Genomic DNA, 142,207 nt, shown 5'->3' on the forward strand with positions numbered 1-142,207 from the left:
TTGTAGACACACAGGTGGCAACTAAAACATATTGCCTTCGTGTCAAGAGGCACCGTGCCCCTGTTAATCCTTATACACTTTGTACAATGTTAACACTCGTTAACACCGGGACATATTGTAACAGTGGGATAACTTCTTTAGGCGATGAATCACTACGTCCTGGAACACCATGCACCACTTACAGCGTCTCTGTCTGTACAAATACACCTTTTTGATACATTTAGGTAGGTGTTTTAAAGTTCGACCAGGGCAAAAACGTATGACTTATCAAATGAGTGTGCATTCTAACTCTCGCATTATTGAACACAATGTGAACGCATTGAGAAAAGCAGTTTCGAACGTTTAGTGTCAATAATGTGGAATTTTTGTGCTAGTTAATCTGTTCATGTACACAGAATAATGCCAGTCAGTGACTTATGGAATAATTCCTCAATGAGTTGCCATATAACAGACCGAGGTCCAGTCTTCAATGATAGCATGATGTTACCTGAGATCGTTACCTTAGTCTGTCTCCCAGTCCCTGAACCACAAGAGCACTCTGCAACGCTAAAGCCCTAAATACTGCAGGTTAGATTCCCAGGGTTCAGGATCTCTGGTCTCCCTGCAGCTCCTTTTCAGTTATTTGAGTGTGTTTGTTACTATCAAAATTATATATGTTACAGATAGGTTGTGAAATCAGTCATTTCGTGATATGATTAAAAATTTGAAGTATATTGATTGTTGTTACACAAAGTGACGCGAAATGATTGACACTCTTAGATGTTTCACGAAATGACTGAAAGTTTTACTCATTTCACGAAATGACGGTTTTACAATGTGACAGTAACATGTATATTCAGAGACTTAGCACTAGTCCAGTCGTTACGTTTCTGTGTCGCTTGGACGAAGATGCGACAGAGAGCAGTTGTACTCTGGAAGTCCCATAACTAACGGTTTCTTCGTTCATTTAGCTTTACACGTAGTAAGGTAACTGAAATATCGTTAAAAGCAGCGTCTAAAGCACCCACTAACTCACCAACCTAACTACTCACATGAGTGTACGAAGGTTGTAGCTGATGCGCTACACCGACGAGTTCAAATGTTCCCGTCATTCCTCCTTCTAAACACATGACGTAATTCACGAACAAAATTACGGTAATTATTTCATTGTCGGAACCTTTTTAGATAAATAAAGATATCTATATCGCAGAGAAGTGCCATGGAGGAGAGTGTCATTTACCACCGTGGTGAATTCAAGTGGTACCCTACGTTTATCATCTGTTTCAGTTAGACTGAAGACTAGTCGTTTTTTTATCTTGTTAAATACTGCTCATTGCAGATGTTAGGAAATCAGCAGAACGATTCTAAGCCTCTTAAATGATGAAGTAAACAAATGTAGGTTTCTGGGCAACGTTCAGCGTGTTGAAACATCAGAGCACATGATGCGCGGTGTAAGACAGTGGTTTTCAGGGAACATGTTTTCTCAGTGTACCATTTCCTCAAGAGTCAGAGTATTTCTTCAAGTGCATCGAGTCCTCCGTGTGTCCGAGTTTGTCTTCCCCAAAAACAATCTGCACTATGTCATAATTTAGTCGCCGGTGGCCGTGTCATCCAAGACACCGCTCCGCGACACAGAGTGGTCTCCCTTCGCAAAGCCAGGATCTGATTGGCCTTATGTTCTTAGTTTGCAGTAACGTCAAGATCAGCATCAACACAGCTGATTACCACATCAGCCTTCCACATCTGTTTCGGCAGGTCCAGCATGTCCAGCGAGCAATTCGTATTCTTCTGGAGAAATATACCATTAAAAACTAGCGGATATTCTATTCTGCGAGCATACCACTAGCCAAATGCCAATGCGCATGAGAACAATTATTATATCCATATAGGACAGATGAAAATCTTCCAATGAAATGGGAAACACTGGCACATTACCCCCCAGTTGCTCTTCGTTATCTGTTCCCTAAACGGTGTAAAACCATAATCACTCACTCAGTCACAAGAGGCATAGCAGATGAACGGGCTGGGGAAGTGGGTTAGAATACTTCAGAATAAAGGTGAGTGAGTGAGTGAGTTGGGTTTTACGCGGCACTCAGCAATATTCCAGCTATATGGCGGCGGTCTGTAAATAATCGAGTCTGGACCAGACAATCCAGTGATCAACAACATGAGCATCGATCTGCGCAGTTGGGAACCGATGACATGTGTCAACCAAGTCAGCGAGCCTGACCACCCGATCCCGTTAGTCGCCTCTTACGACAAGCTGAGTCGCCTTCTATGGCAAGCATGGGTTGCTGAAGGCCTATTCTACCCCGGGACCTTCACGGGTTAGAATAAAGGTATGACGGTGAGCATACAATGACGTATCTTTCATCATAGATTCGTTTTCAGAGTGAGTGAGGTTTGTACCGCATTTCGCAATGCAGAAATGGGCCTCACACAATGTACCGATGTGGAGAATCGAACCCCGACCTTCGGCGTGACGAACAAACGATTTAACCATTTGGCTACAAATGCAAATTTTGGCAAACGTGACTGGGACTGATAAGAAACAACAACCGCCAAGTATCGAAAACGACAAATATACCTGATTCATCCACTATGTTTAAATCGAGAGAAATCGAAAGCAATCGTCGTAATTGACACATCTGTCCACCAGTGATATATTTCACTTGTCGACAAGCAATTACGGGCACGTGTATGGTTTAGTTTCTCCGCTGGCTTGAGGTCTTATGCACTAGCTGCTATTTCATAACGTGCTTTGAACCTCTGCCTAAGAAGGGGCGTTTTGCTCTACGTTAATTAACAAGCCTTAGGTACAACATGTGAGTATTACTTCGCCTGGTGTGTGGGGAAAGTTTGTGAAAGTATCGTTTCACAAATATTTCAGTAATATACGGGACCACCAGAAACTGGCTTCACATACTGTACCTAAGTGGCGACTTGAACCCGGCCCTCGAACATAAAGCGGGAAAGCGTCATTCACAAGCATGTAATAGCATGATACCACATCGTCCCTCGGTAATTGGAAAGGAACATTGGGCAGACATATTTTTTGTTCAGCAATAGAGTTCGGCAATATGTCAGCGGTGCGTGGTCACCAGAAATGGGCTTCTACAAGAGTAGAACGGAGTGTGACGAGGAACGCTTTATCCACTGAGTTAGCTGCCATGTAGTGTCTGGTTCACTAGTGTTGCCTAATGCAGCCATTTAGTGTCTGGTTCACTAATGTTGACTAATGCAGCCATTTAGTGTCTGGTTCACTAGTGTTGGCTAATGCAGCCATCTAGTGTCTGGTTGACTAGTGTTTGCTAATGCAGCCATCTAGTGTCTGGTTGACTAGTGTTGGCTAATGCAGCCGTGTAGTGTCTAGTTAACTAGTGTTGGCTAATGCAGCCGTCTAGTGTCTAGTTAACTAGTGTTGGCTAATGCAGCTATCTAGTGTCTGGTTAACTAGTGTTTGCTAATGCAGCCATCTAGTGTCTAGTTAACTAGTGTTGGCTAATGCAGCCGTCTAGTGTCTAGTTAACTAGTGTTGGCTAATGCAGCCATCTAGTGTCTGGTTAACTAGTGTTTGCTAATGCAGCCATCTAGTTTCTAGTTAACTAGTGTTGGCTAATGCAGCCGTCTAGTGTCTAGTTAACTAGTGTTGGCTAATGCAGCCGTGTAGTGTCTAGTTAACTAGTGTTGGCTAATGCAGCCGTGTAGTGTCTAGTTAACTAGTGTTGGCTAATGCAGCCATCTAGTGTCTGGTTGACTAGTGTTGGATAAGCAGCTATGTAGTGTCTGGTTCACTAGTTTTTGCTAATGCAGCCGTATAGTGTCTGGTTTACTAGTGTTGGCTAATGCAGCCATGTTGTGTCTGGTTTACTAGTGTTGGCTAATGCAGCCATATAGTGTCTGGTTCACTAGTGTTGCTAATACAGCCATATAGCGTCTGGCTTACTTGGTCTGGCATGTCATGACAGAGCGCCTTTAATCCTCATTATTTAACTTATTTACAACATGATAATCTAAGCGACATTCCACCCTTTGATCTCGCCCTGCTGGTTCAGTGTAGTCCGTATATCAGGTAAGAATTCAACGAGTCTCAATTACCTGGGAATTCGTCAGTGGTAACGCGTGCTACGTTCAGAGGAGGGCAGTAGATACACACTGCCAGAACTATATACAATTATCTACATCAAACACTTGGAATGATTAAAGTTCTCCACTGGAACATTCTCCGTATTAAATGCGAAATTAGGTACTTCGGTAAACCGCACATTAGTTTCATCTGCTGATTTATGATCCGGTTCTTTGAACCCGGCTGCTCTTGTTTCTACATTATCAGCCTCTGTGTGAAGTAGACCGAGTTCTGCGCCATTTACAAGATTCTGCAAAACGATACTAGGAAATATAGTTAACTAAGGTATGCTTCATAATTATTAAGTAATTTCCATACACTTCGCCCAACTATTAAGTCGTTTACTTTAGATTAAAATGATCAAGGTATCTGGAGACTCCAAGTCTACGAACCCGAGCAAGAAATTTCATTTCAAGGGAACTCATTTTCTTTAAGAACTTTTTTAAACTTGTATGACATAACTCAAAAGCGCAGCGGGTAACCAAGAGGTTGAAACATTCACTCGTCATGTTCATGGCTGGTTTCGACCCGGATGGGTACAATTTGGGGCCTTTGTTGGTGTTCCTCTGTCTGTGTATTCCTGGAGTCTTGCTGAAAGCATCCTCAGCTGACTTATTAAATGGTCTTGGTTTAATTGACATTGTTAAAAAGAATAATATTCGAACTATGGCAGCGACCGGTCAATAATACAGTCATTCAAACCAATGATTAATAACATGAGCAGCGTCATGCTGGCGACACGACATCTTAATCACCAGGTCCACTGATAGGCCAGTAGAAATATTAAAAGACCTGGACATTTTCGATAACAGACGAACTTCCTATTAAATGAATTATGAACATGTTTTCTTGCATCATGCCAAATCCAACCAATATCAGCCTCTGGCAACTGTGCTTTTCACCATCATATTTCATTCGTAACTACTCGTGTCATTCCGGCAAGCCGGATGGCCTACTTGCAGGTTACGGAAAGAGGCGAGTAGTTACGAATAGAGAATAATAATAAGAGAAAAATTAATTTGAATCAGTTGTCAAGGAAATTAGGTCAAGGTTATCTGTGACATGCCAGATATGATTTATCTCCCCTTGAACTCACCTGCATAACTTTCAACATCTTCTCTTTGCTGTTTCGTAGTTGTTAGCAGCCACGCAAAGATTGAAGAAGTATAATTCAATGAAGTCAAGAAGGCACGGTCAGGTCAACACGCCACCATAATCATAAAAGTGTTTGGTCAGTTTCATATTATAGAAAACATAATGGTAATGTGTTCATCATAAACTACATGTTGTTATAAGCTTGATACCTCTTTAAACTGTTACTATCTGTGCTTGTACTCGCTGATGATGATATGTTTCAGTAGATGGAACAATAAATCAGATTATCATTAAATATAATGATCCCATTTGCACAAACACTTTCACACTTTAAACAACTGATGCTACATGGAATTGTATTGGTCCCACTGCAGCTGCAAGAAGTGCGCAGTCATGTGGAGCTCTTGCATGAACATCTGCTCTCCTTTAGTAAGTTTGGTGGAGCAGAGTCTTTATCAGTTATCACTGGAAGTAAACGACCACCAATATACCTCTCTCCTGCTTTCTCCACATCATCCAATGACACATTATCCTCACCAAACACTTGTACTGCTGTTTGAAGTTCAGGTGATAATGAAAAAGGTACTTCATATGCTTGACTGTACCAAAGCAAATAATATACAAAAGATGTAGATTCACATCCCGAGACAGCATGCAAAAGGGAAACAATTGGCACTGCTGATAACCAGTGGAGCGCTGTGCTTCTTGGATTGATGTTACATATGTGTTTGTCCTCAAGTACACATCACATTGGGGGTTTGACATGGTGGATCAGCAAAACATGGACATCTGTTGAAAGTCACCCACTGACACAATCCAGCACCTTGGTCTTTTGCCTTGCTTCCAAGTGGAAGATCCTCACTCACTACAGTTGATCTCTCGCAATCTATTACTTGGTCAAAAGACAGAGAAAAGCCATGGCTTGACAAAACATTAACACAGTCAGCGATTATTCCCCTAAGACAGTCAGCAATTGTTCCCTTTAGAGTACACGGTCACACCTTTAAGAAAGTCAACGATTACTTCTTCAAGAAAGTTAGGGACTATTCCTCGAAGTCACAGTCTGCTGTTGTTCCACTGAGACAAAGTCAGAGATACTGAAGACTTCTCGTTATATTATGGAACATTGTCAGCCTTATCACACTCTGTGGCAACACGAACCTCTTCAAGGACGTTTCTGGCTGCACTGAATGCATCAGACTATCAACCACAGGTTGGTCCTAATCGGAACTGATGGACAAGATGGTATCTTCTTCAAGTTCGAAAGTTGAAACGACTTTCTTTCAAGACGCATTATTGGTTTCAGTAAGTACTTCATATGAATGCCGTATAGAACAGATGAATATTATTGAGTTAGATATGGATTGCAAATTGAAAGAGTACGTGAACCTCCATGTATTAGATATTAGTTAGCTGGACTGTTCCGTAGATCACATCGCATTTGGAACACAGAGGCTAACTCTACATGCGTGATATAGTGCACAGTGTATAAAATTTATGAAACAGCACATTTTAACAGCGAAAAACACAGCTGTTCGCTGTGTCAAACGTAGGGGTGTACCAGCGCACTAATGAATTTAACTTCCAATGATGCCAGTAAATCGTCCTACACTGTGTCACAGAGTGTATGTTTAACCAAACAAGAACATTCGCCAAAGTAATTGTGGGGGGTGGGGAAAGCAACGGAGTTGGAGAGTTGGGGCGCTGAGGTGATGGGAGAAAAGGAATGACATACTGACATACTGTACTTATCTCAACAGAGATCACCTCGTCCATCATAACTGGCGACTTGAATTGCTGCATTCAATTATCTCTATCACATCCCGCATGGTAGCACGCTCCTGAACAGCTGTCGTTTACAGGGAGTTTTAATGCGTGAACTTGCGCTGTAATATAAACCATTCAAATAAAGTAGGGGATATTCCATTTTATGGCCATACCACTAGCCAAAGCCAATGCATGTCAGAAAAAGTAGTATATATAAATACAGATGAAACATTTCCAGAGGATTTAAATAACTTGTCACATTTTCCCTTAACTTCTCTTCACCATCTGTTTCCTCCATGGCTACATCATTAGCATTTTATTAATCTTGTAAATCAACTATCCCCTACTTGTTTTGAATGATATATTATAAACTATCCGTAGAAGGGCAAACCTGACATATGCACAATTCGTGATATTTATCTGTCATGAGTGTCGACCTTCTGTTCAACATACAAGTAGTCTACATACCAGATTTCGGCCCTCGGGGGATTCACTTATTTACAGCCTGTGTACCTCACTGATGAACCCGTGAAGTTCCGAGTTAGAACTGGTCTTCAACAACCTATGCTTGGCTGTCTGTGAAGTCCCGAGTTAGAACTGGTCTTCAGCAACCCGTGCTTGGCTGCCCGTGAAGTTCCGAGTTAGAACTGGTCTTCAGCCACCCATGCTTGGCTGCCCGTGAAGTTCCGAGTTAGAACTGGTCTTCAACAACCCAATGAAACGCTGATCATAATCAAATCGTCAGACCTACTCTGTGAGGTTTTTGCAAAAAATATATTCAAAAGTGGAAAAAGTTGTTTGACAAACCATATTTAAGATATTGACACGTCTTTGCGAGGGAGGACTGCAAAGAAAGGGACAGCCAGGTGTGCAACGGAGGACTGCAAAGAAAGGGACAGCCGGATATGCGAGGGAAGACTGCAAAGAAAGGGACAACCAAGTTTGCGAGGGAGGACTGCAAAGAAAGGGACAGTCAGGTGTGCGAGGAAGGACTGCAAAGAAAGGGACAGCCTGGTGTGCGAGGAAGGACTGCAAAGAAAGGGACAGCCAGGTGTGCGCGGGAGGACTGCAAAGAAAGGGACAGCCAGGTTTGCGAGGAAGGACTGCAAAGAAAGGGACAGCCAGGTGTGCAAGGGAGGACTGCAAAGAAAGGGACAGCCAGGGGTGCAAGGGAAGACTGCAAAGAAAGGGACAGCCAGGGGTGCAAGGGAAGACTGCAAAGAAAGGGACAGCCAGGGGTGCGAGGGAGGACTACAAAGAAAGGGACAACCAGGTGTGCGAGGAAGGACTGCAAAGAAAGGGACAGCCAGGGGTGCAAGAGAAGACTGTAAAGAAAGGGACAGCCAGATGTGCGAGGGAGGACTGCAAAGAAATGGAGAGCCAGGTGTGCGAGGAAGGACTGCAAAGAAAGGGACAGCCAGGGGTGCAAGGGAAGACTGCAAAGAAAGGGACAGCCAGGTTTGCGAGGGAGGACTGCAAAGAAAGGGACAGCCAGGGGTGCAAGGGAAGACTGCAAAGAAAGGGACAGCCAGGTGTGCGAGGGAGGTCTGCAAAGAAAGGGACAGCCAGGGGTGCAAGGAAGGACTGCAAAGAAAGGGACAGTCTGGTGTGCGAGGGAGGACTGCAAAGAAAGGGACAGCCAGGGGTGCAACGAAGGACTGCAAAGAAAGGGACAACCAGGTGTGGGAGGGAGGACTGCAAAGAAAAGGACAGCCAGGTGTGCGAGGGAGGACTGCAAAGAAAAGGACAGCCAGGTGTGCGAGGGAGGACTGCAAGGAAAGGGACAGCCAGGTGTGCGAGGAAGGACTGCAAAGAAAGGGACAGCCAGGTGTGCAACGAAGGACTGCAAAGAAAGGGACAACCAGGTGTGGGAGGGAGGACTGCAAAGAAAAGGACAGTCAGGTGTGCGAGGGAGGACTGCAAAGAAAAGGACAGCCAGGTGTGCGAGGGAGGACTGCAAAGAAAGGGACAGCCAGGTGTGCGAGGAAGGACTGCAAAAAAGGGACAGCCAGGTGTGCAACGAAGGACTGCAAAGAAAGGGACAACCAGGTGTGGGAGGGAGGACCGCAAAGAAAAGGACAGCCAGGTGTGCGAGGAAGGATGGAGACGGCACAGCACAGGTTAATGAATCAATAACTTTGTCAGCATGTGCCTGTGGTCGTGCTTCTCGAACACCAGGATGTCCAGTTCTCTGCACTCCTCCTTCGTGAAAATTCAAATAAATCTAACCTGCCGTTTGGCGGATTGTTTGTTTATTTCATTATTAAATGTTTTGACAGTTTAACTGAAAAACCAACGACAAACTTCAGTACAAAATAAACTTGAAAATTAAAGCTTGTATATTAGCAAACGATCCTATGCTGAAACTGTCCATCATCAGCTGCAAACTTTAGGTTGAAGGTACAATAAAAAATTCGCTCATTGAATTTCCGGATACGTGAATGTTTTGGTATCTTCAGAGGCATGAAAACATTTCTGGAGATATGTTTGCTTGTTTCTCTGCGTGAATGGAACTTTGCTAACTCAAAGAAATGGACATCAAAAAAGGTTTCAAAAACTAGTGCCATAAATATTACGATTTTTAGTTACGTCCAATGTGCATGTTTAATGAGTTAGGCCACTGCGATATGCGACTAACGGAACGGGTGGTCAGGCTCGCTGACTTGTTTGACACATGTCATCGGTTCCCAATTGCACAGATCGATGCTCATGTTGATGTTGTTTATAACTGGATTGTCTGGTCCAGACTCGATTATTTACAGATCGCCGCTGTAATATTGCTGAGTGTGGCGTAAAACTAAGCTCACTCACTCATATGTGGAGACCTGTGGCCTTACTCCACACAACAGCTCCCATGCAACAGTTACGCTAGTTATGAATAACCTGTGTATAGTCCTACAGATACTATTATTATGGTGTTTTACTACTAATTATTGATAAACGTGTAGCAAATGAAAACTGATGAAAGAGCAGACCTCTTTCCCATTTGAGCTAGTTTTGTTTTACGCCGCTTTAATCAGTATTCCAGATCATTACGGGGGGCATCAGGAATGGGCTCGACACATTGTACCCATGTGGGGAATCGAACCTGGGTCTTCGGCGTGACGAGCGAACGTTTTAACCACTAAGCTACTCGATTTGCTGTGTCGACAATATATTTCGAAAAGCTAGTAATCCTGGAAGCTTCATAATTCAAAGCTGCATATTCACTGAAATAATTCATAAACTGATGACATTCCCTTACTTAAGTCACTGCCCAAAATAAGTTCTTGGAGGTTTTTCGTAGAAACAAGAAACGTAGTTGTCTACGTGCTGTTTGCAAGAAAACACTACGATGCGAAGCAGTCGGTCCGAGAGTACTCACTATCCGGTAACAACTGGTTTTAAAGATAGCAGACGACATCAATATATCAATAGCGCAGATAATGCAGAAAACAAACATAAAAAATATACTTTAAAAAATCGTCATAAATTATCAGATATATTCTACCGACCGAAACATTTGTTTACGCCAAGCCCCACATTTTCAAGACTATCGTTGAATATTGTGGTCTCGTCTGGCACAAAGTTTACATAGTCACGTGTCAAAACAATTGCACGCGCGTTGGCTGAAGGTTCTCTGGGTGAGTTATTTGCACGTTTGCAAGACCCCGAAAGTGTGTTTCTGCTCTAACAAATTGCCAGTGGGATTCCAATGCAAGTGTGTTATTGTTCGTATTCATTGCTTACATGACAAAACGCTACTTCAGAGAGACATACCGACAGTAGCTGGCCATACGTGAGTCATCATTAGTAAAATTCCCACAGGCCAACAGGTCAATTAAGTCTTGCAGAACAATTTTTACAAATAAGAAGTAATTTCCTTTTGACTTTGCAAACATCTTGGAAATCACCTTCAGCTACGTGTGATTTTCTTTCATCTTTCCGTTGAATAGTTATCGAATGCACACGATAAAGCACCGTAAGTACAACGTTAAATCTATCTCATAGACAGTCGTGTAAACCTGATCTACCGGTATGTCTATTGTGTATTGTTTGAATAGTTGCAGTTTTCTTAAAAATCATCGAAAAATTTATTGAAAATTATGTGTATGTAGCTGAGATGATTTCCCAGTTGCTAAATCGCTTTGAAAGCAATTCAGCCGAAACTACGTTCATAGAAATATATTTCCAGGAGTAATTAACATGTAATTCTATGAGAATTTCACTAGTGATGACTCCCAACTACTGCAAGATCGCTTCAGTGTAGATACAAAAAAAACTGTCACCATGTTCTGCCACAATATGTTCCATCGGCACTTTGGCATAATATATCTATAGTCTCTTTTAATATTTAGCTTGGGGATTATATACCATGTTTTAAGATGGGTGAATGTTTCAAGATGCCAAAGGAAAGACTCTGGTCAGAGATGTAGGTTGAACCGTTTCTATATTTCGTGTCTTATAATCCAAATAGCATTCAAAATTGTACGATTTTTGACCCTCTCTTGGTAGGCCATGAGCTGAAAATTGACATATTGGTACCACTCAGAGGGACCAAAAGTTTTAGTGTTTTTAATATTCCTTTATGTCTCTGTATATCAAAAAGGTGTGATGGTCAGTATGGTAGCTCAAACTCAGAAAGTTGCTGCAGCATTTGGTCAAAGCGTTTACAAGACCTTTCCTGCACTACACTGTAGGTTATATTAATTGTTGGTTCTTTCGGAGGCAAGGGAAAGGTCAATGCATTGAAACTTCATCAGCAAGGAATATCTAGAGGCTTTCCAGCAACTTGTGAATGTGTGGACCGATATTAATTAAATGCTTTTTATCTTGTCAGCACTATGTTACCTCACTATTCTCACTTCCAAACTATTTAATGAACTTTTCTCATGATAAAAACTTGGATTTGACATTTTTTTGAAAATTGTGGTTATGGGGTATGGCCATCTTTGATTTAGCCATCATACTTTTCTGATATGTAACAACTTCAAAAAACATTAAAGTATTTGGTCTCCCGAGTCGTAGCGAAAGATTGTGTGTCATGGCGTATGGTTGTTAGCTGTTCAAATCCACAGTCCCATAATACAAAAGGTCTTATGTACATGATTAATCAACCCTGGATCAAACAAACAAAATTTAATGATTGGTATCAGCATCAATGCCATTAATGCTGAGGCAACCAGTCAAATTGTGAGTCTGACCATCTTTTCCACATTGTAAAGACAATGTTCATCCTGCATATGTTCCAAGACAACCCATTGGTTGTAATAAAGTAGTTCAAAGGGTGTATGCCCATAACCTGTCATTTCTGGAATCTGACAACAGCGGAGCTTGTACATAATATCAATCACAGGTTTGTCTGACCCTGACTCAATTATTAAGGCTGCCCTGACAACCTTAGTGGGTAAAAGAACAAATCAACAATTCCTCAAACTGTCACTTGATCAGAAACTGTCCATAATAAACGACAAACTAACTCTGAGAACAAACAGCAGTTTATTTTCTCTGGCAATAAATTACTTTTTAACAGCAACAAAACAGACTGCTGCCAAGTCTAACAACAATACATGAATAAATACAACACCCAACAGTCTGTCATGGCAGTTTGGCAGATACTTGAACAAGTCCCACTGGCCAGGGAACCCTACATGCTATTGGGGCCGAGTAGAACATGGATGTTTGGCAGATACTTGAACAAGGCTCCTCTGGTCAGGGACCTTACGTGCTATTGGGGCTGAGTAGAACATGGAAGTTTGGCAGATTCTTGAACAAGGCTCCTCTGGCCAGGGACCTTACGTGCTATTGGGGCTGAGTAGAACATGGATGTTTGGCAGATACTTGAACAGGCTTCCTCTGGCCAGGGACCTTACGTGCTATTGGGGCCGAGTAGAACATGGATGTTTGGCAGATTCTTGAACAAGGCTCCTCTGGCCAGGGACCTTACCTGCTATTGGGGCTGAGTAGAACATGGATGTTTGGCAGATACTTGAACAGGCTTCCTCTGGCCAGGGACCTTACGTGCTATTGGGGCCGAGTAGAACATGGAAGTTTGGCAGATACTTGAACAAGGCTCCTCTGGCCAGGGACCTTGCATGCTATTGAGGCTAAGTAGAACATGGAAGTTTACGAGATACTTGAACAAGCCTTCTCTGGCCAGGGATCTTACATGCTATTGAGGCTGAGTAGAACATGGGACTTTGGCCAACAGTTCAAGTAACTCAACAGGCGGTTACAATCACCTCACTCACTCATCATTAAGAATCTTTCCACACTCACTTGTACATATATGACTGGTCCAGCTTGTTTTCTGGTTTAACAGAATGTGTTGTTCAATATACATGTCATTGTTTCAATAAGTGCTAACAATGAAAATCATTTTCATACAATCCCAGCCAAGAACAAATCAATGCAATATTTCAGTTATGCTGTAAACAAATGTATTTGCTTTATAACTATTTTTGCAACAAGATTGTTATGATACAGCATTTGGCAAAATGATAAATTCTAGTCATACATCAGACCAAAACAGCCATTTCATGTAAATTCATTTGGGGAATTTCCATATCAATATTATTTGAGATGAGTAAATTCTCATTGTGCCAAAATTTGAAACACTACAATTTCACGAATCAGATATGCAGAAAATGAAAATACTTTATGAATTATATTTTCCCACTTCATTTGCCACCATCCTCAATACACAAGAGAACAATATGTCCATTCAGTTGAGACAAATGTAATACCCTGGGCCCATTCGATACCGATGTTGTACTGCAGATGTCAGTGTCTCCATTAGTGCCATTAAACAAGTCTGTTTACCAGTGTAATTAGATTGAATCTCTATTTTTAGCATCATTACTTTCAGTAAGACCCAAAATAAACATTTGGAATTATTGAGTCCAAAGTGTACATTATATCAGAATAGAGATATAATGCCCTTGTTCATAGATGATGGATTTCTGTGACCCTTTTGGACCTTATCACTGACAGTGAGGACACATGTTCCTTCTAGCAGGAAGACAAAGTGCAGTAGATGAAATAACATTACATATACTACTAAACATTTGGTAGTGATATTCTGAGTGTCTATATGTTATTACATTCATAAACTGGAGTTATATATTCACATATTACACAATGTATCCAATATAACCTTCTGTCCACCTGTGACGGGAACAACATTTGCTTAAGATTATATCAATAAAAAAAAATATTATAAGATTACCCAAATACCATAAATATCATAACGTTACCATGTATTGCACTTCGAAAAATACATCTTGGTGTCAATGGTGTCAAATGCATAATTTGCTTGACGAGTACCATCCTCGATATCTCCAGGGTATACTTTCGACAAGTCTCTACTATACCCTGGATGCATCCACGACTCAGCCCAATAAATTTATTACCTCCCTTGGCTGGCATTTTATTCAATCAGGTGTCTACGCTGGGAAGTTGAGCGAACCAATCATAACTCTCTTTCGCTTTTCAAATCATCTAAACGATTAAACTTGGCAAAGCAAACCATGCAGAGGTTCTCTGAAAGAGGTAGAAGGAGTTTTTGCACATACACATGTATTTTTTTAAAAGTTTCGGACCTAAAAATATCTTGTGTGATTTCCCCAAAATCTGAGTCGCACAGTGGGCAAACTTTCACAACCGCTACCTTTCTTGACACTGGCAAGCTCAGTTATAGCTGATTGGCTATTGTGAGAATGCGAAGCCTGCAGAGGGAGGTAATAAAAATAAATATTGAGGATGGACGAGTACCAACCATTTCACCTCATTTCACTTCCTGGAAAATGACCTGTCATGTGACAGCATATCTGGTCCATGTTCTTATGCAAATATCAAATTTAAAGAGTAAACAATATGGACATCCCACATCCTCATCCAGGATAAAATGGTTGTCCTGTAAACAGTTTATGATCAAGCTGCATAATAACCATGATAATCATCAGTCAATAACTAATCCTGACTGGCAAGTGTCATCATCATCATCATCATCATCATCATCATCATCATCATCATCAATAAATAAATAAATCAATACATAAATAATAAGTGACAGGTTTGTCACTATCAAGTCGTCGCCATCATCATCATCATCAAGTTAATAAAAGCAGGTATCAAACCTTATCACACCTATGTTATCCAAATATGATTACACAACAGTTCTACCTACCTTGCAGAGAATTCTTTGTGTTAAAACACACAACCACTTGTAGTGTCATTTCAAGCTAAGGTTTCAGTTTACAATAACTTACTTTACAGATGAGGTCGGTTCTACAATGTCTAAAAAAAGCATCCTTAAACTTAAAATTTCTGAAAAGAAAGGAGGGATGAAATAAAGACGATTACCTGTAACAGCTCATAGAGTAAAAAATTACTTCATTAATTGTGATAAACACTGAAATAACTGACTGAAAATGTTTAACACCAACAACTCAGATTATATGATATTAATAATCAGCTCACCTTCCGGTTTTAATGTGGATCAGTAATCCAAGTAGATCAGTATGAATGTTTACCCTATATATAAAGGTACTATTAACACTTGGACAGCTGGGGTATATACATGTATAAAGGTTTAGGTGACAACATGAAAGTAATTCTGCCTACCATTAATATATTAAGACATGCACTGTTGTAAACATTTAACCAACATGGGTGTCTGCCTAAAGAAATGTACTATCTTTAGGAAAACTTCTCTCAGGACAAAAATGTACACACCTAAAAGAACTGATGATGGTGTTATACCTGTCTAACAATACAAAGAATAGAGGCAGTATTTGATGCATGAGTAATTCACAAGTGAAACTCATATTACTTGTAGGTCGGTTAGAATATTTAAGTTGCCATCTATCCAAGTCAAGCATGATAAAAGTCAATCCACTTACATACTGAAGGAAACAAATAAAGGAATGACATTAAAGCATAAGTGTTACTTTATTTCTTTCCTGGTTTCTTCACAAGCTTTGTATTGCACGGCTTGTAAAGAAATCTGTGAACAAAATAAAGGAACACTTGTGCTTTCATGTCATCCCTTATTTACATCCCTCAGTATATATTTCATTTGATGTTACTGTGGTCACTGGTCATTGTAAGGAGAAATTTAAACTGCCAATATGATCACAACATGTTAAAGAATTCATTGTGTTACTGTTTCACTAAATGAATAATATGTCACCTTCTGACTTATTGCAATTGTTAGCCAATAACTGTGATATGTATAATACACTCCTCATCTGGATTTGTTGCAACTGTAGATTATTAGATAACCAATAGAGTTAAAGTGTTACAATATGAAAGTCACCTTATGGCAAAATCAACAGTGTCATCAGCTGATTAATTGGGGTAAAAGTCTTTACGAAAGCAACATATGGAAACATTTAATGTTTAACTTCATCTTGGTGTTATTCTGATGACAATTCATGGCATAATCAAACTATTTAAAAAAGGGATATGCATAAATATAAATATAAAAAATGAGTCTGTTATACTATACAAACTGACTCCCATTACATGGTTGATAACTGCATATACTGTATAAAATTAATAAATGGTATAAAATATCTCAGGTGCTGAGGATAACAGTGCTACATGCTATGGTATTGTTTCAAGTAGACTAAAAATGTTAAGTAAACTTCAATAACAAAGACTTATTAATAAATTATGAATTCTTGACACGATATAATTTTCTTACCTGGAATTAAGCTACATTTAACATATTTTGTTTACAATGATTTTGGATACAAAACTTCATGAATTAAGTTCATTATTTGCAATATTAAAAAATCAACTCATTTTCAAACAACAGCAGAGTACAAAGCACATATAACATCACATTCCTGCCATCATTTCAAGTCTAGTGTTTGACGCGAATGGTGTGTGTTGAATATTATTACTTAAGGTGTTCTCAGTTTGTTTTAGTGTTACTTTTGGAATTATAAACAATATATATTTTCAAGTCTAGAATATAATAATAATAGAGTTGAGAATGAACACTAACATCTTGATCCTTGTAAACTCAACACAAACAATGAGACACATACCAATACAAACTGCATTATGAGTATTGGAACAATGTCAACATAAAGTCCACCATTAGCACAATAAACGTACATATAAATGTGCAAGGTTTTCACTGAATACTTTATAAACTACATTATAATGGAAACTGTGGTGCTTATCAAAAGCAGGAATTGAACTAGTTTGAAAATATACATTTAAGTAATTTGATGGACACTTAAATCATGATATGTTACAAGTTTAACTATCATGGCAGACAAGTGAACTGACAAATATAGATTATGTGTTCATGTTCCCTTTCCGTTTCTCATCCCTTACATCTGCATATGTCAATATAATAAACAAGACACACAGCCATGGTTTTAGTGATGTTCTGATGATTAAAAATAATTGAAATTGAACAAACCAAGGATTAAAAATATGTATTGATTGCAAAAAACATATTTTCGTTAAATCAGAATTTTGCTGTTTTAGTGTAAAACTCTTGAATGAAGTAAGCTAACCATTAAGTTTCATAAATATTCATGCACATGTCTCAACAGTGTCAAGCTGTTGTAAATGTGCATTGTAAAATTAAAACAACTTTCATAGTTTCATTATAATTCCAGTGTCTTTCTTGCATGCATGCATTTCACTGGATGACAGTATTAGTTAAAAAACACATTAATTAGAAAAAAAATAGGGAAACACACTTCAAATTGGTAATTACATTAAAAATGAATATATTTTAGTATAATCAATAATTGTTCAGCAGAAGTTCTCCGAAAATTGATAGTGGATTTCATTTCCAATTCGCAACAGTACATTTTAGAGTTGTTCTGAGAAACATGATAGGACTATTAATCTCCATATAATCACACTGCATTGTGCTGGTACAAGTACATGTGGGTGTAGGCCAATGACTGGGGCACTGACATCTGACCACTGCAGAATTACACCTGGGTATTTCTTTCATGTTTTTCTAGTTGAAGGGTGTGATCATTATTTTAGAACTGATTCCCCACATGTGTGCTGTCATATTACTGGAGTAATGCCAAAAGCCTGTAAAACTACATTTCCTCAAGGAGAATTATGATTTGTGTATTTCACCAGTAATATAGTGGAAATGAAGACACACTAACTCAGAGAATTGTCAGCGGATGTCACAGTGTTTGGCTTACTATCAGCAGTGCAACACTCACACAGTATTTGTTGGGTTCAGTATCAAGCCCACAAGTCTGGTTTTTACACAGGACGATTCAAATGCCTGTTCAGGTCTGAAGCATTTCACAATTAAACATGAATCGATAAATCACCTTCATTTCAAAATTTTTTATCACCAATGTTAACCTGAAAGAAAGTTATTGTTTGTGTCTTACTTCTTAAAACTTTCACAGAATTAAACACTGAACAATTCAAATCACATATGCAACAGCTTCTAAAGCAAAGGGAGACAATTCTGATCATTGACTGGTACCGATGCATTCAGTGGTGGGGGTAAAACTTTATGATCTAAATGTGCTACAAACATAACATAAAGACTGATGGTTTATTTTATGATCTAAATGATCTTCACATTAAACATGGAGACTTTGTGAGCTAAAGGGTCTATTTCATAATCCAAGCGTGCTACAAATATAACAAGGAAACTTTGTGAGCTGATGGTTGTTTTATGATCTAATTGTTCTTCATATTAAACATGGAGACCTTATGAGCTAAGAGATCTATTTTTGAATCCAAATGTGCTACAAATGAAACATGGAGACTTTGTGAGCTGACAGGTTTGTTTTATGATCTCAATGTGCTTCATATGACACATAAGATTTGTGAGCTGACAGGTTTATTTATGATCCAAATCTTCTACAAACAAAAATGGTGACTTTGTGAGCTGATGGTTGTTTTAAGATATCAATGTGCTTCATATAACACTTAAGATTTTGTGAGCTGACAGGTCTATTTATGATCCAGATGTGCTACAAACAAAACATGGTGACTTTGTGAGCTGACAGCTGTTTTATGATCTAAATGTGCTACAATTATAACAAGTGTCCTTCGTTGGGTATATATCAGATTAAATATGTTAGGTATAAGATCAAAACTTGCATTGTTTATATAACATTGTAGATGTATTAGGCAGGATTGTCAACAACAGAGAGACTGGTATCACATCTATACCATGGCATTCAGATAACAACCAGCATGTATTTGATGCAAAGGTAAGTAAAATTGAGCCATATGCAACTGCATTTATGTACAATTGATAAATAGAAGTTTGTATCGTCTAAGGCAATATATCACAAAAGTTGATATAAAGCTGTTAATGCACACCTGTACAAACTGACCCAATGAGCAATTCCTGTCATGTTATATGGATTTATATGATTGTGTTGTTCGCAATTTAAGCACATATACAATAATTAATGTTAATTATATGGAATAATTTCTCTTGAGCTTAACCAAGATTGACACAAGTTACCATGTCCACTTAACATATGTAAAAACATTTAATATGCGTTAGTTTCATAATGCAAATTCCTGCATCCTATATGTATAAAAGTTGATAGCGGACGCAACAAAATTTATTAGCGCAACCACAGGGACACTGAAAAAGTCCAAATACTTTTGTAATAATTCCAGTCAAGTAGCAATAAGTTATCACTGAGTTTGCTACTAGCCGGGTTATGGTATCGTTTACAATTTACACAGATATACAGTGTCAAAATGAACCTTCCAAACACAGAGGCCGTGTTGCATATAACAACATATATCAAGTACCAAACTGATAAGCACATACACACCAACATAATATGTTGTCAGGAAGTTAGGATCATAATTAGCAGTCAATGAATATACTCCTATTTACCACACCCTAATTACTTCACACAGCTTGCTACAAGCATTGCTTGTCATCTTCATTCTCCTAACACAGACTGTAGGTGTCACATTCGAGTCGCCTTTCAATTTAAGGTTTGGCTGAACATCAGCATCATGATGCCAATTATTGTTTTCTGTAAGCTTTCTTTATGTCAATGTCTAAATACACACACTCAGACTGCAGCAGTGATTTCAGAGTTGCTCCCCTTTGATTGCAAAAGATATGGAACTTATCTTCCATGTAAAATGGACCTGCCAATAATACAAATGTGCTATTACATTATTTACTTTTCATTTCTTTATCAACTTACCAAACAAACCTTCATATGTGTCTTATGGATTATTTGTTTGACTAAAGTTGTGGAAAAACCACATGAAGTTGACATAAGCGATATTTCTGGAAGCAGAATTTAAGAATATTTGAGGTTAGATGTGATATTTGGGGAGTGTGCACCCCCGCAAGGATACCTCTTGCTACCCTGCTGGTCTTCTTTCCAGGAAAAGAGTTAGTCATCGGCTATGGAAAGGCATGTTCACAAAATCTTGTTGCAACCCCTAATTTCAACAGTGTATGTCTTTCCATATTTTGTATACATGTTTTGCTGTGCTTATTTCATACAAAGGCCTTCAACCTAATCATATCACTGGTCACCCCCATAGTTGGCAAAAATCAGTTCCCACACAAAAGACACACCTCTCTGTTAATATACATATGCAAACAAATATTTTTCAAAGAACAACCACAGTTAGAAAGGCTGTGTGTAAACACTCACCTGCTGTAACAGGTAACCTCAGTCATATGAAAAACAATGGATGTTCTTTAAATCCTTTTGAGTTACACAAAAGACTAATATATCACAGTCTTTTATAAGACTTCTACTGATACTTCATAGCATTGCTCTGATAAGGTTGCACTTACCCTCAAAGATTCAGACCCTCTGTGAAACATATTTTACCTACCAGTAATTATACTTACAGCAACACCACAGTGAATTCTTTCTTTAGCTAAAAACATTCAAAGCATTAAGCAAGCATACATGAAAGATTATACACCAAAACAGATTCAGAAAATCATGCACAAATAATAGCTCCTTCCAAAGCCATCCCAATAACAAACATGCAAATATTTAATAAATAAATAGACAAATAACATCGACTGGTTAACATATTTTGACAAAGTTCATAAGCCTCATAAAAAACATGAAAATATCAACCATACCACAGCAAAATGTCCAAGGGTTGAGTCAATAGATTAGGGTACCACAATACATATATGTCAACATGAAGGGTGATCAATCAACAATGCAATGATATATTTATCTGTAGATATAATAGATATTAACAATACCATTGAAAATCCATGGGTAGCCATAACAGATCAACAATACCACAATCTATCAAAGGGTAGAGTTAATAAATTAACAATACCACCATATATTCATGTGTAGATTTAATGGATTTATAATACCACAATATATTAAGTGTAGATTTAATCTGTTAACAATACTATGATATAATCATGAGCAGAGTTGATAAATTAACAACACAATGATATACCCTTATGCAGAGTCAATAGATTAACAATACCACAATATACCCATGTGAACATGGTGAAGTGTCAATAAATTAACAATATTACAATGTATCCATGTGTATAGATAATATATTAACTTACCACATAAATATTATAGTGATGTAATTGTTCGAACAGAGATCCTAGCTGAATTAAGTTTCAGGTTAAAAACTGAAGGAAGTACTAATTATTAGTGAATAGGTTGTTGAAAATGTCTGCATTGAAGAACAACTTGCATTCCATGACATACAAAGATATTGTGTATCAGTTTTCTTTGTCATCAACATACAAAATTTTAACAATTCCAACAGACAATTTCTTGTGTAAGTTATGTGCAGCTTCATGACAGTGAAGAGAACTATTTGTGGTACATCCCTTATATGGCTGCAGTTTAAACACATTAAAACAAAACAATTACTTTTCATATTGATTTCACATGATTGTGTATTAGTGCAATACCTATGTGACATTTAACAGACACTTTGCAAAATACACTTATTTTCAGGCATCTTATCCTTTCAAGACACTTCTTTCTTGTATTAGGAAAATCATATTTATGGAAAACATATGTTCAAAACAAATGCAGGATAACATCACTTGATGTGAGTGCTATATCTTTTGATGTACTCCTTTGACTTGGACTAGACTGAGTAGGAATGTGAGAGAATGAAGCACATACCTACGTGACATTACGACATTGCAACTTGGACGTAGCAATACACATTAGACATATTCACATCACACTACACGAGTTTTGGTCGGAACATCCTCATCAGCATAGTACAAACACAAAGAGCTCATTGACTTGCTCTTGTCGTCATCTCTGAGCAGGGCTGAGCTCTCATTAGCACTCAATGAGTCGGATGAGTCGCATCGAGAGACAATATATGCCTGTGGTGTGGCGGTGGCAGCGTCGAGCGGAGAAGGTTGTCTGCGTGTGGGTGGTGGGCTGGAGGCAGGGCTAAGAGAAGGCGAGCGGGAACGCACAATGCGAGCACCCTGCCGACATATACGTCCAGTGGGAGGGCGAGGATCGAGAGAAGGGTCGTCATGGGACTTTGACCGTGGCACAAAACGGGGACGACTTGTCTACAGAAAAGAACAGACAGAAGATAGCTGTAGCGGCATATAGAACATGAGGCAGAGCTTATGATATGCTGCTGGTGGTTTTAGGAGGCTGACATGGGATTAGTTGTCAAGTGGTGTTCGTGTGGTAGAAGTCATGTGCTCTGATGTTGTTATGGCATGTATGTGTGAGGCATCAGGGATCGAGTGGTTGGTGAAGGGGTTGTGGATGGGAGGGGTGGTTGCATCATGATAGTGCGAGTTGTTTGTGTGAGGCATCAGGGTTGGGGGTTGTGGTGTCGAAAGAGTGTGATGTGTTTGTGTGAGGCATAAGGATTGTGGGTTGTGGTGTCATGAGACATGACATGTTTCTGTGAGGCATCAGGGTTGGGTATTGAGTTGTCATAAGAGTGTGACGTGTTTGTGTGAGGCATACGGGTGGTGGGTTGTGGTGTCGTGAGAGTGAGACGTATTTTGTGTGAGGCATAACGGTTGGGGTTTGTGGTGTTGTGAAAGTGTGACGTGTTTGTGTTAGACATAAGGGTTGCGGGTTGTGGTATGAGAGCGTGAAGTGTTTGTGTCAGGCATCAGGGTTATGGGTTGTGGGATGTCAAGATAGTGGGATGTAAGTTTGGGAGTCATGAGGGTTGGGGTGGGGTGTCAAGATAGTAGGATGCAAGTTCGTGGGGAATGGGGGTGGGTTTTGGGACGTCAAGATAGTGGGATGTAAGTTTGTGATGTTTGGGGTTACAGTTTCAAGATAATGGGATGTAAGTTTGGGAACTGGTGGTGGGGTGTCAAGATAGAGGGATATAAGTTTGTGAGGCATAGGGTTGGGTTTGGGTTTTGGGTGTTAACATAGTGGGATATCAGTTTGTGAGGTGGTGGTGGGGTATCAAGATTGTGGGATGTAAGTTTGTTAGGTGGTGGTGGGGTGTCAAGATAGAGGGATGTAAGTTTGTGAGGCATAGGGTTGGTTTTGGGGTGTTAACAGTGGGATATCAGTTTGTGAGGTGGTGGTGGGGTATCAAGATAGTGGGATGTAAGTTTGTGAGGTGGTGGTGGGGTGTTAAGATAGAGGGATGTAAGTTTGTGAGGCATAGGGTTGGGTTTTGGGTTTTGGGTGTTAACATAGTCAGATGTAAGTTTGGGAGGTGGTGGTGGGGTATCAAGATATTGGGATGTAAGTTTGGGAAGTGTGGGTGTGTTGTGTCTTTAACAAGTGTCCAATGAAAGGTTACTAAGATTAGCAAATGAACAGCTCCCTCTAATGTATCAATATGACTTACTAAAAAACAATGTTCTATTCAACGACAATAAATTAATTTTAATGTAACTAAAAAAAGCAATAATCAATGTTTGTAATGATATTCTTTTAATATAATATTTAACCAAATATTTTACAAAATACATTAAAATATGAATAATGATATTGAGTAATAAATCTAGTAATAAATAATAAAACTAATAATAAATTTTAAATCTATCGATAAATTAGCTATAATTTTTCAAGTTGACTGCAGGGCAGTGTTTTAGTCTACTTCTATGCTCAGAAGAGCTGGGAGTGTCAATACTAGTCTACGTGTGTTATGTCCCCACACCAGCAGGTATCACAAAGCTCTACATCAACAGCAAATGAAGATAGATAGAACTGGGTGGGTAACAAAGGTTAGCAGAAACAGTGCAAAGACATTGGAACATGCATGTTTACTACATCCTGTGCGAAGCATTGCTTACTGGCCAAGCTAGCGAAAAAACGACAGTTTTCAAAATTTGAAAATGAGATTTCAACTTCTTTGCTAACCCACCACCAAATGTCATATAATATTAGCATCAACACATAGCATGCAATTGCCTTCTCAATACAGGTATGGAACTAGTTGTCTCTCTTCGTGTTACATAACTGTAGTATAATGAATATTGAGAAGGGAAGTGCAGTAGGATCAATCACCACAGTGTCAATCTCCCTTCACCTATAAGCCACCACATCAATATGAAACCTACCTTTTTAAAAACAATCCACAATGTGTCACATGTGATTGCAAATTCCAGCTAATGAAGGCTTCATGAATCAATTTGATATTTAAAAGAGTCAAAATAAGAAGCTCGTTAATAGTTACATGTAAAATGAATTCAGTGTCTCCAAGCATGTAAACACTGGCAGATTAAACACACTATATGCTTGAGTATGGCTTCAATCCAAACTCAAACATAAATCACCTTATACTGCAGGCATGGCATCTGTACATATGAAGGGACATGGTCAGTCTTGTTCTTTTGTTTCTTAAGGAACATGCCAAGATGCAAGATATGACAAGGAGAAATGAGTTCTTAGAGGCTTATTTTCTTTCTAAAACCTCTAAAAATTGATATAAATTAGCATATCTGCAAAATAAAAACACTTTTGTTCAAGCAGTATGTAACGGCTTCTTACTCTCGTCAACATGCATTAGGTCAATAGTAGTTATTCATTAAACAAGGAAACAATCATCTGATCAAATTAACCTTTTATCCAGATGTGTATATCCACAAAACACTCTTGTACATTAATGTCCTTCATCAAGTATGTAACTACAGTGCCACCACAAACAGGCCTATATGGTGACATTGTCCAAACCTACCTGTCTACCTGTCTGTTACACAAAAAGCGTGCAGTACTGTGACAACCAGATCTCATACAAGTCTACCATCTTGCAATTGATTGTTATTCACCTTCTGAAGGCTTCCAGAACCAAAGTATCACACAATACCAACATGTCTGAATGCAATTCCTGGAAATATCAGCAACACATCTGCATGTTCCTCAACTACCAACCATATTATATTCTTTGAATAGCATACTGTGAGCTTTGTCTTGGGAAAAGGAATTTTGAGATCAAAAACATAGAGTAATAGAAATATTAATTGGATATGATTTCATAAAGTTTATGAAAATAGTGAGAACCAATTGAAGCTGTGAAGCAGCAAACGCAGACTGTTTGGGTCTGTCATGACCCCCTGCTGTCTTTCCTTGTTTTACCTCAGGTAGTGTTGTTGTTCACTGAATCAATCAAACAGAGTTTAATATCTGTTACCTAACTGCACTGCTAACATAATCTGATGAACTTGCTGACCAGCTTCTCTGCCAACTTCAAGTTTCAGGTTCAAGATGGCTTACTGACATCAAACCCTTGAATAGTGTTGTCACTGTGCTTTTTCTTACTAATATCCTAAATGTCAGCCACTTCCTGATAATCCAAGATTCACTTCAGAATCTATCAGAAATTTCATAGAAGTGTAAACTGTGGTTTTATTCTTATTTAAAAGGTAGAATGTTTTGAGTTTATTTTTCTTCATAAAAACCCTGTGGTCCTTTTTATTAAGCAGATAAAATTAAATTAACAAGGAAAACTGAAAACCTGCTTGTAGAAATTCTGTATGTGACCATGGTGACAACAAACCTTCAACACTATCCATCCTCCCAGTCTGACATGCTGTGACAAAGCCAGACTACTCAGCATCCACACCTTTCTTTATTCCATTAGTAGCACAAGCATATGCTGATATTGTAGAATAATGATGGCCAAGTCAAAAGATGTCAAACGCCATATTTTTCTGGGTCTTGCATCAGGAGCTTACTACCAACCAGAAAGGCTGGTTTCTAGTGAAACAGTTTCCACTACAAAACTACTTAGCTAAACTTCATTTGATAGATATAATGATGATATTGATGATGACAATGACACACACAATTTATGCTGTCAACATTCCCATGATGCCATTTCACAAACATTCTTACTGCATGTTTAAGATGGGGTCCTCCAGTATGTTTCTTCTCCTCACTTTGTGAAATTCTGACTCACGCCACAACAAATACATTACTTGTTAAGCACAGAGAACTTTCTTTAAAAAGCTGGGTATATTTTTTTCTCCAAATATTAGAAATCTATGATTTCCTTTGTTAAAGAAATTGATTTACTCAGATGGAATGATGGAAGACATTTGATGTCTCAGATACGAGAAGTCATTTAGAAATTTAGATGTTTCGTGCACTCGGTTGTCTAGTCCTAAAATAATCTTCCACATGCCACTTGAGATATATGTACTGTCATGGGGGGAAATCTTGCAGAAACAGGCAGGATGAGAATCGATTTGAGTGAGAAAGGAAGAAATGTTCCAAGAGTATTGGGGGCCTTAGATAGACTGATCCAATGACCCCAGCCCGATCAAATCTGAGGAATTCTGCAGAAGACTTCAGTATCTCAACCACATTTCAAGTTTTGGGTCTTCCATTCTGACAAATGTATAATGATTATCTTGCAGCCCTTACAATGCAAAACTGTCATTTTAGACTCTGCAAGGGAGCTGTATACATGTGTTTTGGAGTAATAACTCATCATCACCTGTTTCATCAACAAGTCACTTCAATACTTCTTGTCAAAATACATCCATCACCTGAGAATAGTAACGGCCACTATGCAGTTTAGTAATCATTCTTAACAACTAAAGGCATTACCTGGTTCAGCAAGAAGGTAACTAGTATCCTATCAAAACTAACTCTTGGTTGAACACTATACCAACAGGCTCATTTCTCTGTTTGTGACATGCACTTTAGGCTTTGGGCATCTGAGGCTTAGAGCCTCGGTGTGGGGGCAATGGATGGGTTAGCTCACTGTTCATGCATGGAGTCTATCATTTAGCTACAGACATCTACACTACACCAGACACAGACCGCATGTATTCATGGGTGATGTAAGACTGTAGTACATACACAAGTCCATACACAAGTCCATGATGTACTGACTTTAATCAATTGGACAGGCCTTTTTCAGGTAGTTGGTTTACTGATCTTTCCAAAATATATATCTCTCAATAATGTATAGCAAAAGTCTAGAAATAAATATTTTAATTCTTTTCACTTTTCTGGTCAGCAATGATAAAAATATTCTTAGAAAATGATAATTTACATAGATGTTTTTTTCCATTTTTCAGTATTTTGGGAAAGAGGATCCATAAACCAAATTCAGAAAAAAGGGCCCTTGCTATTTTTTAATTAACAACCAATGGTGGAGTGACCCCATCTTGAAGTTGCATACTATTACAGAAAATATGCCAACACCATTCACACAGGACGATATACAACACACAACCTGACTAGACCTGTTAAATAAACATCAAAATCTGGACACTAAATTTGTGAACACTTGTTTAAAGAGTTAATAACGATCAAACGATTAATCGACAATATTGTAAAATTGTTTACCAATCACAACAGCCTCTGGCCTCATACTAAAATAATATAAACAATAAATCACCATTGAATAAAAATGCTGTGTCTGCAAAATATTTGGTCATGATTATCTTGGAAGAACTGAAGTGTAAAATGTAAAGACAATATCTTCAGTTTTAACTAGTGTGTGAACAAAATGACTAGAGAAAATCATCAGGCAATCCCCAAATAAATACAAGGCCATTATCAATCACAACCCATATATGTGAGCAAATTTAGAAGACAATATCACATGCTTATGAATACATATTCATCAAACTTGGATACTTCATATCATCATAATATTTCAGTTATTACATAAACGAGTATATATATTTAGGACACATATATTGAAATATTACAATTGTTCGGTCTTGTTATCACAGCTGATTATTTGAAAGCAGTGCCGTAGCTTTTATATTTGTAACACTTCCTCTAGGAAACAAATTTCCAGATATACTATAATCACATGTCCACCTTGGCAGTGTACAAGTATCCCTTTAACACAACATCCAATAGCTGAAGGCATTAGGCTACGAGAAGCTGGGAGTAACAATGAATGTCTACCTCATTATAAGTGCAGGTAGACGTGCTGACACAGCATGACTGGGTACTGGCTACCATGCCCTCTTGAAACCAATTTTAAAACAGTTCAGTTCCATAACTCTGACTTTGTACCTTACCCTTTTCTAGGATTGAACCTAAGGGTAGTTCATACCACATAATATAAACTGTTAGTTTAGTAGATTATTATGTAAATGCTATTACAAGGGTTCAACATTTGGAACACTTTTAGAAGTGACAAAACAAAATACTTCAGACTTGTTCAAATAATAGATAGGGGTGTAGCAACCATTACACAAGATATTTGCTAAAAACAGATTGGTCAGGCCTCCAGTACTATCTAAATATAAAGCTTTGCAACTTTTTGGGCTTACACAAAAAAAATCTTAATCTTAAATAATTTCTTATTTAAAAAAAATTTAAATACTCTCTAAGCAGATACAAACACATCCTCATGGAACGATTCAGGTTAATTCTACCCCAATTCCCCATGGCACAATCTTTCAAAGTAGAAAAGCCATTATGCTGCTACTTCTTCCTGGAAACACATGAAACCTACACAAACTGAGGTTGTCTACAAACACAGTTTCACCTAACCATCCTCATCGTTTGAGGGAGCAGTGGGCTAGCCTTGTGGTTAGAACATTTGTTTGTCAAACCAAAGGGGAAACACAAGGTTCCGTCAGACGCATTGAAGCCTGCGTATTTCGTGCAAGTAAACATAAATATTCAGCTCATCTATTCCACAGTTACATGGAGTCCTGCTTCCATATTACAATATTTCCCTAATAGCACTACCTATGGCCAATTGTTTCTGAATTCACTGGTAACAAGACTACACCAACCAGTCACTACAATTATCAACACATTACTCACTGTTGAGTATTCAGCAAGGGAAACACTGATTGGTTCAATTTGGGATTCCAAACCAATCTAAAACAGCGTCTCATACTGTCACTGGGCAAAAATGTTTGGGCGGACATGATATAGTTTTAATGAGAACATTCTCAATCCCTGGCAGTACAGCATTAGAGGCATAACCATTCAGCAGTTTACCAGATAACAGACGTCAAGTATATATCAACTTCACAATCTATCAAGTAGCATAACTCCTTAAATTCTTACAACTGAGGCACAAACAACAGTGAACAAAATAACCCTCAAGTTCAAACGCTTTACTATAAGTCATTAATTATTAATGACATCTATTCTCCCATCCAATTTCACAACTGAATACCATGATCACTGGCAGTGCATCCTTCGTATTAGGTCAATGTCTACCTCCAGACAATGGCGTCTCTACCTTAGTTACCTTCTTCACTCTATGAAATACACCACGAGTTCCACACGATACCAATGACACATGTACATCACAGTAATGTACACAGATGCCTCTAACACTTTCTAAAATATAATCAATATTAAAGTAAATTTCCCATATTTGGCTGTAAGTATTTGGATGAATTCTAATTTTAATCTACCTCTCATGTGACAGGACCTTAAGAATCTATTTCTGGACATACAAGTGTATGTAAGGGTGTTATGCTATTCGCAATACAAACTCTTGTACACCTAAATACAAATAGTAGTGTTTACCCTGGGTGAATCGTTACAGCCAAAACTAAAAATATTTAAAGGATTTGTAAAAAGGTTCTACACCATGCATTTTACTACATAGTCATTTAAACATTGAATATATACCACATCTGCACAATCCATTTAAGAAAATACGTCCTAAAAATGCACCAAAACGAAAACCACTTCAGCTCCAACCACTCGTATGCATATTTTTATTTTTAGCAGTCTGCCATCTGTGGGTGTGACGTCATTCCTGAGAACCACTCAGTGTGTTTACATTTCAGTAGTGTATATGCCATTGAGTTGAAAGTGACAAGAAAGGCAATATTTTGAATAATGCGTTGTTGTGGTTATGTATTGGAAACTGACAAGTGCACCTGAAGTTCTGATGATTATCTAAGTGTGAACAACACGGATGTACATTTCTTGAGATACTCTATTTGACAAGAAGAAGGACATAGATAGTTTACTATCGTCATGCAGATTTTTTTATCCCTTCCGCACAAGGTCATCAATGTTTGTTACATTTTTCGAAGAGTTGCCTTGAAAAAGACCTAACCCCTGGCGAAATATGGATATGAATAGGCAAAACTTTATAAGGATGCTACATATCCCTTTCGACATTCTAAACACAGAGCTAGGCTGAAATGTCAACTTGGGACAGAGACCGTGAGAGTTGCATGTTGGATGTAGGTGAGCTTTAGATGTAGTTGTTTTGGAGCAACTCTAGTTGCTAGCTACATAGAGAAATAGGTGATGTAAAAGTATGTCATAATTTGCACTCATGTCCTATTTTCGATCAGAGATATATTTTCACAGGCACTGTACTGTAAATGCTACTTTAATGCTATTTTTTAGGATGTACATGGCAGCATTTCACATCAGTGAAATGCCCCAAAGGAAAAGCTTAAAGGCCCAGGCAGTGACCAAGACTGGGGAAGGGAACCCAAGAGGGCAATCCGAACCTAAGCCTAAACCAAGAAGCCAAGCCAGTGAACTAGAGACCAAAACCTGGTAAATATAACTATGATAATCAATATTTTAGCCTCTTTACTCCCTTTTATTGAACTGTTACACTCCAGTTTAAAAAAAAGAACCCACTGTTCCTGTTTTGTCAACATTGAGTCTTGTTTGCAAAACCACTTCTTTTACTCCTCATATCTAGTTTTCCTCCCAGCACTTGCCATTTGTTAAGACAAAACTACTTACTTTATTTGTGCAATATTTCACAGAAAATTATTATTATGGTAGCCAAAACAAAATGTACTGAAAATGTTCTACTAATTGTCTCTAACTGAATGTCATTTATTACTAGCAGACTGGAACCGGTGAACTCATCAACATCAAGATATATAATGAAATCATGTACATGTCTAGGATGTGACCCAAAACCAATTATGCCTGATGTCTTAAGGTCTATTGTATTCCTCTATTTGATTCCTGCGACTTGTTCAAATGGTAAATGTTTCCAAATTACTGTCACTGCTGTGTGACATGTTATTGGAGACCAATCTTGTCTAGCTTATACTAGTCCATCCAGTTAACACACAAGCAAGCCTTAGCCTTCAGATCGTTGGTGTACACACTGCATTCATTATTTTGTCATAAACAGTTTGTATGCAACTAATATTTTTGCTTAAATTTTGTGTGTGTTGTTTTTTTCATTTGATCGCAGGTCTTTCTTTGGGACTGATCACACTATACACATTACTGTTAAAACACAATGAAGAAATTTCTTTTTCGCTAGCTGACAGTTGAAGAGGAAATCGTCATCAACTTTCATGTCGGTCTTGCCACTAGAAATACTTGAGATTGAAAAGGTTGTATGCATGTGATATTATCTGTATCTAGTATGTCATCCTAATCCAGGTTTGACTTCATGGATTGATTTATTTGCTAAACTAGAAGCAGACCTCAGTAAGTGTACAGGCTTTGTACCACTGCATTTTCCATGTGTTGATGTGGCAGCTCTCGGGTATGACATCACGTGATCACATGACTGCCTACCTCATTATCTTGCAAAAGGGGGAAAAGCTTTCGAGGGACGTGCATTTTAGATCCACAACAGAAGCTGTATAATGAAATATTACTATTCATAACTGTATATTGTGTATATTATAATGTATGTATCTGGGTGTTTATTAAGATTGATAATAAGCAATGTGTAGAGGCCTTTTTAAGAATCCTTTAAAGAAGAACCCTATGAGTATAAATGGACAGGCACTTAACTTTACTCTTCTGGCATGAGTGTGTTACTTCTTTAAATCTCTTGTCCTGCCATCCTCAATTGCTTAAGATATGTTCGCCCAGAATGCTGATGACATACATCTACTCGGTTATGACAGGCTACAACCTCATGACAACATAGGTAACAGAAGGATCATAAAGATCACAAATCACTGTCATGTACAGCAGACAAACCATGTTTGCAGGTTCAATATTTCAGCAGTGAATTAGTGAGATCAGAATGAGAAAATAGTTGTAAAAACGAGATATATAAATCTGGAAAGAACAAAGCAGAGAAAATGGAACAGACACACAGTTGATCTGTTTAGAAAAAGTCTACCATGGATCATCATTATTACACCTGACAACTTCTAACTACAGTGTCAGGCAATCACCATGATCACCATAACATTTGACAATCTATATCCACTAGATAACTATCTCCCACTGTGGTGCCACCTCCATCATTACATATAAATTCCATGTACCAGAAATAAAGAGCTAGATGTGTTCCACATCATTTGAACAATATTGTGGGTATGCCACATTGTCAGCTTTGATTGGGTGGAAATCCAAACTCATGTATATCGCAGACATTAACAAGTGAAATCTTGAGAATAGGCATGTAGCTGAGAAACTATGATCACAGAAATCTGCAACTGAAGCCATGACCAGCTGATCCTGGCACATTAAGGGCCATAACTCTGCAGTGAAAAAGTTTCACACACTGTAGGTTTGTCCTGCCTTCAGCTTCCACAAAATTACCATGGCACTTTGATATACCAAACAATAACACAGCGACATGAAAAACATAAACTGTGTTCAAGACTTTACAAAATATTATTATGTAACTTTCAGATATATAGGTTTCATTCAGAGACAAACACAAAGTGTCATCACTCAGCATATTTAATTATCTGCAACTTGCTGCTACACAATGGGAACGCAAAAACAGACCGTAGAAAGAAGCAGCCTATTTTGTTGAGAACAAATACAGATTAATTATTTTAGTTTGATAAAACGTCTCAATGTTTTTTGTCATTTCGTCATATTGCACCTTATATCAAGAATCAGGAAGATATGTGGTCTGTAAAAGACATGATGTTGCGTGTGTGCCAAGTCTTGAACACAAGCCTTCCTGAATGAAAGACCACTAAGAATAAAACCCTTAATCATCTTCTTTCATGCTGAATACGCCATCGTGGTTTGAGTGCATGATGCACAGGTCAAAAATCTTGTGGACCAAAATATTGATGAACATTGAAGCATGAGGCTGCTAAGTAATAACAAAAACTGAACATTAAGTCCACATACATCAACGTAAACAACACAATTGAACACTTGGAACTTTTGCGTTAATCAGTACACTAGACACGAGCAGCTCTTGGGTGTACCTTCACTTCCACAGATTCCGGAATGGTTTCGACAGAGCGGGCAACTGCAACTCCAGGACGTCGGAGCGTGAAGGAAGATCGGTCATGGAACACCACTGCTGTGTCAGACATTCTCCCTGGGGTTCGAATCGGCGAGTCTTCGCTACTTCCCTCGTGGTCGCTCACCTCATACCGTCCACGTCGGGCAGACATGAACCGACGGATATTAGTCGAGCTTTTGGTTTTGGTACGCTTGATTTTGAAGGTTTTTCTGCTTTTAGCATCTTGTCTTTGAAGTCGATGCGTCCCTGGGTCAGACTCCAAACCTGCCAGAGCAGCCACAAGGTCTGGGTCAGCCAGACGACCACCAGCTAAAACAGACAAACACATAATCAGTTGAAAACTAACTTTGCCAAAAACTGGGAAAAACGAAAATGTCTTGCAGGAATGACAAAATTCTATGGATGATCAAGTTCTTTCTCTTAACAATGGAGACATTTTGGCACAGATTCTTATACTGTTTTCAAGCTTATAGTATACAATTAATATCAAAACATCGCCACTGTAAAGATAAAGACGATCATCATCCATAGGGTACTGTCATCTCTATACCAAATACTTCTAGAATGGCACTCAAACAGATCATGCCTTGCAAGGTGCTTAATGCTGTGTGATACAGTTTGTTCTCTGAGTGGAATATCCAATTTCAAAACCAAAAGGATATTGTAAATGCATCTTTCTGGAACACAGAATGGTGAGACATTGTTTTGAGCTGTAAGTATTGTAGAAGATTCCCACATGCTGTCAATGTGCTATCAACATTAGAAGTCAGTCTATGTTCTAAACTGCAATACATGGTTTGTACATCAACACTGTTTGACATATATAGGAGAATAGATATTCATCCTGAACAAGGTTTCTAGTCGCTTTTGGCAGTATTCCAGCAATACCACAGTTGGGGACATAAGAAATGGGCTTCACACATTGAATCCATATTGGGAACTGACCAAGGGTCTTTGGTATGACAGGTTTCTTGTCAAATAACGGGAATATAAACTTTTTCATTGAAAGACTCAAACAACTACAGTAGCTCCAGGATGTGCCACTGGTCAAATTATTCAAATCACCTTTACTAAAGCATTGCTACAAAGAAGTACAATCTGAGAGAACTGACCTGCTCCATTGGCAGTGTCCAGTTCTTCATTCTCAAACACCACTCTGGCAGGCTCATCAAGACTCGTCTGTTTAGACAGGTGCCCTCTCAGACAGATGGTCGCTTGGCGCTGAAGTCGGGGTGATGTTGGCGTTGGTGGCTCTGAAAACATGCACATGTAAAAAATTTTTGCAATTTTGACAAACACTTGTTTGAAGACAAACACAATTCCCTAAATATGTAACAAGAATAGTCAGGATGCTGAAGTTTGTGAATTGGCTGAGTGAGAGTCAATACACCATGCCTAACGATATCAATATATCTTGATCAGAACATATATACAATCCTAGAGCCAACAAGCCATCACAAACAATCAAGTCACAACACAGACCTCAAATCAAAGTATTCTGAGCTTATACTTGTGTTTTTTTCACCAATTTATTGTCCTCTGCACAATTTATTGAAGTCCAACAAAATCATAACATTTGAATGTTTCAGCTATAGAAACTCTGGTCTGACATCACACACTGGAACTCTTCCTAAGGCCAAAAAATAATGTTGTGGTTCTGATTACAGCTCTCTACAAATTAAGGTAGTCATTTTTTTTCACATATTTTCTTAAAAGTAAAGTACAAACCAATAACACATTTGTTACTATTTGATTGTTTATTTAGTCAAGCTTGCAGCCATCATGTCCACTTTCTCAAACTGAATGACCAATGTCCATCTGTACCAGGGGAAAACAACAGCATTTGAATGCTTATTTTAGCCATACCACTTAAAAAAAATAGGGTCAGCGCCTGGATTCATGGGTCAGCACAAGGATTCAAGGGTCAGCTGAGTATTCAGAACCACAACATTTTTTAGGCCTAACATGAATGAACCATCATGTGGTCATGACGTACCAGGTGATGTATCATCAACTGTGCTCTTCCGTGTGAACTTCTCCAGGATCCGAGTGCCATCCTTGGTGGAGATACGTTTACTGGACTTTCTCCGTGCCACAGTTGGACTGTCAGTACCATCACTTGACACCACTGTGGTCTGTCTTGGCGGGGCGCTGGACGTTGTACTGGACTGAGAAAAGATGGTACCTGTGGAGAAAGTCAACACTGAAAGTTGATATCCCAGCCAAATAGATATGTTCACTTGTTTTACACAGCACACAGCATTATTCCATCTACATGAATGTTGATATTCTGGCCAAACAGTTTACTTGTTGTTTAATAGCACACTCAGCAACCCCTCAACATGAGCTATACTGTAAAAAAAGTTACTAATATTAGGTTGATATGGCAATGACAGGTCTTAGTTTGAAGTACTGATAATGAAAATAAACCCACTGACAAGGCTAATATTAATGCAGCATTTCAGATTGACATAGGATGTTGATTTAACAGTTTTGCAAGTAGACTGGTATCATCATGACATTGTGACTAGTAACTTCTGCTTCCTATACGTCACAGCTTCAGGTACCCGTGAAGAAGATTAATGGCACCAGGTTAGAAGGTAGGCCTTCATTAGCCCATGTTTGTCGTAAGAGACGACAGACTGGCTGACTTGATATCCACGTTATCATTTCCCATTGATGCCCATGGAAATGGATGTTCTGGTCCAGAACTGCCATATAGCGGGAACATTACTGAGTGCTGCATAAAACTAAACTCACTCACTCAATCACAGATTCACTTAAGGTGTAGTTATATGTTTTAACACAGACAACCTGGGTAATATAAAAATATATTGCATGTATGAACATGTTATTGTTTGGACTGTTAGTTTGTTTCTGCAAGATACTGACAAAGGCACATAATCAGACCCTGATTTGAATAGTGTACATTTTACAATGACAAAGCCATTGAATCTAAGCAACAGTTACCTCTGCTGGCTCTTTTGCCGACACCAGCCAGATTAGGTTTGGGGTGCCCAAGAATCTCAGCAGTGATCTCGGTGATGCTGGTTCGTGGACGATGGTCAGGATGGGTGTGGGAGTAGTCCGAGTGATCTGTTGCAAAAGTTGCAGTTCTTGATCGGTAACCTGCTGCATAACATGGCTCTTGATTCAAGTGGTTTTGTGAGTTGGATAATTAGTTGTACCTTGAGACATAAATGTGACTGGTTAAATAAACATAGACAATGGCACAGTACCAGAGATTCTATTCAGCGTGAGCTGATGTTCGTAGTGCTCACGTTTGTTTCATTCTTCATTTCAAATTTGTTTATCCTTAACCATCACAAAAAGAAGAATCTATGTAAATTATCAATAGAGACAATTTCATTTTCAATGTCTGCTGGTAATGGCAGGCAGCATGAATTTCACCAGTGTTATAGAATATGTTTCTCAGTTTGTTTAATCTGTGCATCTTTGTGTGTCTGTGTGCTACATGTGAGTCTCACCCCCAATGCTGTTGGGCAGGTCATCGCGGAGGGCCTTCAGGTCCGTAGCCAGGTGTAGCAGGATGGTCCCTACAGACTTAGGGTGGGTGAAGCTGTACCCCATCAACTTGTCCTTCACTATCTGCTGCAGGTAGTACTCCTGGGCTGTGTCACAGTTCACTTTCATCATCTGTCAACACAGGGTATATACAGTATGTATCATATGTCAACCCAGGGTATATACAGAACATCACCTGTCAGCACAGAAAACATACAGTCTATCATTTGTCACCACAGGATGTATACAGTATGTATCATCTGTCAGTGAAGGGTATATACAATGAATCATCTGCCTGCACTACACATAGACGCTGTATTATCCATCGGCACATATTACATATAGTGTTTTATTATAGAGTTTTAACATTACCTCAATCTGTGTGACAGTACCAGTAATGCATATTAATATTACCTCAATCTGTCAACATAGGCTATATAAATTGGTTTGACTGCACAAAACTCTGAAGCAACAGGAACAACTACAGTATGTAGGTGAGACTTACCCTGAACTGTATGAAGGTCTGAAGCAACAGGAACAACTACAGTATGTGGGTGAGACTTACCCTGAACTGTATGAAGGTCTGAAGCAACAGGAACAGGGATGGTCTGTGGGTGAGACTTACCCTGAACTGTATGAAGGTCTGAAGCAACAGGAACAGGGATGGTCTGTGGGTGAGACTTACCCTGAACTGTATGAAGGTCTGAAGCAACAGGAACAGGGATGGTCTGTGGGTGAGACTTACCCTGAACTGTATGAAGGTCTGAAGCAACAGGAACAGGGATGGTCTGTGGGTGACAAGGAAGTCCAGGAACTTCCATAGTGGCAGGCTCACTAAAACACAATTTACAGTCAACACTATATGCCTCACAAGACCTGACTACTAATGACAGTATGTAATATGAAGCACCAGCTTTGAAGTGAAAAAATAACATGAACTGAAATCAAACGATTTGAACTTGTACACCAATACAATGCAATTGCATTTTCATGAAAACTGATTGTTGATAGCATGATTATGTGCTAGAAGATCTGCAGAAAATCAAATCCCCAAATAAAAACTACTTACACTCACAAATTTATTTCATCATAAACAACCAGGCTGATGGAGGTGCCCTCTCTTACAACAACAATATCACACATCCTCCCACTCACCTTTCCCCTTGGACGCCAGCATCTGGATGCACTTGGACACTCGGTGCCACTCTGATGCCAATTGTTTATCAAAACAGATGAGGAGAATCTCTAGGCCTGAAACATCAAATAAAGATATAACATAACATCACACTAACTAAATACAACTGGATGGTTACTAGGTACAGAACCAGTTTGATTTGCTACCATGTCTACTAGTTGAAAGAAGCAATCAAGTGAGTGAGTATTGTTTTACGCCGCATTCAGCAATATCCGAGCTATGTGGCGGTGGTCTGTAAATAATAAAGTTTGGACTAGACAATCCAGTGATCAACAGCATGAGCATCAATCTACGCAATTGGGAACTGATGACATGTCAACCAAGTCAGCAAGCCTGACCACCCGATCCCATTAGTAGCCTCTTACAACAGGTTTTTTGTGGCAAGCATGGGTTGCTGACGGCCTTTTCTACCCGGTACCTTCACGGGTTAGGAAGCATTCAAGAATGAAAAACAACAAGACTATTCTAGAACATATGTGTTAGCATTACGTACAGTGTAAATGATCTTTTAATGACATGACACAACTGTTGATATATGCTCTCATGCAGTATATTCCACTTTCTTCAATCATCAAACATACAAAGCTGAAACTTTTCTCTACCTGGGCCAAGATTCTTGAAGTAATCTTAGCTCTAAGAGAGTCATAAATGCCATATATTAACAATAACTTACGACTATCTTAGCGCTAAGAGAGCTTTGAAAATCCAGGCCCTGTTTTGCAGCTCTGCATAGATTGTTTCAATAATCTATAAATAGTTATTTTGTTTGCATCTCCTTCATTACTCAAAATCACAAGTCACCTTTTGTGTTTCTCACTTTCATAGGGCAGCTGCTGTATTACTCACTTTCACACGACACCTGTTGTTACTCACCTACATAGGCCACTTCTTGTTACTCACCTACATAAGCCACCTGTTGTTACTCACCTACATACGCCACCTGTCGCTACTCACCTACATAGGCCACCTGTCGTTACTCGCCTACATAAGCCACCTGTCGTTACTCACCTACATAGGCCACCTGTCGTTACTCACCTACATAAGCCACCTGTCGTTACTCACCTACATAGGCCACCTGTCGTTACTCACCTACATAGGCCACCTGTCGTTACTCACCTACATAAGCCACCTGTCGTTACTCACCTACATAAGCCACCTGTCGTTACTCACCTACATAGGCCACCTGTCGTTACTCACCTACATAGGCCACCTGTCGTTACTCACCTACATAAGCCACCTGTCGTTACTCACCTACATAGGCCACCTGTCGTTACTCACCTACATAGGCCACCTGTCATTACTCACCTACATAGGCCACCTGTCATTACTCACCTACATAGGCCACCTGTCATTACTCACCTACATAGGCCACTTGTAACTCACCTACGTAAGCTACCTGTTGTTACTCACCTACGTAAGCCACCTGTTGCTGGTGATCACTGACCAGCTTGGCAGTGTTCTTGTCTGTGTTGGAGAGGCTGCTGCACCTGCCATACTCATTTATGGTCAATGTGTTCTTCGTATTGTTCTGTGTGGCTGGAGTCTTGGATGATGGACTCAACAGATTGGTGATGAGAGTTAGAATAAACACCACATCCCTCTCCTCCAACTTGGGAATGTCTGGAGTCAAACATGTGTGTCATAAGTGCTACACATACTGATGAACATCTTTAGAAATGTTATTAATAGACATCTTTTGTTCACGGGAATATTCCAGCATCTTGAGCATTCACTAGCTGCATCAATACGTGCACTATATAAACATCCTTTATTAAGAATAATAATCAAAACCTTCTGATTAGAATCAACTTCAAATACATCTCTTAAATATGGTGAAGAGAACAGATTGGGATGAACACACAAAATTACTTTGCTGGGGCCTAAATGACCATTTCGCTCCTCAGGGTGCCATTATCACCAGCCTGACCTACCTCTCCGACCACACCCTACTCGGATACAAAGTGGCAATATGAAGTTGACTAGCATGTTGAGTGTCTTGTCCGTTGTCTGGAAGGATGATGGTCCACCGCAGATCTGCTCCAGAGTCCACTGTTCCTGTAAAAGTACAAAAATGCAGAGCTTTGACATAATGAACAGAAATTCTGGCTACTGCTGGCTGCTTGTACTAGTCAGGACCTGTAGCATTTCATGGTTCTCACCCGTCTCAGTCAAGACACAATACACCAAGTCCCATTTAATGCCAAGCACTAGGCAAGACAGCAACAAGTGCTAATGTATTCTTTCGTATTCATCACAGTGCCTTTCCTCAGTGATACTTACACCAAGAGCTTGCATCTGCATAGCAACCAGCTTGACGACACTGGAGCAGAACAGCGCAGGAATCTCGATGTGGCTGGTGCTGTGCTCACTGCGGTGGCTGCCATGCTGGCTGGGGAAGTTGTCAGACATGCTGGAAAAAGTGCTGGACCCTGACAGGAGGATGCTGATCAGGACGCTCACCAGTGTCTACAGGGAACAAGGGGTCTAAATTATTGTCAGTTCATACAATAATATGAATAAGTCTGGTTTTATGCCTCCTTTAGCAATTTTCGACCAATACCACAAAGGGGCTTCATATTGTTCTTTGAGTGCCATGTTCAAAAGTCGGTGAATCAGATAAGGACAAACTTTATGGATGAGCATCCTCTTTATTCAGATGATGAGGCATTCATTACAGATTCTTGCTTGACAACATTGCATCATCCGAATAAGGAAGTTTTCATTCATAAAGTTTGTCCTCATCTACCTTCATATTGTTGTATCCATGAAGGGAACGAAATCTCACAACTTCTATACTCAAGCAGGACATGAAGGTTGCCGATGAGGGAACCACGAAACTTTGTCTGACTGGCTTCATGCATTAACCTACACTGACAACTTCAAGAAATGGTTAACCTGTGTGGGACTTAAGGTTCAAAACTATTTTCAAACTGAGTTTGCCAGAATGTGTGTCAAGGCCATTTGTTACATTTTATCAGATTTTAATCATGAATGTGATGGTTACCCTCACATCTGAATTGCAAAACATTATCATAATTTATTCCAGTGGACATCATGTACCATTCAATGCCGTTCATGTTGGTTGAAGTGACGCTTGAGTTACATACCAAGATCACTTTTGTACACCTGTCACACCTGGACTGTACAACACAGATCAGCTATCAAGTAACAGGTATTTCTGTTAGTGGTCACCAATGGCCATCGTTAACTTTCGTACACCTTCCACACCTGGACTGTACAACACAGATCAGCTGACAGACAACAGGTATTTCTGTTAGTGGTGACCAATGGCCATCGTTAACGTCTGTACACCATTCACACCTGGACTGTTCAACACGGGTCAGCTGTCAGGTAACAGGTATTTCTGTTAGTGGTCACCAATGGCCATCGTTAACGTCTGTACACCATTCACACCTGGACTGTTCAACACAGGTCAGCTGACAGACAACAGGTATTTCTGTTAGTGGTCACCAATGGCCATCGTTAACGTCTGTACACCATTCACACCTGGACTGTTCAACACGGGTCAGCTGTCAGGTAACAGGTATTTCTGTTTGTGGTTAACAATGATCATCATTTACTTTTGTACATCCATCAGACCTGGACTGTACCACAAAGGTCAGCAGTCAGGTAACAGGTATTTGTGTTGGTGGTGGCCAATGGCCATCATTGACTTTTGTACACACGTCGCACCTGGAGGGTGCATAACATCTGTAAGGTAACAGTGGTGACCAGTGGCCATATTTGACTCACCTTGAGGTGTGGCAGGTGGGCTATATACAGGAACTTCCTCAATGTCAGGTACACCCCTGCAAACAGACAGACAAGTCAGCTGGAATGCTGCAAGGCTTCACAGACACACAGTTATAATAGTGTATCAACAAAATATTACCAAAAACATCAAGTTGTGAGTGACATTATTTCATCCAAACAAACCAGATACTCATAAGACGTACTGAAGCTCACATTCATCCACTGGTACAAAAACAAGTGGTAAGGATTCACTTTTCCACATCTTCATTTTGAAGGTAAGGTCAGATGAACAGTTATCAGAATGAATAAATACTGATTTATTAAGGGATGTTTCCACTCAGGGTATCACTGACACTCTGCAGAGCCTCACCTTTCAGTATATTGGCAGCAGCTTCCCAGTCAGTTTGTCTCTGGAAACAGGATTCCAACATACATTAATCTTCTTCACTATGACACAAACCCTAAAAATCTGATAATTTATTGTGAATACAAATACACAATTGCATTTAGAAAGTGGTCTAATGTAACATATGTTACACATGTCATGTTATAATGGTAATAATGCCGGTTAAATTACTAGTGATGCATACGTTTTAAAAATAATTTGAATGGTATGTTTACATTAACACACTGATGCCTTGCAACTTTGGACATCAATTATATCCTACTGACTAACAGGGATAAGTTGACCACCAACCTGGCAACTGACTGTATTAGCATGTTTAAGCACTGCCCACTGGTGCTTACAATTGTGGGCGATGCGACCCGGTTTGTCCATGATCAATAGGTGCTACAATGTGAGAGTTTTATGAGCAAGGAAAGTGCAGCTACAAGCAAAATCAATTTCATCATCATGCTCAGCTTCAGCACTTGCTTACATCTGCTCTCCCTCTCTCGAACTAAATGGGTTTGCTCACTGCCATACACTGCCTATTTCTCATAAATCTGTTCTTTCTGCCAGGCCAACTTATCTTTGTTTGCCAGTAGAGGTTGATAGTGACCATTCTCCTACCCTGAGTGCTGGCTTCTTTGAGAGTTTGGTGAACAGCCTGTCCAGTCTGCGGAGGATGAGGTTGAGAGCGGGTCGGATCAGCTCCTGAGACCAATCTGTAGAGGGCAGGATCTCGGCCATGTACCTATCAGTATACAGAAGAAGTTAAAATCATAATTCTGCAACATGCCAGACATTTATTCACCTCACTGGGTTAATTTATTCTTTCATGTCTTACTCACTTAAATTTAGTATGGTGTGATGGAATGTTTGATTGGGTACCCACCTCTGTAGGCCAGTACATCTCATGGTGAGAGGGTCGTATGGGGCCAACTTCAGCAGGGTGTGGGCAATCTCAGCCAACCTCTGAGGACAAAACACAGTAATATCATTTCGGAAATACACAAATACCATTATCAATGTAATTTAATCCCAGCCCTGATAACTGCACCCATTGACAAGCACCATCCTAAGCAGTGTTTTGCTGAAGACAGCTAGTGCTGAAAAATAGTTTATCTGCAAGGCACTTTAAAAACATACTGTAGCAATATCCAATAAAAGTCAGCATGCCCCCTTTTTCTCCACGTTGTCAAATATATCTGGGTATTCTCTAGCTATTACATGACACAATGTCAAATGCTAGTGCTTTGGGTGCTTGTGGATATATTAGGTGGCATTAATGAAAAAATGCGAGTTTCTGAGCTTACATTGTGGGTTTTGTGGTCGAGCAGGTCTGGAGTCCTGAAGAGAGGGTCAGCCAGGATCTTCCTCAGTTCTCGCAGTCGGCTTACGCTTGTCGTGTAGAACTCAGCCAGGATGGACAGAATGGAATCCCGCGGCTTTCGAAACTCAGTGCGAAGTTCAAGGTCTTCAGGGTCAGGAGTGAAGGCCTTTCTGCGACCTTCCTCCATGTAACGGCTGCAGACAAAAATCAACAAATGTCAAAATGTTTCCCAAAGTTTAGTCTGGAATTGCAGTTGCCATTTGAAAGCTTGTGGTGACTGCAGGAAGATAAATTTTGAAAGCTGTGTAATTAGTAATTGAGCTAGTGAGCTTGGTTTTACACTGCAATATTCCAGCAATATCACGATACAAGACACCAGAAATAGGCTTAAGACAATGTACACTTGTGGTAATTGGTGAGTACATGTTCCTGAAAGGTTGTTCTCATGTGCAGCATTTAAAGTAATCACTACCCTGATTTGTTCCTATATTGAGCCAGCAGTTCTAAATATTAGCAGGCAAATTATCTGTCCTTTTTGTCAAATGGAATCTCTCCCACACTTTGTTCTTCATTAATGATCACGAATTATCCAACTAGCATATAACAGCATTGCAAACAATGAAGTGAGCTGCAGGTGATGTTCTAAAAATAGAATTTTCTGATTAAAATTGATATTTTGTACTTATCCTGACTCTACTTATTATGCTTGTCTCCTTCTATCTGATCACAGTGGAAGACTTGAATCCCTTGAAGTTCCCTTCATTGAAGAGGATGTAATATCAACACTCACCTATGAGTAGCCTCCCTTTTGCCCGTGCATTGGCACGAAGACCAGTTACATGATTAGCCATAATTGTCACTCTCTCCCAATCAAACAGCCCAACACCCAGATTTGCAGGGAAATCGAGAGTGTCATGAGAGGGAAGGATGGGAGGGCTGACCTCATGAGTCAGGATCAGTATGAAATATCAATTTTAATGAGAAAATTACATATTTTTCCGTATCCTTACTCATGGTTATTATGCTTGGAATCGGTGGTGGGTCATGTTACATCCTGGATTCTCTGGTGGTTTTTGTTTTACATCCCCCCCCCTCCCCCTGGTAACTTGAAAATGCCACTGTAGACTTGCAAACTTTCAACTTTTATCCTGTATCTTGGGGGGAACCACACTTGACAACATCATCACTCAAAGTGTCTTCTGACATCTTTGTGTGGTTTTAGATATACTAGTGTCATGCTAGTTATTTTATAGCAACTTCATTGTTTGATGCATGCATCAAGCGAAGATGCAATCCCTTCTTCAGGTACAAGTATAGCATGCAAGTACAGGGATACAATCACTCATGCTTGTCTGTTCTGACACATGTGCAAGGGCTCTCAACCATTTTACTCCACAGAGTGTTTGATATTGGCAAGTCATGTGACAAAAGGCAGAGATTTTGTCAGTGAGGAATCTTTGAGGAACCGTTGGTTGTTGTGCCATAACTAGTGGACCAATCTGATGAATGCCAGCGACATCTTCAGTGGCGATATCTCTGGGGTACAGGTTGGCAAACACCATATCAGATTTCCAAAAGCAGCCCTCCACAACTGTTGTTATCGAGCAGTTTCCATGTAGAGTCAGCATGGACACTTGGGCTTGTACTTCATTTGGATTGGAGGCTTGTGGTGCCACACTGATAGATTATTCCTTGAGAAAAGCAAGAATGGGATGTGAAATTGTCTGTCAGGCTGTCCAGGCAACTGATTCTTGGCAATAAAATCCCATCTGAGTCCAAGGTGTACACTGTCAAAATGGGCCGTTTTCTTGCGTGTTCTTGCAGAGTCCAGTGCATGTATTTTCTATATCCGGACAGCTGTTGCTACAGCAACCGAAAATAGCATTTCCTGCAAAAGCAGGTCCACGGATAGCCGATCTAGCAGGTCTTAAGCATCACTTGTGAGATGTTGTAGTACTATGTTGAGATCCCATGCAAGACCCTTGAAATTCTTTGGTTGATCTTCCAGCTTGAAGAAATACTAGTACTCAACTTTATGCCAGTTTTCATACTGATGACTGTAATAAGCGCTGCTAAGTAAGTCAATAACGTAGAGTCTTTTAAATATCTTGTGTCGAAAATGACACAAGTAGTCAGCCACAGGAGGAAAAGATGCTTTACTTGCAGTATAGCCCTTAATTTGCGTATAATTTGAATCTCTTTCACTCATAGTGTAGTGATTCAGTAGACATTTGTAAGGCGAATGTGACAACACTTGCCACACAGGGAGAATAACCTTGTTTCTTCAAACAAGCTTTAATACGCTCCACACCTTAACTGGAACAATGACAGATTTCCAAGAGCTTGCTTGGTGAGTGGATGAATTAGGAAAAATTACAATTATCATTAGTAATTGTTACGAAACTTACCTCTGGATTATGGTTGCCTTAATCTATTGGTTCCACATACACATACAGAAAATGAACTGAAAATATTAACACAAAATCATACCTACCCCTAGTGGTGTAATAAGTTACCTCCCTTGATATAACATCACCCATTGTTTGAGCAAGTTTACAATTTCATCACAATATTCCCCACTACATCACCTGTTACTTCCAGTTGATGACGCCATCTTGTATTATGACATCACTTCCAATTGATGACGTCACAACCAGTTATAGGATGTCACTTCTGGTAAATAACTCCATTTATCGGATCTTTTAGTGATTGATAAAGTCTTAGATTTATGACATCACCTTCCTACATGATGTCACTTTTTGTTGCTTTTAATTCAATTTGCTCTTATGCGATGAGGATAGAGTCTACGCCCTAATATATTTAATTCACTTCAGTGCATAGTTAGTATCACCAAAGGGGACAGGCAACTCAAGTCTTCTCTGGTACCTCTATCATCTCTATGAACATAAGAGAAAAACTGGCCCTCAACACTGATCCAATCTCAAGAAACTACCCCCCTCTCTACTCCTTTTGAGGCACTAGGCGAAGGAGGCAATGCTAAGGTGTAGTCTACACTTTCCTGAAGACATAATTTCATGGAACCTCCCTCGATGACTGCACTTGCTTTTGTGGAAAGCCGTGGAATGTGCCTTCACTAAACTAGCATATGTAAAACAATTCATGGAACTTGCGTTCCTGGCATCCTCCAGACTTCTAATAGTTGAGACGCCTAACAAACGTGAACATTTGTGCAGGTCCTCGTGCATGGGCAATTGCTGAGTGAAGCCTGATGATAGAATCCATTCTCGCAGGCGTGTGTCCCCCTGAACGATCTTGATAAATTTCCCTCGAGGAGTCTCAATGCCTTCGCACAGGCTGGTCTTGTGATGAGTCGTCTCGATGATAATCCCTTATCCTCCAGGTCTGTCGGTGATGACTAATCATGTCTGCGGCGTCTGTATGGAGAAACCCTGTGGTGCTGACGTCTGGTGACTGTCGATTCTTCCTGGATGGTAGCCAAGGCCGAGCTTGCATTTGTGGCAGACTGCAAACTTCTGCTGGCATGCAGTGAAGCCTTGGACAGTGTACTTGCTCATAGATCTCTTTGCAGGTTTTCCTGCACATCTTCATATTCAACTACTTGTCGTCAAGCTTCAAATTGGCCTTCACACAAGTCTTTGGGCTGGTCATCATGAAGATCTTTTCAAAGACACTAAACTTGGCCTGAGTGCATCAAAGTAGCTGTAGCACTGTCACACAGGGCTGCTCACATCAGAGTTGATGAATCTGTGATGCATCCTGCACTTGTGACTGTGACAGAGGGGAGTTGATACTGCTTAAAGTTCGTTGAGTCTGCGGTGGCTGTAGGTCTTGATCTAAGTTCTACTGCAGGCATAGAAACTGTAGCTGTCATACTAGTAACAGGCTGAGATGTCTGACTGAAGACTGAAACCTTCGTCAGGAGGATCAGGGGGTCATCAAAAACATCTGCTTCATCTGGAGGGACGATCTCCAACAGAATGACTTTGACCTCTATGATGAACAATGACAAGAGCTTGACAAAGTCTTTTGGGCTGTTGTCTTCCTTCTTCCCCACAAACGATGAGCTAGGGATGATGACAGCTCAATTGGTGACAATTTCTTCTGGGTGGAGACGGAGCCTGCCATTGTAGCAGAGGACTGACCCCGGGAGCTGCTAGGCAAGTCACTAAAATGATGAACATCAGCAGCAGTTAACACACTATTACTAGTGCTTTTATCAGTGCTTTTACCAGACATGTGCCCTCTATTATGATCCTCTGCACTCCTTAGAAAGCCACAACTATTGAACTCTGTAATAGTTAAGATTTTTGGGTTTTTTTGAAAGGGGACTTCAAGGGATTCAAGTGTTCCACTATGTTCGGATAAAAGGAGACAAGCATAGAACAGAGCTGATAACAAAGTATAACCCATAAACTCATCAGACAACGGAGGTGGAAAGTACTGTCTGAGACAACTGATAAACCCACTACCTGGCATGCGAGTCCTCCCTGTCATCCATCGTGAGGGAGTGTACGCTGTGATTCTGTACAGGTTTGCTCGTGTTGACTGCCTCCACATAGCGCTGGGGCAGACTCATGTTCCTGACAAAAACATGGTGATAGTAACACTGTGGACAAATAGCCCAAGCCAATGTTTCATGGTTTACGCACCAACATCTTTCAACACATTGTTGTGTTCAATGATCTAATGTCTAAATACCAAGAACTTAATTTGACTTTGTAGCCATTTTGCCCAAACGTACTCACTATGAATTACGAGTTCTTTACAAGTATCCAGCAATAAACTTGCTTCTTCCCAATTCATATTCCACAAATTCTACAACTCTGTAGGAGTGGATTTCATTTCAAAGACTGAAATTCAAGCAAAATGCTTTTTCCCTACAGTGCCTGCCAAGAGCTGTCACTTTACAATCCTGGACAAATCTAAGTTAACAGTAAACATTCATTGCAGCCAGGAAGATTTGCTGTTTTCAAACACCCCTCTCTATACAGGGACAAGCCCAGACCAATGGCTGTGTACCTGGTGAAGTATTCACAGCAGCTGATGAGAGAACGAAGAGAGGATGAAATGCTGGAGATGAGAGAGATCTCAGCACGGGCAGCACTGGGGTTGTCTCTCTGTGTTGTCTCTCGCTTCAGATGCTGTAGGTAGCGTGGCACCAACACCTCTAGCACGGTCTAAAACAAATGTCAATTAACTTCTCACTATCTGTTAACATCACATATTTAACATAACACTGTAGTAATTTGCTCAATAAGCAAATTCAAACTGTCACTTAACATCCAAATCAGTCTACTTAAATTAAAAGCCTTAACCCACAGTCCTCTGCTCTATCCCTATTTGGACATCTGCACTATCCCTGTCCGGACACCAATTAAATCTCTATCACAACATTCCAACATATCACGCTGAAAGCAAATGTTAAATCTCCAAATTATCATCAGCTGATTTATCAATCTATGTCCATGTACTATCCAAATCCAAACTCCATAATAACTGTGACATCTCACCAGCATCTGGCCACTGCGGAATGAGTCTGGGGAGTAGGCGATCACAGTGATGCACATGTTGATCACGTCCAGCATGTTGAAAGTGTCCGAGTCATTCTCGTAACAGAAGTCCTACAAACACATGACAAAATGAAAGAAACTCTGATAATCAATAAAAAAAACTTACACATTCATTCTTATTTGTCTTACTTAACTGTTACCCAACCATACAAATTACACGTCGGGTGACTTTAGTCTCCTACCAGAGCTTTGAGTGGCTTCTCTCCTCGGACCAAGTCAAGGGTGCCAAGTGTGTCAGGACAGTCTTTCTCCAGAGCCAGGAGCAACTTGAACAAGGAGCTGGGCTGGACCTATAACAGACACATACAGCATGTACTGACATTAACTGCTGTCAATGATGCCCCCTGCATGTACTGACCTCACTACAATCAATGATGCCCCCTGCATGTACTGACCTCACTACAATCAATGATGCCCCCTGCATGTACTGACCTCACTACAGTCAATGATGCCTCCTGCATGTACTGACCTCACTACAACCAATTATGCCCCCTGCATGTACTGACCTCACTACAATCAATATGATGCCCCCTGCATGTACTGACCTTACTACAGTCAATTATGCCCCCTGCAGCACAGCTCATATCAAGTATGGGGGCCACGCTGCCAAACATCTGCAGTATGAATGGCTTCCTGTGGAGGATGTAGAACTGGCGGCACACAAAGTGGATGGCCTTCTTCAGCACCAGGTTTGGCTGGTTGTTGCTGTACACCCTCAGCAGAGTCGGCATAATGTAGAGGAACCTGAGGACATAACACACGACTCTCACTGATTGGTGTCACTGATCCTATGTCACCTGGCGATGCATCAAAAGTAATGCAAAAATAGTGCCCACTTGGTACTGTGAAATGTATTGTATATCACATGTATTGCATAAGGATGGCGATGTAATATATACTTGTTGTTCAATGCCACACTCAGTAATGCTTCAACAATATCGCACTGGTCTGTAAATAATTGAATCTGGACCAGACAATCCTGTGACTTACATCATAAGCATTGATCTACACAACTGGAGTATGATGACATATGTTACTGAAGTCAGCAAGCCTGACCAGCTGATCCTGCTACTTGCATCTTGCGACAGGTTTGCTGAAGAACAAACCTAACCCCCATCTTCACAGAAGTCATACATATTGCATGAGGCTGAGGCATCACAGGGTATAAGTCATATAATGAGCTGTATTCACCAACAAACATTTTCACTTTCTATCTATTACCATTAGCCTCTTTTAAAACTGTACATTATAAGGCGACACAGCATCACCACAATAGTAAATGTTGTATTATCAAAGGTGTATAACTCACCCATTGGTGGAGAAGATGTGTTTGAAGTGTCTGGAGGTGTTGATGAGCGACGCCAGACAGTAGCGTAGGATGGCCGTGTCTTCAAACAGCAGCACGATGGTGCCATTGATGACATTTAGGAACAGTAGCATATCATTGGACCAGGCAAATGTTGGTGACATGGAGTCGAACATTTTTGTCATAAGCTGCAGAAACAGAAAACACTTGAGAATCATACTTTGATACAGAATTATCTAACAGCATATTGAAACTTGATTTCCATCTATCACTACAGTGCTGAATCTTACTAAAAACGGCATAACTCCACAACACTTACTCACAATGATCATTACTTCATAGATTTTTATCCAAGAGCAAGCCTTGAAATACAATCAACTTCTCTTGTATTTTTAACTAATACAAACCAGATCAGCTAAATGAACACAATTGACCTTGACTTAAAGCCCTCAAGTCTGTCATATTGAAAGTCAGATATCTCACCTTAGTCCATGTGTACTTGTGTAGCGTGTCCATGCCATACAGTTCCTATTAACAAAACATAGCACTGTAATAACATTGTAACATATACTTCCATATGCAGAAAACAGTTCGTTCAATGTCAATAACAGTCTTCCACTGCAAAACCTGGATCATAATTAATCCTGAATTTATGACATCAGTTTATCATCAAGTCAAATCTGGATAACCCAGAAAGTCATTACAGCGGAATACTGATGTTTCCACTCTACGTACCTTTCCCCAAGGTCCATGGTACATGTCGAATTCTGCTTCCAGAGCTTTCCGTGGAAACGCTGGATGTTTAAGGAACTCCTCATGCAGGAAAGAGACGTGATTCTGGATCTGAGAATTGAAAAGTATCTTCTTCGTCACACCCAACAAATACAAATAGTAAGTGATTGAGTTGTTGAAAATAACTTTGAAACGTATTTATTTCATATGATGGATTGTCAGCTTTAACGGCATGATGCCGTTAGGCTCACACTGGATGATGTTACACTATGATCTGAAATTATTGAGAATTTAAAGACTATAAATTGGAAATGTTTTTCACTCATTAGTCATGTCTTAAATGTGAATATTAACAGAACAGAACTCCAGATTCAAAGACACGTGAACAGTTAGTATTTTGTCAAGTCACCATGGGCAGCAATGCAGGCTTCAATGCGGCAAGTCATACTACTGATCAAAGAAGTTAGAAAGTCGTATTCCATGCTGTCCCAATATAGGACCACCTCTTCTTTCATTTTGGGTCCGAAAACAGGCATGTGGATGCTTTGAACAATGTATTGGGTCGTTGTCCTGCTCGAAAATCTAAAACTTCCATAGCACATGGACCAATGTCCGACCATAGTTCCATGGAAGTAAATGTCCCTCAAGAATATCTGTGTATCACTCATTGTTCATACTCCCTTCAAGCACACTTAGTGGCGTTGTCCCTAACACAGATATGCCACCCCACACATTAAATTTTGGACAGTATTTTGGGCACTGATACAATGTTTTTTCACTTTGCTTGGTTCTTTTCAGTGTATTAGGAAACAGCCACACTGAACTTTCATTTGAGTAAATCACATTGTCCCTGTCAAAGTTTCTATGGTGTCAGCAAAACTTCAACCTTTGCTCCTTTTGTTCACATTTCATGATTGGTACCAACTGCCTCGACTTTTCTGTCAACCCCACTGCATGCAGCTCAGTTCTAAATGTCTCCTTACAGACAGCCACAGTTCCTCTATCGATCACATTCAGCCTTCAGTTTTCTAAACTCCTTTGTTTGTTTCTAGGAAACAAGAATACCATGACACCTCCTGTCACAGTCAGTTTATATTCTGGGCCTACCTGCACCCCCCTGGTACTCAATGCCATATCCTCGTGCAATATTTTTCAAAACATGATAAACAGTCGACAAAGGGATGCCTGTTCTACTTGAAATCACTTTAGCTAATCTGATGTCCTTGCAATAATAATCTAAAATCAACTTCCCCTTTCCTAAATCATTACTGAGAATGCCGTCGGCTAGCAAGTAAACAAAGGGGCATAACTCTTCACAAACTAGTGAAAAGGGATTAGCAGAGTTGTCTGTCTTGATAAAACAAAGCACTTAATAGCTGTCAAGGTTCTCTATACAAAAAATCCAATTAAACGTATTCCTAAAATTCTTAATAATTTCTGGTTATACTATATGGTTCCATGACAACTGAACCAACTTGGTACTGCTCCATAATCATCAGATTTTAATGCTAATAAACAGTGTTCATCATGCAAAAGCCTAAATTTATTATGTTTTAAATTGAGAAATACCAAAATGCTCCTTAAGAATTTACATGCATGACATGAAAACTTCCCTGTATTCTAATATTTTTTATCAGACTGGTTCAGCAGACATATATTTCAGTCAGCACCTACTCCACACCCCCTTCCCATGGTGTTCCCATGGTCCCTACCTGGTGTTGTGGGGTGCTGCCAAGCACTGTTGTGGTGAACAGCACCTTCCCTATGTCCACAAACTTCAGAGTGAAAACCTGCATGTGGGGAGGAATGCACATCACTAATTATCTCACCTCACATAAATGTTGTTTTCTGATTTGCTGAGAACTCGTCTATTATTTTCAATGTACCCTGTTACAAGTAAACAGTTCTTGTTCGTAATTCTTTATCTCAAACGTTTGAGTCATGCATGATGTATGGGTGAGTGAGTGAGTTTAGTTTTACGCCGCACTCAGCAATATTCCAGCTAAATGGCAGCCGTCTGGAAATAAGCGAGTCTGGACCAGACAATCCTGTGATCAACAACATAAGCATCAATCTGCACAGTTGGGAACTGATGACGTGTCAACCAAGTCAGTGAGTCTGACCACCTGATCCCATTAGTCGCCTCTTACGACAAGCACAGTTATGATGTATGGAAATTAACAATGTTTTGCAAAAGCAAACTGATGGAATTTGTTTTTCTTGGGATCTGCTGGATTCTATGTCATTTGAAAATCTTGTATTGTATCTTGCATATTAATATGATCTGATACTGTGTGTCAAACAGTTTAAAATTAACACTGGAGTGTTCGGTAAGATGAATATGCTGTTCACTGGCCCTGGGTTGCTGTAGTCCCTATGATTGTTTATGTTCCCTGAGTCCAAACTGTGCATCAACCCATGTATCCTCTGTGAACGGCGAACAACTTAAGTGTCAGGAGTATGTGTCCAAGGTTGTAACATTACCAGTGTCTGGTGCTGTGTACGCTAATATCTACATTCTGGAAAAGACCACTTAAGGATTCACACAACATTGCAGTTCATCAAGTCAACAAAGTGACTGACAAAGATATCAACTACTCATACCCTCTTCTGCAGAGCCAGGAAGGCGTCATCTGGGTTCATACGGACAAGACTCAGTTGAGGATAGAAGTTCCGCCGGAAGAAGTAGAAGTCACGAACGTAGGAGTTGAGATTCTGGATCTGGTCTGAATGATGAAGGGTAGCATTTGTATTACTTGCGTTTGTTTGCTGTTTAATGTCATACTCAGAACACTGCATCTATATGACAGAGACTGTATATAATGGAAGCTTCACGAGACAATCCCGTGATTGGTGTTATGGTCAGTGAATCACATAATCAGGGTATGGTGTCAAGCGACCATCTAACACACAAAACCCGACCACCATTACCGCACTTTAACACTATTTTAAAGTCGTCTTCAAATCAATGACTTGGTTATTTTCTTATTTCCCTTTGAAAAGGAACATATTTATTAAAATATGCATATACTGTATTGTGTAATATATAACAACCTTAACAATGACTTACGTACCATATTTAATAATGTGTATCATACCTTTGTTTGACAAATACATGAATTGTTGTTGGAAGTCTGAGATACAGATTTTGTGGGGAAACAACAAGAAATTTCTGACATCTGATTCAAGGGTCTTAAAGTTTAATGTGCATACATAGTTTCCATAATGAACACGTTATTTTGTATTCTGTAGCGGCCAAACAAAACAGACCTCTTCAGACACATACATCTTGTATTGGTGGATACATTAGGATTGGTGAATACATATGGAAACGTTCTATAAGCGATGATGGAACTATTATTTGCTGGCCAGTTTGGGAGTACATACAGGTCTTGGTGTCCACCAGGAAGTGTGAGTCCACCTGGTCCTCAGGGATGTTGAAGAACTCCAGACCTTCAGACAGGATCTGGGAGAACTGAGTGTCCTAAACACATGGGGACAACTGGTCAGTCAGAGTTGATAGCAAACACTACCCATTAATATAACACATACAAAATAATCATTGTGACATGAGGCAATCAACATTCCTCTTGCAACATCACATCTCAAGACAACCACATCTCACCACAAGCACATCTCACCCCAAGCACATCTCACTACAAGCACCTCTCACCACATCCACATCTCACCACAAGCACATCTCATCACGACCACATATCACCACGAGCACACCTCACCACAAACCCATCTTATCACAACCACATCTCACCACAACCACATCTCACCACAATCACATCTCATCACAACCATGTTGTTCCACAAGTACATCTCTCATCACAAGCACATCTCACCACAAGCACATCTAAACATAAGCAGGACTTACCTCATGTATTGGCAGCTGGGAGGGGATACTGGACAGGTCTGGGCCGTGGACCAGTATCTTTTTAGCACTGGCAACATATGCTGACACCAGCAGGTATGGCTGTAAGAACATATAACAGTCATCAGGTCACAGTCTCATGTACCCGGTGTTAATGAAATGGCACCAAGACACTACATGTGAATGCTTTACTACCCTACAAATATATGAATATAGAAACTAACCATCACACTGTTTATGTTGCAAAACATTAACCCAAACTTCCAAGTTACCCCTAACCATCCCACAAATTACATCGGTTTCCACATTTCATTGCAGGACTATAAACTTGAAACAATCTTGATTCATCCTGCTATTGTATTGGTGTCAGCTGCTGCAGGACTCACATCACACTGCTCCTTCTTCAGAGTCTGTTTCAGGTCCTTGAAGTAGATGCCCTCCACACACGGTGTCACCTGCAGGGGAAAATACATTGTTATACCCTAGTCCCAATTTGGTTGCCATGGTTACATTCACTTTAACACCCCCAAGGAAATACATGAAGGTGACATCTTGTAACACCCGAGTTGGATACATGTAAGGTCATCCAAAGCACATACCAGGTATGTCTAACTGTTTACATACAGGGGGCGGTGGGGTAGCCTAGTGGTTAAAGCGTTCGCTCGTCACGCCGAAGATCCGTGTTCGATTCCCCACATGGGTACAATGTGTGAGGCCCATTGTCTGGTGTCCCCCGCCGTGATATCGCTGGAATATTGCTAAAAGCGGCGTAAAACCAAACTCACTCACTCACTTTACATACAGGTGCTGATTAAACAAGCATATATGGAGAAATTAACATTATTCAAAGCTTTCAGTGGGCTTGTATCAGTGCAGAGCCTACCATCCACAGGAGGCTAAGAGCCCCAGCAATGGCCTCCTGGCCTCCCTCACATGGAGACCTCACATAGAACATCACGTAGCCGATCTGAAAAACAGAACGAGATCGTCTAGAATGTCATGTAGTCAGTCTGAAATGTCAACAACACAAAACATCACTACACTGGACAATCCTGAAATATATTCCCCATCAAAAGTTCAGACTGACTAGTGTAAATATGGCCACTTACATCAGACAACTGTTCTAGATTAAATTTGCTAAACATTCCATACAGTTTATTTAAATGTACTGTTTACACATGAACTGATGTATTGTAAAAAAATTTATCACTGATAAGATTATTGTCATGAATTCAATAAATAATAAAATTGGTGAAAATTGTTTAATTCTTCACAAAACTTTACATCAAAACACAACTGTTCACATGCACGATATTTGCACATGCTTTTCAGCAATTTGATGATTCTCAAGCATTTCATCTGGAGTTTGTGGTTGGAGAAGTTAGTGCAGAAATTAATCTTCAACACCACACACACACGCACACGCAGACAGACAGACAGACAGACAGACAGACAGACAGACAGACACACACACACACACACACACACACACAGAGTGAATATTTTAAGTCTGAACTTTTGATGGGAAGTATATATATAGAGTCACACAGTTCTCTCCCTTTCCACCATGTCAACTTAACATAACATAATGTACTTCAAATGACATCTAAAACCTTCACTTTTCACAGGATTTGGACTGGTTCTCATACATAACTGCCAACATCCAAAATTATGAACACTGTTTTTACTCCAAAATTCATCTAACTGGTGTTAATAAAGAGATATGGAGATATTATAACATGCTGAACTGAAGGAAAAGATGTGTCATTTAAACAGACATATTTTCCTGCATATATTCTTTGCTTTCAAAATAATTCTATGGAACAAATGAAGTCATGTTGCTTGAGATAAGACACATACCAGGTAGTTGAAGAGAGAGTGGGCAGTCTGGGCTGGTAGCTGGCGGATGTACAGCACCAGCTTCCTCAGCAGGAACATCAGCTCCTCCTGCAACAGTGGAGACCATTTCTAGAGATGCCAACCACGCTGATTTTGGAGGAGTTAAGTCTTATTTTCAAATACACAATTCTCTCTCTGATTTTTCTAGAAAAAACTCTCGATTTATTTTTTAAACACACAGATATGTTCACAAGGTTAGAATGTTTAAAAGAGGTTTAGAAAAGAGCCATTTACATATGTTCTTTTGAGTGGAGTCTTATCTGATTAAGTATGCCCAGAAATTGCATATTTCTAGACTATGTCATGATTTTCATACCTTAAGGGATCAGGAATTGCTTTCAGCAAGGTACAACTCCACTTTCATTTGATTCAGCACCACAGGAAGTGATGAGACACATTCACAAATAGTGACGTCAGAAGGGTAGATAAAGAAGGGAAAGGTGAGAGTCTTTTCAAGACAAACTGTTTTGATTGTTGAGTGACTGAGTGACTGGATGAATGGGTTGCTAGATGAGTTAGAGACTGGGTGGTTTAATGCCAGGAATGCTTGAAGTTCTGTGCACAGCAACAGCTGATGAGAGGAAGCTAACCTAATAATACTCAGACGTGTTGGTGTGATTGTGAGTACAATTGAGGTTGGATATGCTGGTTATCAGGACACAAGGCAATGTTTAAAGCACGGTCTTCCATTAAAGTAACATCCAATGGATGCCACTAAGGCCTTCTGATGCCAACAACACTTGCCTTTACAACAAGCACTGGATAGCAGTGAAGTCCTGGGTCCCATTTCACAAAGCCATAGGTGACCGTAACTTCCATAGTTTAAGATAGTCTTATGACAATCATAGCGTTACGAGGGGATGTCAATAAGTTTTGAGCCTTGCATAGAAAAACACAAAATATTGGTATGAACCACATTTATTTTTCAACATAGTCTCCTTGTGAGTCAAGACACTTGTTCCATCTTTTCTGCCAGGTGCCAATGCCATCTCTGTAGAAGGCGCCATTTTGGTCCTCAAACCAAGCCTCAGTAGCAGCAATAAGCTCATTATCATCCTGAAATCTACGACCATGCAAGTGTTTCTGGAGATTTAGGAACAGATGGTAATCACTTGGTGCCAGGTCTGGAGAGTAGGGGGGATGCAGCAAGATTTCGTACCCGCATTCCTGGACAGCAGCGGCTCCAATGCAAGAGGTATGTACTAGAGCATTGTCTTGATGTAGAAGAATACCACGTCTGATCCCAGAAGACTGTCGCCATTACCTTCAGCACTGATCTGGAGGCTTTGAACTTTTTGGTCCTGGGAGAAGTGACATGTTTCCATTCCATGGATTCTTGTTTGCTCTCGGGATCATAGTAGTGGATCCAGGTTTCATCACAGGTTACTAGCCTAAAGTGAAAATCTTCTGGATTCTTGTTGTATCTGGTTAGCATGGAGTTGCTTATGGTGACCCTTGTTTGCTTCGTTTCTTCTGTAAGCATTATTGGCACCCATCTTCCGCACACCTTAGACATGACGAGATGCTCGTGAAGAATTGTCTCTATGGATCTGTGTGAAATGCCTGTGGTCTCCTCTAACTCGTGGAGTGTGATTCGACGATTTTCCAGCACAAGTCTATGCACTCTGTCAATGTTTTCCTGACTAGTGCTTGTTGTTGGGTGACCTGGACGGGGGTCATCTTCAAGACTCCCTCTACCATGCTTAAATTCATTGACCCATCGTTTGATGGTAGCAGATGAAGGGGAAGACTTCCCATAAACTGCTGAAAGCCTTTCTTCAATGTTCTTCGCCGAGTTTCCTTCAAGAACTAAAACCTTAATTACTGCTCTATACTCAATTTTATTCATTTTCACTGCCGTGAGGGGGGTCTCTTTCTGTCAATGTGAGCTGTTCAATAACTTTTGAGAGTAGGATACCAAAACTTATATATCACATCAGCTACAATGTCGTACCATAGGCTGTGACACCTGGGTATGAAAAATGCTCAAGGCTCAAAACTTATTGACATCCCCTCGTATGATAGCCTATTGAAATGGCCCCCTGAAGTGGCATGAAGGGAAAAATGTGAACTCTCAGATGTTTGATTTCAATCTGATTTCTTGTACAGAGCGCCTACCTGTCTGTCTTTGTGAGTGAGTTTCTCCAAGAAGTGGCGTAGGAACAACACAGGGTCCTCCACTATACAATCCCAGATCACCTTGCTGGCCACCTCGGTCACTGAAACATGCCACACCCTGCAGGTCACACAAACTGTTTACAGTCATCAGGACTAAAGATTCACCAAAATGGTTTGGTATCATAATTAACAATATTACATTCACGTTTAATGAATCATCGGATCAATGTGGCCGAGTACCTGAGATGCCATCTTCATTGACATCCTGGTCATCCAGCAGATGCAGAATAGGAAGTACTGCAGCACAGATGCATGATGGGAAGAAAGTCTGTGCAATGTGCAGGTGATGAGGATGCTCCATGCGGTCTTCCTCACCTGGTGGAGGATGAGAGGCACAGTCAGTTATCTCCCCTTCATCTGGAATGGTGGCTTTCATCCAAAGTTTAAAGAAGTGGATCTTGAAAGTCTTCTATTTGTCAGGATTATTGGCCTTAGAAAATTCAATTTCTATTGATATGTGGTTTAAATCAGCCAGACAAGAGAAAACGTGTTATCTCCGTGTGGTCAGAGTTACCTGACCTTGCTTGGTCTAATCATAAGACAAAAGCCTTTAAGGCACGGGGTTGATGGAAACCGATGCAGATCGGGTGACAAACAAAAGACTTCTCGCACATAACACCTATAACTTAAATTCTATTTTTAATTCATTTGTATTTACAGAATTTCTTTTGTAAAAACAAATATATCCATTTTTCAACAACTGTGTTAACTGCAGTTACTAATTTGATGTGTTTAGAAGGTCATAATTATACTTCATGTCAGAGTTGGCCTCTTTGCATAAATCAGTACATTTTCATCATAAGGTAGGTTTGCATCAATGACTAGTAAAGGAACCTAGGTCCTATTTTATCACTCCTTACAAACCGCTTTAATTAGCTATTTCAACTAAGTGAATCAACCTCAAAACTTATTAATAAAAAGTCATTTTTTCACACATTGACACATCTAGAAATAATTGAGATAGTAAAATGGCAACAGAATAATTCAAATTATGACAGTTTTCATACATAGACTTTGAGGAGATGAAAGGTTCAGTTTGATAAAAGGTGATCAGACTGACATCTGTCCCAAGCTAGTTTACCCACAGTTTACTTTCATGACAGTCAAAAGTGAAATTTACAAAGACATCTCGAACAAATCTGATGAAAATGAAATAATTTACACAATGGCCTCAAACAACATAATGTATCTGCTAACTACATCAGCGCCAAGAGGTTATTCTGACAGAAAAAGTACTGAGTGTTTGGAAGCTAGAAAAACTGAAGTGAGCACAAAGTGTGTAGTATGAAGATAAAGATGGCTGACTACATGTTGGTGCAAGAGCTGTGACTGAAAGGAAAGTCAAGTTAATATTGGTGAAAATGCCATGGCAACAGTGATTACAGCTACTTCAGTATCAACAGGATGGTGCGACACTGTCCTTGATCGACTTTGATCATTCTCCACTTAGACACTAAGCATTCTTATGAGCTGCCTCTACCCGTGCAATAACATGGACTGGGTAATGTCCCTAATACCACCAGTGGTACATCACCAGTGATGGAATAATACCAATGGTTGCATAACACCACCAATGGCATATACATAACCTCTGATGGCATAACACAGAACCTAGATAAACATTATACTGTTTCAAGTATGTACAGTGAAACCAGCAGCTCTCCAATCCGGCATGTTTTCAATATCGGCACTAGAATTTGGTCACAGCAGAAGCTAGTACATTTATGATCATTTACATGCCCTCTAATCTGGTGTCAGTCTACTCCATATGTGACTGTGTGTAATGATCTCTAAACCATCATACGGTATCTTGGCTCTCCTGTTGATTGGCTCAACATGTGTAACAACACACTGGATTACCATCAGAATTATGCTCATTGAGGTTGTCTGGTAAAAGGAGTATTGATAAGGATTAGGCAAATTGGTGAAATCAATTCAAAAACAAAATGTGTGAATGTAAACAGTAAATTTGACAAAATTTACAAACTGACACATGATTGGTTTTTTGAGTGCCCTCAGTAAACATTTGCCCATTTCTGGCCCTACTGTGGAAGAGAAAGCTAATTGATACACCAGCATGTCCTTTTATACTGACATTTTTTGCCAGTTTCCAACAAATGCTAGTTAAGAGGGCTTCCATCGTAATCAGTTTTGTTAGACAGTATCTGATGACATTTCCTCAAAACATGTTCCATTACACCTTTAATTGTGTTATGTACTCAAAATTAGTAAATTATAAATGTGTCATGTATTTGGTGATGGAACAGCTCTTTTACCTTAAAACATAAATCCAGTATTTCCAGTGAAATAACAAGCTATTCTATAGCTAAGTGAATTCATAAGTCATATAATTCAGCAATTAATTTGTTCCAGTGCAATAAGTTCTTGGCATCATTTGGTTTCCAGGTTTTTAACTAGAGCAACAGGCTTCCAACACTATCTAGTGTGGAACTCTAAACAATAAACTCTTTAAAGATAGGACCAACACTGACCCTGAACCTTAACAGTATAAAACATTTAAGATATGACTTTGTTATCTGCTTGATTCAATGGCCATATGAGAGATTAGACCTGTCTATGTACAATTAATGGAGCTAATAGCATTATCAGCAACAATCCAAGTTGTTAGTGTCACAGCAAATGACCTGGCCACGTAATCCAATCGGTCACCTGTTACAGTCATCATAGGCTGGTGTCAACTGACTCATATTTGCAAACCAACACACATAGTACTGTGGAATCATCTATTTCTTCAAGTCAAGGATGAGTGATCTCCACATACACAATCATAGGCTGAGATGTTGAGGCAATAAGTAAGATTACTTTTCAGGATTCAAAAGTGTAAACACATAATTTTTAAGATACTGAGGGTAAAGTTCTTCAGAAAAAGTTACTATGAACTTCAAAAGCAATATCAATATGAAGGAACAAATGAGATAATGTTTACAACAGACTGTTGACGCAGATGTCATGATGAGGATACAAGGATGATAGACAGTTGTTAGTAAGACAGCATACAGCAGGCAGACCGTGCAGCATGTCAGTGAGGTGCACGATGACGAGGCAGACACAATCAAGCATCTCCCCATGATGCAAGAGACATGGTAATGTAATAATACTACAAGAAAATGGAAGACACTCCTCTCATTAGAAAGTTATAGTCACAAATGTAAGCAAACCAGTTTATTAATGTGAAAGATGACAGTCACAAATGGTCATTTCAACTCAAAATCACAGTTATCTCCAATTAGTGTCAACCAGCAGTGGTTATTCCCCTGGCATAGACATCAAGAAAAACATTTACAAACAACTAAAGATTTATATACTGTATCATGTAAACAATAATCTTACAAGCAGTATTGACACTTTCATAAAAACAAGTATGCAATAACTTTAACACAGTATTCCTTTCATCCAAATTTTGATTCTAAGATTTTTTAAACTGTATTGTTATCGCAGTCCTTGATTTAAATTCAATGAATCTAGCCAAAGAAATTAAATGATCCTAAATTTACATAACAAAACCATCAAAGGTGAGTTTTCATGAAAATATATGAACAATTAGTAAAACTCCGTTTCAACCACCACATATTTCCGTCAAAGTCTACTCAAACTTGAAGTAAAAGTATATCATAACCTTTAACTGTCATCTTTCATAAATGAGACAAAAGCTTCAAAGGAATGTATAAAAGTTCCCATTTCTAGATTGACAACAAGGAGTAGAGTTGTACCTTCATAGCCAAGACGTCCCCAGTGCAAGCTACCATTTCTCCATGACATGCTACGACTTTGGATATTAGCTCGATTGACTGGCGCTAGGGATACTCGTCTGGCCGCCATGTTTACCAAGTTTTCCTCCTGAGTAGCTAGTGGCAAAAAGCAGTGCATTTACAAAAGCCTACAGGTGATCAACACAGCCGAGCCTTCAAGTGTTCCACAGAGTCCAATTTTCTAGTCGTTTTGGACTGACATGTTTGATAGTCTTTCAAAAATATTTTATGAGAATTTCTTACAGACTTCAAGGGAGACAACTCTTTCTCAACAAAGGATTCTTCTCAAATGTGTTTTAAAAAATGATTGAGACACTTGTAGACAGGCATCAGAGTATTAGGTACAGTTACTGGAAGGTGTACAAGGAAAACCCACACACACATTTACTGACAGTCATGAAAGTTTTTTGCTTAAAACATCAAAAAAGTTCATACTTATACAAGAATATGATCATTTTAAAATTATATTTTCCCAAATTAAACACAATTAATCTACATTAGCACTGCTAGAACTTGTTTGGTATAATTTTCAATCAATCACATCATTTTTCAAATCAATGTTTAGTCAGTGAACAGCTGTTTTGAGATCAAGATCTGGACAGCAACTGAAGTTTCAGACTGAAGAAAGCACCTAGTGATAGGTTTGAAATAAGTGATCTGTATATTTTCAAAACTGATACTGTTGTTAATACACACATCATCTTTAAAATATATTTCCTGGTGTGTGAGTATTCCTTTGTCAGGATGGCAAATGGCAGGTGATTATCACATGGGTAATGGCAAATTGATTAATATCATATATACCGTACCACTAGTCTAATGTATAGTTATGTGAAAAATACATACTTGTAACAATAGTTGATTCTAAAGCATTATACATCAGACTTGTGGTACAATACACTGTGCAATGATTTTAGGGCCAAATGGTTCTCAGAAAATGTTCTCATCATTGCATAATGTGGCAATGTTAATAATATACATGTAATATATGTAGGAATGACATTGGGAAAGCACAATATTTCCCTCAATAACACTGGACTAGACTATGAGATATATGCAGACACTTGAATAGGATATACTGAAAATAACGATTAGTCATGAATAAAGTTGCAAAAACACTGATAACAATTAAGGTATTAAATAAAAACTTGGTTAAATGTAGATATAATTAATACGATGAAAGTTAGAGAATGATTTCAATTAATAAACATGCAAACATCTAAGCTGTCACTAACTTCTTTCATTGACACAGGCAAAAAATCAGACGTTTTATATAAATGCAGCATGCAGAAATGGACTTTCAGACATAAAACATCGTGGAAATTGTACACATTCGACAGGCAAGTAACTACCAGCTACTGCAACAATCATGCATAGGATCTCTCCTTTATTCATAACTATAAAAATTAAATTAGATAAACAGACTAAATTGGAATTATAAATAAAGTTGTCTGCTATATATCTAGCTCCAATACTATTGAGGGAGGGATTCAATACATGGAAACATAAGCTCTGCAAGGTCGCTTCTTGGCTACACACACAAGACACAGTACTTCAAAACTCGGTAACGATCAGCATTCACAGATGCTTGAAACAATAGTCTGTTTGCAGTGAAAATGTACCAATGAATTTCACTTTAAATAAAAAAGTAGATTGAACAAAGTAGAATTAAGATCGCGAATCCTCAAAATTTTACCTTGCCAATCTATCATTTAGGTTTCAGAATTTTATTCAACTTAGGACAAAAATTGTTTAACAAACGATCATTGATTCAAATCACTGTTACAGAGGGGTAAGACCAGTAGTTGGAACAGTGAAACAGATGCACATGCAGCATGTGATAAGTGTTCACTTCGCTTGTTCTCAGTGTTTTATCTTATGTCCATACCCCCTTGTAATACAAACCATCAATTTAGAACTATGCAATTTATTAAACACCTTTCATCCTTAGTTGAATAATTTAAATGTTCAATTTGCAAGATAAATTTAAGAAGATTTGCAATCTTAATATCACATTATTCAATTTATTTTTTTGCTTAGAGTGAATTTCATCAGTACGCTATCCCTTGAAACAGACTATAGTAGATATTGACAAAAATTGCATGCTGTCTATTTATGGCAGCCAATATCATTTGTTCTACATATATAGGTTTACATAGTGAAAACACAAAACCCTGTTCAGTGTGGATAGGAACGTCCTGTGAAAACCTATCACTGTGGCTGTGATAGCTCATTTATCCGCCATAAGTAAAAGTAACAAACAAGTTTGAAGTAAGCCTATCTTCTATCAAATGAAATATTGTCTCTATTTATACCTTTTCTCAACATGTGCAAATTAGGAAAAAGCTTCTGAAATTTACAAACAGAATAGGTAAGAATGTCATGTTCTTGTTTTGTCCAATGTCGTATGATCTCTAGACGTCCATTTCAAAGAATTGTCAAGTCAGACAAGCTGAATGTCCATTTTTACAGACTGTCTCAGTTAACACAAAATTCCATGTTTATCTTGAGGTTCATTTCCTAAATAGAATGATAGAAATGAAAAAGAGTAAATTCTTTTCAAACATACCTTTAAGAAAAACACAGTATTTCCAAGACATATTTTGTATATTTTGAAACATTCTGTATACACTTGTTTGTAAAATATGTTTGACCTTTGATAAAACTGACATTAACTTTATGAAAACCAATAAAAATGTAAACTAAGGTGCAACAAATAATCTTGGTTGCATTAAACAGAAGAACATAAGCGTGTGCCACTTTATTACAGAAAGTACCCTGTCATTATTTGAAGTGACAGCAAAACCATCCTCAATTCATTGTTTTCATATCTATACAAGCTCATGGGGTAGCACCTTTTCTAGGCAACCAGACTACATGCTTGTACTCTAGGTCATGAATGTGCCAGCACTAGATACATCTTTAATGTTGCTTCCACATAGTAGCACATCAAAGTGAATTTCAAAACAGGAAGTGTAGAGCTGGTTTGCAATATTCCATGAATATCATGATGAATGACAATCAACATTTGGGTTATTCATTGTACCCACTCTGGGAATCTAACCCAGGAATTTAGAATGACAAATGAACACACTAATCACATGGCTGCTGTGCCAACTGAAATATTTTCTGAAGCAGCAAAACACAAAGTGCCCATTTTGCTGTCTTGGCCACCCCACAACCCATCATTCGAATAGAGATTTGTCAACATTCAACTGTTTTATTTATCCCAGCAACCAAAAATACATTATATCAAAGTTGGCTCCAATATATACTTAAAGACAGATTCATTCCCAAGAGTACAGATTGTCACTGTTACATATTCCAGGCACACACGTTCCACCGGCGAACATCAACAACACTTATGGAACAATGCACCAGCGCAGAGAAGGCGGGGGGAATTTAGAATTAGACAGTCAGACTTCTGATGTAAACTGATGAACTTTAAGGTGACTTGTATCTCTCAGGTATATTTAAAGTTACAAAGCAGCTTGAACGGGGAGGGTTGGGCCAGGTGTTTCATGATATCTCATGCTCAGGAATCTCTTGCCTGAAAGGAATTCTGGATTAAACAACGCCATTAAACAAGGAACACTGCTGTCAAACATGTCAACATTACACAAAAACACTTCCTCTTTCTGAATACATCCTTGACAGACCTTTACACTGTTGGAAAAGTACCAATAGGTTTCTCACAGCAGAGTACTGTTTTCATTGTTTTTCATATCACATACTTTTATTCAGTACGATAAACTATTAGTTTTTCATAGAATATTTATAGTGAATTTTTTCAGTATAAAGTATTGTTTTATTGTCTGTGTCTATTCACAGTACACTGTACTACACACAGTTTTCATAGTATATTGCACTTGTTTATTTATAGTTTCCATAACACTGAACCTTAATCTAACAGTTCAGCAGTTACTAGGATCAGTAAGTAATACCAACAGAAGGAAATAGGTGTGTTGGATGAAATAGTTACAGAAAGCATACTAACTGAATATGTTTCCAAAATATTACCCAGGTTATTTTCTTGATATAAAACACATAATAGTGTTAGAACAATATATCAATGTTCTGAAAGATGAAAAAGTAAGTTTCTTGAATATTGTTAACAGTTTTGACAACAAGTATGAATGCAGTCCTCTAACCCTACACATCTTCTGCCTACACCTAGTCTAGAGAATACCTTCTTCGTGGTCTTCTGACGCATGGTGAAGCGCTGGCTCAAATGCCGCCAACTGACACACTGGAATTGTTGTCATGGGAAAGTTTTCACGCCCAACTCGCTTTCTCTCCTCCTCAGCCTGAAGAGCTCGACGAATCATTTCTTGCTGTTGTTTGCGTCTTGTTGTTGTCGTAGTTACCAGAGATTTCTGAGAAAGGAATCAGTGTAGGACTTCGAAAGATTAAAGAATAGGTTACAAACTTAAAGGTACAATGGTTCCAAGAAACATCCAAAATACAGTAATCTACCACTTGATGAAAGGGGTACATTGTACACCAGGGCCCCTTTTCATAGAACTCTCATAAGCCTAAGGTTTTGTAAATTTTCTCGTAGCATTCCTAATTCCTGTGTTTCAGGAGGTACGAATGCTATGAGAAAAGTTACAGATCTTAGACTTACAAGAGTTTTTTTGTGAAACGGGGTCCAAATGCACTCTGCATTTTCTTTGCATCTGTATTGGATATAGGATAGCACTGTCTGCAGATTTTGTCAATTGGTAATATTCAGAGCTCCAGATAAGTTGTGTAATTGAATAAAAACTCTATGAAAAGTTGAAAATTGCAAGAAAAATAAATGCCAGGGTATAAAAAAAAACACTAAATATTCATGTTTACACTCTGTCAAAATAACAATGCATATTTACCCAAAACATCAAAGTCACGATGCGTATCAAGTCAAGCCAGTCGAACTTGAAGCTTTTCCATGTCTAAATAATCACTAAAATTCTTGAATAATTCTAAAGGCAATTGAAATGTGCAACAGCGATAGAATACCAAACTTGGTTTGGTAACCCATCACTGATTGGCAAATCTATTAACATCACCCAATCAAACAGCGGCTTTCCATAAACAAATTGCAAATCGTGAGTAGGCGTCTTACAAACAAAAAAATAACTTCATCAAAGGACTGTCAGTTGAATTAATAGGCCAGATGTGTAACATTAGCTATTTGCGGCGTGGCTGGGAACAAGGTTTTGGAAAAAAGAAAACTGATAGAGTGAAGACATGGCTGTTAGATCATTGAACAGCCATCTTGGTATCTTGTATAACACCCAAGGGATGCAGACTAAGGCACACAATATTTCTTACAGCACACATAGTTAATGACTGAGTGACTTAAAGTTTAAAGTCACAGCAGCAGTATTGCAGCCATATCATGACACTGAATAAAAGAAGTTGTATATCCATAAATCATAGTTCTCATTCTTCATCTACTCAACTTCTAGAATGCCTGTCAAAGGTGAAATAAAAGAAATACTGAGGATTGCCACCAACTGGAGGTAGATCACCAACTGGAGGTAGATCACCAACTGGAGGTAGATCACCAACTGGAGGTAGATCACCATCCTAGAGGCCAGGAGAACTTACAGTACTTCGGTTACCTGCATGAATCCTAGCTGGATTTATACCACCCCTTCACCCTTTTATGACTGTCCTGATATTTAGCCACAATAAAACAAATATTCTACAATTAAAAAAGTTGTGTTGAGCTAAATCAACTTTTGGGACTACACATGGGTAAAGCTGTATAAGCCATAATTCAGCATTGTTGGGAGGCTTTTGTCTCATTTTATAACTGAATTGAAAATTGTCGCATCTGTTACACTGATCTGAAACGAATACCCAATTTTTAAAAGATGGTGGTTATGTAAAAGTATAGATACCCACTTGAAATTGGAAATACCCACACAGTTTCAAAACTATGGGTATTATACCCATATGGTCAAGGTTATCTGGAGCTCTGATATTAACAGGGTTTTTTCATTAGCATAGTTCAAAACCATTTTCACATTAACTCCCAACCAAACACAATGCCACAGAAGCTTGGGCTTGATAAGACATTTAAGCTTTGAATCAGGATCGACCATTCTCATATTCCTTTATCACTAACAATATAGGATGAGTCTTACTAACAATATAGGATGAGTCTTACTAACAATATAGGATGAGTCTTACCGTGTCTTCTAGATTGAGGGTAACTTCTTCTATCTTGGCCTTGAAGTGAGGCATCCATGGTGGATCCACCACTGTCAGCTTGGGCAAGCCAATAGTAGGTGATGGCAGGGTAAAGTCAATACTTGGAGGGGGCACCTGCACATCAAGTCAGTTTCATATTTCATTGTAGATAATTGTTTAAGTTGTTTATTTCAGCTGTATCAATGCAAGCAACAATAAAAGTGTCAAGGTAGCATCAACCAAGTCACTGAGTCTGATGATTTCATCTACTGAGCCACCTTGTCAGATGGGCACTGGTTGTTAGGGACTAAGTCTGTAAGCCATTACATGGGTGTTTCTTCCTTTATTTTGGTAAATGTTCCAACAAGGTACTGTATTTCTGAGCTGCAGATGCCATTGACAATTTTTTTTTTATGAAAAAAGTAGGATAATTAACATCATACCTTAAACAAATTGTTGGCACCTTCTTCCATCCGTGGCCACACTTGGTACCTGTATCTCCATAAAGCACCAAATCTGCAACATAAGCTAGGGTTGAATATCTCTAGGAAGCAGTAGAAATAAAATCAACACTAATCTCATGACAACACTAGCTGGCTAGCAGAAGGTTGATAATTTGGTCCCCATCTGTATCTCTGATGAGGTTTTAGACAGGCCCCATTCTGGGATTCAAACCTATGTGTTCCAAATAACGAACCATTATTTTTTACCACTGAACTACCAGTACCATCCTATCCCTTCAATGTAGTCAGTAATTTACTACAGACCTATGTTATGTCACCACTGAAATGTTTACATTCTGATATTTTGACGAAGTAACACTGGTAAATCACAGAAGTTGAAAATGATAATACAGTGGGGTAGTGGGGTAGTCTAGTGGTTAAAGTGGTCTCTCAACACACTGAAGGCCCCAGTTCACGACCACATTGGTACAATAATGTGAAGCCCATTTACGGTGTTCCCAGCCATGACGTTCCAGGAGTATTCAGAAAAGAAGCGTAATACCAAACTCACTCACTCACTCAACAAGGTCAACTCACCTGAGTACAGCATTTATCCTCTGTCCAGTCTCCTCATGCTGCAGCTCCTTCACGATCATGTTGCGAGCCTTGTCTGGGGATTTGGCAGATGAAAGCAGGAACACAGTGGCTACAACACAAAGACTACCATCACTCATCATGACTTCAAGAGCCTTAAATGTCTATAAATTTGAAACCTAGTCCACATTCAAACAACAGCTAGTCCCTGTTCAGACTCAAAGAGAAACTCCCTCCCTAGTCCATGGTCTGACTCAAAGAGTGGCTCCTCCCTAGCCCCTGGTTAGATACTAGGAGCACCTACTGTCTTGTACCTGTTCAGACTCAAAGAACAACCCCTTCCATAGTCCCTGGTCTGCATCTAGGGGCAACTCCCTCCCTAGTCCCTGGTCTGACTCAAGGGATAACTCCCTCCCTAGTCCATGGTCTGCATCTAGGGGCAACTCCCTCCCTAGTCCCTGGTCTGACTCAAGCGATAACTCCCTCCCTAGTCCCTGGTCTGACTCAAGGGATAACTCCCTCCCTGGTCCCTGGTCTGACGCAAGGGATAACTCCCTCCCTAGTCCCTCTTCTGACTCAAGGGATAACTCCCTCCCTAGTCCCTGGTCTGACTCAAGGGATAACTCCCTCCCTAGTCCCTGATCTGACTCAAGAGATAACTCCCTCCCTAGTCCCTGGTCTGACTCAAGGGATAACTCCCTCCCTAGTCCCTGGTCTGACTCAAGGGATAACTCCCTCCCTAGTCCCTGATCTGACTCAAGGGACAACTCCCTCCCTAGTCCCTGATCTGACTCAAGGGACAACTCCCTCCCTAGTCCCTGGTCTGACTCAAGGGAGAACTCCCTCCCTAGTCCCTGGTCTGACTCAAGGGACAACTCCCTCCCTAGTCCCTGGTCTGACTCAAGGGATAACTCCCTCCCTAGTCCCTGGTCTGACTCAAGGGATAACTCCCTCCCTAGTCCCTGGTCTGACTCAAGGGATAACTCCCTCCCTAGTCCCTGGTCTGACTCAAGGGATAACTCCCTCCCTAGTCCCTGATCTGACTCGAGGGATAACTCCCTCCCTAGTCCCTGGTCTGACTCAAGGGATAACTCCCTCCCTAGTCCCTGGTCTGACTCAAGAGATAACTCCCTCCCTAGTCCCTGGTCTGACTCAAGAGATAACTCCCTCCCTAGTCCCTGGTCTGACTCAAGGGATAACTCCCTCCCTAGTCCCTGGTCTGACTCAAGGGACAACTCCCTCCCTAGTCCCTGATCTGACTCAAGGGACAACTCCCTCCCTAGTCCCTGATCTGACTCAAGGGACAACTCCCTCCCTAGTCCCTGGTCTGACTCAAGGGATAACTCCCTCCCTAGTCCATGGTCTGACTCAAGAGATAACTCCCTCCCTAGTCCCTGGTCTGACTCAAGAGATAACTCCCTCCCTAGTCCCTGGTCTGACTCAAGGGATAACTCCCTCCCTAGTCCCTGGTCTGACTCAAGGGATAACTCCCTCCCTAGTCCCTGATCTGACTCAAGGGACAACTCCCTCCCTAGTCCCTGATCTGACTCAAGGGACAACTCCCTCCCTAGTCCCTGGTCTGACTCAAGGGATAACTCCCTCCCTAGTCCATGGTCTGACTCAAGGGATAACTCCCTCCCTAGTCCCTGGTCTGACTCAAGGGATAACTCCCTCCCTAGTCCCTGGTCTGACTCGAGGGATAACTCCCTCCCTAGTCCCTGATCTGACTCAAGGGACAACTCCCTCCCTAGTCCCTGATCTGATTCAAGGGACAACTCCCTCCCTAGTCCCTGGTCTGACTCAAGCGATAACTTCCTCCCTAGTCCCTGGTCTGACTCAAGGGATAACTCCCTCCCTAGTCCCTGGTCTGACTCAAGCGATAACTCCCTCCCTAGTCCCTGGTCTGACTCAAGGGACAACTCCCTCCCTAGTCCCTGGTCTGACTCAAGGGACAACTCCCTCCCTAGTCCCTGGTCTGACTCAAGGGATAACTCCCTCCCTAGTCCCTGGTCTGACTCAAGGGATAACTCCCTCCCTAGTCCCTGGTCTGACTCAAGAGATAACTCCCGCCCTAGTCCCTGGTCTGACTCAAGAGATAACTCCCTCCCTAGTCCCTGGTCTGACTCAAGGGACAACTCCCTCCCTAGTCCATGGTCTGACTCAAGGGATAACTCCCTCCCTAGTCCCTGGTCTGACTCAAGGGATAACTCCCTCCCTAGTCCCTGGTCTGACTCAAGGGATAGCTCCCTCCCTAGTCCATGGTCTGACTCAAGGGGCAACTCCCTCCCTAGTCCCTGGTCTGACTCAAGGGACAACTCCCTCCCTAGTCCCTGGTCTGACTCAAGGGATAACTCCCTCCTTAGTCCCTGGTCTGACTCAAGAGATAACTCCCTCCCTAGTCCCTCGTCTGACTCAAGGGGCAACTCCCTCCCTAGTCCCTGGTCTGACACAAGGGACAACTCCCTCCCTAGTCCCTGGTCTGACTCAAGGGACAACTCCCTCCCTAGTCCCTAGTCTGACTCAAGGGACAACTCCCTCCCTAGTCCCTAGTCTGACTCAAGCGATAACTCCCTCCCTAGTCCATGGTCTGACTCGAGGGATAACTCTCTCCCTAGTCCCTGGTCTGACTCAAGGGACAACTCCCTCCCTAGTCCATGGTCTGACTCAAGGGACAACTCCCTCCCTAGTCCATGGTCTGACTCAAGGGATAACTCCCTCCCTAGTCCCTGGTCTGACTCAAGGGATAACTCCCTCCCTAGTCCCTGGTCTGACTCAAGGGACAACTCCCTCCCTAGTCCCTGGTCTGACTCAAGGGATAACTCCCTCCCTAGTCATTCAAAGAGCAATTCCCACACAACTGACATGTGTTCCACTCACCTGCTGCTGCAGCCAGTTCCTGGTCTGACTCAAGGAGCAGCTCCCAGGCTACTGGCATGATGTCAATGAAGTGTTCCACTCGCAGGATTGGAGCAGCCTTGGTCAGGATTGCCATTGGGCACTGTGTCAGTCGCTGAGCCTGGAGACAGTAAGTCATGTTTTACACTTTTTGTAAACATTCAAAATTACAGGCAATCACAACTTTTTATCAGTTATGAACAGACTTGATAATTTACAATTATGAGTACACTATTTCAAATAATCAAGACACAACTAAATGGGAACCATGTATTCTTATTGTTTTCAAGATCTTCACCGACTTCTCAGACACCTCTAGCTAACAAAGTCACACTGCAAGTTCACACATATTCTGATTTTCTTAGAAACTAGCATTGTCACTAAGGTGACATAATCCCCCTGCGCAAATTATCAAATCAAACTTTGTGCCGAAACCTTCACAATGTCGCAGTGACCTTGAAAATGATGTAAAGGTCACCAAAATCGACTGGGCCCTACATCATCTATAGATAAAGCTTGGTGTTGAATATGAAAAAAATCAGCTATCAGTTCTTGAGATATCTCACGGATAAGGGTAAAACATTGAAGTCCCCTTGTGACTTTGAAATGAGGGTCAAGGTCACCAAACCTGACCAGCACCTTTCTCATACTGTGATGAATCTAGGTGTCAAATATGAAAAGAATGTAGGCAACCATTCTTTACTTATGCCATTTCGGACAGATGGAGCCTAATACTATATCCCCCACTTCATGCTAAACACGCAGCGGGGATAATAAAAGGTATGTGTTACTCGTGGCCCACCTGTGAAGTCAAGTATTTAACAACAGGAGCCTCCTCCTTGACCTCCTTCGGCTTGTCGTCTTTCTTCCATGTGGAGTTCAGCTTCAGTTTCGTCATGGAGACATCTGTCTTGATCTTCTCCAGGAGAGGGGTGCTCTCCCGCCGCCGTGTTGGGGAGGTCAGTTGGAAAATGGACTCCTTCAAACACAACAGATGTACAATGACGCCTATTACATACTTTCATCACTGATGCAGATTTCATGTAAAGTTTATTCAGTTCCAAATTGTAGCAAAACAAAATCACAGACAACTAGTTCTGGATTAGTCCTCAAATTAACATGGATCTTTGAACTTATGGCTGTCCAGAGTACATGTAGCCTTGGAGCAGACAAGCATGAATTTCATTGACAGATTATTGATGCCCAGAAACCAACAAAGCAAATGTGATGTGGTCTTTACTGTGTGAAATGTACAGAACAGCAAAAGAAACATGACTGGTTTTATAGTCAAGAAATTAAACAGAAAACATAAACATAACTTGCGTTTCTTTAGCTGTCCAGTATAGATTATACTTGTTGAGCCTATCTGTGCATAAAAATCTCTAACATGAAATTAATGCAATCAACCACATTATGTCCATCATAACTATATTCCGCGCCACTCAAAATAGAATTATGAAATATCGCAATGTGTACTTATTGAAGACAGCTGCATGTTTGCTAATATCCATAAGTGAATAAGCTCACAGCCAACCGACAGATGATCATTTGTTGCATTCCAGCCTTGTTACAAAAAATTGATTTTTAGCAGAGCAAAATGTCTATTACCATAACAGCTCTAGAAAGTTTGTCATTACTTTCACAAGTATTCCTTATCATGTTAATAGCTTGTTATCATATGAAGGCATGATAACAACCAATTTCGGTTTTGGAACAAAATTATGTTAAGTGCCATCGGCCCTCCTAAGAGTATTAATGAAGATTTAATTGATCTAAAAATGATGCCAAATGGTGTGCAAATCCACAAAAAATACTCATGCCTGATCATGAATCATTGCTCACAGCACCAACCACTGTTCAGTTACATACCGGCAACCATCATATAGCTGGCTACTGAGTATCATAAGATACTTTACGAACAAACACACAAACAAATATTGCAATGGACTGACCCTCCTCTTGAGCTTCTCACGGAGGTTGTCCTTCTTCAGGTCAGGTTTAAGAGCATCCAGTTTCTCATCCTCCTCAGTGGAATGGTACACCTTCCGTAAGGAGGTGGTAAGGCGTGAGCAGCTTCGTCGTTGGCGTTCATAACAGTTGGGATGGCAATAGTTCTGGTGGGTGCAGATGAAGTTGGAGAGGTTGGCAAGTTGGACAACCACCTGAAGACAGAAATCAGACACAATGAAGATATGCTGCACTCTGGACAGGGATATATACACCAGACACACCCATGACTTGTTGCAAATTTACTACAGCCACTGTACAACTACAGACACTCAGATATATATTGCACAGACAATGATCTTATATACAGCAGACATCAGACACCTGAACACAGTAGAGACATACAACGAACAAACTGCCGACACATGGATCAGTTCCAGATATGCCAAGTCCCCAAGCCTGATGATAATCCCTACTTGCATCTCACCTTCGCTTGTGGGTCTCAATGTTCAGACTTTCCTCCCAGAGGAGTCTGACATACGTGAGCAAAAATCACTGAACCCAACTACCAACATCATGTTGCCTCACCTTTATCCAGGGGAAGTTGGAACAGAGCTTCTCATCCTCTGCCTCCTCATCCTTCTCCACTGGGCTCTCCTGGGTGTCGTCACTCAGCATGGTGACTGACTCGGTGTCCTCCACTCCTGGATCCTCTTCAACAAACTTGGCCTCCGACTGCAGGGACTGGCTGCTCACCTTCCGAGACCGAATACTGCCTGCGTGTTTGATGCCTGGAACACAGGTGCAATTCTGTACATAAACCCACAGCTACACATGCTCTTCAGTGAACACAGCTACACATGGCCTTCAGTAAACAGAGCTACATGTGACTTTTTGTAATCAAAGCTACATATGGCCTTTAGTAATCACATCTACATGTGACCTTAAGTAACAGCTATATATGGCCCTTAGTGAACATGGCTTCATATAGTCTTCGCAAACACCACTATATATGGCGTTCAGTACAAATAGCTACACATGGCCCTTAGTAAACTGAGCTACATATGGCCTTCAGTAAATGCAGTATCTTAGGTCCCCAAGACAGTATCAATGTTTGTACATAGAGAGAGAACTTAACTCAAGTTACATGCAAATCACTCCAGCCAATCTTGTGTGTCATAGTATATTCTAATTTTATAATTACACATGAAACAAAATTGTCTATTTTTTTCATGCCTAGGCCCGATTCATTCTCCAATAAAAGTTGTAAGTAAATTCCATCATTCCTGGCCTGGCTACAAATAACACACTGACACCCAACATTAATAGGACTCAGTCCCAGTGAGTGAAAATAGATGATGCATCTGTTTTTAATGCATCACATATATAATTGCATCTGTGTCCAAATAAGTAGGTGCTTATGACAACGAGTGCTTATGGCATAACAGCCACACAATTCCTTTATGAGGACGTTACTTATCTTATCTCAATGGTCATGTCAGTTCAGCGTTATTGTTCATCTTTATGACATGACCAAAGTAACTAGCAAATCCTGATGTAAAAGCAAAAGTTTCTTTCTCTTCTATTTTGTTACGTTTTAGCTATTTAGACAAGCAGATTTCTAAGTTTAAGTTCTTTCTGTGTACAACATGAAGATGAACTAGGTGACATGATGAATCAGCTTCAAATAGCAAACAAACTGTATATGAAGAAAAGAATAAGTCTTCACAAATGATTAACCAAACACCATGCATGCAATGTCTTCTATACTCCTCCCCACTACATATATGTCAAAGCACTTACCTTTATTGCTTCAAAAAAAATTCTGGGATTTGGAAGATGCAAAAAAATCCTACAAAAGTTATTCAGAAATGGTGAACAGAGAAAGACACTACAAATGAAGAAGCAAACCAAATTAGAATACGCTGGAATGAGTGTGAAAGTTGTGAACTTACTCTCGAAGTCGATGTCAGGTCTCTTCAGCTTGAAGCTATGGTTGATACTGCTAGTCTGCTTCATGCCTAACCACAGAGTCATACATTACACTCGAACCTCGCTAATCCAGACACTCCATTTTACAATGACAAAAATGTCTCCTTACAAAGCTGTCTCAGAATTATGACTGCCTCATGCCTTTTGCCAAGTCGATGGCTGTCATGACTCTAAGATTCTTTGATGTAACTAGGTCCATTTTATCTCTCAAACTGCCCAAATCATTTCAGTTTTTTAATAAAAGTTACACAGAAGCTGGATGTACAAGAAGACTTTAAACAATAGCTGTTAACGAGCATGTGCAGAGAAATATCTTGATGATGAGCTCTGAACAATGTGGATGAACAGTTTGGGATACTCGACTCTGACTTTCAGAAACAAGGTGTCCTGACTGTTGAGGTGTTTTGATTATCATGGTCTGGATTAATGAGGCTCTGTATTTGATACAAAAATGGTCATACAGGCCAAACTTGGCACTTGTCTCAGTTGCTGTAAGTGTTCTTCAAATACAAACATCACCATTTAAGTTTACCAATTCAATCGTTTAACCACCTGTCATTTACCAAAACATAAAACTTTATGGATAAGAACTTCAGTTCAACAGCATTTATCAATGTCTTAACATAGTCCAACTTGATTGTTTAAGAACCTATATCAAAACATCTACAGTGACACAGAAGTTGTTCTCTATAAAGTTGTATGTTTTCTTATTTATAAAGTTCAATTAGACCAACAGACAAACGTTATATTTTAGGTTGTATTCATAGAATACTTACAGCGAACTTCCTCTGATAACAGAATCTACGTATTATCATCTCACTATTTCATCTCTTCTAAACTACGGACTTTATCCAGAATTATTTCTAAACAACTATGCACGGATGTTTTAAGCATCTTCCAAGCCTCTAGCTGTTTTAGCCCTCTACAGTGGGTGTGGTCATACTCACTCCCTCCACCCCCCTCAGCTCGCTTCAGCTTGAAGCTGCGGTTGTGACGGAAGCTGGCGTTGTGCTGACCCGACCCTCGACGGAAGTGACGCAGAAGCTTCTGACGACCTTGAGCCAGTCTCCTACCTAGAATTATACATTCAAGTAGGAAACACTCTACTCTCCTGATAAGTTGAGCTAAAGAGTTGGTTAATTTTTTTGGACAATATTTGAGTCATTTTACAGAGTGTTTGCTTACGATACACAAAAACCTGTTTACCATATATACCTGGAACATATTCTGAAAAAAATGGTATGTAAACAAAACTATCTTGCATCTTGAAACAATGAAACAGTCATTATCAAATGTCTTGTGGGCACAATATAAAACATATCTTGCATTTTGAAGCAATGAAGCAACAGTCGACATGAAATGGTTTTGACATATACTCACTAAACCTGACGGTCTCACCTCTGTCCTTCTTCTCGTCCCCAGTGTCCAGACTGCCCAGGACGGAGATGGAGGTTGTGCTGCTATGGAAGGAGTCGGACCTCTCTGTCAGCACTGCGAAGCTGATCTTGCGATCTCCTGGACTCCCTACCGGACCTGTGCCGGGAGATCATGCTGGTCAGTACTGTCAGTTCATTTACAATGTTTACAACAAATCACAGCCATACCTTCTGAAGAATGTTAGCTTTATCAAAAGCCTGTAAGAACAAACACTTTATTACCATTTGCCATTTGCTGGAATATTGATAAGTGCTGTGATAAACAACAAACAAATCTTCAGTAACATTTTATAAGCAACTCATGTCTGATCATGTGTATCTACCTACACATACTCTGGGCAAGATCCGCAACATTTTATGAGCGACTCATGTCTGATCACGTGCATCTACCTACATGTACTCTGGGCAAGATCAACAACACTTTACTTCAAGATCCTCAGTGAGTATCTACCTACCTGTGGTCTGGGGCAGATCAGCAACGTTTGACTCCGAGCTCTTGTCTGAGTGTCCAGGGCTGCTGACGATGCTGCTGAAACGCCGTGACGTGACTGTCTTCTCCCAGATGTGATCTCGCTTCTGGCTGCGGGAACGAGGCAGATACTGGAATGTCTCCCTCAGAAAGGTGGTGATCTCCATCAGGACCAGACAGCCCAGCATCTTCAGAGCATATGGACACTCTGTCCCAGAACTGTTTACTGATGCTGTAGGCAAACAACAATATTGCATAACATAACATTATACATATAGGTCATAAAGTGGCTCCCGATTCATGAAACATATAACAATGAGCATTTCCCCCTCATCCTATTTGTTGACATAATGCAAACAAAGACTTATAAAGTAATGATATGAAGTAATGTTGATATATTGCTAAATAATGTTAGTACCATTGTGGGTACATTGTTGATGCAACACATAAATACAGAAACAATGGACACAGAAAAAAATGATTCACTGCATCTACAGGGATGCACCAAATTAAACACTGTACCCATAACACATCTATGACTTTGCTAAGTGTTTGTTGATTCTTTCAGAGCAGTTACATACATCATTTCATACAACAGTCTTCATGATCAATGATCCTCTCAAGGAATTACCAAACTGCATGGTTCTCTACAGTGTTACTTTACATGACCCTGGTTTTGACCACAAGGACCCTTCAAACTACTATACTCATGCCATTACTGGTTGTCACCCCAGTCCTATTACTAAAATTGAAGATGAAGACCAGCACTACTGGCATGGGTATAATTAGGGGTCACCAAGACCTCCATGTTTGTGACTCAAGGTGAAAACCTGATAATGTCATGCTGACCCTGGTGGTAACAAAGTAAAGAAGAAATGGTCATCAACATTCCCCACAAGAGTGTTCTGTTCCTATTAGTTCCTGATTTTCTACTCCACCACATTTATATCCTGAAAACACATATCAAAGTTGGTTTCTTTTATATTGGTTTCTGAGAAAATCTGTGCACTAAGGCAAGAAATGCCGACGAAGGCCAGATCTCTATAACAGTTTCAATTTTCGAACTCCATCAGGGCATTCATGTCATGAAAACACATACCTAATTTGGTTTCCTTATCTATGTTTTTTGAGAAAATCTGTTCTCAATTTCTCATTCGGGATACCGTGCAGGAAGTAAAAATATGCATAACAAGGGACAGATCAAAAACAGTGTAACAGTTTCCGTTTTCAAACAACATCAAGGAACTGACAGAGCTCAAAACTATATCCTATACAAAATAATAGAAGAGTCCTGTATCTCAAGCACAACGCTCTTCTGCCAACATGGGACAAACTGGTTTATCTTACCTCACACATGAACTGGCTAAGTGCTATTCTATTAATTTCAATGTATCCAGCTTACAGGCGATGTATTATTTTCAATGTACACTGCTGGGAATTCCAAACTCTTCTGGTGCTTCATGGTAGTACTTTTTTACCTCGAATAACATTGAATCACGCATCAAGCACAGAAATTACCGATGTTCTGCGATTTAAAATCAATGGAGGGGAGATAACTCTAAATCTGTTTACCTTGTGTCATCTGCAAAATGGCGATTTGACTCGCATTCAACAGAAGTGCTTCAAACAGCTTGAAATTAAAACTTGGGTGTTCAGTAAGATAAATACAATGTTCACTGGTCCCTCTGGATCCATGGGCTCATGTACCCTCGAGGTTTGTTTATGTTCCCTGAGCTGCAGGGCGAAGGCAACATAAACAAACCTCAAGGGTACATGAGCCCATGGTCCCCTTGTGACCAGTGAACAACTTACATTGCGTCCCTTCCTGAGTGATAAGAACTAAATCACTCTTGATACATGAGATCATCTTGAGGCCATAACACACAAGAGAATGATATCTTCTAGCTAATGAAATACTTTTCCTATCAAGGTCATACATTCTGGATCTGCCTCTCACAAGATTCACATGCCTTCATCAAGGAAGTCCTCTTCATCATCCTCCGTCCTCAGCTCCTTCCTGCGACCCTCGTCCTTGACGTCGTTGATGATGTCCAGCCTGTCACTGTGCTCCTTGGCTAGGATGTACTCCATCTGGTTACCCAGGTTCTACAACAGTCATGGAGTACCTGTCTCAAAGTCTTCATCAAGGAATGCCCATCAAGGAGGTCAGGCTACATCAGTTCATACAACACTATTCAGTAAACACAAACTGATAATGAACTCAAAAGGGCCACAACTTTCAGTTTGTTATAACTGTAGATTGTAGCATTTGGGCAACATTATACAGAAAGTCAGTGACGGAAGAAACAGTTTCTGTCCATTAGTTCATTATAAGAACATTTGTTTTAGACATAGTTTGGAACTTGCAGATAAATCCAACAAAATGCCTTTATGTTTCATACATACCCAAGGGCAATTATTACTAAATAATTCTACAAATGTCACATGCCAGATTCCTGGCTTTGATCACAGATGTGATCACAGATGTGAGATATTAACAAAAGGCCTGGAGTTATTCAACAAATAAAACTGTACTTTAGATTCCAAGGCTAAAATCTCAGTCTGTCAGTCATGAAGACATTTCTAAAGTGTGGATTCATATGAGATACCATAAATAATATTGCATATAACATACTGTCTCTATTTCAAACCTTTTCAGTTTCTCACATACCCTCCTGACATAACATCCTTTCAGCATCAGATCAATGTATATGTGGTCTACTCCAATGGTGACAGAGGCACATTGATACTACAATAGCACAAGGAAAATAAATCTTCAACTTCTGACAGTTAGAGAACAATGATCGCCTTGAGGAATACAGTCCAAGACCTCATACTGAGTTATGGTACTGACCTCTGCCCAGGAGAAAAAGAGTCTCCCTGCAGCCTTCTGCAGCATCAGGTTGCGTCGGTACCCAGACGGTTGGCCGCGGTTCTGTAGTGCAGCAACAGTGTGACGGAAACTCGGCAGGTTCAGTTTCATCCAGTTTGGCCAGTCACCACGGTTACAGCGATGGATGAAGTGGGCACACTCCAGCAGCATCGAAGCCCTGGCTGCCACAGGGGCGTCCTGGAAGAAGAGGTGTTCTCTGTATTCTCTGTTCATCTGTACTGAACATTTCCATCTTAAATCAACCCAAGACAGGGGAAGGTCCACCAGTGATGAAGAGAAATTGTGTTTACCATTTTCTTTAGGTATATGGCACTTTCAAAAGTGATGTGTTTGTGCCTTGTGTGTCTGAGTGTGTGTGCTTGTACTAGTTCAGACAGGTGTCTCTTACAGAGCGCTAACCCATGCGACACTATGTAGTCACTTAATATATAGGCACAGTAAACAGACTTCAATTCAAGGGGATCTGACTTCATTCCATCTTCTTACACTGAATGTCATCTAGAGAAACAGCAAGTGTTATGTCCCTAATGTCTAATGGCATTGTGCTGCCAGGGATTAAACTAACATCCCCCAATCACAGGGCAGACACTTTATCTCTGGATGACAGAGGCTGATATCAGCAAGGAGAGATAATCCAAACAAAAGGGGTCAAAATGCAGCAATAGAGTATCACAATTTTGTTTAGAGGACATTTTAACAGAATGACTTTAATCAGAACTTGTAACCTTTATCATCCCATCATACATTCAGTACAACACTTCCTTTGATGACTTGTTTATGTATTCGTGTTTTTTAGATCTTCCAGTTGAAGGTGATAACAAGGTTTTGTCAAATCTAAAGTTTGGTAACAAAATACTATGCAGGGGTTCAAAAATCCTATCGCCCGACGCAATATTCCAGCAATATCATGATACAAGACACCAGAAATAGGCTTAATACAATGTATCCATGTGATAATTGGTGAGTACATGTTCCTGAAAGGTTGTTCTGATGTGCAGCGTTTAAAATAATCAGTGGCCTCAGGGGTTCAAAAATCCCATCAGTCAGTTTTTATTTCGGGCAATCAAATAATGGTATCTTACTTGTCTGTGGACTACTATGGTTTCCACTTACGGTTTGAAACTACAAATAATCTTGGATTTAATTTCATATCTGCACATAATGAAGCAATTAAAGTTCGCAATAATAATAAAGTAGGGCTAGTAGAGAGTGAAATTATCACCCTTCGATAAATAGTCAAGTAAATAATTAACATCACACGATGTGTAACAAAATCAGGGCAAGTGGAAAATTAGTCAGGACAAGTGACTTTCTTGAAGTCATTTGCCCTGAGGCAACTGGCTTTTCAACATATTTTTTAACCCCTGCTATGGTGCTCTTACCAAATCCAACATGGCCGCTACAAGATGCGGGTCAGGAAAGACACCAGGATGACAGCACTCGAGCAAGAAGGAGAATCTGAGCATCCCAGATTTGATGAGGAACTTGTCAACAAGTCGCTTCTCTTGCTCAAAGTTGGCATCAGCATTTCCATCTCTGTTCACACCAGTTCGAGGATGTCGGAAATCTGAGAATGAATGGGATAATGGGATAATCTCACCCAATCTCAACTGTTAAAAAATGTAATGTAGTGTGGAATTCCCAGACTCATGTGTGGCTGATACACTTGTAGAATAATAGAGGTAGATATGTTATGGGGGAAAAGTCAGCAAGTTACACAGGTGTTTGTAGCTTCATGTTGCAGCAATTTTCCAGCAATAATCCAGCAATATGACAACAGCTTAAGTCAGAACTAGACAATTTGGATTTCAATGATGTGAGTTAACATCTACAATTAAGCAAGTCCTCAAGCTAAAGCCTATGTCAGGTTGCTTAAACATTGCCCAAAGCAGCGTAAAATCCAACCAACTCACTCAAACCGAGCTATCTGACGGCTTCCTGTGGTAACCTATTCTAACCCAGATTCCACACAGAAGTTCACTGATGAACCAATCAAGTCGGTACAAGATTGTTCACCAAAAATAAACAATCCTGTTTGAATAATTTGGTTCTGTTTACCATCATGACTTCCACGTTTGGTCATACGTTTTCCCAAGGTCTTTATGCCATCCTCAATTCTCTTCCTGGCACTCAGAAATGTCAAGGTCGCATGACTGGCAGCCTTGAAGGACATACGACCTTTGCGATGAACCTGAATCTCACTCTTACTTTCTCTACGGTCCAGAGGTGGCGGTTCATTGGGTGCTTCCTCTTCATGGTCAGACTTGGCTCCACCTCTTTTCCACCCTAATAAGGCAGAAATTTAGCCCACAATTAAAAGACATGAATGACAGACAGATCCATTATTTTGGACTATAAGAAACTCAGTACATATTCATGTTGAGATCTTGCTATCCGTTTATGAATTCCACATCCAAAATATTTACCACTTATCCTAAACATATCCTCCACTCTACAACACAGAATCTGTTGAACTCAATGGCATGTTAAACTTTGTTGAAAAGTAAAGTAAAAGTAAAAGTTTGCTAAAATTTAGAAAAAAGATATCTTGCAGTAAACAAATCTTGTTTAATATTTTTATAATCAGAAATAAACTAAGGACTGAAAATTCACTGAATATGAATCGTTAATTTTGTGATAATATCAATAACAAACACTGGGGCTAGATTTTCACAATATTAGCATGAAACCAGTTAAAAAATTAAACATATTTTACAACTTTCTAAAGTAATCCAAAGTAATCATCCTTTCAAGTAACAATGCAGGAATCCCCTAAACTCATGAAATGACTGTTATATCTGTATTCTTATGGGCTGCCAGGTAAACTAAAATCTATATTCGTAATTATCTTAAAAACATATGTTCTGGGATCAAATACATGGAACACATCTGTTCACTTAAGCTGCAAATGCAATGCCTACACTGGATTGTATTCCATAGCTAGAAATCTTCAGTCTACTCAGTGATAGATTTCTCTTCCCATGTTTCCCTGAAACGATCCTTGAAATAATACACCTACAAATCCTTGACAAAATTTCTGAAGTTGGACAAACTTTCACATGGAACTTTTCATTGACAATAAATTTCCAAGTTTTATTCCAGTCATGCACAACGAACATGAAACATCATTAAAATGCCTAGAACTATGAGGCGGCAACAACGTATCACATGGCAATTACCTTCATCAGGTATGACCATTTCTACAATTTTTCATCACAAAATACATAATTACTGAGAATCAATAAAAATGGATAATAAAACTTTTACAATGAAATGACAATCACTATAACCAATTATGAAAACTATTGTTTTCGTATACTGCAATTTGTACACATACTGACAGTGTAAAATTTCTCGAACATTTATCTCATAGAGGTAACAAATATGAATTATCAGTGATAATTCCTGCTATCCATATTTAGCTTTATAGCTTTACATACAAAATAATTAAAATTTAAATAAAAGTATGAGACAAAATGATTTAATGGAGACAGACATGATAGAATATAAGTCATATTAACAGCCTTGCCATGCAGTGGCTTGAATACATTGCATAGAGTTTATTACCATGGTAACAGGGGAAGACCCCTCTCATGCATTACCAAACAAGATAAGCTCGTTAAACCTATTTCACAGAAATCCCATGCATGCATAAGTAAAAACTGACTACTTTCTCAGATCTAAGTGCTAAATTAAGCTAGATAATTACAGAACAAATAAAAAAAGGATCTAAGAAGACTTAGAAATAAATATAATACGCCCTCCTTGATTTAAACAGAACTAGTTCTACATGCACTGAAAAGTACTGTATTTTCTGAATAGATTATCTCAAACTTACAACTGGCATCATGAGATGGAATCTATTCAACTTCATAAAATATTATGACATACTCTTCAGTTAAAGCTCATATATGTACGTATAAGGTACAACAGGATTAGACACAATTGTTACTCCACATGTCAACAAGTGAAAGTTTTTTTTCTCCCCAAAGTAAGGGTTATAAAGAACATGTCCAAAATAAGCTGTGAGTTTGATGGATTTCTGTTATGGTGTCTACCCCTGTACAAGCAATTAACATTTTCAATTCAATTTACAAACAAATTTCAAGTACTTCAGCAGAGAAGCAATGCATCTTTACTACATACAATGTATATATTTGGCATATATGATTGCAAGCTTCATTTCTTACACTTGGCAATTTTGCAGATGAACTTTAGAAAATAAAGTACCCTACAGTACTATAACACTTGCCAATATTGAATTTACTGAATCGTCTTCGCGGTGTGCTGGTTCCTGATGGTGGCTCGTCATCAGTGGCGGAGATACTTGTTCGGGGGCTGAGCTTCCCATGGCCCATGTCCTCAATGATTTCAGAGTCACTTGCTGCATACTGGAACATCAGCGACTGAAACAAAGCAGAAGCAGCTGATCAGTGCTAGGGAGTTATGTCTATCATAAATAAAGCAGGGATTTACACGATGCAAATTCCTTGAATCAATACACATAAAAATTGTCAATGGACACAACGAAATGGATTAACACGTCCACAGGGACACAGAAAAAGTCCAAATAGTTTTTCTTAAAATGATGATCAAGTAACAATAAGTTATCACTGAGTCTGCTACAGGTCAGGTTATGATATCATTTACAGTCTAATTACTGTGATGATCATGATACACAATACTATAACAGTAACTGAATTGCAAAAATATTATAACATAGTATTAAAAATAATATTTATGTGTCTGGGACCCCCATTTCATAGTCCAGGACCCCTGCAAATTAAAAGTCTGAGTCCCAGGGACCCTCAAAAACAGGACTGATAAATCCCTGATAAATAGACACCCAGTACATTGGTTGGCCACAGGAGATATTTCTTTGTCAAGTTTTAGTTTTTTTCTTCTTTGGTGCAGGAAGGTGAGACTAACATTTGCCACTTTCTTGACCTTCTTTCTGAAGATTGACCTTCGGGACTTGCCACCAGTCTGCTGTCCGTCTTCATTGTTGACGAAGTTGGGGGACTTCTGTGGATCCTTCTCATCTCCGCTCTCAGAAGTGATGGATGTTGTCCTCCTGTAAACCATATCATAAAGTATGTCCATTTAGCAATATAGAGATTGTAAACACTTGTTCAGTCTGTTAAGCATTGTAAATATCTCTTTGCCTGTAAAATGTCTGTTACAATCATTTGTAATTGTTGCATTGGTGTGTTCAAAAAAGCTATTCAGAGTCTGAAAACTTGGTTTTGGTTGTTTCCATTCCTACGTAGAAAGAGCAAAGATAGTTAACTACTTGAGATACGTTAAGTCATAAATGTGGTGTAAATTTGCTACAGTTATAAATGTTGGACTTACTAATTTATCATTCTGTCACTAAAAATAATCACTATGTTTATTAACATGTAATGAATTGAGGCACAGAAAGAAAGAGGATAGGAAGGAATGACGGGGGACAAAGAGAAAGATCTGAGGGAGAGAAAGTGAGAGTGCAAGAGAATAGCATGTCTGTGTGGGTTCGCAGAACGTGCACAAGATATGACTCTCACCTGACAGGTTTGGAAGGCTTACTGTTCAGCTCTCTCTCCTTCTCCATCTTTTGTCTGCGGAGTTTCTGGAGGGAGTCCAGCAGGCCGCTCAGTGCACACTTCCTGAACTGTCCTCCATGCACCTCCTTCACATATGCCATCATCTGCCGCACGTCACAGAACAGGCCCTGAAAGCAACATCTTGTCATTGAAACCATATCATCTAGCCCTGAAACCTTATCATCTTATCAAAGAACCATATCCCTTGAAACAATATCATCACAATCTGAAACCATGGCATATCACTGTAATGCCAACTTACAATGTTGTCATGTCCATACAGTTCCCCGACACTCTCAACACATCGCGACACGAAGGGTTTGAGCAGGTTTGCTATGAGGACACCTTCCACACCGCGGTATCCCTCGCCGCCAATGCTGTGGCCGAAGTTGTTGGCATAGCAGTTTCGGGGCAGGTTTTCTTGGGATACTGACTTCTTGTTGGCTGTGGGAAGGAAAGAGATAGACAAACTGAGAACAAAGAGCCTAATGATGCTTGTCACCTTTTATAGAGAACAAGGATGGATCTATACCAATGTGTGGAGTAGAACCTTCCCAGTCATTTACTGACTTCATTTACTGTCACAAATACCAACTGTACTTTAATAAATGGTGACATCAGTCCTCGACAACAGAAACATAGTCACTTTTGGACATGAGAGATATAGACTTCAAATCCATTGAGATAAACATTTTATTTATTATTTTGGAATCTCATATTCATATCACATTTATAAAAACTGTTTTGCAGCTTGGAACATGTAAGTCTCTAATTCATACAGCACTGTGTGTACATACGCTGTGGTGACTGTGTGTGCACTGTTGGATCAACACAGAAGCCAAGGAAAGCATGGAGGAAGTCTATCGTGTCCTGAAGGGGACGCCTCTTAACAGTTCCACGAAGAAACTTGTGGAAGAGAGGAGGGTTGAGTTTGTGCAGATGCTGCAGACAGTTCTGCCCCTTCATCCGAAGATGGTCTCCTTGAGGGCCAACAATTCCATCACCACATCCTTGTGGGCAGCCCAAAGCCTTGTAGATCCTGCAGGTGTTTGGGAGATACTCAGACATCAGCTATACAGCCTTTTCATTTTTACACCAAAATAAGTTTGCTTCATGCCTTAATCATGTTAAGCTGTTAACAGTTCTGATCTTGCTGCATCTTGACTTCTTAGGTGTCGTTGCATTCACTGTTGCCAGAATTCAATCATGCAACATAATTAGGAGTTCTGCTGTGATATCTGCATCATGCATACTCAGATTTTTGGAACAGGTGCTATATAAAACTACTATGGGTTACCATTAATAACAGAAACTTGCATATCAAAGTGAGATATTTCCTAGACTTCTCACATCTGGTGTACTAAGTTTCTCAGTTTAAGAAAGCATCACAATAAAAGAGAGCTCATGTCAATAACCAGTCAAATACTAGGGAGAATTTTTCCATACCTAACCACCTTACTAAAGAATTTCCACTTCTCAAAGAATGAAACAAATTTTATACAAATCATGATCAATTTCAGTAATTTGTGAGTGTTCCAAAACACAGCATGAAATATATCAATCATATAAATCATAATCATACATCAGTACTGTACCTGAACAAGCTGTCCATGGCCAGACTGTGTGCTGTAATATCCTTGTCCAAATCTGACTCCTTGGGCTTCTCAACAGGAGGTGGTGGCTTGTCGGTCGTGTCCTGGCTGTCAGGAGTGACAGGTGACCTCGGTGGGGATGTCTTGGTCTCGATGATGTCCAGGTCTAGCAAACAGTTCAGAATGTTCAGCAGAACCTCACAGATCCTCGGAGATCGTTCGTTCATGGCAACAAAGTGCACCGCTCTCAATACCACCTTGTAGTTCATGTGCCCATTGTCCTGAATATAATGCTTGGACCCTGACACCTCCTGAATATCCTCCTCAGGCTTGTAACTAATATTCGAGTCAGTCATACTCCTTGGCAAGTTTGGGTACAACCCATCATCATCTCTGTTGTCAGAGCCTCCAGAGAGCTCATAGTTGGATGAGGACAGATTGGGCAAGTTCTTCGGTTCTGGACTATGTTCTGTGATTGTAATTATCGGCCTCTTAATGGGCTCTGGTTTCAAGTGAATGTCGGCTTGTGATGAGGTTGAGGAATCCTGTCCACTATGTTGACTGCTGCTCCCAAAGGACTCCTTGTCCGACTGAGGCAGAGTCGGCATACTCTTTCTCTGTGCCCCAAATCCAGATGCCAATCCTCCGAATCTGTCATCCCGGTCCCGTCCATACCCAGCATAGCTCCCCATGGCTGAGTTAGGTCTAATCACATCAGACTCAGTGTCAAGAGTTGAGATTGTACAAGAGCTGGAGGAATCATCCCGGAAGTTCCGCGAGAAGATATGACTGCTGCTTCCATGGTCATGTTTTGATGTCTTGGGAGACTGGGATCCACTGCCATCCAACTCATTGCTGTCCTTCTTCCTTAAGAAAGACTTCCCAGTGTCAAAGAACTGTTTGAGCTCAATCACTCTGATCTTCTTAAAAGGAGGCTCTTTCCTAACATCTGGCCCACTGAAGGAACCTACAGGAGGGAAAGAGTGTCTGGGGTCTGTAGGGGAAACATTCCTATGAGGAGATGTTGCTCTGGATTCTGGGCTGGTGGGACTGACTCCAGCAGAGCGGTCCTCTGGAGAGCAGGCCTTACTGTGCCCACCAGACAGAACCTGAAGGTCAGGTACTGGAAGGGATTTACTTCTGCTCCTCTCGCACTGCTCTATGTGGATATACTCATCACTGACCTCAAGCATCCTCTGATGCATGTACCTCAGGGCCCAGTAGATTCCATCTTCATTCCAGTTCAGGCAGAAGAGACACCTTAGCACTGCAACATCCAGGTAACTCGCACTGAGGATGTCTGGTCCCTCGGTAGCTCGGGTTCCACTCGTCACTGCACTGGCAAGTTTCTGTTTTACATAATCCTTGTCAACTGCAGATGTCAGCTTGTGGAAAGCATACAGTCTGGAGTCTGGAAAGAAGGCCACCAGGGTGTCCTTCTGACCGCACCGACACGTCAGAGGGCCATCACTTGGCCGCAGCTGCATTACAGTGTTGCAATTCTCACAAATTACATCCATTGTTGCCGTGTGGGAATCTGATGCAGCAGCGGAGAATGCGCATATATCACTCATTCTAGCTATGGGAGCTCCTGGTGACTGAGGCTCGGTGTAACTGTTTCGACTCGTTGATTCTTCTCCAAAGCAAAACAGATTCTCTCGTGAAGTTCCTTTCCCTATGTAGATGTTTGCAGCATTTGTGTTTACCTTCAACAAGTTCCTTGTAGCTTTCAAGACACTTCTCTGCGGTTTGACAGGAGTGGAAAAACAGGGAATATCTGGTTGACGATAATCCCAAAGCGGCTGCCACAACCTCAATCCATTCTCTAGTTTCAAAGAATCAAAATCAGAATCTTTCATTGTATGGATAACAGGTGCAAACAGATAAACAAACAGCTGGACTGTGCTGAGCGAGTGCATGTACAGAGGTGAGCCAACATGTTTGGCAATATGGCCGCCACGTTTCTCTATGTCCGCATCTTCACACTCTGACGCAGCATCTAGCATGATCCAGTGAAGAGTATACAGCAGCTTCGTCTCGCTGGGTCCAAATCTCAAGTCAGGATGGGCCTGTTTGCGGACAGTGAGAAGACTGGAGCAGGCATGCATTAGGTGAGGGAAGGCGGCCTGGATTGTCTTCCACCGGGACACGCTCTGGATGGCCTCGCAGAGACTTGGGGACAGGCCATGAAGGATGTTCTGGACAACCACACGCTCAAATGACTGAAATGGAACACGCACATCATTTTAGGTACAGGACATTTACACAATTCGAAAAACATTTTCAAAATTCTAGAAAGAGCTGAAAGAGTTCATTTTTCAACATATCCAAAACGAGTTGCTAGGAAGTGACTAGGATACATATCAGGCATACATATTGGTTTACAGGTATTGCATGAATAGTGGTTTACAAATACAATAACAAATCTGAAGCTGATGTATTGTTCATTATTTCCAGCAAAACAATAATAAGATAGTGTACCGGACATCTTGACAGTGTTAACAAATTTAACATATATGAGTAGTGACCATTATCATCCACCCTAGGTAGGACATATCCCATTTAGCCTATCCTTTTTCATTTTATCACATTTTATCAAATTTGGAACACTACACTTACAATATTCATGACTATTCAATTCTTTGGATAGTTAATTTTACTTAAACTCAAGCAGAGATTCTTTCACATACTGTTTTCCTTCATAATTGTTTGAGAAATGGTCAAAATATGAGAGACTTTGTGTTGTTATCTATCCTGTATCAATAACAGCAGAATCGATGCACTGCACCATGCTGAGAAACATTAAATATGGTAATGAAAAAAATGGATCTGCATGAAAATTCACTGTCAAACAGCTCTCAATACACCATAGTACATATGGCAATACAGATGCAATCTTGTCTAATTCGGACCAGCTTGGGACTGACTGCAGTCCAAGTTACACAGAATTTTCTTATATCGATGCCTGCAGGCTCGGACCCTAAGTTCAGTCCAGTTTATGCAGCAGTTCGAGCAAGAGTCCAAGTTGGACAGAGTATATAGTAGGATTGTTTTGACCATTAAAAGCCAGAAAAAACCTTAACTGGAGCTGAAAACAAGCATGTAGTTATTTAACTCAGTTTGTTTACAGACATATTTTGAATGGAAAGTTGATATATTTTTTGGATGGTTTAACATAAACTCCTTCCCTCTGATGACCATCTCATGTCTTCCTGTTGGTGAAGACTGGATGACCCAACATACATTTCCACTCAAGGTGTGGGTTACCTTTAGCAGCATACAGAATGACAGTCCTTTTCCATCTTTCTCAAAACCCATTAGGTCTACAATACCTTGCATACTTTACCCAGTTAACTGAATTTGCAGTCGTACACAAACTCTACAACAGCATTACCAAATGTGAAGCGAAGCCTATATACAAATGCTATTATAGCTGCATCCACTGTCCCGAGTTTACTGTAGCAGTCACATGACTTCCAGGTTGAGTGTTTAAAAATGAGAGAATTTACTGAGAAGCATTCATATTTATATATCTAAAAGTGTTAATTACCTAATAAGGATAAGAAAATCTGTGCAAAGTTATAAATTCTTTAAACATGTTAAACTAGTGAGAGTATACAATATGCTAGCTTCTCCTAAACAAATGCAATTACGCATATATAAACAGACATGTCAGCAAATACTCAATAGCTTGAAAACGTATTTGGAGCTCTGAATCAATATTGTGAGAATAAAAATAATTCAATTTGCTTTCAATGAGCACTTGGCTTGGAATGCTGCATGAATAAATCCCTGATATGCATGCAAATGTAGAATGGACACCAATAATCAAGTTATTGTGCCTCACGGTGTCAGTTGAGCATCCCCAAGTTATTGCCTCGATCAGATCCTCCCCATCCGCACAGTACTTCCCCTAACATATAGATGCCCCAGGTACTGCCCTCCTAATGTGATAACATTTCCAGGTCACCGACTCAAGGGGCATTCATTGACCACAAAAACAAATATTATCGGGTGTTTGCAACCTAAGTGACCAATGAACTGTCAGACTCATGGAGTATTGTGGGTGAGAATTACGAGGTCAGACAGGAATCTATATCCAATATCACCTTTCCTCAGTTCAATAAAGCATTGACAGTGACATATTACAATTGTGCATGGTCCACTCCAGTTCTAGTGACCAAGTATCTCCTATCTAATCCACCAGCTAAATAATACTTCCCCTACAACTGGCATTAGTCTGACCATTACAGCATCCCAGCATATTACTGAGAGTCTATGAGTCTGTCAATGTGTAATACTATATGTCCTTGCTTGAGACAGGCCACTCTCCAACCCAGAGAAAATCAATAGCAATTTAGCCACATAGCTGGTGGTTCTATTCCTTGAGTACTGCTATGTGAATTTACTACTGGCGACAAATAATCGTTTCTGTGGCAACAACTTCTTGGACATGTGCCAGTATGCTTTCTTCTTGCAGTAAATCAGCAGCATGAAGAAATAGATTTTTGCCAATATTGCTGTTCTGATTGAATTAGCCGGAGGGTCATAAAACAAGAACCATTCCAGAAATAGCCTGCATGTATCACAGCATTGATATTCTTTGAAAACTTCCTTGATCTGACCATCTGGGGAGGGAATACCTGACCATCATGTTCCTAGGATCTAAATTATTGTAGTATAAATTTTTGCCCCTGTACAGTCATTGAAATATATAGGTCTGTCTCCTGGAACCTAATTTTGCCAAGTTTGCAAATAAAAATATATTTTTTATCCCCAAAATACCTTCACAGGTCAGTGAGTCAACATGGAATTCAAAAGTACATCCCAGTCATATTAGAAAGGCTCAGCCATGAAATGTGGAGAACTTGGATTATGCCAATATTCCACTGCCAACAAACTTTTTTCCATAGTTCTGGTGGTGTTCCGATGATCAAAAATAATAAAAAATCGATCAAAAGATGGGTTAAAAATCATTATCAATTGTGAAAAACAATTTTCAGTTAATCAGCCACCATCTTCATTGAGATCAGCAGTGCAGTGATGATGCATAGCGTCTATCAAACGTGCAGTGAAGGCTTGTGGGATGTCACGCCAGATTCTTTTGAGTCTTTTGCAAGGTCAAGGACGTCATCTTGCAGATGAGGAAGACAGTTTAGACGTTGATCCATCTCATCCCAAGCATGCTCTATCAGGGAGAGATCCGGTGAACTTGCAGGCCAAAGCAGCAAGTCAATGTTATGGTGTTGCAAGAAATCCATAACAACCCTTGCCTTATGAGGGTGGGCACTGTGCTGTTGGAATGTTAACCCGGGGCCATGACGTTGCAGAGAAGGAATTGCCACATGTTGAAGAATCTGAGCCCTATAGCCCACACCAGTTACACTGCTCTGAACAATCACAAAAGGAGTTTTTTGGCATGTTGTTATGCTACCCCAAATCATCACGGAACCCCACCAAAGCGTTTCCTCTCCAAGACACAGGCCTGTGCGTAATGTTCTCCCACGTGAGTATAGGCACATTGACATCTATAACTATGGGAAATGTTACACCTGGACTCATCTGTAAAAAACAAGATTTCTCCACCAAAACAAAGGTCTGTGGACATGATTTTGGCACCACATTCAGTGAGCTTGTCCATGAATAAGTTCTATGGCGGGACGTCATGTCTGATCCCGTGATGATGTAAACATTGTCAAATTGTGTTGGGATGAATACGGGGGAAGTCCTGGGATGATCCGGACAGTCATCACAGCAGTGTGAAACCTGTGGCAAAGATGGGTCACCCTTATCCATCTGTCCTGTCTTGGCATTGTTGTACATGGATGTCCAGAACGTGGCCGATTGATGACGTCATTTGTGTTCTGGTAACACCTCACCAGTGCAGTGCAGAAATCGTGTCTGGTGGCAGTGGAAATGTGCAGTCAATTGTCGTTGAGACATTCCACCCATGGACCATTCCAGTGGCCTCTTGATGATGTGCAGACGTTAGCCTTGGCATGCTATGCATTTCAATAGCCGTTTCATTTTTTGAACGATCACATGGGCATGGGTTGAGCTTTCAAAAGTGATTGTATTGTGTGGCATTCATCTGCTCTGTTTCTCTGTCCAGCAATGCATGTGCAACAGCGTACTGCACGTCTCAAGTACGAAACCACTGACGTCACGGAACATGGCACGTGCATACATGTTGGATACATGTCACTAATCTCTGAGTTTAAATCCTAATGTGTCTATACAGGTTTGATAAATTTAGATTTTAATTTTTTGTATGCACAGTTTCTTTATGTACCTAGTATATAAATTATAATGGATTATCGTTCACGTCCTCTGATAATCAATAGTGGATTAGGTTTGGATTCCAAACACTCATAACAACGACTTTGCTACCCTGGCTACTGATTACAACACTGTTCCACTCAAGTCATGTATGTAAGATCAAAAGCGATCATGATAGCATTTCACCAAATATTTGCTGGTGCGTGTATACTGTGACCTTCTCTGACACAGAGCATACTAAATCACCATGTTGGAAGTATATCTAGCAGCTAAATTGGTTTACCGAGACCTTGATTTAGAAAATACCTGAAAAACAGGAACCATATTCTTGTCAAGAGTGAGTGAGTGAGTTAATATTTAACATCACATCAGCAGTATGTCAGCAATATCGTGACAAAGACAATTATACTTAACAGTGAAAACATTTGGAAGATTAAAATCTGTCAACAATGAATTATGAAAATACTAGACAATGACAGCTATGAATATAGAACTAAAGAGCAAAGCTAAAAAATTCCAAATAAAGAAAACAATACAGTATAATCGCTGTAGATAACTTCTTGTCAAGAAGGTGCAAGAACTATCATTACGGGTTCAAATGGATGAAAAACATTACGCTTTCTGCATCAATTTATAATTGTGTGTATACATTAAACCCTGTTGTAACTAAGGTTACAAATGTGCTATATATACTGACTGTATTGTAAGAACTCTGCACTTGTGTGGAACCAAACAGGCTTGGAAGAAGAGACACTTATGACTCAGCAGGTCGCCAGAATTGGTAATAAATAATGGTTGCCATGTTTGCACTATCACTGGACACCATAGCTGTGATTATAAATGGAAATCCATATTCATGTTACTTCACATAACCCAAACTAGCCCAAATCTTCCATGCAGCAATCAGCAATGGCCAAATATGGTGGCCCTATCGTTTCCACAGGGTAGTTATTAGAGACACATTAGCTTGGACCATTTATTCAACATACAAGGTGTTAGATGCATTGGTGTTGCTTTAAGAGATGTTGCAAATGTTAAAAACCTTGGAGGTCCATTATGGATGTAGCCCACTAAAAACTGACAAATGTGCATGATGCAGTTTGTATTCTCCCACATCCTAGTTATCATCCATTTAACTAACCATGTTTTCTTCTGATTAAATGATCTACAAAATATCATCTCAATCACAAAAAAGTTCTCATAGAAGGGGAGGCTATAACATTCACATTGTAAACTGTCAACAAACATTATGTTCTTAAAAAAATGTTAATGAAAAAATTATCTACAATATTTCATTATCTTAATGCAACAAAAACTGTAGTAAAAACAAAATAAAAAGTGTAAACATTCTCACAGCAAAATTTGTAAAAGAGTACTATTTAAATTTACAAAATTAATAAATTAACTGACACATAATGTATCATGCATCATACTGTCAGACATAAGTGTGAGGTACATGAGTCACAACTGAACCATACTCTCATTCAGGGCCCAGATTTTCGAAGCTCTCTAAGCGCCAAGACAGAAAAATCTTAGCCCAGTAACACATGTCTACTTTTCTAACAATTATGCTCAATGTAACATATTCTTAAGAATTACTAACAACAGCTGACATCTTGTAAATGCAGGTATACAAACTGCATAGTATGCAATAATTTCATACTATTCATCATGTTCTTGTGTATTTCTCCACAAAAACTCAAACATAATTTGAGAAATGTGATCATCTTGTATATCACATACAAATACACAGCTTCTCTGGAGTTCTGACGCACAATGAACGAAGTGACTGCACCTGACCGTCAGACAAATTGGGTACCCTCTCCAACCACAAAATAATGGCTTATCTTCCTGAAATATTACCTATACCTTCCTGTCGCGTAAATTTGTAATGGTGTTTTTCAGCACACAATTCAGGAATCAGCACTTACCCAAGGAGAATACACAAAGACAATTGCTAAGTTAATGAATTCCTCTACAGGCACAACCTTATCTTCAGTTGAGTATTTCAAACACACAAACCAAAATTTTAAAAAATTCCTGATCAACAAAAAGCATCAGTTCTCTACATTCCTGATGTAAATACTTTGACTGTTATGATTCACTTGTGTATTCATGTATAACTGAACCTCTTCACTTGATAAATGCCATAAGCTATCAACAATCACCAGAATTGAACATTTACGAATTTCTTATAAAGGAATGAATTTACTCGACCTTGTGTATTACTCATTAAAGTGACGTCTATGCAGCAAGACAGGGAAACAGTCAACAGGTATACATTAAATGTGGCAGTAATGGAGTCACTGTCAACTCTGTACTAACTCTGTCAACATTGTAAGAACATGTCAAGGAACTTACTGAACTACTGTTTCACTGAATATAATGAATAAAATATCAACTCCAGATTTGGTATTTATTCATTATCCAATATTCATGCATGTATCGTATTCACCTCACTGCAACCATTTGTCTATGAACTTTCTTGGAATGGTTCATAATACCCACTGAATAAATGTTTGAATATAACTTTTAAGTCCTACATCCTTTTCTGGAAATGAAAAAATATTACTTAACAAGTTCGTGAGAAGCAAACTTAATCTGCTGAAAGCAAACCTGATGTTTACATACATACAGAGTTTGAAGAAGGAAAATTGAACATTCTGAAAAGTTTATTCTGGAAACCGAAACTACAAATGGAGATATTGCCTGCAATTTTGAAAGGGCAAGGGTTAATAACGCATGATAACTCACCACGCAGGCTGCCTCACACATCTTTCCCTGTTTGGGCCGAATGAAGGGGCTGAAATACACAAAATAGGCTTAACTATGAGACTACAGCCCACGGGACTATTACAAATTCACATTTCTGAAATATACTTGAGTATATGTTACTATGCATAAATAGCAGTATGCATCACCATCATGCTACTATATACTACTAAAATAACACACACACACACACACACACACACACACACACACACACACACACACACACACACACACACACACACACACACACACACACACACACACACACACACAGATAACAAAACTTGTAACTGAAGGGAGGCTTTGATTTGAAAAAAAATACAAAACAGACTGACTGTTAAAGAAAATGTTGGAGATCTGAAGACACCTCCAAAATGCTCTTTCATTTGTTTCATTACATGCAATACCAGAAATGATGCTGAAATTTTACCTACACAATGACAGACATTTGCAACCTTCTATCAAACATGTTAAGAATTAAAAAATGCCTAAATGTTTTGTACTTTCGCATAGCATACAGAATGTTTGGTGTACACCTTAAGATCATGCTGCTCCTCAAACACAAACTCTTCAGTCAATAATTTCATATTTGTTTTGTTTTTGTATCATATATATCATTATATATCATTCCCATTGTACATTCTTTATGACATATTTACTCTTCCATTGTAACCCTGAGCAGTATTCTCATAATGAACTTGTGCTTCTTTACCAATTTGGTTCCTTGCACTGAAAATAAATGTGTGAATCATATCTTCATACACCAACATGGCACATTATATCAAAGTTTACTTATACTGTTTTGTAACCTACCACTAAACAAAACACACTGAGACCTCATTTCCACCTGGTCCAAAATACTAAGAGTATTTACAATCTTAACTTCACTTGATGACAAAAAAATCTATTAATAGCATGATAAGTATCTCTTATTTCTTGCATGAAAATGCTGTCACACCTACTGTCGCACCAAAAATTTGATGGCCTGTAGCGCATACTGTAAAATCCAGTATAATCTAATGGGCGGTTATTTCTGCCCGGTACTGTACTGTACTGTATACTGACACTTGATGATGCGCGAACCCTGCTGTCATTCGAATACACAACACGAACGCTCTCCTCACAGTAAGCGAACATACTGAAGACTGTCATTACCACATACGTATGTATCATGATGCATCTAATACTTTCCAATATCTACCTGATCTGACGCCAAAAGAAGGTTTGGATGGGGAGAGGCACCGATTGATCACCATCCAAATCATCACCACCGACTGTCTTTCGCTTCGTCATTTTGAAAGCTCTTAGAATGTAGACGGTAAAATGGACGGGGTTGCGACAAAACGCATATAATCACAGACTGCAGCACTGTTTGTGTTCATGCCGACTGCTCGCTTCATGTTTTCCATCGACAGGTCAGTCGTTGTTTATGTCTCGACATTTTCTGAGATTTCATCCTGCGCATCAATGGCTCTTGGGGCTCATTTGCATAATGGTAATATTGCTGAGGGAACGACTAGCTACATTAGGTTGTGGATGGAGGCTTTCCATGAATGTTTTGAAACAGAATCGATCAATAAAATGCTTGGTTGTGCTGTGGTAACGTCGCTAAACGTCCGCTCTAATCTAATTTTATTGATTACAAGTAATAAATGCAATGCAACACGGCGTTAGGATATGTGATAACCGTATGTTCTCAGGAACATAGCACAAAATTAAAGTCCCAGCACCTGTTAACCGGTACAAGCATCTAAACTCTACCTATGTGTACCTATATGCACCTCATTCGGGCACAAACAAATCAGATCATCACACATTTGTAGGATTTCAGAGTGACGGGGGATCGATACAGCTCTGTCCAGTGTTGATTTTTGTTGATTCAGGGACAGAGGTTCGGACTTGGGCAAAAGGAATGTGCGCGGCGTGCATGAATGTAATCTTGTAGATTGATCAGATACGATATGTCAAAACATGCGTCATTTGGCAAGGGAACGAAAATAATATCAGTAACAGCGAGTTATCAGGCGCATGGTTCTGGTTGATACTGTCTAACCAAACCGTTGTTCATTTCAAGAGAATAATAGCCTTAGACAAATAGTCCACTTCACTGAATGGTATTTTAGAAGATGGAAAGTATAGGCTAATATTGACAACTGCTGTGGGTACCAATTTCGTGCGCGTTCCGATACAAGCTGTCAAACAGATATACCATGCGAAACGTTGCCGTCACTAAATAAAAGAAGTTGTTTGCCATTCACTTTGTCAACAAATAGTCTCATCTGTATGTTCAGGAATTTAAATTCGACTTCACAATGTGCACGTGTGTGCCTTCGTTTCTGTGTTAGAACAGGGGTAATCTACAACATATTATAGTCTCCCTGGTTAGAATGTATTGCATTCATTCATGTCATGTAAATATTTTCAGTATTGCAAAGTCTAGTGTATACGAGTGTTTTAGTGTATTAAGAATTTCTTTTATACCAAGTATGTATTTTAAGCGTCTTAACTTAAACTAATTTATGTACCCAATATGCATATATAATTCAGTTTACATACCTAAACAAGATCATGAAATATTGTGTTTGTTGTTATTGTTACTGTGTTCCTTGTCCATACGTTCAAATGCTGTATTGTTTGCAATGTGATTGTCCTCGAGTGGTGTTGAATTATTCAAGTGGCCATCATCATTGTCATAATTATCGTAATTTTTATTACTAACATCAGGAAATTCATCATCATTATTATCAATGACGTTCTAAATGCCCCGTATTACCATCACCGTGGCGTTACATTGAAGACAATGATACGCATATATACATTTAACTAAGCGGTTCTTGTTATTCGACGGTCCCCAAACAGTCGCGTAAAAATGTCTGTCAAATTCATGCATTTGACATTTTCTGTACCACAGTATGTGACGTTTCAGCGTCGGTATGCGTGTGTTACACATTGCAATTACACGTTACGTCGGTAGATGTACAGTTGTATCTTTATGAACCCCCTAAGTTACTTCATACAATGAGGTTAAGCTGTTGTGTAAATTTTAGAATTTGTATTTTAATAAAACAGTGTAATCCCAAATACGACACATGTTACATTTGACCACTTTCTAAATGGCATTGTGTAATCATTGCTTTCGGCCGTGGGAGCCGTGCCAGTGTACTCTTATCAGAGGGATACACAAAATACTCTGTTTAGACTACCAGTTTTGTGTGGAAGCCGCGGTGACTGAGCGGGTTAGGCGGCTGACTTTGTACGCTGGTAATTAGGTGCCTGACTCTGAGGGTGCGGGTTCGAATCTCGGATGGGACTCAACCAAAAATGTACTAGAAGTTGTACTTTACTAAGAAAGTGTAGTCGCCGAAATGACATGTTGCACGTTTCACCTATTGTCAAAATAATGAAAGGAGGACTTTGAACAGTCTGTCGAGCTGATTCTGTCGTGCTCCAGCGGTGAAGTTGAAACCAGTAGGTAGATAACCCACCATATGAGGGCACAAACACCAGAGGAACATGTAAAATGTGGATCGTTTGGTCCCTTTGGTTCAAAAGCGGACCGATGAACTGCAGTCTTACTCGAAAACTAATAAACACTAAGTACTCAATAAAATGCTTAGTCCCGTCCAAAGCAGGATATTCACTGTATAAACGCCAGGCCCACCAAGGAAACCCGTAGACGGCCTAAACACAAGGCACCCACAAACACACAACCCATAAAGTCAGAATAATAGGGTGCGAATATGGTTTTACGCCGCTTCCAACAATAATCCTGCAATATCAAGTTCAAGGACTGGTCACAATAAAAAATGGGATCGAACCCGGATTTTGAGCGTGACGAGAGAGCGCTCTTACCACTGGTCTACCCCATCGTACGATTTGTACCGTAAAGAAAGTAACCCCGCACCATCTGTGGAACTTGCGGTGTTTATTTCCGTTGATAGTGTGTCGATGCTTATCATTACTATGCACACGTTATAGGGCTTTGTAATTATTTCTATATGTAGTGTGTCATTCACGAAGTCCAGACAAGGGAGACAAGCAATGAGTGACTACATCAGCATCAATCGATTGTGACACGTCTTTCTAGATGGAATTTATTTGTGAGCAGTGGAATAAAATGGCGTTTAACGGTCCACAAACGTTACTGTTTCATACAGGCGAAAGAGAATTTATTTCTGCGTTTGAGACGTTTGAGACTGTAATTTCGTCTTGGATATATACAAGGACACTGGCCCGCGTGTCACTTGGTCTAGAAGAACTATAAAAACATTTCTATGAAGCCTTTGTATAGTAATCATCGCGACAGGATGTGAAATGCTTGCCACTCCATAACGTCATTGCTTGGAGATAGACAAACGCCCCTTAGAAAACGAATATGGAATATTTTGCATAACCAACTTCTCTAGACGTCAAATGGATTTGAACTTTGAAAACATTTTTCTCCTTTATCATCGAATATGAGAAGACATACGAGAAAACAATCACTGGGTTCATATCCGTTCTCCTGGCAGGCCATGGTCATGTTTTAATGCTCATGCTCAGCACATGGGTGATATGACGTCTCCAAAAAGGTGATGTTTAGCGTTGTCACCCATGGATATGGGATGACTGTCACGGGGATGGTTATGAATATGTGGCACGACGGCGGTAGCCAGTACTTCCTTTTGAAAATGTTGCGGTCACAGATATTGTAATGTAATAAAACTGGGAGTCATTGGAAAGGCAGCCCCCGCCATCACTGACCCACCACAGAAGGGTTCAACTTAGTACATCACCTTTTGGTAACCTGTCTCGTTACGGCATATCCATACGCGACGACGCCCGTCGGCAACGCGTGAGTGAGTGACTTACTATTTATCGTCACATCAGCAATGGTTCAACTATATTGTGACGTGAACAGTTGTCGTTAACCTGTAGGAGATGACGACTGTCAACAGACCAATGTGAACCTGTCGCCTGTCGTTGATACCTATGCCTGCCTGTGAGGAAGGGGCGTCTGATTGGACAATGTGGTCACTGTCCAGCAACGTGTCGGATCCTTCTGATACCGTGAAGATCCTGGTTAGAATTGATCTACAGTAACCCATACTTGTCGTAAGAGGCGACTAACAGGATTGGGTAGTCAGGTTCGCTGACTTGGTTTTGACACATGTCACCGTATCTCACTTATGAAGATCGATGCTAATGTTGTCAGTGAGTGGATTGTCTCGTACAGACTCGATTGTTTACAGACCGTCGCCATATCGCCGGAATATTGCTGAGTGTGGCCTTAGAGTTAAACAAACAAACAAACAAACAACCCTCTCGTTGTAATGGAGAAGAATTGGATTCCATTGCCGGCTCAGTTCTTTAGCACGGGTCATGTGATTACGTCTAACAAAACGAATTAGGATTCGGTCTTCAGGGTCATTGGTCTTCCTTAGTCTTCCAGCCCTTTGCTCCACCGTAGGTCACGTGTTTCCTCACACGTGGACTAATAACCCTGGTGTAATGTTCGCGTTAACACCCAGGTTGCGACAGTAAAAAAAAACTGCGTCCAGTGTATCATACAGACCCTGAACTAAATATGTATACAAGAAAGTCCACGCAAGTCTAGATTTCGGAAAAATAAAGAAAATTTCAGGGCTCCTCTTATATTATTTTTTCATCATGGACATTTCATTCTGTAAAATAATTTCTTCATTTCAGAGACCAGTTGTTAATGTGTCATGTTTCCTGCATGTCAAGAATTTGCCAACGTGTATTTCCTGACGTCGACGTCTTATTTTGTCAAGAAAAAATGTCGTCTTCTATTCAGTTCTGAAAAAAGAAGCGTATATTCTGCAATTATGAAATTTAAACCCCCTGTGCTTGGCACGTGTGACCATGCCACCTACTGCAACTTTACATGTGCATAACAGTCTGCTCGAATATGATCGCCAACGTTTGACAAAAAGCCAGTGAATTCAGATGAGACTAAATTCGTGCTCACATGTATATTATAAAAAGTAACTTACATGCATTATTTATCAGAGTAAAGTTTGTATTCAGAGAAACTGTTTTGTTTATGTTTTGCAACCCACACACAACATGATCGTATTGATACAAGCGCTCATAAAATAAGCTACTGTTATCTGAATTCTGCGATGATTGTCTTGTACAGCCTGGTTTTGTTTCGTCCACTGTTGACCTTCTCAGTCCACTTCAGTCACGAGCTGACTTTGTTCGTTGTTGAGCGCCGTACGCATCAACATTTCATATATATCACGGCGGCCTATGAGTCCTCGAGTCCAGATCACACAATCTGACATTGTGAACATGGACGGACACAATAAAATGCAGTCAATTTGTTCGCCTCCAGCAACTAATATCGGCAGCTAGGGTTGTCCAGCTGAGAAACGTCCCAGTCTTGAAACAATTAACCCTTTCAACTGAGATCCCCAAACGTCTACAGGAGCTGTAGTATCTGGTTTTTTTAAATAAATATTATAAAAATACTACTCTTACTATGATTTGGCCTTACCAGCTACATCCCGGATTAAAAAGGTTTAACTGAATCAAGACAGCATACTGACATAAACATGGGTAATTACTTGGTGGTTAAAGCCTCCGTGCGGGTACGATTCCCCCACATGTGTACAGTGTACAACGGATGATGATGTCGCATGTCCTGGCATTGCTGGAGTGTTTCTTAACACGGGATAAAACCAGGCTCACTCATGTAAATATCGTTGTCGTCGAAATTCGTAGAGCCAAGAACGCTGAGAAATGGGTATTGGTTAATATCATGCCTGAGTGTACGGTATCATATCTGTGTTGTCAAGCAAGAGTTGTCTTGCTTGACAACGATATAAGGATCCATACCGAAACGTCGCATCAAATGTAATAAAGAAGTTGTTATCCATAAAGAATCTTACCCTCTTATCACAATGGACATGTTAACGTGTAGTAATCTATGAGAATGAAGCAAGTCTAGAATGCCACCATGGACATGTTAACGTGTTGTAATCTATGAGAATGAAGCAAGTCTAGAATGCCACCATGGACATGTTAACGTGTTGTAATCTATGAGAATGAAGCAAGTCTAGAATGCCTCAATGGACATGTTAACGTGTTGTAATCTATGAGAATGAAGCAAGTCTAGAATGCCTCAATGGACATGTTAACGTGTTGTAATCTATGAGAATGAAGCAAGTCTAGAATGCCTCAATGGACATGTTAACGTGTTGTAATCTATGAGAATGAAGCAAGTCTAGAATGCCACCATGGACATGTTAACGTGTAGTAATCTATGAGAATGAAGCAAGTCTAGAATGCCACCATGGACATGTTAACGTGTTGTAATCTATGAGAATGAAGCAAGTCTAGAATGCCACCATGGACATGTTAACGTGTTGTAATCTATGAGAATGAAGCAAGTCTAGAATGCCTCAATGGACATGTTAACGTGTAGTAATCTATGAGAATGAAGCAAGTCTAGAATGCCTCAATGGACATGTTAACGTGTAGTAATCTATGAGAATGAAGCAAGTCTAGAATGCCACCATGGACATGTTAACGTGTTGTAATCTATGAGAATGAAACAAGTCTAGAATGCCACCATGGACATGTTAACGTGTAGTAATCTATGAGAATGAAGCAAGTCTAGAATGCCTCAATGGACATGTTAACGTGTTGTAATCTATGAGAATGAAGCAAGTCTAGAATGCCTCAATGGACATGTTAACGTGTAGTAATCTATGAGAATGAAGCAAGTCTAGAATGCCTCAATGGACATGTTAACGTGTAGTAATCTATGAGAATGAAGCAAGTCTAGAATGCCACCATGGACATGTTAACGTGTTGTAATCTATGAGAATGAAGCAAGTCTAGAATGCCTCAATGGACATGTTAACGTGTAGTAATCTATGAGAATGAAGCAAGTCTAGAATGCCTCAATGGACATGTTAACGTGTTGTAATCTATGAGAATGAAGCAAGTCTAGAATGCCACCATGGACATGTTAACGTGTAGTAATCTATGAGACTGAAGCAAGTCTAGAATGACACAATGGACATGTTAACGTGTTGTAATCTATGAGAATGAAGCAAGTCTAGAATGCCACCATGGACATGTTAACGTGTTGTAATCTATGAGAATGAAGCAAGTCTAGAATGCCACAATGGACATCGAGACTTTGTCAACATGCATTATGTTATTTGGTAGTTGTTCTTTGAAAACTAGTATGTTAAGGCGCTAGAAAGTTCTTTCTGATTGGTTAAAACACACTTCCTGTCATTTCACTGGTTTAGGCCGATACAGGTTCAGAAAACTATCCTGCAGTGGTATGTCCTCAGGTGTTTGTGTAGTGGAAGCCAGGGCTAACATCTAATATCAACGAGCTTGTGCAACGACAATGACGAGAAAAACGGTGTTCCAGGTTCCAAGTGTGGTCTCTCTGTGAGACAGTCAAACTCCCAACCCACTGCGTTAACAATGTCGGCCTGAGTCACATTCGTCAAACATCGGATAATGAAGTTGAACGGTCTGCAAGTTTGACATCCTGACTTCTAGTATTTGAAACAGAAGACTTTTTTACAAGAATAAACAGGTATTAAATTACATTAATAAAATATAGTAAGGGGAGTCTAGCTTGGAACTTGCAATCTTGCTACTTATTCTAGACTTTCACCGGCTGCATTGGTTACATATGGTTTAGCATCTGTGTGACAGACTAGCATCTTCAAATACGAGCTCCCCAATAGACCAGGGGGGTAAGGATTGTGGGGGAGTACAAGACACGAGGGCGTATATACGGCGCCGCCTTGGCGTCATTCCCGTCGCAGATGGCCCGTGTTCGATTTCTTCATTATTTTGTGTTTTTGGGTGTGTTTTTTTTTCATCCCCAGCACTGATTTAACTGCTTAATGGCGTAGGTCACACTACCCTTCCACTGGTTTTGGAGGGTGAAGAAGCGACGACTTTAGCCAAGTTGGTCTTATTCTTCTTGTTTAACTTATACTAAATATTGAAGTTCCTGATAATATGGATTGGTCACTGGAGTGAACGAACCATCCGTGCTTCCATGGCTGTCTCATGGGAACAGGGACGAAATACATTTATCCATCGACATGCCTGACCAAGAGAACCTGACGATTATGAATGAATGAATGAATGAGGTACTTGTGTGACTTGGAGAATGAATGAGTGATGTGCAAGTGTTCTCTGAGTGACAGCGAATGACTGAGTGAGTGAGCTTGGTTGAACGTATATTAGGACAGTAGCAAATGATATTGGCAGGAAATTTCAGTACGATCGTCCTCGAACACGGATGGCGAAGTCGTCTGGGCTTCTTTAAACCTACGATTGCTGGTTCGAATCCCGGTTCGATCCTATTCTTTTCCTAGGGTTTTGAGCACAAGACTAGTCCTTGTGGGTTTCATCAAAATGCTAAGCGTCTGAGACCTTCATCACGTTCTATTTAGTTCCCACATCCCCCAAATACCCGTATTCATCGTCAACCCAACTCAGTCAAACAGAACCACATGTATGCAGATGCAATCGAAAAGAAACGGACACCTCCAGCCTTGTGTATTATAAGCCTCATGCACATATTATCTCTTGCCTGGTAATTTAATACATTAGGCATTAGATCTTAGAAAAAGACCCAAAACATAGTTGTGGTTGCGCAGGTGTTCTTGTATTTAGGTAAAGAATTGAACGTACCTTGGGTTATTGGTAAATTACAAGTGCGCGATCACGTGTGGAGAGCTGACAACCAAGCAGCCTATCACCAGGGAGACTCTAACATGATATTATGGATTATCCCTGATAGTAGTCATCAGATCCAATAATTTGCGACTTGGACTGACCTGTGTCCTGGTGTTTCCTCTATACGGCTTAGACATACGTGTCCAGTGCAGATCACACGATCAGATGACCCAGACTGAACCTGGACATTATTTCTCATTGATGATGATTCGGGAGCAGTTATGGAGTTTGTTGACTGTATCTGTGCACGAACTCTCCTCCCGGTGAGACATCGTGTAAGTTTGAACGAATACATTTTTCCAATTCAGTATCCTTATCGGTCAGATGCGAATAGGAAATGTTACGGTGTGGTACGCAAGATCGGACTGAGTGTGAGTAACTGGTGAAGATCCGAGTTAGAATAGTGATCTTCAGTAACACATGCTTGTCGTACGAGGTGACTAACTGGATCGGGTGGTCATGCTCGCTGGCTTGTTTAACACATGTCATCGGTTCCCATTTGCGCAGACCGATGTTCATGCTGTTGATCACTGGATCGTCTGGTCAAGACCAAAATATTCACAGACCCCCACCATATAGCTGGAATATTGCTGAGTGTGGCGTAAAGCTACACCCACTCACCCACTGAGTGTGAGTCGTGTTACCAAGCCGCTGGCCATACAATCAATCACTGTTTTCTCCTGTCCTCTCAGTAATTTTCCTGTTATTACTGAGTGGACAGAATCATCAAAATGGCAATCCGTGGACCTCTGTCATGGTAAGTGACTGAATCATGTCATGCGCTCGAGACGTGAAACGAAAAACATCTCGCCAGAAACCAGACGGTACTGAACAAAAATAACACCTTCTTAAATCCGGATTGTGACCTTTGTATTGCTAGGAATTAAATCAAGACCTGCGTTTCCTCTATGTAAAGTTACAAAAACAAACATTTCTGCATAAACTGACAGGCATCAGCGAGAGGGGAGAATCAGAGCCAGAGACATGTTTCATTTGAGTCGACGAGCTCAGTGTAAGGACTTGGCAGAAAAGTATAGTGATGTTGTTCAAGGACTGTACAGCAGACCGTAGCCAGTCCGATAACTGCACTACTCAACGTTTGGCGATGTGTACATAAAGCATTTATATTTACACATAAATGCGTGCTGGCGTGTGGTCCTGTGCACAAGACTCAAGTTAAGCGCAATCGAGCTTGTATGAATGACCGTGCTGGCAGGTCGGCTCCTTGGAGTTTCTACGACTTCAGTCCTGCCCCACAACCAAGCACGTAACACATGTGGTCTCACCTTAGGCACGTGACTCAAAATTGCCTCTGTTCACACAGCAGAAAATGGGTACCCGATGGAATAAGTCATGTAACCATTAACCTGAAATCGGGGTAATAATAACCAGATTTATTGGGCTCTTCGCGCATTCATTGTACATGGAGTAATGCGCATGATAAATGGACTGTTATTATTTATTCTTTAAACACAGGTATCTGATACTTTCATAATCCTTGTTAAATTTTGGCGATGGACACTGCACGAGTGATGTCATCACACTGAATCACAATGTCTCAACTGATAATGGATTCATATCACATCATGTCACTATCGGTTGCTTCGAATGTAACGAAACCAGTTGGTTAATCAATTTGTTGAACTAACCTATGGACGTAAAGCGACAGCTATAAAGCACACGGAGAAGTGCTAATATCCACTTTGTGTAGTATCGGAGGTTAATCTGATATTGTTTAATGTCTGTTTATATGACGATAAAACAATATTTCCCACTTTCCATTTCGGATTACAATTCGAAATTTCGACATCAGGTTGTATGTTCTCCCTTGTTCTTTAGGACACAGGGGCGGTGAGGTAGCCTACTGGTTAAAGTGTTCACTCGTCACGCCGAAGACGCGAGTTCGATTCAACACATAGGCACAATGTGTGAAGTCCATTCACGGTATTTAGTTAGAATGCGTTAGAATTACGGATCGGGATATTTTTGAGAATAAGTATTGTTTATCCATTATTCCCAGTTATTATGGACACAACTGTACACTAGATTTATGGAAAGAGTAACTCATCCTTCAGTGGGGAACAGTGTTATGGATCCGTCACTGTAGTGATTCATATGCTTGATAAACACATGTTCGTGGTTGAGTCGGAATTATACAGCTGATCATTACCTACAAGTCCAGCACCAACCAACTGACCACATTCTTAGTCTTGCTTGCGAGAGTCCATTCAGTCAAATAACACACTCTCAGATGACATGCTTAGGCACATGACGAGCATCTTGTTACTTGGAGCACGTCGCGATACTTTGAATCATACTGTTTTTCATTCTTTAACCAGTGCCCAGTGTTTTGATTTTTGTATCTTTTCATCTTCTCTTTAGTGTGTGAATATATATATTTATATATATTGAAAAAAAATTCCTCCCGCATCACTGTTGTTTTTAACACCACCACTAGTCTCTAGTTAAACGAACGGGAAAACTGATGACCTTCGGCTAGACACAACTGTATATATGTCTGTAGACATCGTAAGACATGTCAGTAAACAGTCTTTATAATGATCGCTTCATTGCCGCTTAATACACATTCTTTATGCCATTCGGGGAACAGGACACCAATGCACAAAGTCTGGGGAGAATCTGCTTACACATTTTAACAATCACGTCGCGCACAATGGCGCGATTCAAGGAGCGAAGATCGTCGTGTTTAAAGCTAAATTAAACATACTTGGCTGTCACAGATTCATTATTCAAAGTTGCCGCTTTCATTCTCTTCAGAGAGTATTAGTCAAGTGTGCATTGGTATAGTAATGGTCATTGAGCTGATTGAGTTAGGCTTTCCGTCAAGTCAGCGTTATTTCAGGCAAGGAATGACGAACATAATCACTGATTAGAAATGGAGGCATATAGTAAATATCATTTCTTATGAATATAAATTCCATAATGATATAATTCCTCATGATATCCTACGATATGAAAACAAAAAGCTATAATAATATAGGTAATATGGCATGGCATTCTTTATTATTAGAATTTAACTGAACCGGTATGATTGTGTGTGTGCGGGTGAGTGTGTGCGTGTGTGTGTGTTGGGGGGTGTCTGTGTGGTGTATGTGTCTGTTTGTGTCTCTGTGTGTGTCACTGCAGGGGACATCAGAAATTCGCATCACACATGCACTCATGTGGGGAATCGAACCTGGGTCTTCGACGTGACGCGCGAACGCATTAACCACTAAACTACCCCACCGAACACTCCGTATGAGATGATAAATCCGCACAAAATTTATATAACGTCTTTTGTTATCTGAATTAGACATGCATCAATACTTTGGTCAGGGGTATTTATCAAAGTATATATATATACACGCACGCGCGCACACACACACACATACACAAACACACACACACATACATATATATCTATATATATAGAGAGAGAGGTAGGTATACACACACACATATACACACGCGCGCGCGCGCGCGCGCGCGCGCGCGTGTGTGTGTGTGTGTGTGTGTGTGTGTGTGTGTGTGTGTGTGTGTGTGTGTGTGTGTGTGTGTGTGTGTGTGTGTGTGTGTGTGTGTGTGTGTGTGTGTGTGTGTAAAGAAAGTGATGAGAATACCAAGCGTACAGCTGTAGATAAATAAGAAGTAGTTTCCGAAATAATAAAACAACACGGATCTTCTCCTACATGTTTCAATCGTGTATCTTCAGGGAGAAGTGATTTCAGGAAGATCTATATTTATATTATGTATAATATGAATATTTCCTCTACAATCCATATAACTGATCATGAGCTAAATAGATATCCGGAAAATGCACATATCTCTTTTATTCTGTTACCCAACGTATCAAACAGTATACGAACGAAATACTATTGATTAGTAACCTAACCACTCACAAAATATACGATAATTTCAACATATTTATTTGAGTTGTATAATATTTTTTTAAAGGTTGTCACTTATGTTTGAAAAATGATTCATTTCATGTTCACAACCTTTCCCATATCGCCACGCTATTACTTATAAAACTCTTTGAGAAATTCTGTAATAGCTGTCTCGAAGGGGGGAAATCGGTATGGGCTTAAGACATATCTTTTGATGCTATCCGGTAATAATTGGACACGTGAAAGACACTATTTTTCTCAATTTTCTGAGAGGATCATTTTTTCCCTATACTACATAATTGTCTCCGTTGGATACACCTTCTACAACGTGATTACCCCGCTTCGTTGTTCGGGAAATAAATATACCATTTCGCTTGCTCTAATTACCCCCCTTGGTCGTTCATGTTGGAAAAGATTCTAGCAAATGGGGCAAAATGGTCCCGGGTAAGAACAAAGGATGCTCCGAACTACCACGCATCGCAATCGTAAATATCTCTCAGATAACAGTTAGCATTTATCTAAATGCGCCTGTTGCAAAATCGCTAAGCCTATTTCATTAGCGGGCAGCCGATCTCAGACAGAATGGCACGTGCGCCGCACGAGCCCGTTTCGGTGGCGCCGTCTAGTGGAATTTTAACGACTGGTTATGTCACTCGATTTACGTCTGTTAGTGATGAACGACTGTGCGCATGCTCAATGGGAGAAAATAGCGTCGAGGGCAACTGTCAAAAGAAGCATGGCGACATTGATGATAAGACATCTCCTGTCTCATTAAAGCTTTTGTAAACCAAGACACGATCTGAAACATTTATGTGCAAAAACTCTCGCGATATTATTAGAGCAGTTTTGGAAGTGTTTGAAGATTTATTTTTTCGGTGACGCTTTGATTTTCGGAGTTTGACCAAACTTACAGCCTATGACTGATTTCAACAGTATTAATTTCTGAAGTTGGAAAGATGGCGGATAACCAATAAAGTGAAGATGCCCAAGTAGGACGGACTGTCACTTTCAGTGTAACATGCAATAGCATTTACAGCTTGTTGATTCAACAGCCAATGCTCCCATGGAAGATGTGAAAATGCTGACTGATTCCATCGATGGGAATGAAAGAGAATACTGTGAATACTTTGACCGTATCAACCCATAGACTAATAGTTTGTCTCTGAAATAAACATATTTTACAGAAAAAAAGAGCTTCTAAATTATAATAATAAAACATAATGAAAAGGAGACCAGAGACTTTCTTCTTTTCCTGAAACTGTGAAAATCTATACTTGTCACATATTCTAGACTTGCATGAGCAAGACTACATTTTATTTCATAATGTTCTATAATCCCCGTTGACCAAAATAAAACTCATTCCGAATGAATTCCTATAAACCTTTACGTATGACGTTTCTCAGTAACAACTATTCTCTTATCCCGACATACTTCTTTGTTTGGCTCTATTTACGAACAGTAAACCTTCGTTAATCCAAACACATATTTGTCAAAACAAGTGGATGGGGAAAACATCCTCCAAACACTGGTTTTGACATCCTCCAGATACATGTGTTGAACCAGTTCCTGAGGCGGTTGGATGGTGTTTGGTTCATCTCGACCACAAGTGCTTTAGAAAGTACAGCACCAATCAACTGCCCACATTAAGTTTTACTCGTACTTCTGAGCATGTATATACCACACACTCAAACTTACGACGAGGATGATCTTTTTTTAAGTGACGTTGCGATACTTTGAATCCTGGACGCCTGTCACGTGTGTTGTCATATCTTTATTTCTGTGTGTGTGTGTGAGAGAGAGAGGGGGGGGGAGAGGGGGGGGGGAGAGAAAGGATTTTATCTGTTTATCTCTATTACATAACAGTCATACCACCACCCAACCCCTATTTCTGATAAATTCATTTCTAAATATTTTCCTTTACACCGGCCTCATCTCGCGTATGTATTCATAGATAATCGACAAGTATTCGGCGATCTTACATGCATGCAATACAAAAAGCAAAACATGAAATATCAATCACAACAAAATTCTGCTGTGGACTAGGACTGAAGTTAACGTACAACGTGAAAAAAAATTCAAAGACGTAAGGGTCTGCCTGGATCGGTAGTAACAGTATTCATGAAATTACGAATACTGAAATACTTTGTCTATTTTGTACAGAATGAAAACTCACTAAAATGCTGGAACTACTTTCAGTTTCAGTGTTTAACTTATGCCGGTCTGGAATACCTCTTTGTAGGTGAGATATTGGTGGTACAGTACTAGACCATACGGTAAAGGTCAACAACGACGTGAGTGGAACACGTGTGATAAAAACTACAATGTGTTGGGGGGATTTCAGAGGTGTGCTACCCACCTTTTCCATGATAGTTTATGCACATCCCCTTTCTCAAAAAGCTGTATCCGTCTCTGGAAAAGAGGGCTTTGATGTTATTCACTAGCTCAAAGAGCCTGCCCGTCCCATTTCGGTTCTCCGGTGGTCTACGGTAGCCTAGTCAAATGTTGTTAAATCCACTGACATACGGTCAACACATGGAGTTGAATGCCATCGTTTTGTTACAGGATGATCCAGGAGACCTGGGTTTGTCAGTGGTCCTACTGAGAAAGATACATAACGTTTGACATACTGTTAAGGAATACCTGAGTGGGTTCCGGGTTCGAATCGGCCCACAACAACCGATACTGATCGTATTGAACCAAATGGTCACAAGAACCGTTAGTTCCAAGATGCGATAGTAATTTGACATAGACTTGTGACGATCCTAGTGTTAAGATGGCATTGTGGAATGGAACCGGCATTCACTGACCAACCATGACCCTCCCGACCCAGAAACAACTCTCTGAGTGCAACAAAGCAGCGAGACCACACCGGCAAGGTGATAGTTATTCCTTACGGTCTTAGGACAGTAGTAACGCTCTTGATATTTGGGCCAGTATTTGTTTAAATCCATTTTATGAACATCTGATCATTTTCAGTGATAACATACTTCTCTCGCCTCGTCGGGGGAACTTTCAAATCAACCAATGATCGTTGAGACTTCTACATATGCATAACGTGCATCTCGAGAATAAATGGGGATTTTCACTGCTTAAAGTGTGTGGATATACTTTACTCCCAGTTGTTTTTGAGCTGCACGGCGTCGGCGTCCAAACGGTAGAACGATAGAACAATGTTCTGGCTGGACTTCCCGTGTTAGAAATTTATGAGTACATCGTTGGGTTGTTTATACTGTACCATGGAGGCATAGCACCAAATTGCAACATACACATAACCGACCATTGGATATTATGACAGAATATTATAGGTACGTCTCTGCAAGAATAAGGTTTGAAAGGCTCTGACTCTATTTATCAAACATAGAACTCAAACCGTACTCTAATGACCTGATTATTACAAAGGGATTTAGAACAGCTTAACCATTTTAGTACATTGCGAACAAATGTTTTGGAACACAAGCGGTTTAAGCATAAGTCTCTTCTATCGTCCATGGTTCTCTATTAGCGCTGACAAATGGACACACCTGAAAAGATTTGTCTTCCTTGCGGAGAGCAGGATGTCAGGACTGATAAGGTGTTGGGCTGAAGAGATTAATGTTTCACATATATGTAGATACTGAAACATCCCTAGTAAGGACTTAAGAACAGTGAAGTAATTGAAAGGGGTGATTTTCGGCTTCGAAAAGGCATCAAGAGTTACCGGTTAGAACTGGTCTTCAGCAACCCGTGGTTGGCGTAAGAGGCGACTAACAGGATTTGGTGGTCAGACTCGCTGACATGTTTGAGTCAGTGATCGTATCCCATTTGCTCGCGACGTTGATCAACGGGTTCCCTGGTCCAAACTCTCCTACTTACAAACCAAGATCATAAAGCTGGACTACTGCTGAGCGCCGTTATTAAAACTACTCATTACGTGCACAATTCTCTTCGACGAACAATTTCAAACAATGACGGGGGTGCGTCACAGGTGACATTTCGTGTACATTTCCGGGCAGCTTATTTTCATAGACGATTCTGTCAAATTCGCTTCTTGTCATAACTGTCCTATAAATCGCCATGTTTCAAGCCTTGTCATGCAAAATCATTACTGTTGTGATTTAAATACACATTTAACTACGAGTAGGAAATAGTACTGATTTTCCAACGTGATGAAAACAAACCATAATCTAACTGATTCTGGAACTGACGTCATGAGTTATAAAAATGGCGCTGCCCTGTCCAGAACTCTGAGAATAGACGCTATTTAGGTTTGTTTTAACCAAGTTACAAAATAAAAACTACTTTCTAATGGTAGTAAAATATGTACTTGCATGATGAACAATGGTATTTTGAATGGCATAGCTTATAACATAACAATTTCTCCTTGGGAAGCTAAGTGGGTGTCAACATAATACTACTGGCAATGTCATTGTCACTTCAACCACAACCTTGCTTCCGAAGAAGAAATAGTTCTGTTACAAGATGTGTTATGCAAGTTATGTCACGTCGTTCTTTAAAGAACAACAAAACTCAAAATCAGACACCAATTCATCGACTTTACACATTGAGTTTATTTATATAGCAATCCTTATAAATATACACAAAGAACTTATGTAGGCACCCTCTGTGTTTTCGCAATAATATGTTTTCAGAGCGTACATATACCTTGTCACCGTAACTATGATGGACAAACCATGAGTTTGCTACCCAGTATAACCCCTTATGACTCCTAGAACACGACAAAATGATTGGAATCCGTGTTGATTTTATGATGAAATTTTTCATACAAAACCATGTCAATGTGTAACTCGGCCTGGTAGCTTCATGACGTTATCAACATTACTAGGCCTGATATATATAATTACGACGTTATCAATATTACAAGGCCAGGTAACCTCATGCCGTCAATATCACTAAACCTGATATTGTCATGACGTTATCATTATTACTAGGCCTGATATAATCCTGAAGTTATCAATAATAGTAGGCCTGATAATGTCATGACGTTATGAATATTACAAGGTCTGATATAGTCATGACGTTATTAATCTTCAATATTAAACGTCCTGACATAACGTTATCAATATTACTTGCCCTGATAATGCCATGACGTTATCAATGACGCTAGGCCTGATACAGTCATGACATTATCAATAATGCTAGACATAATGTCATGACTTTATTAATATTATTAGGCCTGGTGTAATGATGTTATCAATATTACTAGTCCCTATAATGACATGATATGTCATGATATAATCAATAATACTAGACCTGATATAGTCACGACATTATCAATAACACTAGGCCTAATATGTCATGACGTTTTCAGTGATAACTAGTGATAACTATACTAGTGAGCAGAAAAGGAATTCCTAAATTGTTGTTGCGTTTCCCCGACATTTCTCAGGGGTGATAAACTAACGCATAGTATCTGTACATATATAATTCTGATGCAAAGCAGTAACTCCATTTAATTTGAAAAGGTGCCCCAGTGAGTTGGGAGATTCTGATCCTGAAATCAGGAAACCTGGGCTTGCTTCCTCTGGAGCGTCTCCGTGCAGAAAGGGGAAATAATGCAGTTCAGGGACTTGGAGACAGACACCAAAGGTGGAGGCTGACGGCTAGCTTAAATGAATACAGTAATATAATATAGAAACAAACGTATGACTGTGAGCTTCTTCCAAATCAGATCGCCGACTCAGACGGGAAACCTGAACAAGGAGAAACATCGTACTGGAGATCGTCATGACAATGTAACAGACAAAACAAATTACTGGAACATTGTCTCCAAGTTATTCAAAGTCTGTGATTGTGAAGCCATGCCTCCATTTAGCCTTGTAGATGCATATAAAGAATAACAGAGGTTCAGTTTCCAGGAATTGGACAATGGACAGTTTGTTGTTTCACTACACCCTTCGATCTGCAATATTCCAACCATATTACTGCGGTCAGCACAACGGGTAATTGTTAAGCGCAATTACGGTTGCGCAACGAAGAGAAAATGAAGCGGAACCAGCAGGTGGCAAGGATAATGGGGGCGAAGAACAATTTGATATGCCACGAGTAGCGCTTAAAATGTAGATTTGAACATATTTTATATGTGCAATTATTAAACATGAGCTTGAAAATCAGAGAGCACAACCCTATAAGGAAATGGCTGGCTGTCTTTGATGGTGGCGATATTTCATTTTGATCTTATGAATGTTTTTCTAACTGAATCGAGGGAAATACGTTGCCAACCTTTGCTCGCTTCGGTAGCATATAGGAAGACTGGTCATTTTTCTTCCTGTTGCGCAATACTGTTTGCGCTACAGTTTACCTGTGCTTCAAGGCTGTACTGGATGCTGAGCTCGTGGATGTAAATAATGCTATCCTTTAAAGAGTAAAGTATGCATAAGCGCCAGTCTGTTTTTTTATGTTCGTTCCGAAATGTTCATTCAAACTATTAACTATTACGTCTGAAACTTGTCCCAGTCTACATATACTGTTCTGACCCACATTATTACGTCGTCTCTTCAGAAGGTTCTTCTACAGGATGATTCATGGTTAGTGTTTTGTCTGGTTGTGTTACATTCAAACATGTAAAATATCTCATTTAAACATGCAGATCCACAAGAGTAAACGTAAAGTTCAAATGAAGTCGCGAATTCAATCTTGACTTGACGAACTATTCAAGACTCGGATGGGGGTTCTTTTCAAATGTTCCTTGGTCTTTGATACAGGTTTCGTTTGGTCAAATATTAGTTTTTCATCTGTTTACATATTTCACTAAAACATACCAGTCATCGATGAGGAATCCAAATGACCTTGACCTATATGTTTTCTTCTTTGACCTGACCCTGACCTCTCCGGTGAACACAATGAATATTGCTCCGAGTAAAAACTGTAAACTATGCAACCTGCGTACATTGTATACGCACAGATTGATGTGATATGACAATTGTGCAACAGGCTCTCTTCTACAGCCTGACCTTTCGCCTTCAAATTGACATTGGTCGGCACAATAAATATTTACTCCAAATATATTCAGTTTAATTCATCATTACCTTCGCAATCACGAACATATGACGACAATTTCTCTCGTCCGATTTGAATATCAGCAGTCGCGATAAGATCAAGTAGGCCTGGTCTGGTGTTAACCTCTTGAGAGTAATTATGCAAATATTCTTAGTTCTACGCAATTTGTTGCACGACTCCTTCGCATCTCCCCTCCTACCTGAGCCTCAAAGCAAACTTTAATTTACCAGGACGGTTCCGATGCCAGAGACCGACGACCCAACCAACGACCTAGTCAACCTTTCAGTTCCTTCAAGGCGACACATAGACGAGCGACGACGATGACTTACAGATATTTGCTATTCAACGACAAAATATTGAAATCAAATTTGACATCTACGCAGACATTCTTACAGGCGACTCAAAGAGCAGCAGTTTTTGAACTGCACCTTGGCCGCAATTCAAAGCGATTAACCGCCACAACGATCGATCCGGGCGGCGATTCCCGACGCTGTGACGCCATTTCTCATTACGCTCCGACGTGGTCGGGTCGCTGCACGTAGCCACTCGGAGCGGGTCGGGAGAAAACAGGCAACAGGAGACGGGGAAGCGCCTCGGAGCCTGCTGCAACAGACTGACATTATAGCACTGTCGGGGCTTGTCGCCCGGCGTCCACAACTCGCGTTAAGAGCACGGGATGTTACACTGGGAATGCGTGATGCACCGCGACACACAGCTACTTTCGTTGTACTGCTATCGATGAAACTATTGCATTATTATGTCACGGGGTATTGCGCTTGGATAGTGCTTGTCTGAGGAGTGGTCGTGGCGAGCTCTTAAACTGGCCGCTATTGAAATGAACATGTTAACTACAGGCCTACGTCTACGGCCATTGATTTGATTGAGAGCAAATATAACACAAGAAAAGCCATTTGGTATATCCTACAGCGACGTGTACGATGTTCATCCCAGCAAAAAGACAATATTTTTTGGTAAATTTTCTGTTTACATCCCAAACTGACAATATTTTACTGCTCATCGAAAATATTTCATCAGTTTTGACTTTGTCTACACAGTGCAGTTTCTGAACATAACGCTGATTGTAATCTTTTTCTTCGCAATATCGTCCACAATTTCAAAGGTTAAGAAAAATTATGTTGTATATTTAATCAGTGTTCGCCTAAATGTGGAGGTGCTAACACTCATTAAAAGGCATTTGTTAAGAGACGATCACGTATATCTGAGGCAAATCATTTCATTCTCAAGCGCGTTCATGTATGTGAACATCATCCGGCTTTGTGCGTGTAAATGAAAACACTATCACAAGAAAATATAAATATATATGCAGCCCTAAGCCTTAGCCCTCCCCGCGGTTTTGTCAAAGTTAAATTTAATTTTACTATGTGAGATCTTAAAAATTCCTGGAAAAACTTTTCTCTCTCTCTCGCTCCTTTTTTATTATATTTTAATGCTAATGTCACATCTTGGTGATCAAGGGACTAGATTTTGTTTTACCAATCCCTGCACGTGAACAGTGACTCGCGTTGTTGACTGAAACCCTGCAGGAAAACCACAAACCACATCGTCTCACGACACATCACGCTCTCTTTGACTTCATTGTCAATTGCGGTCACCCACATCGTGGACATAGCGCGAGATTTAACGAGAGTTAATGGGGCGAGACGAACAGACAGGCACGCGCGACATGTGTCAGCGAAAGTGACAAGTTTGACACGCTGGGCGTGATTGACAGGTCAGCTGGCCCCACATCTGTGACCTGATCGAACAAACAGCCTACCCCAGGGACTTGAGATTACCTGACGTTACCACCAACATGCACAACAGGCCAGTCGTTGCGGAAAATTGGACGAGTTCCACCGGCGACTTAACAGTGCCGTGTGTCTGCAATGAAAACAACAAAATATCCCCAGAGGTCCATGCAGAGTGTTTTGCAGTTCGGAATATGCAGTTTGGTAGATATAAACTGTCTCCGATTTATTAAATTTTGAAAGTGAATTGAACGAATTTGTTCAGTTCAAGGACCTACTTGAATTTAGAGTGTGATTTATGGTAAACAGTATCCAATCAACACAGTGTGAAATGCTCATGGAAACAATTAACAGAACATATGAAAGCAGGGATAATCTACAACAAGGTTAGAATCTCCCTGATGAAAGCAATAGTGTTCCTGTAATCTTTTCCAAGTTTCTTCGAATGGTTTGTGTAGTTACGACATTCACAACCCTGTGTTATGCTACAGAGTTACGACATTCACAACCCTGTGTTATGCTACAGAGTTACGACATTCACAACCATGTGTTATGCTACAGAGTTATGACATTCACAACTGTGTTATGCTAGAGAGTTATGACATTCACAACTGTGTTATGCTACAGAGTTACGACATTCACAACCCCATGTTATGCTACAGAGTTACGACATTCACAACCCCATGTTATGCTACAGAGTTACGACATTCACATCCCTGTGTTATGCTACAGAGTTACGACATTCACAACCCTGTGTTATGCTACAGTTATGACATTCACAACCCTTACGATATTCACAACCCCATGTTATGCTACAGAGTTACGACATTCACAACCCCATGTTATGCTACAGAGTTACGACTTTCACAACCCTATGTTATACTATAGAGTTACGACAAGTCGTTATGCGTTATGATACACACGCTTTGTGGACCAGGACCCCGAACTTGACGAAGAATGACTCACATTATGAACAACATGATACGAGATTCGATGACGCACAACTAATCCTGGCCACCTTGTGACTTGAGTCACCCTTCATGGCATGTGTGGGATACTGAGGGTATACCTAGGTTCTTACCCAGGATCATACCCAAGATCTTACCCAGGATCCAGGGGGAATCTTCTACGTGACTTCCACGAGGCACCAATACAAGAAAACGTTATTCGCTGCCACAGGATCGGCAGTAGCACAGAACGTAAAAGACGTGTTTACCACGATCTAGACTTGCACAAGTCTTTTACTTAAAACTGCTGGTTCAAATCAAAACTTCTAGTGTGTATACATTAAGGAATAAGTAGTGAGAAGACTGGTGTCCTTAGAATAGAATGATTATACATTCATGAAATTATTCAGTACAGTCGTGGAGCAGGGCAAACGACGGTAAAATGCGTTCGTATATTTCAAATCACCCAGTACATTTAGACAAACCTGGACATTTGAGCGCGCTGAGTTGAATTTAAACCTTTCAAGATTCCATTCCTTTGTTCACGGAAGGTGTCAAGCATAAGTGAAGTTTTAGTCTCAGTTTCCGAAACAGTCCCTCCCTAAGAGACGGCTGTGACCGCATCACTGTTCTTTAAATCACACACAGCTGTATGTAGACATGTGTATTGCGGCCACGTCACCGGTCAAGATGATACGCGTTCACACAAAGGAAGCAGTAATATCTGTTAATGATGTTGACTTGAAATGGACAAATGTCAAACATAGTCTACATTATTTTGTAATCACAGCTTAATGTTTGGAAAACACGAAACCAGCATTTCGAAAGAAAATGAACTGTTCTGGCTGGAGCTGGAGATGGACAGTGTAGAACTGTAGTTACATGTCCAATGAACAACGAATCAACCCATACTGTGGATCGAACCTGGTCTTTGAACGGTGCCTCTGTGGACATATCCTAGCAACGTCTTGACAAGCTTCTCCAATGATGGGCTACGCTTCCGTTGAATGACTGTCATTAGGCTGGGTGAGTCCACTCGCATAATGATCCTTTCTCTTCCTTGTGGTCTTCGTTGAAAATATTTATTTCTGCACGTGTGGAGGAAACAAACCACTGATCTATACAATTCTCGCTCTGGTCAGCGGACTGCAAACTGTACAACCCTATTTCCATTTCGATCAGCGACGAGGGGCACAGGAATGCGATTGAAAACCTAAAGATACGTTAAAGAAATTAGATACCCTTGTTTCACCGCATACCGTATGCGACGAGATATGACAGTAGGAGTGCGTATCTGTTAGATTTTAAGCTACGCAGTTATTCCCCTTTATTTTGCTTCAAATATTCGTGATATTTTGGCCACAAAAGCATTTATCCTGACCAGGAGTTATCTCCCCTTCTCAAATTTAATTTGAGAATGCAGTTTTAATTGGCGGTAATGTTGATTGATTATTGTGCCAAATCCTACATACTGCCTTGAAAAACTGATTTCCTGCTTTATTTGATGTCAATAGTGAAATATGTTTTAAAAACACATCTTGAATAACATAAGTAAACAATTTGCATTGTAAGAGAACATTTATTGACATATTACTTTTTACAGACGGTTCCACAAGGGGGCGCCACTTGTCAAACAAATGCCGTGGTGACTGTTTATTACATAACTGGATTTCTGCAAAGAGATACCAAATTTAGCAATTTCTTGACATTTTGATGTTTTGTATCCAACCTCCTTACGTGCATTGTTGTAGATTTTGGTGATGTGTTTTAATAGCGTTTGTAAATATTGTTAACTTCTAAATAGGAAAATTGTTGAACGTTTATGCTGCTGCTGCTGCTACAACAACAACTACTACTACTACTACTACTACTACTACTACTACTACTACTTGGGCAAAGGGACATCCTAGTGGTTAACGCGTTCACCCGTCATGCTGAAGACCCGTTTTCGATGCGTGGAGCTCATTTCATGACGCCTACTAGACTAATGTTTAGTCTCTAAATACATATATATAATTTTGATAGTAACAAACTAACACATATAAATTGAAAAGGAGCCCCAGGGGGACCAGAGATCCTGAATCTACGACAATCTAGACTTGCTTTATTTATAACCTTAGCACTGCAGGGAGAGCTAGGCAGTAGGGAAAATAATGTGGTTCATTGACTGTGAGACAGGCTAGCTGTCTACATGAGACTCGTGCAGGTCCGGGGTAAAATAGGCCCTCAGCAACCCATGCTTGTCATAAAAGGCGACTATGCTTGTCGTAAGAGGCGACTGTCGCGATCGGGTGGTCAAGCTCGCTGACTCGGTTGACAAATGTCAGGGTTCTCCAATAGCACAGATCGATGCTCATGCTGTTGATCAATGGATTGTCTGGTCCAGACTCGATTATTTACAGACCGCGGCCATGTAGCTTGAATATTGCTGAGTGCGGCGAAAACCTAAACTCATTCACTCGCGCAATGATATTGCTAAAACCGGCGTAAAACTAAATTCATTCAATCACCCCTAATACTGACAGAATTGCAATTACTGCCACCACAAACCAGATCAGGAACCCTGACACGTTGACAGATGGCCACATCACAGTGAATGCTTGACTCGGAGTCGGATTATTTACAGACTGGGCTTTGGGACAAAAACACTCCTCATGGTAAACGGATATCCTAAAGTGGCTCCGACAGTATATATTGCTTGTATAATCACGTTATATGCATCTGACTTTCCAACACTGTATGTTTATCTCCTAAATATCTACAAGCAATATATACACTCGAGCAGATGTATAGCAACAACTGAGTGCTTTGACATCATCAGTTAATGAACTCACAATGCTTTGACATCACTAAGAAACGTAGATATCAATATTATGACGTCACAAAGTCGATGACATCACAATGATATGATGTCATAAAGTTGATAGGGTTACAGTGCAATGACGTGGCGGAGATCACGACTAAAGAAGCTCAACAACAGTGTTGTTTTCAGACAAATTGATTCTTTTACTGCTAACTGATGTTGCCGCGTAGACATCTAAAACATGCATCATGCGGGTATGTTGTATTTTCAAAGATAAAATAGGCTTGTATACCGCAATGCACGCCTCTGTATACGCGGACAGGTCACAAGGTTGCCACGGCCTTGTTCGGGAACATCATTTCGTGTATATCTTTTTTCTGTCTTGAATATTTTGATATTAGAAGTACACACCCCTGTGGTATTTATCACATACTTGCACTCAGTCATCTGTGTTATTACTGTCACTCTACGATGATAAATTACAAGTAAAAGAGGCCTTGAGCGTTCATTACACTTTGTTGCTGGGTAGTTAGTTAATGTCTTGATGCACGTGATTTAACATCCATCCCCAACCCCTGTCTAATTCAAGAGACTGTATGGTAGTCTTGAGGACAAAGCGTTGGCTAGTCACGTCTTTGTTCTGTGTTCGATTCCCTCATATGTGAAGTATTTTTCTGGGGTTTTTTTTTTTGAGAACACATTCCACTCACTCATTCACTTTACTCATGACGTACGTTTGGACCTGTTGTGTTCATATCATAAAATATATATTCATTGAAGACTTATTAAATTCGATAAGATCCCATTAGGATATAATTCAGTTCCATGTAACATTTGATATATTTTATATATAAGTTCATTGTAGGGCTGCAACGATGCACCGAACTATCGATGGATTGCAATTGTTGAGTCGCCGATAGCAATTAATCGATGGTAGAAACGAAAAAGTATCGATGCATCGATAGTATGAGTGACTATCTATAGTTGAGTAATTGACTCTCAACTGATAAATGCTCAGCGCAAAATACAAGATGCTTGGGTGCAGACTTGTAGGTTCATTGAGTTGATATGTTTGAACTATTTGCTTGATCTGGGTTTCAAGTTTCCTGTCAGTTATTATTTGTTTTTATCTCGTACAAACTACACATTCATTTGGAGAGTGGCATCAAATGAGATAAGTCAAGGAGAAAAAAGACCATTGCAATAGTATTGCAGTAGTTGGCCACAACAGATTATCGCTATCGTATTGAACCTTGAACCGTTCCTTCAAGAGAATTCAGCAGCTTGTCGTTTAACTTTTGTGCAGTCACTTCCCATCCCATTTTTCTTTTCTGTTGGTTTTGTTTGCTTGTTTCGTATTTATTTTATTTTTATTCTTAGCTCGGAACAAGATCAGTCTCCCCTAGCATTAAGTGTTACTGCAATGGTACATCAGCAGACGCACCCAAATGACCTGTACCGTGTTATAAATCATTACGACAAACGGCCATTCAGTACAGACGAGCCTTATTACTACAAATTTTTGAAAATCTAATGGTCTGGAGTACAACTGATGAAAGTGATTATAATCATTGACACTATGTTCAAAGAAATATGAATAATACATCCACACATGTACACGGTTCATACATCTGTTAAAATTCGCTGCACATCAATGTGCATTTCCACAACACAATCAAAGATATGTCCTCTAGCTGCGTACGCCATTATCACGTAATCAATGTAATTAAACAGCCTATCAGCGCAATGAAAGACAAAATCACATTATTCATCGACTATGTTCGTTACGCACAATTAAATCTGCGATGCCTGGCGCCATGTGGGATACCCGTTGTCTTCAAAGCGGACGGAACGCGCGTTCTGAGTAAACACAGACATAGAGTGTTTACACTGGGGTCGCTAAATAAAGTCGGCTTCACACACTAATTGTCTAAATAAATAAATAAATAAATAAATAAATAAATAAATAAATAAATAAATAAATAAATAAATAAATAAATAAATAAATAAATAAATAAATAAATAAATAAATAAATAAATAAATAAATAAATAAATAAATAAATAAATAAATAAGTCGCTGTGACAGGTAGTTGGCTTTAGTTCTCTTTAACAGTACATAATCAACCAAGCTGTAGGTTAGATGTTGTGCCTCGCCGGGACAGTTAATAAACAGGTTCGTTTACTATACTGTTTTCAAATAGTACACTGGAGACCATGCTCTCCGATTTCACTGAAGTGTGTCAGCTATTGTTGACATGTTGATATTGTTGATTGGGTTCGGTGCATCCTTATGCAACTTGATGTGTAAGCCAATGATTTTTTGGTTTGGTTTTGGCAACTTTGCGCCCTGGTGCATGAAGGCTAAGACTGTCTCGCAGTCCCAGAACCACATTATTTGCCCTACTGCCAGACCTCTCTGCAATGTGAAAGTCCAAAATGAAGCGACTCTAGATTTCCTCAGGCTGAGGTTCTGAATGTCCCATCTCACTGGGGCTCCTTTTCAGTTTCGATAGGTATATTTGTTAATATAGAAATAATATACATTCAGAGACTGAGCGTTAGTCTTAACACGGTTGCGTTAAGTCTTTGTCACAGTCTCTGAACCTCATTATTTTCCCTACTGTCTAGTCCTCCCTGAAAGACCGATTAAAGCCCTAGATGATGCAAGGCTAGCTTTCCTCAGGTTCTGTATGTCCCACCTCACCGGGGTTCCTTTTCAGTTTAATAGGAATTATTTGATTCTGGAAAAAAATATATATAATCAGAGACTGAAGGTTAGCCTAGATTGCGTCCAGAAGTCTGGTTCGAATCCCGGTTCACCCTGACAGGTTCGGTCACTCCAATACTCCCGTGTTTCACCAAAGTCTTAGACGTCAAAGACGTCATGAATGAGGATACTGCCGTCACAGAACGCAGATGGAGACCCATCCTCACCCCATGCAATTAATGTCCTGAAAAATATTATTTGAAAACGCTATTAATGTTCCCTTCCAGTTCAGTTACTGTGCCACAATTAGGCTACAAATCACGTCACAAAGTCCTCATATCAGACTGAGGCTGTTTTGTGATGAAGCGCACGCATGTACTTACTTTGTCAAATAAAAGTGACAAAGCAGTACGGCCCCGAATATGAGCATTAGTTTAAAAATCGCTATGAAAAGAGTGATGACACCAGGTGTTCGCAAGACGTGAGCCTATCCTGACGCATCGTAGCACCCGTCATAAACACATGCAAATTTCAGTATACAGATGAAAACTGTTCACCTAACACAAATCGGGAACGTAACACACCAGTCAAACTAGGGAATTATCTCGGACACCTATCTCTTCTACCAAAACACTTAACGCTTTACTTATGCCTTTGATAGAACAATTTCTCAACAAGAGTGGTATGAAATCTTAGTTGAAAGAGTACCCAAAAGTTGTGAAATGTAACTGCAAAAGACTGAGCTTGTTGGAATAGAGCACGACGTGGTGCAACAGTCTTTATGTCCGGGTCGAAATATGATTGAATGAGTTTTTCTTTAACGCCACTAATAGCAATAATCCAGCAATATCACAGCGGGGAACACCAGAAATGGGCTCCACACAATATGCCCATGTGGAGAATCGAACCTGGGTATTCGGCGTAACGAGCGAACGACTTACCTAGTAGGCTACCCCACCGCCGCTTTAAGTATGAAATAGTTGATGCAGTCGCAGTTGCCTCTTATATGTCAAGTTCAGGGTGGTGATTCATTGGAAGGGAACTGGATCTTTGATTGGTATAGAACGATATTAAATTATCGATGTACCTTCTTGTCTAAATGTTTTACCCCAAATCATCAATAGATGTTTATCACTGAGGAAGTATAATTTCATATATTGTTTTCTCAGAGGACCGACACGTGTTTTCAATTTGAACAGGATGTTCCACATTTCTGAAGATAGATGTGTGCTCACCACGTTTATGAACACATGGCCTGTGGTTTTCCGTTATGTTTGGCTTGTCGGATACTGGTGTCGCTGGTGAAAAACTATCTGTTTTCATCCTGTGCAGTTAAAGATATTGTTTTGCGACATATTTATTCATGAGCCAGTGATGTATCTCGCTTCCTATAACTGCTTGCATATTGTAATGTATATAAAGTCTGACAACGCCATAGTGCTAACATCACTGTATGGTATTTATTTATACAAGATAAATAAGTTTATAAGTTTATGTTTGTCGCACAGGACATATTTATCATCAACAATGTTCACTTGAAACCCTTAGTTGCGGAGTTATTTCAACTATAGCATGACGCTTATGGGGAAGCTTGCTTAGATACTGCCTTTGCTGTCAACAAGCACCTCCAAACACCAAGCTCACTGGGCCCTTGCTCGTCCACGAGAGATAACTCTGCAGGGCAAAATGCGTGGCCCAATTTCTTTTCAGACAATGTTATCATCTGGAGGCAGTATCCCCATGGCCAATGCAGACAACAGTGTCATGAAGATAAAGATGTTATACCATCGCGAAGAAGACAGGGATCCGTTTCACAAAGATCTCGTAACTTTTCTCGTAGCATCCGTAGCCCCTGTGTTACAGCATAGGAGGCACAATGGCTACGAGAAAACTTACGAGATCTTAGGCTTACGAGAGTTTTGTGAAACGGGGCCCTGATCGAAACACAAACTGAGTTGAAGAAAATATATCTTCTATCCAGTTTTGCTTGATGCACCTACCATGATCGTGAAAAGGGAAGTAATGTTCTTCAGATTAAGTTGTTTCTCCATATCCAATAGCACTATGCACATGTTAGCTATAGTCCTTACTAGGTCAATGTTACTGTTACAGTCGTTATCCTATCACCAAATTGATTGATTGGTGCTGTTTGACAATGATATCACTTATCCATGTCTGTATACTATTGTTTCATCAAATGACATCAGGTTTATCCATGTCTGTATACTATTGTTTCATCACATGACATCAGTTTTATCCATGTCTGTATACTATTGTTTCGTCAAATGACTTTATTGTTTCATCAAATGACTTTATTGTTTCGTCAAATGACTTTATTGTTTCGTCAAATGACTTTAGTTTTGTCCTTGTCTAATTGCTATATTTATCCATGTGTACTTGCTATTTATGTCATATTTGGGATTTCACTTTCTTAGTAAAGTACAAATTCTAGTACTTTTTTTTTTTCGGCTGAGTCCCATCCGGGATTCGAACCCGCACCCTCAGAGTCAGGCACCTAATCGCCAGCACACAAAGTCAGCCGCCTAGCCCGCTCAGCTAGGCTAGTGTGGAAGTCGCGGTGGCTGAGCGGACTAGGCGGCTGACTTTGTGTGCTGGCGATTAGGTGCCTGACTCTGAGGGTGCGGGTTCGAATCCCGGATGGGACTCAACCGAAAAAAGTACTAGAATTTGTACTTTACTATGAAAGTGAAATCCCAAATATGACATATGTTGCATTTGACCACTTTCTAAATGGCATCGTGTAATCATACTTGCTATTTGTTTCACCAAATGTCATTAGTTTTATCCACTCTACTTGCTACGGGATTCAACAAATGACATTAGTTTTACCAATTCTACTTGTCACCAATTGACATCAGTTTTAGACCCGTGAAGGTCCCGGGGTAGAATAGGCCTTCAGCAACCCATGCTTGCCATAAAAGGTGACTATGCTTGTCGTAAGAGGCGACTAACGGGATCGGGCGGTCAGATTAGCTGACTTGGTTGACACATGTCATCGGTTCCCCATTGAGCAGATCGATGCTCATGTTGTTGATCACTGGATTGTCTGGTCCAGACTCGATTATTTACAGACCGTCGCCATATAGCTGGAATATTGCTAAGTGCGACGTAAAACTAAACTCACTCACTCACTCATTAGTTTTATCGTTTCTACTTGTCACCAAATGACAATGGTTTTATCGATATCTACTTCTTCAGCAGGCATCACTGAAGCTGCGGCCAATTGGTATCTTTGACATACAGACTCTGAAACAAATATATTCCAGAAAGCACATGCAAGTCTATAATGCAGGACAAGTCTAGGTTACGACAGTGTTTGAAAACGAAGCAAGGCGCAGCGTCCCTTTTTGTTATGGCTTATAGCACATTAGGGGAGACAGATTTTTGTGTAGCTTCCTGTTGGATAATTTTCCCAATACAATATATACGACATTATATGTATAACACTTTACTCACACTTGTATGAAGTAAGAATCTTGTGCGCTGAATGTTCACGATGTGATCGCTTCCATATAAGCATATAATAATACAACAACACACGATGTAAAGTATTTATCCATAAATGCAGCTTATCGATATCAAACATAGTTCTCTAACAAAAACAGTGAGAACACAAAATAAACACGTGCATGTGTTTTTGCTCCGCCGAGTCGGGTTCATTAATTCTGCCGTCGCCATAAGTCTGCGATCTTCTTGCAAAAGATTTTGATATTTTTTTGTAATTTGGGTTGATTGGAAAGATAAACTAATCGATTGTGTGTGGTGTGGGTGAGTTGGGGTGGTAGCTCGGATCATGTATGGGCACCACGTTGTAGAAAATCTGCATGGAGGCGCGAACATATCGACGCATCGAAAGCAAGCTTTGACCCAGAGCCTGTGAACACTGCCAGCCTGTTATCCTTATAGAGCGATTCCACTTTTGTGTTGTACGGAGCTTGGCCTGTGTCACGTTTTTAGGATTAGATTCACATGATCGAAAGTAATTCAGTGAACCGACGGATGTGCTTCAGGACTGGTGACTCGTCTGTACTTGGAAATGTCCCTTGTATATGACAGAAAGCAGTTTCACAGGTGTTGTAGTAATAATGGAGTCTGGACTTGACAGGCTTGTTATCATGAGGGTTGGTCTATGCTGGGAGGATACGATGACATACGTCGACCAGCTGGTTAGCGAGCATAACCATCACATCAGTCGCTTTGTACGACAAACATTGGATTTTTGACGACCACTCCCAAACCTTTGATTCCGGATTAATCATGAGTCGCGATGAAACACTGTGTGAAGTGAACACAAGATTTTCTTTAGGTCAGATGATGGCTACACAGTGTGTCCCGGTTACAACAGTACTGGTCAAGGTCGGCAGCTATTTACATGACCTGCATATGGCCATACACGGCACGCATACTGGTGAGGATAATCCAACAAACAAGAGTTTAAATATCTCGGTACACAACGATTGGATAATAAGTACAAGACCTCAGTTTCATAATGAACAGACAAATGCATGAATTCAGGACACGATGCCAACGGAGTACTTGGTAACCTGTGTTTCGATCCATCGTTGAATCGTTGAAGAATCGCTGTACATCATTAATAGACAGCACAAAATCGTTGTAACTGATAACTCACTCTGTGTGTATGCATGTATGTGTGTGTGTGTGTGTGTGAGAGAGAGAGAGAGAGAGAGAGAGAGAGAGTTTAATTGCATTCGCCGATTTTAGCATTATTCCAGCAATATTGCATCGGTGAACGCCAGCAATGGGCTTCACACCCTTTGGGGAATCGAGCCCTGGGCATGACGAGCGAAAGCTTTTACAACTAGGCTACCCGACTGCTTCACTCACTCCAGAGTTACAGGACCAGGACTGTGTTGTGTGGCGTAGTGTGATGGGGGTTCCATCTCCCACAGAAAGCTTTTATGAAGACTTTAAACCATATTTCTACAGAGTATGTTGATAACGCACACTTAGACGATCTTTTCGTCCCTTGTATTCGTACATCGGTCGCACCAAAACGTTCACACGCAAAAACCTCAGATGTATTCCACAGTTTATGGGGATTTTTTTTTTCTTGTTTTGCTTTAGACATTTTTTCTGTTCGTCTTTTTTTCCACCTGACACTCCTTGGCACTTGAATGGCATTAACCTGTATTTTTTCTGACTTTTTCCGAATATGTAGAAAACGTTTGCGACATCAAATCTCAAGTGACAAATATTATGGTTTTTTTAAGCGTGAACTGTTGTCTAGTCGGGTTTGATCTCGTTCAGAGAAAGAACGATAGTTGAGTGATGTGTGAGTCTTGTAGATAGGTCGGGCTGCTGTGTGAACCTATGGATGCTCGGGTCAGGAACGGCTGTCATGGGGTATATTACAACTGGGCAAGCGGAGATCTAAACTGTTAGACTAATGGTTGAGTTGAGTTGGTTTTACGTCACACTGGCATTATTGCAGCAATATAGTGACGAGATCAAGTTTGCATCCATTACCATTTTAAGTGCGTGGGTCAAAAGAGTTTGGCTTTAAAAGCATGTATTTTCATTTCACCACCATTTAAAACCAGAAGATGTCATGGCTTCGAATATTAGACTAATGCATAGTCTCTGTGCATATAATTTTCATAGAAACAACACTTCCTTTGAAACTGAAAATGAGATAGATATGAACCTGGGAATATCTGACCTTGCCTTGTTTGGGGCTTTACCATTGCAGAAAGGATTGGGTGTCGGGGAGGGGGTTGATATTACGGATTGGGCACTGTGAGACTGGTCGAGTTATTGGTGTGTAGTGAGAAGTGTGTTAGCTTCAGTGCTTTAGGATAAGTAGAGAGTGTGTGTGTGAATGTATTCATCTCTGTGTGTGTGTGTGTGCGTGTCTGTCTGTCTGTGTGTGTCTGTGTGTGTGCGTGTCTGTCTGTCTGTGTGTGTGTGCGTGTCTGTCTGTCTGTGTGTGTGTGTGCGTGTCTGTCTGTCTGTGTGTGTGTGCGTGTCTGTCTGTCTGTGTGTGTGTGTGTGTGCGTGTCTGTCTGTCTGTCTGTGTGTGTGTGTGTGTGTGTGGAGAGAGAGAGAGTGAGAGGAGGTGCCCATTTCTCCGCAAGGATCAACTAACGACGTATACTCATACTCCCTAGGGTGGTACATAATGATGTATAGATGGACTGTAATTGTTGAGTCTCCCATAGCAAGTAATCGATGGCAGAAACGAAAAACTGTCGATGCATCGATGGTTTGAGTGATTATCGATAGTTATAGTAATTCACTTCCGTTGATAAATGCGCAGCGCAAAGTACCTGATTGGTTCACGGTTATCCGCCCTTGTTACTTATCTGGGTTTCAAGTTTCCTGTCAGTTATTAGAAGAGACTGAAACTACCTTGAACAGCTTGTTTTTATTTAATATTAACTATACATTAATTTTGGGAAATGACTTCCAGTGAGACAGTGCAAGGAGAAAACAATAATATCGCAATAGTCGGTCGAAGTAGTATAGACTATCGCTATCGCAATTGTTGTTTCCCCCTCAACAGACACCAATTAATATTCAATTACACACCGAAGTTACTTTTCGCACATGTGGGGGTAGGTCTTCTTGTACATCGAAGATGACACTAACGGTACATAGCTTGTATGTTGATGCAGCACGACATCTTGGCCGCAGGTTTAGACCAAACAATTGCCCACTTATTCGTCGTCATGTTTTATAGGTAATACAATTGCCGGAAACGCTCCTTTAGATTTACCCACAGCCATTATATGCTGTACTGTAAGTACATTAATCTGGCATCGTGTATGAATTAAGATATACAGCACGTTCAATAGCCGGCTTCCTGTTGAAAGTGACAGATATCACAATGTTGTGAAGAGAAATAGAAAAATAGATCATTATAAAATCATTGGACAGCGAAGGCAGGTGATACTAGCAAATGTTTACTAATGACTGCGGTGTAAAACTAAACCCACTCTTGTGATGCTAATGTCGCCGCGAATGGTACACTGCAGCTTGTCGGCAAGGGACATAACCACCAACACTTCTACTGACCAGGGTTCGCGGATAAGCTGGACCATGCAAATACTGTGACAGTATCATATATATTTATTTTATAAACGTTTTCTTATCAACAGTAACTTGTATACTTTTAGATATAATATGAAGCATCACCTGTATGTGACGCCATCATGTAAACCGTCACTATTTTTCAATTGTTAGCATAATTATAACGTATGTGACTGTGCTGTGATCAGAGCCGGATACGGCTTTTGAGGAAAGAGGGAGTGCACACTTTATTTTCACCCAGTTGTCACCCGTCGGGTATTACACATGTATGACTGACACAACATATTTTAATGCTGTAGTCCACATTCACAGGCAATATACAAGATTTTAGGCAAACGGGGATCTCAGTCCTATTTTTTGTCTGCTTGGCAACGGGTAAGGCCTGAACCTGGAACTAATACACGTATATTTAACAACCTGCATCGTGGTCATTAATCAGTATCCATGACAACGCTAAATATTCCTCAGGTAATCTAAATACGAGATATCTGGATCGACACTAAGTTCCAGAAATAAAGCTACATTATTCTTAACTACTTAAAAACATATTTGCCTACAAAAAATACCAATGGAACTGAGAACCAAAATTATTTTCTGGAGCTGAGACAATATATATAGTCTAACGCTTAGTCTCTGAAAATGTGTAATTTTGATATTGCAGCAATATATGGGAAATATAGACTTGCCTTATTTAGAGCATTTGCATTACAGGGAGGGATGGGTGAAATGGAGAAAGAAATATGAGACTATGCTAAAGAAAACAGCAATTAACAGCGACAATGTCTGACATTTCCAATAAAAATACAAAATTTACAAGTTAAATGATCTCAACTAAGTACCTTTCACACACGCTGTTTACGATCGACATGTTACACGCGTCAGGGATCACATTATAGTCCGGAGCTATTTTTTCACTTATTTCAAGCACCTGTTCCCGTATCTGTACAGCTCAACAAGTGACTTGCATTCGTGATACGCTACCCCTAGAACACTAGGTCTCCTCACTGTTTTATTGGGATTCATAAACACATACAACGTGAAATGTCGTCGAAATAGCCAATCGACTGTTTATATCTGGATTTTTAGCCCGGAAAATGTTTTGTCGTCTTCACGTACATCTGAATATATATAAATACTTCCTCATCTCAGTGGACGTAAATGTCTATTCTGTTACTAAGTATGCCAATATAATAGTGAAACGAAGATCAGAAGAGCAGCGTGGAATTCTGTTAGAAATATAATGTAACTAGGACCGATGAACAATGAAAACCATGGTGTATTTGAAACTTGGCCGTGGTGATTTGCATCATTCTCGACGCTTGGTCGAATCCCCGTCGAATGGTGTCTTCAATACAAATCACGCAGGTGTCACTCATTTTCGGACAGAATATCGCGTTCAAATAGTTAATCCACATAAGTACGTGTTATTATACTTAATCCACCTTCTTACTACTGACCGACTTGAGTGACACTTGAGACTTGAGATGAGGACAACAGAAAAGTGGCCCCTTCACTAAGCCCGCTGGGCAACAGGACACCTCCTGGGAAAGGCCTCAAATAGACCTCTTCCAGTTACAGGGGCAGATGTCTACGTTTTGGTTCACTTTTAGTTCTATTCACGATTGTTCAACTATGTGGTGCCATATTTGAAATAGGAAGCATACGGATAAGAGAACCTTAGTTGCCGATGACCATTGCGTGAAATGAGCATGTCGCCATTTTCATGTGTCTCACGTTTTCGATCACAGCGTGCAAGATTCTTTGTTGCTTCACTTTCTATTTTCAAAAGTACTCGAAACGAATACCGGTCTCAACATTTCTTTGCAACAGATGGTCCACTGGAAAAGAACTGGTAGAGAAAAGGAGTTTACTTCTTCCACCAATAACAGAAAATGTGTCTAGCGAAATGGCATTAATGTATCGCTGCAACTCGGGCAATAACGGTGTCAAACACACTTCCTTTGTAGTGCGTTCCCCTGTTTAAATTGCTCAGTATATATTACTCGGAAACGTTCAAGAAAACACGGTGTTCCGTATGACAATAGTTCAGCTGTCATCAATAACACATTGACTATAGCCAGGTGAAATAATTGGTTTTCCTTCGAGTAGCGTATGTGAGTTGGGTTAAGTCGTAAGAAGGCGTAACATACGTGTAATCAACAACTTTCTGGTCTGGACAGTCATCCCGCGGAACTCAACATTCGATGGATGGGACACCCCTATTGTATGTGGATGTGACACGATAGGGGCGACTGGAGGTAGGTGGCTTGGCGCTGTAAGGGGATAGAAACAGATTAACGCGGTATCATCAAACACCTGTCCACTTGACCTCAGGCGAGCTTCCACCTTCAAATCTTTGGCGGCACGCGTCTGTATGCGTTCCACTTGGCGGTGGAGAGACATTGGGGGGTCTGTACCCGCAGATAAAGGCATAGATAATTGCAATCATTGTCATCTGTTATGCGGGCTTAACACATGTTACGTTTGAAGCTGAGACGCACAGTGATTAACTGCAGCCGCTGTTGAATTTGGTAATTTCCACGTCGTACAACCAACAGACCGTGGATCAACACGTATCCTCAATATAGACGAGGACAAGGCATCATGAACATTTGCTTTGGTATTGCACTTCTAGGTGATGCAATCGCATATTTTCATTGCTTGAATTTCACTTATAAGAGTCAAGGTCTCATGGTAATCAGTCTCGAGAATCAGTCGAAAAAAATCCACTGGACAAAAGGCAAAACAGTGATGGAAATTGTGTATAAAATTGAGATATGGGATTATAAATTATTTCTAATATGACCAGATACGAATGATATTTGTCAGGAATATTTGGTTCGAGTGATAAACTTCACTTAGAAATAGTAAACAATAGTCCGCTTATTTTGGCGCTCATATCCAGGACTGCTCACCGCGCTACGTACTATTTCCGGCCATTGGACACTACTTTCCTATACTTTCCTATACTTTCCTATACTTTCCAACTCGCTGGGGATCTACAACCATGATGACCACTCATTGCGTTGGGCACAATGAACTGAACATCCATATTGTTAACACATCCTGACGGGTACCCATTTTACAGTTGGATGAACTGAGACAATATGCAATGTGGACCTGTAAGAATCTTGTCCAATGATAGTACGCAAATGTGCCCACCTCAGGACCCGAACCATGGTGCCTCCACCGTGGATCGCACCCGAGCCTTCAGCGTGACAGGCAGACGCCCTACCACTGCACTATTGCACTGCACTTCTTTGTATTCTGATGGTAAAACTCCCGTTACCAGCAATGTCACAGTGGGGGACAGCAGAAATGGGCTCCCCACATTGTACCTATATAGGGAATCGAACCCGGTTCTTCTGTGTGACCGATCCCTGAAATTTCAGGTTAGAAAGGGTCTTCAGCAACCCGTACCTGCCACAAAAGGCGACTTTGCTTGTCGTGAGATTCGTTTATTGGATTGGGTGGTAAAGGCTTGCTGAATTGGTTGACAAAAGTCATCGGTTCCCATTTTCGCAAATCGATGCTCGTGCTGTTGACCACTGGACTGATCACTGGTTCAGACTCGCTTATTAACTTGAATATTGCTTAGTGCGGTGTAAAACTAAACTCACTCACATATCTGTGTCATGAACGAACAGGTCCACGTCGATGTTACCCTTAAATTACACCTCTCCAGTGTAATGGCATTGTGTCCACTACGGTCAGCAGGAAGCGGGGCAATGATAGGCTGCAGATGTTTTAGTCAAGATGTCATGTTATACTGGTAATAAACAGGAATACCACGAAATGGGGTGAGGTTGGGGTGTGGGCTGAGGTGCTAGGTGAGGCGTTGGAGGGTGTAATTTAGGTGTTGGGTGTCGAAAGGGCCAGACTTCTGAACTGCTCCGTGTTGATGGGGTGGAGATGGTGCTTTGTGGGTGGGGTGAACATACTGACTGTGTGTAGAGGAAGTGGTGGTGGGGACGAACGTGATGTTTCAGATAGCGAATTCACTGGTCTGTCCGACGTATTTGTAATTGTATTTTTAGAAATGTACCATGTCGAAAAACCCGAGCGATTTCTTTCTCCGTGTTGAGATCAAGGTCAGTGTAACATGTGTGTAGATCTGTGAGGTACCGATATTATACTGCATCATGCTGAGCTAGCACTTCAAAAGCGGCATTAGTTAGAGATAATACAATCAGCCACTCACATGGACGCACGCACGCGCATGCACGCGTACTCACGTGCATGCACATAGTGCCACAATCATAACTACAACGTTAAATCCCATTCCTGATCAAGTCACAAAAATGTAGAATTTCAAATGGTTCCAATCCTTCAAAACAATATTAACGGAAATAAGAGACACTTCAGTAAAGAATGGAATATATTCTCTGCCAGACTGTTTACATGCAAAGCTGAACCATTGCTCAGCATCCTCAAATTGCCAACGCCAGTGCACTGAGACCACGCGGGATCTCTGTGTCCATTAGGTGTAATAATCTACCCATAATACTGGCGTGTGTATATTAACACTGTTACCTTACAGCCTTGCGTACACAATATACAAGCCACAACGCTCTCATCACAAGGCGCCAGGGTTATGCACGCCGGTTTGTCGGGGCATAAATCTAGCACTAACCGCTCGACAGCTAGGCGAGTAATCTTATAATTTATAGGCTCTTGGTTAAAGTTAAAAACTTTAAAAAGGGTGAAATAATATTCAAAATCCGCAAGGCGCCAGCTAATCCTAGTTTTCGACTGTTGATGGCTTTCTGGGATCTTCAAAACGAGAACTCTAATTAACAGTGAAAAGAATAAATCGGTACAGAAGAGACGGATTAAGACCTATTGTTTTTCGTTAATTACTTTCATTGCTAATTAACCTCCTGTCTCGAGCATGGGTCAAACAGAAACTCAAGAGACGAGCTTGGAAACTTGTCTGCGTCGAAGAGACTTTCGTCTGCCATGTTTATTTAGTAAAGACTCGTGGAGTCGGAAACCGATCGCTGTTAATCATCAAAGTAATAATTTTCTGTGCAGTGGGTTATTAAAAAGGGAAGAAGTATCGTTTCAAATCATTCGGAAAACACACATTGGAATTCCTTACCATCTATTAATCTTGGAGATATAAATGACTTTCATGCGGCCGGAATGTGACGAGTAGCATCAACTGAAACACCATGACGTGATACAGCTAGTAGTGTTTGAGCTGTATCAAGTGATGTGTTTGGTGCTGACAAGGCAGATTCTTGTTTGTTTGGGTTTATTTATATATTTATTTATTTTGTTGTTGTTGTTTTTGTTTGTTTGGGGGATTTGGGGTGGGGGGGTGGGGGATTGGGGGGTGGGGTGGAGGTAGGGGTTGTGGGGGTTGTGGGGACTTTGGTTTGACGCTATTATACAATGGTGATGCTCTCAGACTAAGGTCTTACACCGCAATGGGCTAATACCTACAGTATCACGGCAGGGGACATAAAAAATGGTTTTATAATTTGTACCCGAATCGGGAGTCGAACCCGTGGATTGGCGGCATGACGAGCTGGCGCTTTAACCACAAGGCACCGTCCACCGACGATGACGATGATGATGATGATGATGATGATGATGATGATTCAATTTTACAAAATGCTGAGACAGTGCAGACATTCAGAGCAAAAGGGGGTGGGGGGGGGGGGTGGGCGTGGGGGGTGTGTAAATATATCTATACACGTGTGTACACCGGTTACCTGTCCTTAAACTTAGTGGTCTGTAAATATACAACTGCCTGTAAAGAGTCTGTAAATCTAGTGGCCTGAAAATATATAATTGCCTGTAAATCTAGTGGTCTATAAAAGGTCTTGCTTGACCTGAGATACTAGTGACTGAAAGTATGAGCAAAGATCAACGTCACGTGATCACTAATACATGAAAGTACCGCGTCTGTGGATCCCCTCCGGATTCGTGAGTGATTTGTGCTAATGAGAAAGTGCCAACGGAAAGCCACAGATGAGATTTCTGGTTAAATTTTAAATACCAGGTCCGGCTGTTACTTATTGTTTGGGTTTATATCATTGTTTAACGCCTCAGTCAGCAGCATCCCGGTATTATGACGAAAGTCAGTATATAATCGAACCGGGACCCTATTTCACAAAGCTCTCGTAAGTCTAAGATCTCGTAACTTTTCTCATAGCATTCGTTCCTCCAATACTGTAACACAGAGGTACGAATGCTATGAGAAAAGTTCAATCAATGCAATCAGGTGATTGACGTCTTGAGCTTCGATCAACGCGATTATGATTCTTGCTTATAACCAACGGCTTTCTTTGGCTTTGATAATATGAAAATGCGTCTATCGTTATAATCGTGGTATTTCTCAACGACCGCTATGATAAAATACATGTAATGCGTTTTAACAGTTACAAGAGTTCTCACTAGTGCTTCGTTCGTCAAATGTATTAACAATCTATTTCTTCTTCGAAGGGCATTTAAGAGAGGAATAAGAAAAGCACGATTTATGGATGTCAACTTCTTTATTGTGAATAACACACCGTTTCGAAGCGTATGCTTGCTCCTTCATCTTGCTCCTTCATCAGGTGCAAGCATACGCTCCGAAAAGCCATGTTATTCACATTAAAGAAGGTGACACATAAATCTTGCTGTTCCTAATATACTTCTTAACCTGCGTTCTTCTAGTCAATGATGCTGTAATCGTTCGCACTCGTACAGGAGAATGTAAAGGCATTTTCATCACAACGCATTATTTTATCACTTCAATGTCCATGCTCACGGACACCAGACGTATACACTTTTGTACATTAGGCCACAAGGCATTGAATACGAATAAACTTCTTTTTCTTTCTCACAGATGATAATGCCTGCTTCATTTAGCCAATGACTGAAGTTTAATTTAAGTTAAAACCCTTTATTCACCTGCCCACTCACAGAAGAGTTTTACATTCCTAAGGTGACGGATTTTTAAAACAACAAAATAAAAGCAAAGTTATACACATGAACTACAGTAGAAACAATTTCAATTCCAAGTGGCCACGACAACAGAATTCATTTCAGAGCGAGTATCAGCTTTGAAATGTAAATACGTTTAGAACTGAATAAAAGTCCTCTTACTTTGGCGCCATCATGATCTGTGATCTCATAGTAAAAAGTTAGACAAAACATTAGCTCACCGCCAAACAGCAGGTACGCAAACAACCGTCCCCCTCTCTTAATTCCCTAAGTAGGTTAATGAACACAACAATACGATAAAGTTAATTGATAAACACACTAATTAAAAAGTCGATCAAGTGATCTTTAGTCTTTGGGTTGTAGCGTCTATACTAAAGGTTGAGATCACAGCAGCCAAGTCTAGCCATGCGTTAAGCTGGGAGAGTAGAAGCAGTAGATTATCCCTGGTTTAAGTAATAGTTAGCTAACTGTGATGGATCGTTGAGCGATTAACCGGAAGGAATTAGCCTGCGGTTGGGGAATAGTTGCAGCCACTTATGCAAGCCTCCAAAGGGACAATTATATCAACCTTGATGACAATTAATCGGAGGAACATATTTGACCAACTTTTTAAAAAAAAACCCCACAAAATCGAATTTCCCGTTAAATTAAATAAAGTATTGAATGTAATTCATTTCATATGAAACTAATGGTTTTTATTCGATTATGAAAACAATCAGTATCAATTTAAACGGAAACCATGAGTTGCATGACGTCATCGTGCGTTACGATTTTATAAATACCATCAACGACCTGTATTCAATGCACGGGACGACCAGTGGCGGGATATGAACAATAATACCACGAAGGGTTACAGAGCACATAGACTCACGCTTAGTCTCTGAATATATATTGATAGCAATAAATATAACCCATTAAAACTTAAAAGGAGCCCTGGTGAGAGTTGGGCGATTCAGAGTCTGAAGGAAATATGGACTTGCTTCATTTAGGGTCTTAGCATTGTAGAAAGGGCTACGCAATATGGAGAATAATGCAGTTCCGAGACTGTCAGGCAGACTAGTAGAACACACCAAGTCCACACAGTGGTTCTGTTCTTTATACAGGACTATGGTAAATAGCTACTCAGGAATAGTTTTAATACTTTTTATAGTTTTGGTGTTCATTAGTTTTGTAAATTTGTAGATATCTGACCACTTTTATACTGCGCAGTGGATTTACAACGGTGCCGAAATGTTATTTCATATGAAACAATGAAGTAATATTAACGAACA

At 40.1% G+C, this 142,207-nt stretch overlaps 3 protein-coding genes across 3 annotated transcripts; 1 reads left to right on the plus strand and 2 right to left on the minus strand.

Moving 5' to 3' along the window:
• Positions 1–6,771: 6,771 nt before the first annotated feature.
• On the plus strand, positions 6,772–9,092 carry LOC137274791 (fibril-forming collagen alpha chain-like). The gene is made up of 2 exons (XM_067808125.1): positions 6,772–6,825; positions 7,806–9,092. The coding sequence occupies exons 1-2, from the start codon at positions 6,772–6,774 to the stop codon at positions 9,090–9,092; spliced, it is 1,341 nt and encodes a 446-aa protein (XP_067664226.1).
• Positions 9,093–19,652: 10,560 nt separating this feature from the next.
• Positions 19,653–99,511, minus strand: LOC137274792 (protein unc-80 homolog). The gene is made up of 57 exons (XM_067808126.1): positions 99,313–99,511; positions 98,091–98,139; positions 89,061–91,279; positions 88,263–88,504; positions 87,728–87,909; positions 87,427–87,593; positions 86,819–86,954; positions 86,133–86,286; positions 83,939–84,166; positions 83,263–83,447; positions 81,842–82,057; positions 80,958–81,093; positions 78,974–79,219; positions 78,481–78,615; positions 78,030–78,155; positions 75,679–75,881; positions 75,096–75,305; positions 73,946–74,122; positions 73,126–73,264; positions 70,252–70,360; positions 69,655–69,727; positions 69,212–69,346; positions 67,218–67,404; positions 62,990–63,124; positions 59,439–59,573; positions 59,199–59,299; positions 57,042–57,128; positions 56,065–56,148; positions 55,568–55,636; positions 55,185–55,283; positions 54,689–54,785; positions 53,906–54,027; positions 53,014–53,091; positions 51,305–51,412; positions 51,053–51,097; positions 50,573–50,757; positions 49,809–50,007; positions 49,446–49,553; positions 49,204–49,314; positions 48,713–48,870; positions 48,163–48,273; positions 43,695–43,905; positions 43,274–43,353; positions 43,009–43,132; positions 42,367–42,406; positions 41,997–42,052; positions 40,524–40,709; positions 40,175–40,298; positions 39,654–39,863; positions 38,204–38,299; positions 37,794–37,882; positions 37,012–37,180; positions 36,494–36,652; positions 35,520–35,708; positions 34,636–34,776; positions 33,483–33,808; positions 19,653–22,496 (listed from the first exon to the last, which is right to left on the minus strand). Exons 1-57 carry the CDS (start codon positions 99,402–99,404, stop codon positions 22,146–22,148), a joined length of 10,329 nt encoding a protein of 3,442 aa, XP_067664227.1. The 5' UTR covers positions 99,405–99,511; the 3' UTR covers positions 19,653–22,145.
• On the minus strand, positions 70,539–73,112 carry LOC137273695 (protein FAM186A-like). The gene is made up of 2 exons (XM_067806493.1): positions 73,104–73,112; positions 70,539–72,686 (listed from the first exon to the last, which is right to left on the minus strand). Exons 1-2 carry the CDS (start codon positions 73,110–73,112, stop codon positions 70,539–70,541), a joined length of 2,157 nt encoding a protein of 718 aa, XP_067662594.1.
• Positions 99,512–142,207: the final 42,696 nt, after the last annotated feature.

Source organism: Haliotis asinina, chromosome 2 (assembly GCF_037392515.1).
Source record: "Haliotis asinina isolate JCU_RB_2024 chromosome 2, JCU_Hal_asi_v2, whole genome shotgun sequence".
NCBI classification, from domain to species: domain Eukaryota; kingdom Metazoa; phylum Mollusca; class Gastropoda; order Lepetellida; family Haliotidae; genus Haliotis; species Haliotis asinina.

What these genes read in the sequence shown, in the direction of transcription:
- LOC137274792 (XM_067808126.1), bottom strand. Translation starts at nt 99,404, where the DNA reads ATGACGAAGCGAAAGACAGTCGGTGGTGATGATTTGGATGGTGATCAA. An exon ending in CTCTTAGCCTCCTGTGGATG is followed by an intron (nt 55,637 to 56,064) that starts GTAGGCTCTGCA and finishes TTTCCCCTGCAG; the next exon opens with GTGACACCGTGTGTGGAGGG. An exon ending in TCCTGGCTCTGCAGAAGAGG is followed by an intron (nt 53,092 to 53,905) that starts GTATGAGTAGTT and finishes CCCCACATGCAG; the next exon opens with GTTTTCACTCTGAAGTTTGT.
- LOC137274791 (XM_067808125.1), top strand. Translation starts at nt 6,772, where the DNA reads ATGAATTTAACTTCCAATGATGCCAGTAAATCGTCCTACACTGTGTCA. An exon ending in CCTACACTGTGTCACAGAGT is followed by an intron (nt 6,826 to 7,805) that starts GTATGTTTAACC and finishes CGTCTTTGCGAG; the next exon opens with GGAGGACTGCAAAGAAAGGG.